Source organism: Akebia trifoliata, chromosome 16, assembly GCF_017979445.1.
Source record: "Akebia trifoliata isolate Shusen 1 chromosome 16, ASM1797944v1, whole genome shotgun sequence".
NCBI lineage: Eukaryota > Viridiplantae > Streptophyta > Magnoliopsida > Ranunculales > Lardizabalaceae > Akebia > Akebia trifoliata.
In genome coordinates, this window is record NC_141390.1 from 6,602,217 (window position 1) to 6,740,526 (window position 138,310).

The 138,310-nt window shown below is 35.0% G+C and overlaps 5 protein-coding genes and 1 pseudogene across 19 annotated transcripts; 3 read left to right on the forward strand and 3 right to left on the reverse strand.

Annotated features, from left to right (window-relative positions):
* Positions 1 to 13,962: 13,962 nt before the first annotated feature.
* LOC147382448 (disease resistance protein At4g27190-like) lies at positions 13,963 to 24,561 on the reverse strand. 8 transcript variants are annotated; one of them, XR_015173378.1, is made up of 4 exons: positions 24,131 to 24,561; positions 15,637 to 19,133; positions 14,265 to 14,426; positions 13,963 to 14,167 (listed from the first exon to the last, which is right to left on the reverse strand). XR_015173378.1 is itself a non-coding variant. In XM_086427698.1 (4 exons), the coding sequence occupies exon 4, from the start codon at positions 19,126 to 19,128 to the stop codon at positions 15,697 to 15,699; it is 3,432 nt and encodes a 1,143-aa protein (XP_086283824.1). In that variant the 5' UTR covers positions 19,129 to 19,133; positions 20,751 to 20,803; positions 22,245 to 22,563; positions 24,131 to 24,561; the 3' UTR covers positions 15,449 to 15,696. The 8 variants fall into 8 exon arrangements, 6 of the variants coding, with proteins under 6 accessions (XP_086283824.1, XP_086283821.1, XP_086283823.1 ...); XM_086427698.1 differs by lacking the exons at positions 13,963 to 14,167; positions 14,265 to 14,426 and adding exons at positions 20,751 to 20,803; positions 22,245 to 22,563 and having other exon boundaries at positions 15,449 to 19,133; XM_086427695.1 differs by lacking the exons at positions 13,963 to 14,167; positions 14,265 to 14,426 and adding exons at positions 20,751 to 20,803; positions 23,041 to 23,142 and having other exon boundaries at positions 15,449 to 19,133.
* Positions 24,562 to 45,129: 20,568 nt separating this feature from the next.
* Positions 45,130 to 45,759, forward strand: LOC147382449 (uncharacterized). Its single transcript, XM_086427167.1, has one exon. The coding sequence runs from the start codon at positions 45,130 to 45,132 to the stop codon at positions 45,757 to 45,759; it is 630 nt and encodes a 209-aa protein (XP_086283293.1).
* A 4,325-nt stretch (positions 45,760 to 50,084) lies between these two features.
* On the reverse strand, positions 50,085 to 73,143 carry LOC147382450 (uncharacterized). Of its 2 annotated transcripts, none has more exons than XM_086428311.1 (2): positions 51,647 to 73,143; positions 50,085 to 50,670 (listed from the first exon to the last, which is right to left on the reverse strand). In XM_086428311.1, exon 1 carries the CDS (start codon positions 53,727 to 53,729, stop codon positions 51,675 to 51,677), a length of 2,055 nt encoding a protein of 684 aa, XP_086284437.1. In that variant the 5' UTR covers positions 53,730 to 73,143; the 3' UTR covers positions 50,085 to 50,670; positions 51,647 to 51,674. The 2 variants fall into 2 exon arrangements, with proteins under 2 accessions (XP_086284437.1, XP_086284436.1); XM_086428310.1 differs by having other exon boundaries at positions 50,085 to 50,683.
* Positions 73,144 to 82,853: 9,710 nt separating this feature from the next.
* Positions 82,854 to 87,657, reverse strand: LOC147382451 (leucine-rich repeat receptor protein kinase HPCA1-like; the record flags this gene model as incomplete). The annotated part of the gene is made up of 13 exons (XM_086427168.1): positions 82,854 to 84,012; positions 85,240 to 85,374; positions 85,494 to 85,565; positions 85,668 to 85,742; positions 85,881 to 85,949; positions 86,056 to 86,127; positions 86,246 to 86,317; positions 86,390 to 86,464; positions 86,643 to 86,804; positions 86,921 to 86,992; positions 87,112 to 87,186; positions 87,367 to 87,438; positions 87,527 to 87,657. Coding segments are annotated over 13 exons (1,563 nt in total), but the record flags the coding sequence as incomplete, so codon positions are not given.
* A 6,311-nt stretch (positions 87,658 to 93,968) lies between these two features.
* Positions 93,969 to 100,660, forward strand: LOC147382452 (pyrophosphate--fructose 6-phosphate 1-phosphotransferase subunit alpha-like). 7 transcript variants are annotated; one of them, XM_086427923.1, is made up of 10 exons: positions 93,969 to 94,249; positions 97,025 to 97,085; positions 97,285 to 97,398; positions 97,499 to 97,566; positions 97,681 to 97,764; positions 98,672 to 98,710; positions 98,862 to 98,978; positions 99,322 to 99,636; positions 99,713 to 100,025; positions 100,122 to 100,658. In XM_086427923.1, the coding sequence occupies exons 3-8, from the start codon at positions 97,296 to 97,298 to the stop codon at positions 99,427 to 99,429; spliced, it is 519 nt and encodes a 172-aa protein (XP_086284049.1). In that variant the 5' UTR covers positions 93,969 to 94,249; positions 97,025 to 97,085; positions 97,285 to 97,295; the 3' UTR covers positions 99,430 to 99,636; positions 99,713 to 100,025; positions 100,122 to 100,658. The 7 variants fall into 7 exon arrangements, with proteins under 7 accessions (XP_086284049.1, XP_086284043.1, XP_086284044.1 ...); XM_086427917.1 differs by lacking the exon at positions 97,025 to 97,085 and having other exon boundaries at positions 93,969 to 96,652; positions 100,122 to 100,660; XM_086427918.1 differs by lacking the exon at positions 97,025 to 97,085 and having other exon boundaries at positions 93,969 to 96,652; positions 99,325 to 99,636; positions 100,122 to 100,660.
* LOC147382453 (expansin-A8 pseudogene) lies at positions 99,633 to 100,248 on the forward strand (annotated as a pseudogene).
* Positions 100,661 to 138,310: the final 37,650 nt, after the last annotated feature.

The window sequence follows — 138,310 nt, forward strand, 5'->3', positions numbered from 1 at the left end:
CCACTGCTTCCAACCATCGTTTTCTTCGTACACAATATAGTTGTCGCTCTGTTTGGATTTTTCAAGTTGTTGCTACAACCTCGTTATATTATATATTAGAGCGTCTATCTCACTGCCTTCATATTCCTTAGCGGATACTCACAAGCCCTTAGGATCACACTTGAAGGAATCGACCCCTATCATCTTTCTATAGGTAAGTTTACTGTTATTTTATTTCTTTGGTTCTTTTTTTTTTCTTGTTTTCCACAACTCACGTTTTATGTACTGATAGTATTAGAGAAATATTGTTTGTGCGATATTTATTTATTTATTCTTACGTATCGAATAGGATTTAATAGTTTTTTTTTTTATGTATTTTTATATTTTCTTATAGCGGTAGGATTAGAAGGATGTTTTTATTTAATGTAGGTTTTTATGTTTTTTTATGTCGATAAGGTTAGGATAATTTTTTATGTAATATTTTCTACGTTTCATTGGTTTTTTTTATTTTATTACTTTTTGCATATTGATAGTATGAGGAAAATATATACTATTAGTTTTTTTATGTTCTATTCATTTTTGTATATTGATAGGATTAGGGGTTTCTTTACATTTGATTCTGCATATTATTAGGATTAGGAGAATATTTTATTTTTTATTTTTTATTTTTTTATGCATTCTTTTCTATGTTTTATTTATTCTTTATCACATTGATAGGATTAGGGGAATATTGTTATGCCCGTTTTTTTTCTTTTCATTTTTGTTGTTAAAATGCTACGATCATGGTGCCCGAATTTAATTTGTACGACTCATGATGATATGCAAGCTCCTTACAATATTTTAAGATTGTGATGTGTTGAGAACTATTCCATGTGATTAATGCACCCCTTGACTTGACAAATATGCATGTTATCGAATGATAACTATTTGAACAAAATCGAAAATCATGTATGCATGCTTGTTTGGTTAGTTTAAGTATTCAATGAATATGGAATTTTTCTTGTGGATTTTTCCTTCAAATTTGAAAATTTGGTATGTACAGATATTTGTCAATCTCTAATTTGGTAAGTATGATAATCTGGATTCTTTGCTGTTCGGTAAATTTACAATTTGGTGATTCTTGGCAAATCCATAATCTTCTAATTTAGGACTTCATTTTCGTATAATTTTTTTTTTAGGAAATAATTTGCAAATCATTGGAACATTCATATTTGGAAACCTCCTAATATGAGATTGTATGATTTTCTATTTTGGGAGAACATATGTTCATAAATTTCTAATTTAGAGATTTCACATATTAGCAATTTCCCAATTTAGAAGATTTTGAATTTTCGTGTTTAGAAGGTTCATGTTCATAAAATTTTGGGAGTTTCTAATTCAGAAATTTATAATTTTTGAAACTTTCTATTTTGGAAAATGTATCTTTTCAAATTTCTAGTTTGGGAGCTCAGCATATATTTTTCGAATTCTAATTTGGAAACTTCATGAGTTCCAATTTGGCAGTTTCTACTTTGGATAGTTTGAGAAATACTTGCATGTGAAATTTCTTAATTGATATTAGATCATGAAACTAATTAGGGTTTTTTCAAATCCTTCTATTTTTTGCGAAATGTGAGAAATCATGTCATAATGGGAGAATCGTAGCCATAAGATTCGTTTGGCATACCTGATATAAACTAATAATGATGATTGGACAGTAGCCTTAACTGTAGTCTTTGTATGTTAACCAAAGGATTATTTTGAATCGTAGTAGAGATCGATCATTTTGATTGGGCAAGTTCAATGCCTAACACCTTCTGAAACCCGTAACCTGACCCCTTACCTATCTCTCTGATCCGTGGATCAATCCATATTCATTTGGAGTTATTTATGGTTCCTAGACCTAAACTAGGTGGTGACTCCCATTTCTCGAAAATCCCCCTTTTACCAATCGGACCCCTTCGAACTATTTAGTGAAAAAGGTCGAAGCGATTTCATCTTGGTTTATAAAAGAATCAGATTGCTTAGGAAGACTCTTATTATAGCCTGATGGACTATAGATTAAATATTTTCATTCGGCCTATACGTAAAGTTAGGATGTTACCTATTATCTATGTGATACGTTTGGCTAAACAAATTCTGAGTTGGCTTCCTAAAAGTACTATAGCCATAATTACATTGGTTTTTCAATATTGACATATGGCAAGTTGAGACAACACTCGACCAAATAGTCGTTGCCATCACATATGATACATAAATAACTAGGTTTGATAGACACTTGTGAAACTGAACGAGAGTCTAAGTGAGGGTTAGATACTAAGATGGTAAAGGTATATAACTTCTTCGCGAGACTATTCATACCACTCACTAGACTAGTCATGATATTCTTAAGATCAGGGTCTGCCTTCATCTAATACATGCCTAACTTCTTAACTAAATCATTTCTATCAAACTCTCAATTATTAACACTCCAATTTTGAGTACTCTCGACTAACTCAACGAGGAAATCGTATGTTTGGGTGGGAGTTTGGATCATGAACTGACATTTATGCATAAATTCAACTAAGGTTCGTTGATTTATGGTTAATCCTCTATATAAACTTTGCTCTAGTTGTACTTTGTCAATGCCATAGTGTAAGCATTTGACTAACAGATCGTTGAATCTTTTCCAAGGTTGAAAAAATACTTTATCAGGACAGCTTCTAAAATTCCTAATGACGTCCTTTATTCTCTTAGTTTTAACTATAGGGTAAAATTTAACCATGAATTTATTGGATAGAACATCTCACGAGACTATGGAATTGGGTGGTAAGGAGTTCAACCAAGCAGCTACATGATCCTTCAAAGATAATGGAAACAAAATGAGCTTTACACTCTCTTCATCTAGATTTTGATATCTAAAGGTTTGACATATGTTCAATTAAAGTGGGTGTAAAGTTGTTCTAGACCGTGGAACTTAAGGAGTATATTTATGGTGGTTGTCCTAATTTCAAACTAAACAACCTTGTTTAATGGTAACACAATGCAAATAAGTGGGGATGCAGGAGCTGGAGTGAAGATCAAGGAGAGGTGTGGGTATTTCAAAACTACCTCCCATGCTAGACAAGATGAAGATGAGTTGATATGACTTAGACAACCAACTCTATATTTGGTGTGCGAACCTAAGGAGTCGTGACGGTAATGTCTAACTGTCGTCCTTCCTTAATCTATTACAATCTAAGCTTTTTTGGATAATTAATTAATTAAAATTAAAAAAAAAAACATAATACAAGAGTATCTAAAACAAAAAATAATCCTAACTAAAATAAAAGAAAATGAAAGAAAATAATAATAAAAAAATTTCTTTGATTTTGTAGCAAATGGATTGAACTTGAAGTTTTTTCTCCAATAATACTCATACCTATAATAGAAAATAGAACATCAGAAACTGAACTAAACAAAAAACAAAAAAAAAAAAAACAAAAAAGATGAACTACTCCTACTATTTTAATCCAGAAGACAATATAAGACTTCTACAAAAAATACAGGGCTCAACTCCATGGTTCCACCGCGTCGCCCAATGAGATAGTTGTGTCGTGCTAGGATAAGTGGGTTAAGCCTTGAAATTTCTTGACCAGACTTCAATTCACTTACTAATTGTAATGAATTAATTTTCTTTTTTGTTTTTTGAAATTTTTTTAGATCGATAAAAAATAGAAATAGAAAATAAAGAAAAATGACAAAAAAAATTTCAAACTGAAACTTGAAACTACTAAATATTTCCCTCCCAGCGATGCCAAAATTCTAGTGGATTTATCGTTGTCTTTCTTATAAAAGTTAATATAAATATTAATTTCCTTGATTTGTGAGGCAAGTAAGGGGATCAAACCCAAGAGAAAGGGAGTAGAATCAAGTTAAGATTACAAAATTAATCTAAACCAACAAATAAATCTATTTTTGTATTTTCGAAGTAAAAAAAAAAAACTTACTAGAAATTAAACTAATAAAGAATAAAATAATGTTAAAACTGTGAAGGGAAATACCATTGGAAATGGATCTATCTAAAACAACTATTAAATCAAAACATAGCTCCTAACCTATTTATACTCAATCATAAAGGCTTGGTTAACTCCTTAGATCAGAAGATTTAGCAAGATAAAATCAGATTTAAAGAACACTAAAGTAGAATTCCTTCACTTTCTAAGTATGAAGCATTTAGGTTAAACATAAAAGGTACAAGAGTTCATCTCTAACCTTAATCCATAGGAGTGGACAAGCCTTAAAGAGAATTCATGAACATTAAAGGAAATTAAGAGATAAAGAATTAAATATAGCAAAATAATCTTGCTATAGGCTTTTCCATTCTCTAATGGAGAGGAGATTAGCCTAAGGCCATTGCAAGTGATAAAGAAAGATAGATGGAGAAGAACAAGCCTTGTTTCATCGAATAAATATAGTTGCACTCTATTCTTTACTCTTTCACTTAATTGAAAACCTAAGTTAAAAATCGAAAATACAAGAGAAAAGGCCAAGGACCTTAGGTTAAAGGAAGAGGGACCAAAGAAAATGATCATTTCTACATTACAACATGCTCTATTTATAGATATCCTAGGTTCTAGAAGGATCCATTTTTAGTTGCCTTCACTATTGTAAATAAGATTATGTGCAGACCAAGATCCCGAAAAATTAGGATGCGCCAACTGAGGTCCACTGCGCCACCCTAAGGGGCTAACCACACCATGGTCAAGGTGAGACTTTTGGTCTTGAGGCTTGGATGGGGTGTTTGATTAGTCCTCTAAATTATAATGCAAAGTTGATTCTTTGACTTCGAGGTCCATCTACATGATTTGATCTTTGATTTATATGATGAACACACATAATCAGGGTTTTCTGACAAATACAATTATTTATACACAATTAAGCCTAATTAGCATGGAAAAACACGCAACGTGATATTTCAAAGCTTAATATGATTATTTACTTAATATAGAGATATAGGGAAAAAAATCGAGATAAATGTTTGGAAAAGTACAAATAAATCAGTATTTTGAGACACTGATCAATGACTTCCATGATAAATTCATGTTCATTTACTCCTTCTTTGTCATGCATTTCTTTTTCAAAGAATTGATCATCTTCACGATTATACGCTTCATTCTCTGGTGTTATGTAATTCATGTTCTTTCGTAGTGGACATTCATTAGATCTATGTCCGGGTTCTCCACAATGGTAATAATTAAAAGGAACCAATCGAGCATATGGATTGGAATTTTCGGCTTGTCCACTTCGAGCAATAGGCGGAACTACACTGATAGTTCTCCTACCAGTTTCTTTTATGACCATCCTAAGAGGAGTATAGCGATGTGGTGGTTGACCTTAACCAATTGAACGACCTCCTATGATTGATTGTGGAGTATGATTCAAGTATGGTTGATTGTTCCTTCTTTTCAACATATCTTCTACTTGCACGCTAATCGATAGGCATCATGCACTTTTAGAATCCATTGAAGAACAATATTGTCTCGAATAGGTAAACGGAGGCCATTATAGTAATGAGCCATGACATGTTCAACACTTTCTTATAAGTTCTTGTGGGTCTATAAGTGATAAAATTCCTCAATGTATTCCTGCTCAGTGCGATCGGCTTATTGGAGATTTTGGAATTCGTTGAAAAGAGTATGCTCATAATCCATAGGTAGAAACTCTTCACGTAGTCTAGTTTTCATCTTCTCCCAAGATGAAATCCATGTCTTTATTTTCCTGATCTGTGTTGCTTGAACTTGAGCCTACCAAGAAGAAGCAAATCCTTGTAAGTCTATAGAAACTAGTTTCACCTTCTTGTTTTTTTGAAGATCCTTCCAATCAAAGAATTATTTGACTGAACTGACTCAATTTAGGAATGCATCTAGATGAAGATCCCCATGGAATTTAAGGAAATTCAATTTAATACCATAGTCATTCGTTCATTCTTTGGCTTGATTATTCTCTTGACCTTCAAAGTTTTGATAACCTAGCTTGTCATACAAAGCACAGATATGGTTTGGACCTTCTGAAGAAGTTTTTGTATCATCCAAATAATCACCATCATCATGATATGAAAGTCTTCGTCTCTCTAGTAGTCGCGTGAACTTATCAATCTCTTCTTTGAGATCTTTGTTCTAATTTTATAGATCTTGGAAAGCTGCTTGCCACGACGAATTCTTGACTCCCGTTGTGTTGCTCCATCGTCCGGTTGCCATGCTCTGATACCACTCTAATGCAACCCCAAAATTTTCACTCAATAGCAGTTCATAAAAAGTTGTAGAATAAGTAATAATTAAGAGAAGCTAGGAAGAAATTGGTTTCCCGTTTGGAAACCTTGCCCCACCAAGGTGCAAAGGATTAAATCCTTTATAGATAAAGTTGCAGTAATTTTATTGCTTAGAAAATCACCATCTACAAGGACCCATACGACCTCTTTTCATACTGCTAACAATTAGATTCCTAATAAAACAAAAATCCTATCTCTACTTAAACTACACTCCTAGTAAAATAAAAGACTACTAATTAGATAAAATTGAAAGACTCATGAACGGACTTGAAAAGTAAAACAAAATTTCTTCAATTTAAATAAGACTCTCCACTCTAACATGACTCATAAAAAAAATTAAAATACGGTTTCTGTTGGTGACCACATCAATGGATCTAAATTTTTTTTTTTAAAACCTTCACGATGTGTACTTCCAACATGGACATGCCCCCATGTTTTGGTGAATATTAGAAATACCCTAGAATTTTGTAATTGATGATATGCCTCCGTTGACCTTCACCTTCTTAATAGGTAAGTGGAAAATATGACCCAAATGCTCTTGTCTTCAACATCTAAGTAAAAACACTTGATTTTTATTCACAAAACCAGTTGTTGAGTACTTCTTTTTGTATAATTTTAACCCTCATCTTGAACCTTAAGATTCTATCTGCTTCTACCTTCAAATCCTCTAGTCCAGAAAAGATTTTTGTAAAAGTATAAAATGATAGAATTATGGGTAGAAAAATTTAGGATTTGTACAATGGTTAAGGAAAAAAATGATAGATTTTTAAGGTTGAATAGATTGAAATTAATTTACCATAAAATTTGAAGAGGTTGAAGATGAATGATTTTGGGTGGAAAATAATGCAGAATTTTAAGTAGAATAATCTAGGGTTTTGCATAAAAAAATCTAGAGTTTTTTGTATAGGGATTAATGTTAGCTTCAAAAACAAAATTGAAGATAAGATTGTGTAGATTAAAAATTACACAATAGAGATTGAAGAACTTGAAGATGATTGATTTTGAGGAAAAAAAATTAGGGGCTTTGGCTTGAAGTTGAAACAAGGGATTTTAGGTATTTTTTGTTAGTCTATAATGAAGAATGAGGTTAAGGAGGCATGTGCAAAACGAAAGAGACTTTTTCTTTATATAAGAGAAAGTGGAGTAGAAGTGGTTTGAGTCCCTACTTTTAAATTTAAACTTAAGAGTAAGTCTGCTTAAGTAATATTTCAAATCTTACCAAGGGTCGCGAGCTCACATTGTAGCATCTAAAAACATGATCCGATGCCATAGGGATGTATAGTACAAAATTTTAAGAACTTTGAAAGAGAAATTATAAAAAATAAAAAAAGAAGTTATTTTTCATGTTGAATTTTAATTTTAATTTTGTGAGTTCCAGCCATCCATTTTCCATACCTTGGAACTTGGACAAGATCATTTTTTTAGAATATGAGTTTTTTTTTTAATGAAACCTAGAAGTGTGGTGTTGGATTGCCAATGTGATAATCCATGTGGGCCCAACGACAATTAGTAAGATTTGAATCTTACTAAGTTAGTAAGGAAAGTTTTTTTTTTTTAACTTAATATAATGAGGGTCTTTTGTCGAAACCAAGAAAATTGCAACACGTGTTGGTTAATTTTCAAAATTACAAAAAATTCTTTTAATCTTCTTCAAAAATCCTTTATTCAATATTTTAAATTTCAAATAAGCCTTTTATATACATGTGTGTATGCATATCCCACCTTTAGGGCTTAAAACGATTCAGGTTCTAATTGGGTATGAGTATATCCATATCCATATCCAAATTTTTTACCTGGATCCAAATCTGGATCGAATTCTACTAGTTAAAATCATATTCGAACCATTTTGTTTTCACTAAACTCGTATTCGAATCCGACCTGAGCGAATTAATTGATTTGGGTTAGTCAAGTCAAATAATTCTGAACCGTTCAAGTTTGTTTCAAGGAAAATTGTTAAAAGTGGCCATAAGATGACTTAAACTCAATACCTCTTCCTTTTTAGAAGCAAATTTTGGCCACTTTACCCAATACTTGTTGCTTGAAAAAAGATACCATGAAAATCATAAAAGTATAACTTTTTTTTAGCTTGGTGGGGTTGGTGGTTAACACTTAACAGTTATCATATTAGTATAAGAAGGGGTTTGAACCTAAGACCTTGGGAATAATATCAACAAGGTTTTTTCACTTTGTTAATTGATCCTTCTTAAAATATAACTTACAAAGTAATATATCATTTGGACCTAGGCAGATATAAGAATGGATTTGTATCTAACTCGAGTCAAGGGACATAAACCCATATCCGACCCATTTTTTAATTCGGATATACTTGAAGGAACCAAACTTGCTAAATTCAATTTTAGATCACTCGGATTTTGAATAAAATTTAACCCATTTGAAGCCCTACCCACCTTACATATATACTACGAAACTTCAACGAGAACAGAGTTTTTTTTTTTTTGGAAGTTGTAGACACCCCAATTTGCACGAACCCGTTAGAAAAATCCAAATGTTCTCTAATTGATTCCAACTAAGAACTCAAGTTTCTTAACGGGCCCACATTACCACGAAGCATCATGTCATATAGCTTTGCATACTCAACCTTGTCCCTAACCCACTCCAAATTCGTATTCATTCTCCATTAATCAATTCATCACCCATACCCTCACCATAGTCCACTTCCTAACCAAATCTAAGCCCAAGACAAAATCCACATTTTAAACTAAATTCAAACATATTCTCTAATTCCTAAACCCAATGCCATTCTAAACCCATAACCCAAATCCATTTCTTAGCCCAACCTAAGTCCAAGACAAAGTCCATTCTCTAAGTCCTAAATCAAGTCCACTTTAAGCCCATTCTCTCACATTCCCTCAAAAAGTGACACATGTTGATCTCCCATAAGCCATCAATACCCAATGCATTATCTAATTGAAGAGTCAACTCTCCTTTGTCAAAATCCAAGAATGCCTTTCCCAAAAAGGTTGGTTAAACCAAAAAGGATCTTGAGTCTTTGGTAATAATCTATAAAGTTGAGAGAACTTCCAATCATACCCTCAAAATATGAGAATCTTAAAGTACATACATGGAGCTCTCCCATTAGTCAATTTCAAAAAAATACTTCCACCCTTTTTTTTATGAATTATTTACAAATGAACAAAGGTCTACTTTTCACTTACCACTTCACCTTTACACATGTCACTCTCCTATTTACCCCCTAAAAGTATTTTTCATTTTCTCATATTTATTTACCAAAAAATCAAAGATCAAAGAATGTTTTTTTGGATTTCTTCACAAATGTCATCTTTACCCTTATGCAAATGAAAAATCCAAAAAAAATAACCTAAATCTCATGTCCATTATCTTTATTTTTAAGGTTGAACCACTTTATCCCCAAAAGTCTTCCAAAAACTCTATAAATACCTTCATTTTCTATGAATAATTCATACTCTCAAGCCCCCATCTCTCAATCTAAAACTCTACCAAAATCATTACTCATTCTCCCATCTTCTAATTTTAACTCACTCAACCCTCAACCATCTTACTCAACTCTCAAGTCTACGTCTCAAGGTTCAAGTTCTTCAAGGGACAAAGTAGGAATTTAAGATGTAGTCTATTTATTTTAAAGTTTTCATTATCTTCTTCTAACTCTCTCATTTTCTTTTATTTTTAGAAATCCCTAAGATGTAATGCACACCCTCCCCCGTCCTTAGTAGATTGGACTAAGATTCGATCGAAAGAATGGGGGTTGAAGCCATTTTTACCTCAATTTCATGCATCATATTGTACACAATGCACACACTTACATATATATGGCAATGATGAAGAAATGTGTCACCCTCTGAATGGGGTGAAACACTAAGTTTCTAATCATGCATACATGCATCAAGGTTATAGTCTCAAGGGAACTCCATCATGGAGTCTCTAATAACTTAAAACCAACATTCATATCCATAAAAAAAATAATGTGGCTACATAGGTGTAGACACCCCATTTTTGCACTCGCCCGATTAATCAATTCTTCAATCCGATCGCGATGATTCCCAATGATGGATAATTATTCCAATGCTTTATTTGTTACTAGATATGTTTCAAAAATTCAGATGAGGTATATCAAACTAACAAAACTGTAGAAATCATGCTACGATAGAAAAATATAACTTCAAAAACATAGAAATCATCATCTTGTAGACAAAAAGAAGTTTTACGATAAAAATCACTAAAAAATGATCAAATTACCAAAATACCCCTAACATCAAAATATCCCTAGAGCCCATAGTACGCTTAGGAAAATCCTTTCAAATACATAAAACAACAAATTGAAATCAAATAAATTATTTCGCCAATTTTCACCAAATTCAATAAAATTACGAAAATACCCCTCATAAGGGTTGACAATCATTTCATGCCAAAAAAATTTCAGAAGTGACATAAACCAATAATCCCATTGAATTCTGTACGAAAAATCGATTCTAAAACATCTCGAAACATCGAAAACCGACTTGAAACGCAAAAATTCTCTTCGAGGGCAAAACGATAATTTTTCAATTTTTAAAATTTTTAATTTCGAAATTAATAAATAAAATATTAATTAACGTAAAGTAAAACCTTAATAAAATTAATTTAAAAATCTAAATCAAGTCAATCTCATAAGACTTAAGTCAAACTCCTAATTAAAACTCTAATCTAAAGAAACCAAGTCAATCTCATAAGACTAAAGTCAAAATCTTAATTTAAAAAGACGAAGTCAATCTTATAAGACTAAAGTCAAAACCCTAATTAAAACCCTAATCTAAAAAGATCAAGTCAATCTCATAAGATTAAAGTCAAAATCCTAATCTAAAAAGACCAAGTCAATCTTATAAGACTAAAGTCAAAACTCTAATTAAAACCTTAATCTAAAAAGACCAAGTCAATTTCATAAGACTAAAGTCAAAATCATAATTAAAATCCTAAAAGAAACCTATTCAAACACTAACTCTACCCAAAAAACTCTATAAATAGGGAGCCTCTACAACCCAATTTCGTAGGTCAAGGAAAATCCTAGAAAAAATATGTCAAAAAGTCACCCTAGCCTTCCTAAAACCCTGATTTTGAAGTCCTAGCCCCTTACCTATCATCCAAACCCTAACTTTTGTCAAAAACACTCAAAATTCTCCAAAAATTACCTAGAAACCCATTACAAAACTAAGAAAAACTCATATCTAAGAAGGAGATACTTCATTTTGAAGATCTGAAGCAGATCCGGTGATAGAACAAAATGAGGAGAATTTATACGAGAAGCTGTTCTACCATATCTGAGGGAACAAGTCGTTGCGGTCGTCACAAGTATAATTTCTTAGTCTTTTTATTTATTTTAGGTCTTTAGCAATGTAATATTCTTGAAAATTAGCAGAGATTGACGTTTGTCGAGTAGGATTGGTGCCTAAAATTATTTTTGTTTACTAGAAAATAGTCGTAGAAAATCTAGAAAGAGTGATGCGTTGGTATATTTTCTGATGCGATGGGTCAATATAGGATAACACTTGATGTTTTATTTTCTTGGGTAGTATGGGATACCGTAAGGAGTAGTATAACTCATGAGATCTTGAAATTTCTCATCTTCTTTGTTGGAGAACATCTGTGTGTAAAGACGGTCTTTATATAGTATAGAGATAGTCTGAGGTTCACATGTATTGCCTCTTGATAAGTTTAGATGCAGAGAGTTCGTTCTTGAATTAGTTAACGATCACTTTTAATTTTTAGTCGTTAAACGAATGAACAATGTAATTGATTCAAGTATTTGAACATTGGTCAATGACCAATCTGAACCAAATAAATGGTCATTCAAGCGTAATAACAACGATCAACCACAAAATCAGAAGCTAACTATGAGATTCAACATCGAGGAAAGTTTGGAATATTCGATTTACCATGCCGAGACTGTCGTATCGACATATTCCTCAATACTCTTATTGATTACACCGTCGTGTTTGTATTATGTATCTTTTTATGGTATGCTAATAGATAGATGTTTATACTTTGAAAACATGATGAATTGATTACATTTTAAAATGATATGTTTGATAGACTGTTATTTGTTACATTTGTTTCATTTATTTGTTTCAATTAGTATTTATTCAAATGCTATATTATAATCAAAACCTGCATAATTTAAATTTTGAAATGATTATAGGTTGTCAAAACAGTAAACATTGTTGGGTAACTCTCGTTACTCACCTTACCATTCACTTTTTAGATTTTACAGCTATTAATGAGTCATTTATTGAGGTCAATATATGACAAGGCATTTGAGACTAAGTATGCGGATGAGCCACCACTTTTATCAATTTGAGTAGTCTTAAGAGTTTAGTAGTTGATTTTCGTTATGTTTCAGCTTGAAACTCTTATAGTAGGGCACTGTGTGTCTATTTATATTTAGTATTGTAATCTAGTTATGTCTCATTTCAGTTATTAAGACTTTTATTATGAGACTTGAGGATTCTAAGTCATAGTTTGATTGTTATTAACTTCTGCACTCTATCAGTCTATTATTAATATTATTTATATATTTTCGTTGCGTTATAATATTAAATAGGATCTGTCTTTTATTATTATATGTTGTCATGGGATGTGATGATTAATCATTCCTGAGATCTAACAAAGTAATCCTTGGGATTCGTATTGGAGTTTGAGACGTGACAGTGACAAAACTGAAAACCTCGGTTCCGATTTCTTTTTTATTGGAACCAATTAGAATTCGGTCCAAATAGAATCGGACCTGTCATGGCCTGGACCTCCAGATCCACAACCCAAAACCAGGGGTGAGGTGAACCTACACTCCAAAGGATCTCTCACGAGTAGACTCGCACGTCAACTTAGTCAAACCATTCCACGAACTCATTTGCCTAGTTTCAAGGCATTGACAAACTACCTTAGACTACTCAAGATTTTGTACAAAATTCAATTTAAAATATGAAATGGGTTAAAAAAAATGGCGTATAAAAATTAATTTAAACATTTCTTGGGAAATATTTTCAAAGGACTTAATTCCTTGAGAATCCGATGCAAGAATTTTCATTCAAAGGGGAACAACCTAATAAAATAACCAAACAGGGTGGCTGCAATTGATATTACAACAAAAGAAAAATTCTAGAAATCTCAATTAGTAGAATTTTTCAATACGGTCAGAAACCTTGTAAAAAGGACTCGAAGGCTTACCTTTTTCTAGTTTTGACCAGAAATTGATGCCTATCGGTCCAAATGTTAGACTGAACAGAAATTTCTATTTTGACCCTCTGTGTTTGAAATAGCGTAAATAAATAATAGAAAAATCATATTCAAAGGAGACCAATTCGCAGAGGAGTATATTTGGATATAGTTTCAGAGAAAAATACTAAAGGGCCAATGTTGTTTGAAATGTTTAGGTGAAAATGGAGCTTAAATGTGAACTGTACACTATGTAGCAGAACATATATTTGTAAAATAGTCCACTTTAAAATTCTTTTAAAAATACCAAAAGACAATATTTTGACCTAAGGTCTCTCGTTGTATTTCTTGAATAAGTGTAAGATATCCCAGTAAAATATCTATACGAAAAAAGACAAGAAACACCATTTTAACTCCAAAAGATCATATCTCCCCGAAAATTCTAAAATTCACCACTAAAGCAAGAATCAACACTTAGTCCACTATTATGGATACACTTACCCAACCTAATTATATAATTCAATCAACCAAACAAAGAAAAATAAATAAATAAAAATAAGAAGAAATCATCATTCCATATATGTTCAAAATCATATGGCAACATGTCATTTCACGTTTATCCCCAAAGCCCCTTTACACTCTAGCCATTAAAATAGATTAAACTTCAATAAGAAAATGTATTTAATCTTCAAATACGATCCAAACGCCCATGTTATCTCTTCAGCAGATTTGAAACTGTTGACATAAAATGTCAATGAGCGATAAAGCCCAATGGAAAAGGTCGTAATCCAAGCATCATAATCCACTAATCAAACAAAAGCGTTGTAGACACCTCAATTTGTCCAGACTGAGCCTGAAAACTCTTGGAATCCAGCAAAGAGAGGCCTGGTACAGTCGCTGGCTCCGGCACCACTGGTGTTGGCTCCACTGTCGCTGGTGTTGGCGCCACTAGTAATATTGGCAACGCTGGGTACTGTCACTGGCTCCAGCACCACTGGTACAAAATGGTTTTACAATTATTTCAAGAAACTATATTTTTATTGTGTGTGGAACTTATTCCAATTCTGATTTATCTTCTCACGGATGTATGTGGTTATTAAGTGTAGAAAATCGGCACATGATAGCAATCAAAATAAGACACAAATCAAAGATAAACGGAGCATGACACAACATTTACATGGTTCGAAAAGATTACGTGTCCATTGGTGATGATGGGATAATTTCCATATTTCTATCAGAACCAGAGTTACAACCTCTCAATTTCATTTCCTCTCAGTAATGAACATCTCTTACATATTAATCCTAATATAAGCTGGTTACTAATTTATGGTCCGTGCAAAGACGATGTTGCCTCTTAAGAAAATAAATAAATTATGAAATTGAGGAACACATTACCCCAAAATTCACAAGCAAAATACAAGGCACAATTGAGAGCATTAAACTTCTTTACAATAGGTCCTAAATGTTGTCTTCGTTTCTCAAACCAATTCAGCTTTTTCGACGAAATGTATCTTAGCAACTTATCTTTTTCTATTATTTTAAGTAGAAGAAGTTTCTCTTTGGAGGACAAAAAGTATTGTTATCGTAAAAGTCTTTTTTATTTTATTTTATTTTGGGTTGATTTTGTGCTTCTTGAGATAACACATGAATGTGCAAAAGAGACCCTTTTTTCTACTTCAAATGTTTTTTTTTGTTAAATAGAGGAACAAGATTCGTTCATTTGACCCCAAATCTATGGGATAAGCTGTGCCTTTAATGCTTTGATGATGACCTTCATTAAACTACCAACTCATACTGGTTCAAAGAGCAAAAAATTATTTTATCAAATGCTTGTTGGAAGAAAAAAAAAATTACTAAAAATAAGTCATTGATTTGTAAACCTAGGGATCCTAAAGGCAGAGATCAACCTGATTACTGATTGTTTTAAAATACTGGAGTTCGTCAATCAAACAGAGTGTTTGGGTACCCAAACGAGCAGTCATTTCAGAAATAGTCCATACTTTTATAAAAAGGAGAGAACAAAATAAAAAATGCTCTTAATGGACCGAACATTCCTCATTTACACTTCACCAATTGAGACAAACAAATGAAGGTGCTTTTGAATACCTTATTCAAGATTAGAATTGGCACATACATGCGCACCCAAATACCTTCTATGAACAAATATGGTGCAATCCAAACGAATAAAAAGTGCCCATACATACCTAAGGTCTCTAAGAATGAAGCTTTGTTCAATCTACTGACCCGTTGTCACTGCCCATCCTCTAGTCTCTCCTCAACAAATCATCATGGCAAATTGGGATGAAATGCCGTTGGAGTCGTGATTTCAAGGCGGTTTCTTCCCGATCCAATGCATTCCACCAATCCTTCTCTCCTCTTATCTCCTTTATAGTGGTTGCAAACTTACTGTCAGCATAGATATTCTTTAGATTAGGACAGGCATAAATGGTAATCTTCTCTAACGAGTGGCAAATGGAAACCCTTTTCCAAATGCTAACTAATTCAGGTAGGTAGTAAAGCGATATACTCTTCAATCTTGGAAGTACACGGTCAACCTCGACTATCTCATCTTCGATTATTATCTCTTTGATTGATGAACAACCTTCAACAATCAATTCCTCCAAGTTAGAGAGATGTTGGAGAATGCTTTGTGCCAGAATGTACTTCAGCTCAGGACATGAATGCAAGGCCAAAGATTTTAGCCTGACAAGACTTCCTCGTGGCACAGGCCCCTCCCAAATGCTCCTCAAGTTATGCAAATAATGAACACTCAGGTGTTCTAGCATTGGTAAGGCACCTTCTTCTGTCACCTCTGCTCCATCTACAATTGTCTCCATCTCATGGCATTCCCCTATTATACAAAATTCCAACTTGTCCATGTTTCCGACTTCAATATTTGATAGGCTATGGATACTCTGATGGCGATCTAAATAAAAAGCAGTAGAATTCTTGAGTAGCTCCACAATTGCATCGGGAATGACCTCACCATGCACATATCTCAAGCATCGATGTTGTTGTTCATATTCAAGTTCAACAACAAGCGGGACTCGAGATACAAAGCGTTTGACATTATGGCCAACAATAAACCTGAACTTTCTCGACCATTCATCTTTCCATGATGGACTTCTTTGGAGAAAGTTCTCAAGATACTCCACTTTGGGAAAGGAAAAATCAAGAGTAGCCAATTCTTTCAAATTGGCAAGCTCTTCTGCAACTGCTCGGACGCTCTTATTCCATCGCTGATCCTCTGGGTCCACAACGATGCTTAGATCTTTCAATAGAAGGAGCCTTGATATAATCCCAGGTGGAATTAATTCTGGTGGCAGATCAATATCGTCACCGCAATCATGATTTGCATGAAATGACATTTTTAAGTTCTTGAGACACGTCAATTCCCCAATCTCATTAGGCAGATCACTAATCCCAGTACCTTGGAAGTCAAGCAACTCAAGAAGCTTGAGATCTCTTAATTGGGACGGGAGCACAACTAAACATTCACAATCACGTAGAATAAGTGCTCGAAGGCTAACAAGCTTGGAAAGGGATGATGGCAAGGACTTGATTCTGGTTCCAGATAGATCCAGAACTAGGAGACCAAACATGTAATTGAAGAATGAAGCAGGTATTGTTCTCAGCCGAAAATTTCTTTGGAGAAACAACATCAAAAGTCCTTTGCATGTTGGATTCTCAGGTAGGCTAGAAAACTCATTATCCATCAAAAATATCAACTGAGCTTGTTCCCATTCCTCCTTTTTTGGTGGCTGCTTTAGTTTCATACCAGGTTTCGACAAGCACTGGTAACTTAAGAATGGACGTAGAACTCTTTCTGGACTCTCGAGTAGCCTAGATAGTGAACTATCCATCAAGGTCCAGTCTTCGGATGACCGCTGTTCAATTCGCGTTCGGTCTGGCCTACCTATTCCCGCGGGTTCTCCTTTATTATCACGGGACCCACTAGAAGCTGGAATTGTGGGTGGCCCGTCCACACCACCATCTCTGGAGTCCGGTATCGATTCGATCGCCCCTCCACCCGAGGGGGAGAAAGCAGCCGATGCCGCGTGTGCCGTTGATGGGGGAATAGAACCACCGATCCCATCCGGAAGATGAATTATGATGGAAGGATTGCTCCTCTCCTGTCGTACCTTTTCCTTTCGTGGTTCTCTTGATGTCACCTCATCTCTAGCAAAAGTTTGTATAGACGGGGAATCAACATTTTCACCTAACAATTCCCATGATTCTTCCTCAGATTCTTCCTCAGAAACGACCTTCATTTCAATCTGCTGGTTCGTTCCCATGCTGTAACAATCACGCAGTGACTTAGTTGTCAATACTATCTTGCAACCATTTTGTATGTTGGGATTAGGAATTCCCACTTCATCCAAACTGATCTGTTCCTGAACATCATCAAGAAGCAATAAAAATTTCCTGCTGTTCAAAAATTGAAATAATCTTTCTGCAGTTATATTTTCGGAGTCAAAGTGTTCCAGATGAAGTGACAGCTGACGTGCAACTTCATTTCGTAACATTTTTGGACTCCAGTCACTTGAGACAGTTGCACAAATGACAACATCAAATATATATTTTATTTCTGGTCGATGATATAAGGCTTTCAGCACAGTACTCTTCCCAACCTCACCAATTCCATAAATGCCAATTTTTAGGGTCGTCTCATCTCTAATAGCATCCATAACCATATGCAAAGTGCGATCAATTGATCTCTTCCCTTTTATTACCGGTGTGAATACCATATCGGCTTCTCCTTTGGTTTCCGAAGGCAAGGCTTCTGTTCTTTGCAGTGGTATCAGCTCAGGTTCCAACTCATCTTCTGTACCGAGCATATTTATCAAGTCCACTTCAGTATCAATTATTGCCTCAGCTTCTACTTCTAATGCAGGTGCTTTCTTGTGCTCTTTTGTGGGCCAAGACACCATCTTATTTTTCTTTCTACGAGCAGATTTCTCCTCCATTTCAAGAGCTATTATCTCATCTATGCTTTGATCAGGTGACGTCTCAGATTTCTTTTTCAGCATAGCCTTTTTTCTCTCTCGACCTTTTCTCCAAATAGAGTCCATTAACCCTTTTTTTAATTTTCCCCGTTTAGGTGGTTTTGTACCTTGTGAAGATTTTGCCTTAGCTTCTCTACTTGGTGCAAATGTAAAAGGTTCTTTTACAGGCCCAGATACTTGTGAAGATTTTGCCTTAGCTTCTCTACTTGGTGCAAATGTAAAAGCTTCTTTTACAGGCCCAGATATTGTCTCAGCTTCTTCTATTGTTGTCCTAGTTATCATCTCAGTTATGTTTAGTGGTGGTGCATCAATCATAAGTCCTTGCTCGAAGGTAGACTTCTCCAGATGAATGGAAATTTCATCAATCAAATTCGCCACACGCTCACCCAAATTCATATGCAAGGACAGATCAGGACACATACCTCTTAGAAATCTCCTTTTGTGTTTGAATTCTACTTCTATGTCATGTACATGATCTTCAATGTCTTCCAATGCTTCAAACCATGTTCTGCATTCAGCCGTGGGAATCTTCCCCTGCATAAGTCCTCTGTGCATCTCATCCTTCATGGCATCCCTCACACAATATAAACGTTCTTTTTTTATTTTGAGCAGTTCTGAATTCTTTTCAAGATGCCTGACATGTCGAATGCGTTCACAAAGGGGAATCCGCACTGACCCTAATACAGCCATGTCCACTGAAAATAGTGCAAGAAAAAAATGAGCACCTCAAAGCACAAATTGCGTCATTAACTTGTCAACTTATATGTATAAAAGCCAACTTATGTATCTGTATCCCTTTTAGTTAGTAATATATAAAGCAATTCATGATTCACAATAGGAACTGCATTACTCTCAAATAAATGGGGGTAATTGCAGGAAACAATAACGATACCCATGAGTTAATAACGAATGGAAAAGGAAATAAGATGAAATTAATTTATGAAGTTATAACTGTATTCAAAATTTCATTCATAGAAAAATCAGTTCTCACTTTTCCTTCCAGTCATTTCGTAGCACCATCTGATCACTATATCCACATCCTACCCTAACAGTTCACCCATTATATATTTACATTTAAGTTTTCAACTATAGGAGGTGGGGGAAAAGAGCGAGGAAAATGGGGAGAATAGTTAAACAAACATTGCCATAAATTGAAGTATTAATAGTTTCTTCTAGTCTTAAATTTTAGAAGGAATACCATTCCAGAAAGTAGAGAAAACAACTTTAAAGAAATTTGATTTTGTAGTTTCTTTATTTGAAACATGTAATAACCGAACATAAACACTTTCAATGGTTACTTGACTTGTCGATTTCCAAGGTTTGATGTGCCTAATTCCCCGAAAGGTAGAGTCAATTTGAACATTTATACTAGAAAAAATCTTAACTTATAATTTGATCCATAAAGATCTATGGAAAATTAATAAGTGTGTGGTGTGTAGAGCTGGCAATGGATCAGTTCGGTACCGGATCAGTAACAACCCGCTACCGATCCAAAACTTTTGTCATGTGATCCATATCCGATCCGATCAGACAAGGATTAGTGAATTTTTCAACCAAATCCGGTCCGATTAGAAATTCAATCAATTTGAAACTGATCAAATCTGAGCTTACCAACGGAACTATATTTTTCTTCCCAAAATCAAACCCTAAATTTCCCTTCTTCCCCAAAATCAAACCCTAAATTTTTATAGAGAGAGAAAAGGGTTTGGATGAGAGAGATTGGAATTCTTAACAGAAAGAGAGAAAGGGACAACGTAATAGAGAGTGGGAGAGGGGGCTTGAGAAAAAATAAAGGGGAGGGGCTTGCAGAGAGAGTTTGGGGGCTTGGGATGTAGGCATACAAAGAAATAGAGAGGATGTGAGAGGGAGAAAATGGAGGGGAGGTTGGCAAATACGGGTAGAGAGAGAGAAAGAGAAAAGCATACCTGGATCTACAGGTTGATGAGGATGTATTTTCGACTGGAGCCGCGGGAGGCCGGCCATGTGGTGGTTGGACAGTGTTCATAAGGCTTGATGACAGAGAAAGGTCCACTTGGAATCTTAAATAGGCTTCTCTTCTTTTTTTTGTAATTGGGCTGTAGGGATCTTTTGGTCTTTATGCATAAGGTTTTGTTTGGGTCCAGCCTAGGCCATATTTCAAGTAGAAGTGTTTTTTTTTTAAATATTAGAAGTATTTGAAAAAATAAAGGCAAATAGGTAAATTTGTGTCTAGGGCTGGTCATCCAAGAGGGTATTGACATGTATTTACATCATTTGAAAGTTAAAAAGAACATAGCAGAACTTTATCATGTCTAGTAACATACCATACATACCCTGAAACAAGTGAGGGGAATTGTTGCAACTCTAGGCAGCCCCCGAGCTCCAACTGTTAAAAGGTGAGAAGGAATAAAATCAACACTAGAACAAAAGCAAAGCACAACTTTTGTTCAATCCCATGGACGTCAAAGGGAGAAAAATCTGGGAGGATATCAACCCCAGGAGTGGATGCAAACATTAGATCATACATACTCTTCCACACAGAAATATAGGGAAGTAGAAGAAGAGATAAACACACGGGTTTGTGGAAAATCCAGTGACTACATCCTCGGGCTCTGGTCCCTTATTCTAGTCTGCTACCATGGTCCTTAGACCTATTTCCCATCTCTTCTCCCTTAGGAGAAAGGCTGCTTAAAAAGATAAAGGTAATAAATTCCCCCTACCCAAAAAGAAAGTAAAAGCTAATTCCTCCTATTAATGAAGGAATCACAAATTCTCATTAACCAAGGACTAAAATATGGTAAATCCTCCATTAATTATGGGGTCTTCCCGTTTTAGGATTCTCTTTCTAGTTAGATAAGATTTAATATGAAATCTACCTTATTGGTCATGGAAAGTAGTATCATGATAGAATATACATATCTCAATCAGGAGACAAGAGTTGGATTGTCCTAAGATGTGAGCTAAACTAAACTAACCTTGTAATGCAACTTGGACAAGTTACAGGATTCGACCTTGAGATATTCACAACCTACAGGTGATACACGTCCAAACTAGATCAAATGCATTCTTATACCCATACAAACACTATGAGCAAGCTTGGGAATGATAGCAGCGGGTGGGATTCTGTAGTTCCCTCTAGCTCATACATGGTGGGACTATGGAAAAACATCTAAAATACAAAAGAGTTCACTAATGAAATTTTTCATAATGTGGTAAAAGAGAAGGGTTAAGGCTGTGAGAAGATATTTGTCATTGGCAAACTGACTTGCCAACTTCCAATGCTTTGTGAGAAGCTATAGGGGCACTTGTAAAGGACTATTTGGTAGAAAAAAGATATGGATATTCATGCATGTAGGGTAGGAAAAAAATCTAAATAATTGGTAAAAGATATAGGTAGCTGGGTACAATTGAAGTTGGTAAAGTAGGAGGAGGACTAAAGGAAATGGAGATGGAATCTAAGTAGAACCTTCATAGAAAAACATTATCGGCAAAAATAGTTATTTCAAATTACAAACTCTTTCCAACAGCTCTTCTATGGAGATCACTAGTTCCATCCGAGGTGGTGTTTTTCATGTCAACAACATCTCTTAGTAAGATTATCACGACTATCATCTGCTTAGTAGGAAGAAGTCCATCCCTACTATACAAATCAACTATAGAATTAATTGTACGTTGTGCAAACAATGTCAAGAAAAAATGGACACATGGTTGTGCATTGTTCAAGCAAATCTTAGGACTCTTAACTAAAGTAGAAATGTCAAAAAAATGAGCAAGAAGATAAAAATGAGAGCAAGATCATAATAATGTTGAGAAAGATGGGGGCAAACCTTGACTTAATGTTGAAGAGGATATTGGCAACCAAAAGAGAAGATCTAGTTGCTTGGGTAAATGATGAATTTAAGATCAAGATGACTTGAAGATGCCTCAATTCATTCCCAATAAGGTCATATTTGATCAACTATGGAGTGAATTCATACAAATGCTCAACATAAATTTTCTTAGGAAGGCCATGTTTATATGATTGAAGTGTGATCCATGATGGTAGAGAAAATACTTGTTCTTTACAACACATGGAGAAAGACATCACTGTCAATCTTTTGAAGCACTTCATAAGCAATTTGTTGCTTTTGACAAAAAACATCCATCCTAAGAAAGAAGATAAAAATTGACAATTTCAAAATTATATTCAATGACTATGTAGATGAGAGAGATATTACTTTAGCAAAAATAATAAATAAATAATAAGAGAGAGATATTAGAGACATTCTAAGTTTACTAAAGAAAGATAAAACATAGCAGGTTGAAGGAGACAAGTTTTAAAAACCGAAACGAAATGATACCAGAACAATCCCGAAACATTCCCAAAATATTCAAGACATTCGATATATTAAATTAATGTCATCAATAAAATCTTTCAAATAAGACTGTGGTCAAGGGGTATGTCATAAATTTGAAACACAGGGGCATCTCAAGTTTTCATCATAATATGTGGATGCTATCTAAATAACCAAGTCGTCTTATGATTTGATAAAACAAGATGTTTTTAGATAAAAACCCCATTAAACAAAACCAAAATCAGAAGACAATAGACGAAAAAGAAGAAGAAGAGGAGGAGGAAGAAACCTTCGACGTCAACACGCGTCCGACTAGGTACCCTCTCTCCCCTTATTTCTCGGTTTTTTCCCCTAGATTTCTCTGTTTTCCCACTAGATCTCTCTTGTAGATCTGTTGATCAAGATAAATCATAAGAAAACAAACGAAACTTCATTTTTTTCATTTTGGAGGTTGTTTCGTCTCGGTAAACTGAAATTCTGAAATATTTCATACAAAACATTACGAAATGAGACGAAATTTTAAACTATGCCAGGAACAACCCCTTGAACTCATTAAAGAGTTTGCACTAAAAAAATCAAGAAATCTAAGATATTGCCACTTTGGCCTCCCTTTTTCTGTTCTCCTTTTTATGAATAATATTTCTTCTTTATCTATTAAAAAAAAAAACATTGACAATCTCTCTCCAAAAGGGATTAATAACCATAGAATTCTCTCTCTAAGAATAAGTATAAAAGCCAGGATACAACAACTTTGGAATAACTCTTGAGTAGACTTAGGAAAAACCAAATGAGGATTGCATACCAAAAAGTAGTGAAACAAAAGAACAATGAATAAAACGATGCTCCACCGACTTGCCACAAGAACCAAAGATTTGGCATTGGAAACCCCCCTAATCAGGTGATCATCGCTCAAAACTCTGTCTAAAGTAGCCAACCAAACTAGAACTCTCCTTTATTTAGAACAGGAGAAGATTTAGGAGAAGTTAGATCTAAAGACAACAAGGACATGAAATTTTATATTTTATAAATCACGTTCACACAACAATTTTTATTGAGTTATTGCAAATTATCCATTTTTAGGTGTGAAATCTAAACAATAGAAGATTAACTCTATAAACAATTTTACTATGTTTATTGTAAATTTATCAGAAGATTCCTAAAATCCGATGAGTTTTTCTCTGTTTAATATCATCCATGATAAAAACAAGCAAAAAAAAAAAAAAAAAAATCCAAAGAAATTAGATCTATTGAGTTTAGTTTGTGTGGTTAGGATAATCAGATCTGTAATTGAAAGAAGGAAATATAATTCACACCCCATAAAAAATAGTGAAAAATCATATATGTTGAGAAGAAATTCCCAAGTAAAAGAAGGTTCGTACCTGTGGAGTAGAGATGAACCCTAAAATCTGAGATCCCCAAATAAGAGCTTGTTGACCCTTTTGAATAAAAATAAAAACAGCAATACTGAATCGGTGAACCATAAAGGCGTTTGATCTTCTAAAGGTCTCAGTGATCTTTCAACCAAGAAATGATTTTGAATATTTTATGAAGGGACAAACCAGGCCTTCACTCTTCATTCTTCAATTGGGATTTATTTTCTAAACAAGTCATCGTTGATCCCTTTATCCCCAAATAAGAGCTTGTTGACCCTTTTGAATAAAAATAAAAATAGCAATACTGAATCGGTGAACCATAAAGGCGTTTGATCTTCTAAAGGTCTCAGTGATCTTTCAACCAAGAAATGATTTCGAATTTTTGATGAAGGGACAAACCAGGGCTTAACTCTTCAATTGGGATTTTATTTTCTAAACAAGTCATCGTTGATCCCTTTATCCCCTGTTTGTAGTAGATTCACTTTGTTGCACACCATACCCTTTTCACCTTGTTATTTTTTGCGACGTTATTTGTTGCACACCATACCCTTTTCACTTTGTTATTTTCGGCAACGTTATTATATATTTATTATTTATTACTATTAAAAGGTGAATTTGGATTAATTTAGAAATCTGTTATTGGCACCCCAACAGTTACTTATTACGTCTTTATTTCTTAAATTTTTATCTCATTTTAATTAAAGATTAGAACAAACCATTCAAACATTATAAAATCCTAAACAACCTCTATATGCTAATATAAAATCCTAAATCTAACTACTAGAAATTAAATAATAAAAAATAAAAGAGAAAGAGTTTCTATTGGCACTATAATAAGTAAAAGTTGGGGCATCAATAGCAATCTCTTAATTTAAGTGCTATTTAATAAAACTCCTATTAAATTGATGATATTAGGTTTTACTTTGCAAAATGCAATATTGGTTTTACTTTCCTTGATCGAAAGTCGAGGTCATTTTTAGTTGTTAATTTAATGGTGGAGTTTTGAAAATTTTTTTTTTTTATTACATAATTTAAGATTTTGAAGAATATTTAAAAAAAAAAATTTATTAAGCAACATCGATTTTTCATAAGACGGTAAAACTAATTTTACTTTTTTTTAGAATGATAAACCCAATATCACAAATTTAACAAGGGGTTTACCAAACTACAATTAATCTAATATGTATAGTTTAGACAAAGAACTATGGTTTAAGTTTGTGAATGATATTTCTAAAAAAAAAAAAAAAATTAATTTTCAATTGTTAAAATAGAAAGCAACATTGACTCTTGGTGAGAGGTTAAAACTAATCATACATTTTCAAGATAAACACACTATCATCAATTTAATAAGGGGCTTTTACTAAATTACCCTTAATTTAAGAGTCGTGATAATCGGACTCCCACCTCTAACATACTCTCATGATGTAGCATGTACTTAGAATCATAGATTCTCTTTCCTCGGGATACATAATTATATATTTTTATAAATATGGGCTGTTGTGTATCCCGAGAACATAATCTATGATTATAGAGTATGGCGAGTATGTAAAGGGAGTCACAAAAAAAAAACATTATTCTTAATTTAATATATGCATAGTATATAGTGAAAAGTCAATACCAATCTGGTGAAATGCTTTTTTTAAAGCTACACGTGGATGTCGTAGGAGGAGACAGCGTGCAGTGCTTCCAAGTTTCAACAATTCCAATCCTTGTTTTGTCAGAGTTAAGTAACCAAATTACTTACTTCTCTCGGTTGTTGGGCTTTTTATAATGGAAAATCAATTATAATAAAATAATTGGAGGTTGGTATGTGTTAAGCTGTTTGGTCCTCTATCCTCTATTTAGAACTGCGACTTGGGCGGGCCGAACCCCTACCTGATGGGTTGAACCTGACCTTAGGTTATGTCTAAGCATAGTTAGTTTGGATTCGATCTCAGGTTTAGATAATAAAAAAAATGCCCAATTCAAATTTGATTGAGTTTGGACATAGTTATTGGATAATCCGATTAGTCCAAACCCAAAGTTAATATTAGGGGTGACAATCTTAAGACAACTAACAATTACAACTCGAAAATAATACAAAATTAATGGATTTTAATCAAGTCTAATTGGGTTTGGATCGTAATAGTGTTTATAGACACCCAATTTTTGTACTCGCCTGATTAATCAATTCATCAACCCAATTACAACGGTTCATAATGATGGATGTTTATTCCAATACTCTATTTGATTACCAGATATGCTTCAGAGATTCGGATGAGTTATCTCGAACTAACAAAACTGTAAAAATCACACTACGCTAGGAAAATATGATCTAAAAAACATAGAAATCATCATTTTTCAGACAAAAAGAAGTTTTATGATAAAATTCACTAAAAAATGATCAAATTACCAAAATACCCCTAACATCAAAACATCCTTAGAGCCTACAGTACGCTTAGGAAAATTCTTTCAAACAGATAAAACAACAAATTGAAACCAAATAAGTCATTTCGTTAATTTTCATCAAATTTGACAAAATTACGAAAATGCCCCTCATAAAGTTCACGATCATTTCATGCCCAAAAAATTCATAAGTGATACAAACCGATATTCCCATTGAATTCCTTATGAAAAATTGATTCCAAAACATCCTGGAACATCGAAAAACGACTTAAAACTCAAAAATCCTCTTTAGGGCAAAACGATAATTTTTTTATTTTAACAATTTAAAATTCTGAAATTAATAATTAAAACATTAATTAATATAAAGTTAAATCCTAATTAAAATTAAAAAAATTTAAGTCAAGTCAATCAAGTAAGACTTAAGTCAAAACCCTAATTTAAAGAAACCTAATCAATCTAATAAGACCAAAGTCAAACACTAACTCTATCTAAAAGAATTCTAATCTAACACTAAGTCTATCTAAAAGAATTCTAATCTAACACTAACTCTATCTAAAAAGCACCTAAAAAAATCTATAAATAGGGATCTTTACAACCTATTTTCGTAAGTAAAAATAAATCCTAGAAAAAGTAGGTCAAAAAGTCTTCATAGCCTTCCCCAAATCTTAATTTTGAAGCCTAACTCCTTACCTAACACCAAACCCCAACTTTTGCTAAAAAAATACTCAGAAATCCTTCAAAAATACTCAGAAATCCATAAAAAATTAGGAAGTACTTATATCTAAGGAGAAGATACTTCATCTTAGAGATCCGAAACGGATCTAGTAACGAAAATGAAGTAAGGAATCACAAACAAAGAATATTTTCATCAGCTCTAAGGGAACTATCGTTGTGATCATCTAGGTATTTTTCATTCTTATTTTTTTATTTTTTTATTTAGGTTTTTTAGCAATGTAGTTTTATTTGAAAAAAGTAGAGACCGACGTTTGCCGGGCGGGATTGGTGCCTAACACCTTCTAATCCCGTAACGTGATCCCTGGACCCATACTTTCTTTCGTAGATTAGTGTTATTTGCCTTTTAGAGTCAATGTTTGGTTCCTAGACTATAATAACTAAGTGGCGACTCCCAAACCTCAAAAATCAAAAGCGGATCCTTACACCCCGCGGATCGAAGGCGCTTTCAGTGGCAACTCCAGTAGGGATTATTGAGGATCAAACTTGAAAAACCCCAAGTATGGGAACATTGCCAAATCGACCTAGTTATTTATTTATTTATTTATTTAGTTTGGTTTATTTTATTTATTTATTTATTTATTTTTATATTTTATTTTTATTTTTGTGGCTTGATTGTGGATTGTTTATTTGAATTTTCGGTATTGTATTTTTGTTTTTGATCTAATTAAGGGTCACTTTTTGATGACCCTAAATAATGAAAGATTCAAATTGACATATAAATTGAGGATGGAATCATAGTGATTGGGATGAGAGTCATGGATTTTACCTTTTTTTTTTTTTTAATTTTGGATGAAATTTTTTTAACACATTACTATGCATGGGTGGTGAGTTGTGAAAATAAATTATTTGTAAGTAATGCTCTAATATAAAAAAATTATTTTTTTTAATGTTGTTCGTGATGAGGAGAGAATTCCAAGAAAATAAATAAATAAAAAAAATAGCAAAAAAAAAAAAATTATATGCGTTGTGTGCCATTAGTAAAAAACGATTTTTTTTTATTTTCATCTTAAAAGTGCCTTTTTTTAATGTTGTTCATGATGAGGAGAGAATTCCAAGAAAAAAAAATTGTAAAAAAAATATATATTTTTTATGCGTAGTGTGCCATTAGTAGAAAATATTTTTTTTAATGTTGTTCGTGATGAGGAGAGAATTCCAAGAAAATAAATAAATAAATAAAATAGCAAAAAAAAAAAAATTATATGCGTTGTGTGCCATTAGTAAAAAACGATTTTTTTTATTTTCATCTTAAAAGTGCCTTTTTTTAATGTTGTTCATGATGAGGAGAGAATTCCAAGAAAAAAAAATTGTAAAAAAAATATATATTTTTTATGCGTAGTGTGCCATTAGTAGAAAATATTTTTTTTTATTTTCATCTTCTTCTCATATAATTATTTGTGAGTGATGCATTAAGAAAAAAAAAGTACCTTTTTTTAATGTTGTTCGTGATGAGGAGAGAATTCCAAGAAAAAAAAATCAGAAAAAAAATCGCAAAAAATATATATATTTTTTATGCGTGGTGTGCCATTAGCAGAAAACGATTTTTTTTATTTTCACAGTCTTCTCATATAATTATTTGTGAGTGATGCATTAAGAAACAAAAAAAGTACATTTTTTTAATGTTGTTTGTGATGAGGAGAGAATTCTAAAAAAATATTTTTTTTTTTTGCGTGGGGTGCCAATAGTGAAAACGTGTTTTTCCTACTTCTGTCTTCTTCTCCAATGAGAAAGAAGAGGACAAAAAATAACAAAGAAGAAAAAAAAAAAAAAAGCCTTTACCCTCTTCGTCTCTCTCTCTTTATCCTCTCAATCTAAATCGATTAGAAAAGAAAAAAAAAATTGGTTTCTTCCTAAAAATCTGATTTTTATTTTGAAACCCGAAATTTTTGAAGAAAAGCTTAATCCCGATTTCACTTTGCTTAGAGATGGGTCTGAAGCTAAGGATTATGATTTTGATTCTGCTAAAACCGTCCACTAATAGGAAACTTTTGGGGTTCAACATTACAATGTTTCCATCATGACTTTGTAATCGAAAATTAAGAAATTGAAGGGGGAACGCGAACAAAGCTTTAGAGATGATTGAAACAGGGATTTGAATCTAGATTTGGAGAGGAAGAAATCCGACGGTCGATGGAGTGCAATTATGTCTTTCACCTGAAACATTTGGATCGTCGGATAAATCGTGATCAAGACTTGCCCTCTTTGTAAAATTCCCTTGATTCCGATTGGGATTCAAGAAGCGTTCAATGAGAGGATTTGAGTTTCTTGTCAAATTTTTGATCTCTCATTTATGTTGGAAATACTTTTCAGTATCAAGCTTCTCTATAATAAAAAAAATTTGTTTTGACTGCGCCATCGTTAAAGGATTTTTTTTAGCACACCTGTTTTTACATATAACACATCATTATAATGATTTTTCTTTTTTCTTACATGTAAAAATTAGTGTTGCAACATAATTATTGGAATTTTTATTTTTTTTAGGTTTCTCTAATAGTCAGTAGTAATTTTTCTTAAGAAAACAAAAAATCCATTTGTTTAGTAATTTGTGTAGTACTAATTAATAATAGATTTCATTTCCTTTATAAAAAATAAGAATTTTTTTGAAAAAAAAAAAAAACATTACTCTCTATTTCCACAACTATCATTCTATTCTCAATTCAATATTCATTGAAATCCCGAATTGTTTTGGGTCGCTCAAAGCGATCATTGATTAGACCACAAAAAAAGTCTTTTTGTTTTAGTTCATTTAAAAAAAAAAAATTTCTTGTGCATATTTCAATGGTTGTTCAATGATTGATTATTTCGGTGCTATGCTAATTGATTGCATATCTGACATGCCATGATCTTGATTGATATATATTTTTGATGTGCATGTCTTGATCTTAATCTTGATGTTATGAATACTTTTGTGTTTTCAAATCAATATTTATTTGATATTCATACTTGTGTGATCCGATCAAGTCCATAGACTCATTATTTGTAAAAGACCCCGGGCACACCCCACCCTGTTTTGCACACACCACTAGCACGTTTATTTTATTGCATTGCACGTTACATGTCCCTCATAGCCAACATGACACTAGTGCGTGGCCCGATCTCCTCGGAGATGCGACGTCATTCATGAAAATCACAACTCCAGTCACGTACCTTAGGGTATATAAAACTAGGGCATCAATACCGTTTGATCAGGTGACTCTGAAAGATATATCGATGCACCCATGCTGGAGCAACCTGAGCTTTTGTCCTATTGTAAATCGTACAGTCACATGCCCCGATTGCCAACGTAGTACTAGTAGGTGGACAGTCCCCTCGTGGGATGCTAAACCATTTATGAAAGCTACAACCCTAGACTTGTACCTATATGGTATATCAAAGGTAATTTAAGTTCACCAATTGCACTTCTTGGTCAAAATCAGTGCCTAAGCGAGATCCTGCCTTGCTGTACCCTACTGTACGAGGGGGATAAACTACGTCTATTCTAAACGAAATGTATTTAAGAGGGCCTTTGCTCAGCATCGTGCTCCACCTCTCAACTAGGGATTAAACTAGTTATTTTTGACTTCAGAGATGTAGGTTAGAGTCTTAGATTATTACCTATACGGTATATCAAACTAAGTCACCACGTACCATCTGATTAAGCACGCTTGAGAGGTATATAGGTGTACTTGGGTAAGGGTGGCCAGATAAATTGCATTGCACATAGTAAACTTAGAGTCTAGGAGCCTTCATATAGGTCACAACTCGAACTGACTATGGGTGTTCCCGGGTTGTTCTATTTAATCCAACCCAGTAAACTTAATTGAAGAGACATATCAATCAATATCAAATTAAACTAGGTAGCCCAATTAGTAAATGGATCTTATAGATCAACACATGGACCGATTGGATTAATTAGCTTAAAAAAAAATTGATGAAGTGATTCAAGTAGAATATTTAGATCCATTGGGTCAAACCGGCCCAAATTCAAATGAGTACATGGTCCCAATCACCTTGTATCAGTCAATTTAATTCAATGGACTGAATATTTCATATTTAACAATATCAGGATCAGTAAAAAAATCATATTAAAGGATGTACTGATTAGTACGATCTGGATCTTACTTTTAGAAAATCGTACAACCCTTAATCGTGATTCAAAATTTTTTAAGATTCATGATCAATCGGTAAATCATCTTCATGTAATGTTTCGTGATCGGAATATTTCATCGGTTAGAGTTTTTGAATCTAGGGGGTTAACCAATGCTATCAATAGGGACTTCTATTTCTATTTGCTAAAAGCCTACTCCATATTTGATAAGGTTTCAAGATTATCATTACACCTAAGCTCAATCATCCATCGTCTAGTAAGGGTTGTAAGTTCGGTTAATTAGAAAAAACGTTAGTACCAAGTCAACAGTCAAAAATGACCGCAAAATCTCTCAAAATTATACAGTTGTTCCCTTAAGATCACATTGCCTCAATCTTGCTGGTTGTAAGCAATATCTAGAGTCCTCAGCCTATAGTCAAGTCTATTGTGTGTCAGTAATTGTATTTCATGAGTCTTGAATCAAGTTTTTTTCAATTCATCAATATCATGTTTTCTTTAGATCGAGTCTACTATTTTTCTGTTGAGTCGAGTTAGTTTGTCGAGTCATAGAGGTGTTTGTCGCCCCTTTTGAATTTGATTGGATAAAGAAAATTTTTGAATACCTCGAGTGCATTAACAAATTAACTAATAATCTGGCTTCAAGGATATATTTTTCTCCTGAACAAGAAGATAAGGGTCGGGCTTAACAACTTTCAATCAGAAAGCAAAGGTCATTAAACCTTAGAACAAAAAATAATTTCGAAGAAATTCATATAGAAACTATCCTATCCCTAGAGGAACACGATGGGATAATGAATTTACTCAGAAATTTCAAAAGACTTGTTCGTGTAATCATATGAGGGTATATTAGGTACAAGCTTGGGTGTTGTTAAACACGGAATAAATACTCGTCTATATCGATGGAATCAAAGAAGATGTTAGAAAATATATTAGCGCTATCCCCACTACATCTCGAGTTGAAAAGTTCATTTAAGCACATGTTATCAGTCGATATGGGGGTACCTTTTGAGCTGATATCTGATAATGGGTTGTACTTTAAAGCTTAGGTCATTACTCCGTGTTCAAAGTTCAGGATTCGACATCAAAAATCATCTCTCCATGTTCTCAGATTAATGGAAAGGTTGAAACAATCAATAAAAAAAAATTCAAGATAATCATTAGGAAAATATGTCAATCGCACCAGGATCTGTCAGAGAAGTTACCATTCACATTATGGGCATATCAGTCTTCCATTGGAGTTATTCCCTACTCTCTAGTATTTGATATGGAAGCAGACTTAACAATTGAAATGGAAATCCCGTATCTCAAGGTTTTGATAGAAAGTTAATTGTTAGAAATAGACTGGGTTCGTCAGTAGTATAAAGAAGTAAACATGATCAAAGAAAAACAACTTAAAAGTTCTGTATCAAGTGTAAACTTATCAGAGAAGAGCCACTCACACGTTTGATAAGAAAATCAAAGTTCGCCACTTACAAGTCAATGATTCAACCGTCAGACTTCAAGATCATGATAGAATTGAACTACCAGAGTCAACCAACCTTAATCAGATCAAGCGGTACTACATTTAATGAGGGCATCTTTGGCCGAATTAATTTTCCTACTACCTAGTTCATTATCTCATTTCTCAGCCCTTTGCAGCATTTTAAAAAAATATATATATATACATTTTTCTTTCTCAGCCTGATCATCCAATCTAGGGAAGGGAAATTCGAACTATGTCTTGGTCTGATCCCAAAATTCTGGGATACTTAGGCAACCTGAGAAGTTACTTCAGGCCCGACCACATCAAAATAAAAAAATAGATTCCCTGACAAAGAAAAAATCTAAAAAGAAAAAATTCAAAAGAAAAAGAAATATCATCCAAAATAGGGAAGAAAATTCAAGGAAAAAGAAAACAATTTAAAAGGAAATGCCACACAAGGGGCATTTGTGTTTTCGAGCCTCAAAATTCCTTTCTTTTTATGTCCAGTCCTAAGTCTATCCATAAAAGTACTCTAAGTCTATTCATAAAAGTCTTCTTAAGTACTGTGCGAAAAATTCAAGGACGATAGCAAAGTATGATCAGACAGTAACTCCAGAAGTTCAAAATGGAAGAAAAAGAAAAATGAAGCTTACTAGGTTAAAAATCAAAAATAGCAACTTAGGAAAAAATTAGAGCAAGCTCGCAAGGTTGAAAATCTGAAAAGACGACCTTGGCAACAATCAGAGCAAAGAAAAGAGAAAAAATTGTAAGCTCGCTGGATCGAAAATCTAAAAAGGCGATCTAGGCAAAAGCTAAAGCATGTTCGCTAGATTGAAAACCTGAAAAGATAATCTAGGCAAAACTTAGAGCAACCAAAAAATAAAAGAAAATCTTTATTAAACCTTTATTGTGCTTGCGGTAATCAAGGATTTCAAACTTTCATAACAAGGGCATTTCCTTTTTTTAAAGAGCACAGTTTCCCCCCTTACACTAGGGGTATTCGTTTTCAAATTATGTTCAATTATCTCCAGTGCAATGTTCTCTGTCAAACTAGGGGCATTTTGGTTCTGAAGCCTGATCAATTTCAACCCTAAAGGATAAGGTTAACTTTGAATTAAAGGTTACCCTCTTGATAGTAATTTTGAAAACTCCTAAGATTCAAAGAGAGTTAATATGTTTACCGGACCTTCATAAAATCCAATTTTTTATTTTAAAAAAAAATCAAATGCAGTGTAAATCCCCTATTTATTCTCAAAAAATTAGTTCATTACTCTTTCACCCTGGGCGGGTAAAGTAGGACTCCCAAAAAAGCTTAGTTCATATTCTTTCACTCCGAGTAGGTAGAGTAGAACTTCTTTAAAAAAAAATTAGTTCATTACTCTTTCATCCTGGGTAAGTAGAGTAGGACTCCCAAAAAAATTAGTTCATTACTCTTTCACTCCGAGTAGGTAGAGTAGAACTTCCCAAAAAATTAGTTCATTACTCTTTCACTCCGAGTAGGTAGAGTAGAACTTCCCAAAAAATTAGTTCATTACTCTTTCACCCTGGACAGGTAGAGTAGGACTCCCAAAAAACTTAGTTTATTACTTTTTCACTCTTAGTAGGTAGAGTAGAACTTCCCAAAAAAATTAGTTCATTACTCTTTCACCCTGGGCAAGTAGAGTAGGACTCCCCAAAAATTAGTTCATTACTCTTTCACTCCGAGTAGGTAAAGTAGAACTTCCCAGAAAATTAGTTCATTACTCTTTTACCCTAGGCAGGTAGAGTAGGACTCCCAAAAAGCTTAGTTCATTACTCTTTCACTCCGAGTAGGTAGAGTAGAACTTCCAAAAAAATTAGTTCATTACTCTTTCACCCTGGGCAAGTAGAGTCGGACTCTCAAAAAATTAGTTCATTACTCTTTCAATCCGAGTAGGTAGAGTAGAACTTTCCAAAAAAATTAGTTAATTACTCTTTCACCCTAGGCAGGTAGAGTAGGACTCCCAAAAAGCTTAGTTCATTACTCTTTCACTTCAAGTAGGTAAAGTATAACTTCCCAAAAAAAAATTAGTTCATTACTCTTTCACCTCGAGTAGATAGAGTAGAACTTCCAAAAAAAAAATTAGTTAATTACTCTTTCACCCTAGGCAGGTAGAGTAGGACTCCTGAAAAAATTAGTTCATTATTCTTTCACTCCGAGTAGGTAGAGTAGAACTTCCCAAAAAAAATTAGTTCATTACTCTTTCACCCTGGACAAGTAGAGTAGGACTCCTAAAAAATTAGTTCATTACTCTTTCACTCCGAGTAGAACTTCCCAAAAAAATTAGTTCATTACTCTTTTACCATGAGCAGGTAGAGTAGAACTTTCTAAAAAAAATTAGTTCATTACTCTTTCACCCTAGACAGGTAGAATAGGACTACCAAAAAGCTTAGTTCATTACTCTTTCACTCCGAGTAGGTAGAGTAGAACTTCCCAAAAAAATTAGTTCATTACTCTTTCACCCTGGGCAGGTAGAGTAGGACTTCCAAAAAATTAGTTTATTACTCTTTCACTCCGAGTAGGTAGAGTAGAACTTCCCAAAAAAATTAGTTCATTGCTCTTTCACCCTAGACAGGAATAGTAGGACTCCCAAAAAGCTTAGTTCATTACTCTTTCACTCCGAGTAGCTAGAGTAGAACTTTCAAAAAAAAAAAAAATTAGTGCATTACTTTTTTACCCCGAGCAGGTAGAGTAGGACTCCCAAAAAAATTAGTTCATTATTTTTTCACCTCATACAGGTAAAGTAGGACTCTCAGAAAAAGAAGTTCATTACTCTTTCACCCCGAGCAGGTAGAGTAGGACTCCCAGAAAAATAAGTTCATTACTCTTTCACCCAAGGTAGGTAGAGTATAACATTCAACTTATTCTCAACTTTTGCTTAGATTTTTCTCAAACCTCAATTTTTTTTCAAGTTTTGTTTAAAGTCAAATTTTTTCTCAGGTTTTCCTAGATTTTATATTTTGCTTAGATTTTACTCAGTTTTACTCGAATTTTGCTCAGACCTTTTGAGATTTATCCTAGATTTCAAGTGCACACACTTGTACATTTCAGTTAGGAAGAATTTTTTAGAATTCAAGGATCTGAAACCGTCAGTGAGAGCTCTCGGTCGAGGACCTGACAACTTTTTGTTCGGGGAGAGTTTTACCCTCAAGGATCCGAACGCTTCGACGAATTGCTAAATCAGACTGCAAAATGAACTGTCACCAGCTTTGACATTCAGATATCGCAATATCTACCAAAATAGATTTGTTATTTAGTTTGCTTTAACCCTCTGCCAAAGAGGGGCATCTGTAGACATCCCATTTTTGCACTCGTCTAATTAATCAACTCGTCAATCCGATTGCAACGGTTCCAATGATGGATGTTTATTCTAATACTTTATTTGGTTATCAGATGTGTTTCAAAAATTAGGATGAGGTATCTCAAACTAACAAAACTGTAGAAATCACAATACGCCAGGAAAATATGACCCCAAAAACATAGAAATCATCATTTTTCAATCAAAAAGAAGCTTTACGATAAAAATCACTAAAAAATGATAAAATTAACAAAATATCCCTAGCATCAAAACATCCCTAGAGCCTACAATACACTTAGGAAAATCTTTTGAAACACAAAAAACAACAAATTGAAACTAAATAAGCCATTTCGTCAATTTTCACCAAATTTGACAAAATTATGAAAATGCCCCTCATAAAGTTCACGATTATTTCATGCCCAAAAAATTTATAAGTGACACAAATCGATATTTCCATTGAATTCCTTATGAAAAATCGATTTCAAAACATCCTAGAACATCGAAAAACGACTTAAAACTCAAAAGTCCTCTTTAAGGGCAAAACGATAATTTTTCAATTTTAACAATTTAAAATTTTGAAATTAATAATTAAAACATTAATTAATGTAAAGTGAAATCCTAATTAAAATTAAATTTTTTTAAGTCAAGTCAATCAAGTAAGACTTAAGTCAAAATCATAAATCAAGTCAATTAAGTAAGACTTAAGTCAAAACCCTAATTTAAATAAACCTAGTCAATCTAATAAGACTAAAGTCAAACCTTAACTCTAATAGAATTCTAATCAAACAATAACTCTATCTAAAAGAATTTTAATCTAACACTAACTCTATCTAAAAAGCACCTAAAAAAATCTATAAATAGGGACCTCTACAACCTATTTTCGTAGGTAAAAATAAACCCTAGAAAAAGTAGGTCAAAATGTCTCCCTAACCTTCCCCAAACCTTAAATTTGAAGTCCTAACTCCTTCTTTAACACCAAACCTCAATTTTTGCTCAAAAAATACCTAGAAATCCTTCAAAAATACCCAGAAATCCATAAAAAATTAGAAAACACTTAGATCTAAGGAGAATATACTTCATCTTGAAGATCCGAAGTGGATCTAGTAATGGAAACGAAGGAAGAAATCACAAACAAAGAATCTCTCTGTCAGCTCTGAGGAAACTAACGTTGTGATCATCTAGGTATTTTTCATTCTTATTTCTTTTATTATTTATTTAGGTCTTTTAGCAATGTAGTTTTATTTGGGAAAAGTAGAGACCGACGTTTACCGGGCGGGGTTGGTGCCTAACACCTTCCAACCCGTAACGTGATCCCTGGATCCGTATTTTCTTTTGTAGATTAGTGTTATTTGCTTTTTAGAGTTAATGTTTGGTTCCTAGACCGTAATAAGTAGGTGGCGACTCCCAAACCTCAAAAATCAAAAGCAGATCCGCGCATCCCGCGGATCGAGGGTGTTTTCAGTGTCAACCCGTCTTATACTATTATTAAATGGGTTCGGTCCAGGTTAGTGGCATCAACCAGCTTAACTTGTTTTTACACATTTAGTTATTATGAAATAAACTTGTAATTTTAAATATATTTACAATTGTTTACGAATTTTTTAAATTACCTATTTTTTGTGATAAAACTTAGTTTATGTTTTGTGATACTTAATTTATGTTGGTAGATATTGGTTTATGGTTGAGTGACTTTATTTTTAATAATAGTATTTTATTTTTGGTGGTGGAAATAAAACTTATTTTTTTTCAATAAGGAATAGAATTTTATTGAATAGGTTATATATGGGTTGGGTCAAATATGGCTTTAATTTATGGTTTTAACACGATTATTAAATGGGTCAAGTATGGGTTTGGTAAATTTTCATAATACCCTTACCTCAATAAAACCCAACCTGGCCCATTGTCACCCCTACTTAATATGGTTATAATTTAAAATTTTCTTATACATTGATTTCTTTTGCCTTCATTTAGTATGCATATTTTTTTGTTTCTCTATGTATCAAAATTAATGTGTGATTATTTTCATTTAATAAATAATTACTATATTATTAATGATTTTGTTTATGTAATTTTATATTGTCATACAATGTAAATTTTTGTTAGAAATTATGGTTAACAGTAAATAAATTAAGTTGGTTACTTTAGTTAATCATCATTTTCTTCATCTTTTTTAAATTTTCATATAATTTTACATATATAAATTTTAAGTTCTTTTACGTACCACTTATGTTTATATAAACCCTTATCATTACTAAACTATCTAGTATTAATAGGGAATGAATTAACCCGAACACCGGACTTGGCTTGGGTTTGGGTTGAGCATTTCAAGCCCAAGGTCAGGTCAGGTTGGTGCTTATGAAGTTCGTGTTGGGCGTGCGTTGATTTCCAACCTAGTCCAAGTTGCAGACCTATCATCTACCTTCTTAAAAAGCAAAAGCAATTTTTATGTTTTCCCATCAAATAGTTATTTAAAATATATTTTAAAGTTAAAATAATAAATTTTTATTAATTATATCACTTACCCACGTCTCTTGGTAAAAAAGTAAGGCTAACCTTACTAACTCAGTAAAATTTCAAATCTCACTAAGGGCCGTTGCACTCACTTTGTGGCATCCAAAAACATGATCTGATGTCACTGGTATCTAGAGGACAAATAAAAAATTGAGATGTAACAATAGAGTTATGAAGATGCCTATGATACAATGGACTGTGTTTTTATTTGCGAGTTCTACAAAATATGGGTTTGTATCCTCAATTTATCAAGCTTATCTCAAGTCACTTATCTAGTGTACACCTTTTTGTACTGAACAATGGTTTGAAATTTTTAGTGGAGTTTGATCAAATAGAGAGATTTGCAGAGTCCTCAACACTATAACCCATGATATGAACGTCTAAAAGGGGTGCCCAAGGGAAGCCCCAAATAGGTAGTAGGAAGACCACTCACTTGCCAACCCAATGAAGCCACAAGAAGAAGCACACTAGGAGCCCTCCCTACTAGGAGCACTTCGCTCTTTCTCATGTTCACGGGTATGCCAGAGACTGCGTTGAAGCAGCATAGAAAGCCAACCAACTTCGTTGTTTGGTCTAATGAGGCATCAAGGAAGACTAGAGTATCATCTGTAAATTGAAGATAAGAGATTGTAGGTCCTCCCCAACACCCACTGAAAAATCCAGAGAGATCTCCGATCGATTCTCCTCTAGCCAACATTCGCCCTAACTCTTCCATTGCAATAATAAACAGGAAAGGGGAGAGGGGATCCCCCAGTCTAAGACCTCTGTAACTCTTGAAAAAATCATGCGATGACCCATTGACCAACACTAAGAATGAGGAAGAGGACACACAGATCCTAATCCAAGATATTCACCTCCAATCGAATCCCATCCTCCGAAGCATGTACTTCAAAAATTGCCAACTGACATGATCATACACCTTCTCTAGATTTACTTTACACACCACCCCCTATTTTCCATATTTCGACCTAGAATCAATATATTCACCCCATCGAGAATTTAAAACCCTTTAATGAAGGCGCCATGATTTCTGCCAATCAACCCCTGAATAACACCTTTTAACCTGCTAGCAAGTAAATTTGAGATAATCTAGTACGAGGTTTTCATCAAACTAATGGGCCTCAGGTCCTTCATATTTTTTGACCCCAACAACTTCGAGATCAAGGCAATGAACGAGCAATTGGATCCAAGATCCAGCAAAGATTCCCTATGGAACTCCTCCACCACTAACATGAAGTCATCTTTGATGATCTCCCAACAAGCTTTAAAGAACTCAACTGGGAAGCCATCCGACCCGAGAGCTTTATCAATACCCATACTTGCGATGACACTCCAAACCTCGTCCTCTTCAAAGGGTTTTTTTTTCCAACCATGCACATTGATTTTCAGTCTCCTTATTAAACTATAAAAGCTTCGATCTTGGTCTAGTATGATAGTGATTAGAGTACAACGCTGAGTAGAATTCTACAACCCCTTTGGCAACTTCCTCTTCCCCCTCTAACTAGGACCCATTCACCCTTATCCTTGAGATGTGGTTGTTTCTGCTATGAGCATTGGCCATACAATGAAAGAATTTAGTGTTCCCATCCCCTTCGTTAAGCCACCCAATCCTCGATTTCTACTTCCAACTAATCTCCTCCAAGGTAGCCCTACTTTGAAAATTTTCTTTAAGATTCTCTCATGACCCTGTCCTCCACTAAGAGTAGTCGATTCTCCTCTAACTGGTCCAACTCCTTTATTCTAAACAAAACTTCCTTTTTTTTGTATGTCAACTCTCCCAAATGACTTCTTATTCCACCTTTTTAGCTTATCCTTGAGAGCCTTCAACTTCTTTTTGAAAATGAATTATGCATCTCTTACGAATGAGAAGCTCCTCCACCACCCTGTAACCACCTCTAAGAAATTTTGGTGCTTTAGCCAAATGAATTCGAATCTAAACGGAATTGGACCCCTCCTGAAAGATCCTACTTCCAAGAGGATGGGACAATGATTCGATATTGGATTCAGAATTGCCTCTTACGAGAACTGTCCAAACAAACTAGCTCAATCTGTCTAACCTGTTAAGCATCGACACCTCTTCATGATTTGACCAAGTAAAACTTTTACTTTATAAGGGAATATCCACGAGATTATTCCTACTTACAAATTCTCCAAATCTCTTTATCTTGGATGTGATTCTCGATCCCCCTTGCTTTTTACAGGCAAATCTGATGGTATTAAAGTTCCCGCCCAAACACCAAGGGTGGTTCCAATAATTCCCTATGTCGTTTAACTCCTCCCAAAATTGCTTACTTTTCTAAACCTTTGTAGGCCCATAAACCCCCGAAAACATCCATTTTGGCTCTTACCTCAAACATTTGCACAAAATAGACACAGAAAATGCTCCCTATCAAAGAGCCTTCCACGTCAATCATCCTTTTATCCCCCCCCCCCCATTTACCACCAAATACCTCCAGACCTTATTCCTACCACCCCAAATTTCTCTTAATAGAAGATTGTCTTCCCGGTCTAACTTCAATTCTTGCCATGTTACAATGTGAGGCTTGTAAAATTGAATAACTGACTTCACTGAAGCCCTTTTGTTGTTGTCATTTAGATTGTGCACATTCCAAGAGAGTATTAATCGACATCAGAAACATTCCGTTTACTCCTACTTCTCATAACCACCGAAGAATTCTTTTGGTTCATATCTCCCTGATTTGTGCAAGTTCTACACTTCTTTGACTAACTTGACTCTTAACTTTTTCTCCCTATCATCATCTACCACTTCCTGGGGTGCCAATAAACTAGTTTCCTATTATTGTTCGGCTTCTTCCTGACCCACTTCTACCCTCAAAACACTATCTACTTCAGTTCTAATACTAATTTGTTCGTCATCGATCAGGTTTCTTTCCGTAATAACCTTCTCGTAACATTCTGCGATCACTTACTATTTCTTTAGAGCTAGTTCCAATAGAAATCCTGTTTCCTCTGCCTGACCTTCAATATCCAGCCCAATAGACCAACCCAACTCGATCATATTGTCAACTAACTAACCTGCGAGCACCTCAACAACTTGTTGCTTAGACCTCCCACCACACCAAATATTTTCTATTCCACCACTGTCTCGATATCAGGCATGAACGAGACGGACTAAATAGTCCATTTTTCAAACGAGAGTTAATAACCCACGTGCATTTATTTAATTTTTTGGACAAGATATCTCAAATGTATTGAAAAACTCGTCTGAGACGACTTAGTATCTTGCACGAGACCAGACGAGACGTTGAATCATGTTTTAAAACCATGGGTCAAAAGGGTTGACGAACCAGTGTAAATTTTATTGAATGGAAAATTCAATTTCACCCAAAATACATATGCTACATTTAGAAAATGGAGAAATGTAAATGGCAACCAAAACAAATTAAGGTTTAGGTAGATTATTTACTTTTCTTTTTTCATTTTTTTTATTTGTTGTAAGAGGCGCTTTGCATGCCGTGTGGCATACTCTTTGGATTCCAAAACAATTCCAAAATTTAGCTTTGCCTTCTCGTGCGCCTACACACCAAAATTTAGAGAGTGCTATTAGCACCCAACTTTTACTTATTAACCCTAATTTCTTAAATTATTTATCACAACCTAATGAAAGATTAAATTGATCATTCAAACATTACAAAAGTTTGGTTCTAGTTATTTTTTCATCATTAGAAAGTGTAATAACACATTGAACAGCTTCAACAATTACTTACAACTATGATTAGGCCCATTGACTAAGGGAGAGAGTTTCTATAACACATTGAACAACTTCAACAATTAATGAATAGAAATCTAAGGGAGAGAGTTTCTATTATTTTAAGAGAAAATTCTCAAAACATGCGCAACTTTTGTTATAATTCCCATTCCAGTACACTATTCATTTTAATTTGACGATATCATAGATAAAAATTAAAGCATGACTTATTATTTTAAGAGAAAATTCTCAAAACATAACACCCAACTTTTTGTTATTCACAACCATTGACTTATTATTTTAAGAGAAAATTCTCAAAACATGCGCAACTTTTGTTATAATTCTCATTCCAGTACACTATTCATTTTAATTTGACGATATCATAGATAAAAATTAAAGTATGAGATAGCGAGATCACGAGAAATTATTCCAAAAGTGGCACTCTCGTTGATATAAAAGTGGCGATCTCCCTAATACTTACATCGTAAATTTTAAAAGTGGTGATCTCATTGAAATACATTTCCCAAACACACATGGAGTATGGTTTTGGAATTAAAATGCTTAGTGCAATGGAATGGGAATTTCCTCATATTCATCACACGAAATGATAATTTACCCTTTTTTTCATTTTATTTTAATTGGGGTGTAATAAGTAAAATTTACGGTGCCAATATCAGCTCTAAAAATTTATTTGATTGTTGAATTACTTCACTACAAATTTTAAGGTTCTAATGAATTTTTTTTTATAGAATTGGTTAATGAGGCTAAATGATGTTTTCTAACCAATTGGTAGTTGGTACTCCACATTGTGGGACCCATATAGACAAGATTAACTTTAAAGCATGTAAAACCTTATCAAAGTTTTAATTTGATTTTCAACCGAATGTGGTGCGCAGTGGAGTGGCATCTTTGTCCCTAAATGGTGTACCAATTCTTTAGTTCAGTTTCGGTGACCTTATAAAGCAACCTCTATTTTGTTTGTTTCTTAGTCGTGTAATAAATTTGGCAGACTTTATTGGGAACTCAGTCAAGTCAAAATTCGATCAAATCATCCTAGTCAACTCATCAATTTTGTTCGAGGCAGAAAATGACCCAACTTTGGTCAGAAAATTAACCAACTTATTCTGCTATATCCACTATTTTTATTGGTATCAAAAATAAATATTTTTTATTTTAAAATATTTAATTTAATATATTTTTATTTGACTCGTCTCACGATATTTTGACTTGGCTTGACTAGACTGGTTGGCCATGAGAGGGATTTCCATATATTTTTCTCTTTTTAATTTAATATAATATATTTTGGGTCCATTGGTCCCATAACCCGATAAACAGATGAGGAGAGGTTCTTGGTGATCATGGATTTCAAACTCGGTTTCGCATCTCATATCATTCAGGCCCGATACTGAGTCGTCTTGAACGAGTTTTTCGATGCATTTGAGACGTCTTGTGAGATAAATAAAAAAAATGAACATGTATCATAAATCTCGATCAAAAAATGACTTTATGACTTGGTATCGTTCAATTTCTATATCGAATTAACTCGGGCGATACGTCTCGATCTCGGACGAGTTTAAAAACCATGTTGGTGATAGAATTTCTTTCAAATTTCAAAGAAAAATGCTGGACTTCAATTCACACTTTACTGACATGGAGGTGTGTATAAAATCGTGGATATTTGTCATGGAGATGCGAGTGAAGAGCATCTATGATTTTGTGGTCACCTCAACCTTAGCAAAATGTGAATCGAGGTCAATCCAGCATGGTTAAATTTCAAAACAAATGACAAGTAAATAGACATTTAGAATTCAAAAGGACTAAAAACTCAATAAACCTTTTATGTTACCTACCAAAAAAAATAAAATATACTTTTTATGTTTAAAATAAAAAAAATAAATTTAAGGTTTAAATTATTAGAAAAAGACAATTATTTCAAAATTACTGAATCAGCCATGTTTTTTATATTTACCAGAATGGTCATGTACCCAATTTTGTAAATATTTTTTGTACTAAAACAGTTGTTTGCTTTACAGTTTCATTGTACAATTTAATGAAATTACCTTAGCACCCTTGAGTTGAACGTAGGTTTATAAGAAGGGTAAATCGTAAATACATTTAGCAAATATAATCATATAATATTTTAATCATTTTGGTAGAATTAAGTAATTATGAAATGGGAAATGTCCATTTTTAGTAAATATTAAAAAAAACGACTTGTTCAATAATTTTGCAAAATACTTTATTAAAACACCCTTTAGAAAAGGTCATGAAAAACTGTTTTCATAAATATGATCTATCTGTTTAATTTTGATGGCAGGGTATTTGGTTGTAGTGCATATGATTTGGCATGCCAAAACCAAATGTGATCAAGCGAAGCAATGCTTATTTTTTTTTGGCATGACATGAGTTTTGCTATGATATTGCTACAATTATTGAGATGTAAAGTTTTTTCATTTTTCTTTGGAGTGTTATATGGTTCTCAATTTCATTAGATTTGTTCTTGTCAGCCATAGCTGTATTAGAGGTGTAAAATATATTTCCTAACTTCTATTATTGATTCTTAGGGAGTTATTGGTTGGAGAATATTTTTGAGTAAATGTAAATTGATTGTAAGAATATTTAGTTTCCTTTCTTGTAGAAAGAGGTGTATATATATATCTCCTCTGTTATAGAAAAGATATGAAGGAATTTCTTCCAGAAATGCGTAGTGTTAACATGGTATCAGAGCAGATTCGATCCTAGAAAGAAAGGGATTTTTTTTTTCTGCCATACCAAACCAGAAAAACACTCACTTTCACCTTCATGGCTGAACCTCCACAAATTGTTGTTCACCAAGACAACACCGCATTCCCCACTGGAATCACACTAGATGAAACGAATTACTCACTCTGGTCACAGTTGATGGAGATGCGTATTGGTGCTCGGAATAAAGCCGGGTATCTCACCAGAGAAACAAAAAAACCAGCGCCTGGAGATCCCAACCTCGGCACTTGGATTACCGAAAATAATAAAGTCAAGAGTTGGTTTATCGATTCAATGTCCCCTCCTTTGATGCAACGATTTATTCGTCTCTCCACAGCAAACGAAATTTGGGTTGCTCTGTCAAAAACCTTCTATGATGGATCTGATGAGACTTGTCTCTTTGAACTGAACCAAAAATCTTTCTCCATCAAACAAGAAGGTCGGCCTCTATCCACATACTATAATGAACTTTGTGCTGTTTTTCAGGAAATTGACCACAGGTCCATTACACAAGAAGGAACTATTGAAGGAATCATACAACTACATTCTGCAATGGCTAGGCTACGAGTCCACATTTTTCTAAGTGGACTTGACCCTGAATTTGATCAGGTCCGTGGAGAAATCTTGAGGAAAGAGCCAAAACTTGATCTGGAAAGCAGCTATGCATATGTTCGACGAGAGTATCAATAGAAACAAACAATGGGAGGTTCACGTATGATTTCAGAAAATTCTGCTATGGTGACTAATCGGACTCGACCCGGAGCATCACTTGGGTCTTCTAAGACTCGAAACAATCAACTTGGAAGATCTGGTGGTTTGGTGTGCACTCATTGTGGCGAAACAGGCCACTCGAAACAGCAGTGTTATGAAATCATTGGTTATCCAGATTGGTGGGATTTCACGAAAAAACCAAGGAAGCAGATACTCGGGAAGGCCATAGTAGCAAATACAGAAGAAGAAACTCTAATAGCCAAACCTTCAACAAATGTCACTCTTCCAGGTATTATCGGTAAAGCATCTGTTTTGTCAACAAATTCTAAGAATAGTACTTGGATTATTGATACAGGTGCATTTGATCATATGACAAAAGATCTTGGTCAGTTACAATCCATTTTGTCTTCACCTCAAACTGTCATATCCACAGCCAATGGTAGTACCTCACCTGTTATGGGAGAGGGACCTGTTACTCTATCCAAAACAATCACTTTAGACACTGTACATGTTGTTCCTTTATTAGAATATAATCTGTTATCTGTTAGCCAGATTACTTCTAAACTATCATGTACAGTTACTTTTTGGCCATCTTATTGTGTATTTCAGGACATTCGAACTCGGAAGATTCTTAGTTATGGTGTTAAACGGGGCAAACTCTACTATTTGGATCTGACAAAAGATAACAACCCAAAAGCAAATAATACAATAAACTCAGGTGGAGTAGACAAGGCTCGAACAACTATTTGGTTGTGGCATCGAAGATTAGGACATCTTTCTTTTGGTTACCTTAAAAAATTGCAACCACATTTGTTTTCAGATGTAAGTGCTTCAGATTTTAAGTGTGAAGTTTGTGAATTGGCTAAAAGTCATCGTGTGTCTTATTTACCAAGTCTTAATAAGAGTTCAGAACCTTTCATGGTAATTCATTCGGACGTTTGGGGACCTGCACGAATTCCTTCTATTTCAAAAGCTCGTTATTTTGTTACTTTTATTGATGAATGTACTCGTATGACTTGGATTTCTCTTCTTAAAAATAAAAGTGATGTATGTGAAGCATTTCAGGAGTTTCATAGTATGGTTTACACTCAATATCAAAAACAGATTCGAGTTTTTCAAACTGATAATGGTAAGGAATTCGTGGTCATGCCAACCCTTGGAAAATTTTTGAGTAGTCATGGGATTAGACACCAAACTTCTTGTACCTATGCTCCAGAGCAAAATGGTTTAGCAGAAAGGAAGAATCGACAAATTCTGGAAGTTGTTCGTGCCTCACTTTTTGGCATGAATATGCCGCGGTTCTACTGGGGAGAAGCTATGAAATCCGCATGTTATTTAATAAATCGAACACCATCCAGAGTAATTAATTTCCAGACTCCACTACAGAAGATGCAATCATTACTTTCCATTCCTCCATTACCAAATCTAGAACCACGAGTATTTGGTTGTACAACGTATGTTCATGTTCCCAAAGTTCATAGAAGTAAACTTGATCCATGTGCCAAGAAATGCGCTTTCGTGGGCTACTCAGATTTTCAGAAAGGATATCGGTGTTATGATCCTTATACCCAAAAGTTACATGTCACTCTAGATGTTTCCTTTCGTGAAATGGAGCCATATTACTTAGGGGGAGTTTCTCAAACTTCTCTTCAGGGGGAGAGTGGTATTGAAGAGAGTTTTGAAAATATCAAAAAGGGTAACGATGAATTTGTTGAATTAGAAGAAGGAAATGAAGATGATGTCCAAGGCCAGAACTCTAGCACGAACAAAGAAACAATTCCTGACACTCTTGATCAAATAGTAGATATCCCAGATTTGCCTTTGTTAACACCATCATCTGAAGAATCAATCGAGCCCGAGTATGTCATTCCTCAGGTAACCTCACAACCCATACTGAATGAGTTGAATATGATTCCTCCTGTTCCTGCAGAAAACATAGCTCCTAGGTATCCACAAAGAATAAATAAAGGAGTCTCAAAGAAACAGTATGAACCTGATCTCAAGTCTAACACTAAATATCCCATCAGCAACTATGTATTTGACCATAGATTGTCAAAATCATATGCATTTACTGTTAATCAATTATCCTCTGTTTCTATTCCTAGTAGTGTGTAGGATGCTTTGACTGACCCAAAGTGGACAAAAGCAGTAAATGAAGAGATGGAGGCCCTACAAAAAAAATGCTACCTGGGAACTTGTACCTTTGCCTAAAGGAAAAAAGACAGTTGGGTGTAAATGGGTGTTTACAATAAAAATTAAAGAGGATGGCAGCATAGACATATACAAAGCAAGATTAGTTGAAAAAGGATATACGCAGAAATATGGGGTGGACTACCAAGAAACTTTCGCACCAGTAACCAAAATTAACACAATCCGTATTATCTTATCTATAGCAGCTAATCGGGACTGGCCACTACAACAATTTGATGTTAAAAATGCCTTCCTGAATGGAGATTTAGAAGAAGAAGTATACATGGACTTGCCTCCAGGAACAAAACTTTCAAGAAATGGGATGGTTTGCAAGTTGAAAAAGTCATTGTATGGGCTGAAACAATCACCAAGAGCTTGGTTTGGTAGATTCTCAAAAACTATGAAGTTGTTTGGTTATAAGCAGAGTAATTCAGATCATACTCTGTTTATAAAAAACAATGCAGAACAAGTAACAGCTCTAATTGTGTATGTTGATGATATTATTATTACGGGTGATGACTCGTATGAAATGAAGGCATTAGAAGAATATTTGTCCACAAAGTTTGAAATGAAGAATCTTGGTCATTTGAAATATTTCTTAGGAATTGAGGTTGCAAGATCACAACATGGAATTTCTTTATCACAAAGAAAGTATGTGCTTGATCTTCTAGCTGAAACCGGAATGCTTGATTGCAAACCAGCAGAGACACCTATAGATATGAACCATAAACTCGGAGAGCTTGCAGATCAAGTCCCATCAAACAAAGGTCGTTATCAGCGTTTGGTTGGAAGATTAATATACTTGTCACACACCAGACCTGATATAGCTTATGCTGTAAGCATTGTAATTATGCATGCACCAAGTGAAGAACATATGAATGCTGTATATCGAATCCTAAGATATTTGAAGAATTCTCCAGGTAAAGGTTTGTTATTCTCGAATAATGGAAAACTTGATATTGAAGGATACACAGATTCAGATTGGGCAGGAGACCAAACTACTAGACGATCCACCTCTGGGTACTTTACATTTGTAGGGGGAAATCTAGTCACGTGGAGAAGCAAAAAGCAAAGGGTTGTGACAAGATCAAGTGCAGAAGCAGAATTTCGAGGTATGGCTCATGGTGTATGCGAGTTATTGTGGGTAAAAAATGTACTAAAAGATCTAGGGATCAAGCATCTAAAACCAATGAACTTGCATTGTGACAACAAAGCAGCCATTGAAATTGCTCATAACCCTATACAACATGATCGCACCAAGCATGTGGAAGTTGATCGTCACTTCATAAAGGAGAATCTTGATCGAAAAGTGATACATTTTCCATTTGTTCAGTCCGAGAATCAATTGGCAGATGTTTTAACAAAAGCTGTTTCAGGAAAAACGTTTAACACCTCATTGGACAAGTTGAACATGATAGACATCTATGCGTCAACTTGAGGGGGAGTGTCAGCCATAGCTGTATTAGAGGTGTAAAATATATTTCCTAGCTTCTATTACTGATTCTTAGGGATTTATTGGTTGGAGAATATTTTTGAGTAAATGTAAATGGATTGTAAGAATATTTAGTTTCCTTTCTTGTAGAAAGAGGTGTATATATATATCTCCTCTGTTATAGAAAAGATATGAAGGAATTTCTTCCAGAAATGCTTAGTGTTAACAGTTCTATTTTTGTTTCTCGATCATTTTAAAAAAATAAATAAAATAGTACAAAAATTCAAATCGGGGAAGGGAACAATGCCTGTTTGATTAGCGAATTTTATAACTAACAAATATTAGATAGGTCAGGTTCAACACTCAATAAGATAGTCAAAGTGTTTTGTTTTATATGGGCTAGAAGTTTTAGAATGAGTTGATTTTTGTTTTTTTGTTTTTTTTTTTGTTTTGTTGTGAGAATAATCTTTATGGTGAGGAGATTATCTTCACAAAAAATCAGCTTATTCTGCAACTTCAAAGCCCAGTTTACAAGTTAAAGTTGAAGAATCGTGGATCGTCATTTTCTAGCGTTAATTTATAAACCACTTTTGATGGAGTTAGAAGTTTTGAAATGAGCTGATTTCTTATGAGGATGATCCATCACCATGGAGATCATCCTAAAAAAAATCAACCCCATTATGAAACTTTTAGCCACATAGGACAAAAGTTTAGCTCCTTATGGATAGTTGTCGAACACTATCCATATTAGATACCAAAGAAAACTAGAAATAAAGGAAATCATAGAAGATCTGAATATCTGAAAATATTTAAATAAATGTCACCAAATATGTTTATTTATCTTAAGGGGAAGATAACAAGTTGCATTCAACTGAAAAACATACACAAAATCAAATTTAAACTTTGCAATGATCACATTGATGTGCCTTCTCAACGATCGTGCTCTCTCCAAAGAAGTTATGTGGAGTCGATTGGCTAGGCTGCTTCTTCACAGGGGCGGAGCCAGGATTTTGTATTCGTGGGGGCAAATTACAAATAGAAAAATTTTCTGATTTTCTATGGGGGCAAAGTAGTAGAATGTTAAAATTTTGTGGGGGCAAATTACAAATAAAAAAATTTTCAAAACTTTTGTGGGGGCAAAGCAGTAGAATGTTAAAAAAAAATTTAAATTTATTAATACTTCCCTATGGCTTTTAGAAATTCTTGTGGGGGCAATTGCCCCCACTGTAAATCCGCCCCTGCTTCTTCATTCTTCTTGTTCTTTGCTCCTTCATTACATAACTGTAAGGTATATGAAAACAATCACAATCATTAGGGAAAGAAGATTTTTAGAGTTATTCGAACTAAAAGAACCTTATGAAAGCTACCAAACTAAAATAAGTTGAAATAGATATTGATCCAATAAGTAAGAACATATCAAATATACAAATCCAATATTTAGAATCAATGTCACATGCATTTTAGAACCATGTGTAGTGAGTTCCTTTGATCAGTGAATGAACAACATTTTCTAGAACAAATTCTCACGATCTGCGATTTCTGACCATTGGATTCAATAATATTTATTTTCAATCGTAGTCTTGGAAAAAACTCAATTAGGTCCTCTCGTTCAATAAAAAAAATATCCAATGAATAGAAATTACCCTTAAAGTTGTTTTTTCGGTTTGCAGGTCTATAAAATGGTAGGGAAAGCGTTCAAGGTTGGTCTACAAATAGTATGTCAAATGAAAATTTTGAAGACTGATGGATCAACATAATTGCTCCTATAGTGGGACAATATTTTTTTTTAAACATGGATAACAATAATAATAAAATAAAATATATTTAAATAATTAATAAAAATGAGAAAAATAGATTTTTTTGACATATTTTTAATTAGAAAATTAAAAAGAAGTTTTTAAAGTAGTTTCACTATAATTGAGTTGACAATATTATTTTTAACATGGATAACAATATTAATAAAATACCAAAATATATAAATAATAAATAAAAATGAGAAAAATAGATTTTTTTTGCATAAATTTCATTAAAAGTTTTTAAAGTAGTTTGACTATAATTGAAATGACATTGCGATCAACAATTGCTTAAGTTAGTGGCATGAGTATACATCAAGTCAAGTCAAGTCAACTTGATGATAAATTTCCCAAGGAAAAGTAGAATTAAAAAAAAAAAAAAAATGGTCATGAAAACACAAGAACTAATAAAATGCTTAAACTGATACTATGAAATAAAAAAGAGACATACCTTCATTGTTTTTGGAATACCATGAAGCTCAAGCATGCTCTTGAGTTTCACCATCATTAGCTATCTGAAGAGCAATATGTGTAGTCGTATCTCTTTCCAATGGTTCGGTACGAGTGATACCTTGAGGTGTAATCAAGCGAGTGATACCAGTTCCAATAGGAAATGACCAAAGAACTTTGTCCTCCAATGATGCAAGTTTGCAAAGGAATTTCAAGGAAAGCCTTGCTCTTTCTTCGCATTGTTCATTGGGGCTCTCAACAATATGCTTGAATATGTCTTGTGGGAGTTGAGAGAGGAAAATGTGCAACATGTCCACAAATAATTGTTCGATGTGATGGTATAACTGTTTGATTGACGTGCACGGTCGGCAACTGATGATAAATTCGTTGATAGCATGTACATCATCACGTACAACAAACTTTATCTTTTCTTGTGTTAATGGTATTTCTTCAATGATCCCAAGTGCATCATCTAGTGAGTCCAATTGAAATTGAGATTGAAACCCTCCATCCATAGCTCTCATAATAACTTCAGAACAATTTTTCTTTACGAATGGTTTGATGCATTTTTTATGCTTCCAGATATATTTTGCCACCATCCATTTAACTTTATTATGGACGGTTACGACATTCATTTTCTTGTCAATGAAATAAATGATTTCGAAGACTTCATCTAAGGTATGAATCAGAGAAGCACTCATGGTATCCGGTAAAGAAACAATGGCCATTCTTACAAGGATAACCGTCGAAAGACAAGATACTCTATCTTGTGATGAAAATTGAAGTCTGTTAGTTAGTAACTCTTGAGATGGGGCAGTTTTGCAAAAAAATTGGAAGATATGAGTTTGGTAATCGATTTTAAATTTCTCGACCAACCACTTAATATCATCATCAGCTTTCTTCTGTTTCCAGCGTACTAATCCCATATTCCACTTGATATAGAGTTGTTTTTCTCTCACCAAATCTATGGATTCACTGTTTCTTTGTTTCCCAAAGCATTTTTTAATGACTCTCATCACATATGCAGCAAACAAAGTCAAGAATGCAGGGAATAGTGTTACAACGATGATCTCTAATACAAAAACACCAAAGCCAAATTTAAGATTCAGTAAAAGTTTTAGTCTTTTGAAACTTGACGCAACATCGATATACAGTAAATCTGGTGTATCTTGTCCTCCTATGCTATCGCAGATTTCCTTAAAGTCAATGTTGTTCATCACAGTAAACCATCTATAGCCAGTTGCAATACAACATACTACGATGGTAAGAATCTGAGTCACAATCACCATCCAGATTGACCATCTATAATACGAAATCCCACAATGAAATTCCATCTTATTAAGAAGGAGGGATTTAAAGGCAGCATATGATAGAAGCACTGTGCAAAGTGTGGGAATCATGCACAAAGTCATACCAGGTGGGCTATTAATGAGTAACAATTGAGGATTGTTTTCATAACTAGATAAATAAAATGACTTCATTCGATAGATCATACACTCATTCTCGGAACTTTGAGGATTGCCCTTTCCAAGTCTCACCTTAACTTCATCAAGGCAAATATCAGAAGTTACATAAAGTCTAGCAGTAGAATCCCACAATGCAATAAGCAAAAGAACCATACAAGATAAGATTATGACATGTTCTACAATGAACGCCAAGATCACCCTTGTGACCATCTGTATGATAACATTGACAACAACAGTTAATACAAAGATGGTCAGGGAGGCCATGTTGAAAAGACGTTCATGGCAACTCTGAGTTCCAAGAGAAGGTACGAAAAAGCCCATGGACATGCATATCAAAGTGGTGCCACTAAGTTTGGATAATTGATCTTGAGCAGAAGGCATTGAAGTGGTGAGATCTATAGAAAGTTTTGTAGCTATTGCTAGAAGAGTGAGAGTAAGTGAGTTGAGTGAGAATAATTGACAAGGCAACCATGGTTTGCTATGACACAACCATACATCACAAATCATTAATAGAAAACATACCAAAGTGGCTGTCGCTGTATATAAGCCAATCAAAGGAATTGAAGAAGAATACTTGTTGACATCCGAAACTACATTAATACACGAATGGTTCGCCATTTGCTTTTCTTTGGATCTAACTAAGCAAGTCGTGTTCTTCTCCTCCTCCTTACATATAACTGAGACCAATCATTTAGAATCTATTCTTTCCTTTTCCACTCCAGTTTTTTTTCCTTAAATTCTAAGCTAAAGTGCCAAACTACCCAAGTTATCCCTCCCTTGTTTCTGAAGCAATGGTTCAAAAGTGTTTCCCAACTCTCAAGGCAGGGTCGTCCCATCACAAAAAATTTAATGTTATCTATTTTGGAGGAATTTTGGTCTATGTGCATCATTTAATAGAAAAAATCTCTGAAATAATTCCCTTATGCATCCATATAACAAATTGTAATTGGCCAACGAGCCTTGTAACTTTCTTCACTTCACATCTAAACCATCGCATGCTCTTGGTGTGAATCACGAGGCAGTGATCCAACGTTTTGGACTAGATAAATAAGGTTTGGACTCAATTCAGCTACACGTATTAAAGAGAGTCTGGACCGATCCTCATTTGGGAGAATAGTGACAAAATTCTCTTTTTTTTTTTAAACGTCACGATTAATTCAATATTTTTTTCAATGGGATTGTATCCAAACTTATTCACAAAGCTTTGAAAATTACATTTTTATATTATATTTTAGTATGAAATTTTATAATTTTGTTTAACAGTCTGTTGAGTAATGGAATGTTTTTATTTTTCCCTTACTTTTTCAATTTTTGCCAATTCTCTCCAAACTTCTCCGTTGCCCAATTTTCCCTGAATCCCAACATTGTCACTGTTTGGGAGATGTAGCCTGGCATGTTGGCCTAAATGACACCTCAGCCCTCTAAATTTTATGGTCTAGACTAGGTTCAGAAAAATTAAAATACCTTTTCTTTTTTTTTTTCATAACTAAAGACTGTAAATGGACGGTCAGTGAATTCAAAATTTTAAGGGTGATTTAGAAATGCCTCTCTATCTTTTGCTAAATATTAGAGATACCCCTCATGTTTTGAAAATGATAACATGCATCCTTTTACCTTAGTCTTCTACACATACTAAGAGGAAAAAATTTGAACACCCTCATCTTCAACCTCAAGTCAAAAACCCAGATTTTTCTTCTATAAATCAATCATCTTCAACCTTGTTGGATAATTTTTTTAACCCTCATCTATTATATGTCTTAAGATTTTATCTTCTTTAACTCTTCAACCTTTAAATTTCAAGGCAAGATAGAATTTTTAAGGAAGTATGAAGTGATGAATTTGGGTTGAAAAATCTAAGGTATTCTATAAAGAAGGCAAGGTAGAAAATGATGGATTAAAATAAAGTTGTATTGATTAAAGTTACCCTAGAAGTGGAAGATAACTCGTCCAAGGAAGAAAAATTAAATAAGATATTTGGAAAAATTGAAAATGATGGGATTTTGGATAGAAAAATCTAGGATTTAACGTAAAGGGTATCTCTAATATTTAGAAAAATGTAAGGGGGTATTTCTAAATCACCCAAAATTCAAAAGGGTGAACTACCATTTCGTGAGCTAAATTTAAGGAATTTACAATTTTGGCTCACTGTTCATTTTAATTATAAAAAACGTGAACGGTAGTGAATGCGGAGATTTTAAAGTGACTTTTTCATAGGTTTAAAGTGAATTCCGTAGGTTTAACATGACTATTACCAATTAGTCACTTAAAACTTGCTAATTTGTCACTTTAAACTTGCATAATAGTCACTTTAAAACCTTCGAATTTGTTACCGATCACGTTTTGGTAATTAAAATGAATAGTGAGTCAGAATCGTAAATTCGTCAAAAGTTGGTCACTTTTCCGTTAATATCACAATTTAAATATCAAATCCAACACAAAAAGAAACCTTTTAACAAATTTCTCCAAGAAAATCTTCCTGAAGAATTCAACTATTTCTAATGAAAAGAATGGCAAAGGAGATAATGGAATCCCAAAAAACTTTACTAGGGAATTCTACACATAGGTAGATTGTAGAGAAATTTTTCTGTAGTGCCCTCAAATCTTAACACGAATCCCCATGATTCCGTGTTAGAATCCTGATTCCGTGTTAGAATCCCAAGGCAATCAATAACTATTACTATAGATGATAATAATATAAATAGGCAAACAAGTTTAAATGGTGATAAATAACAACGAAAAATAATAGAAACTAATAATAACGTGTGTTTACTATCTAACATAACCACCAGAGTAATAGAGAGTACTCCATGATAAAGACTATAATATTAGTAATAGAAAGGAAATTGTATAAACATCACCAATATATAAAAGTCCTTTCACCTATGACAGAATCCTACTCTCACACTCAAAAGAAGAACAAAAGACTTTAAATTGTAACTGGACTAATTAAAATAGTTTCAATGCTCACCTAAGAGTGGAGTTGGAATTCCTTTAGAAGCTCCTCGAGGTACTCATCGGCTTAGGGTGGATTTGCAATTGAAATGGTAAGGTGAGTAACGAGGGAGTTACTCAGCAAGTAAACAACTATCTTAACTTATAATTTTCTAAATATGAATTTAAAATCCTTCTAAAGTATTTGAAACATATGTAAGTTTTTTTTTTTTCAATTTAAATAAGAGTAAAATTGTACAATTATGTTGGAAATATAAATAGAACATTATTTAAATTATTTGTAAATAATCCAAATGAATTCAATAAAATATATTTAACATATCTAAATACGAGAAGTGGTAGTGTAGTTGAAAAGAGTATTGAGAATCACGATTAGATACCTCCTAGTCAGAATCCGATTGTTCTAGACTTCACCGGTGTAGAACTCCATTGTTAGTTCCTGATTTTATGATCGGCCATTACATTCACCACAATTGGCTAACTATTTATTCAACTCAGGTTGACTGTTGACTGTGATAATAAGGTACATGTATTTTCACAAAGTGTCACTATGTTTGACTACTCTAGACTATTAATGATCATTGACTAGCCATCTTCATTTAAGTCTATCAGACGAACATATGATTTTTGAAAAACATTTATACATCCACAAACTACTTTTACATTGCATAATTCACTGGTAAAGATAGAAAAGAATATCCTGAATCTCAGTTGTAATATTACTCTCCTATGCATCTCTTACTACATAGGAGTTAACCATCCCAACCATACATCCTAAGATAGTATGTAACTTTGGAAATGACATGACAGACTATCTCTTCAGACATTTACAAATCCTTTAACATATCCCAAAATAACTACATATACACTTTTCTTTTTGAAAATAAAATAGAAAAGAATAACATACAAGTATGTGGAATGAATATCTGATGTCCTACCATGTAATCGCCTAACACGACAATCATAAATAACAAACTCATTATCATTGCTTGTATGGAAAGATAAATAAATATGCAACATTGCCTCGCGATAACAAAAAATAAATGTTAACCCCGGATAGTAACTCGCCAACACACGTGTCACACACCCCCAAAGTGAGTCTACACTTTTAATTATAAAATCAAAACATCACAGTTACAATGCGATCCCTCAAATTTTTTTAACATTTAAACCACTTTGTTTCTCAATTTCGATCAAATCTTGTATACTTTTTTGAAAGAGATAAAAGTAATTTTTTCAATAAATTTAAACACCAAAAATCATTTGAAAGAAGATGACCAAAAAAGGTCAAAAAAAGAGTTTTTGTTGATGACAAAAACTTTCTTGTTGGCAGCACTGATGGCCTTGTCGGTGGCAAAAATTTTTATTTTGGTGGCATCGATAGTTATGTTGGTGGCACCGACATAATCCACTTGCAACATGAGCTATTTTTCAAAAAAAAAAAAACACGATTCTTTTGACTTGAAATTGATTTTTCTTCAACCAAACTTAAAAAAATCATTTGTACAACATAAATACATCCCTAAAACATCTAACAACATATTTAAAATATGATCTTTGTAAAAATATCATTTTTTACCTAATTTTTTAACTAGAAAATTGGGTTTCAAAAACTAGGATGCATCGAAATCTACAACTATTAGGATGATCTAAGAGTTCCCTACCTTAGATCACTACAACAAAAAAAACCTTTAATGACGTTCAAAAAATGCTATTTATTACCTTTCATAGAGTTTTTATGAACATAATTGTATTCTATGCTATCCTTCATCGATAGTGTTTTGTTGAGAGCGTCATAAAAGGTTACCCTTCTATAGCATTTATAAACGCCATTGTTTACTTATGATAACATTCTAAAAGTTTCATTGTGTGTTTTATACTAGTCCATTTTTTTATTAGAATGCTATTATTTGCATAGCATTCTCTACGAGAACCTTATAGATTCTCATAGACTTCCATTACGTTTTTAATTGAATGATATAGATTTAATTTTTTTTTTTTTTTGATACCTAAATTTCCATAATCTACATAGGTAACCTAATACCACAGGGTATATGTCAGTCCGATCAATCAATTATCATATTCACAAAACAAAGCTTTAAATTTGATGGCAAATTTTGAAATCCATTACAAATCCACTGATTACTTAGCAAAAAAATATAAAGTCCCACTAAAAAAACTCAAAAGTCTAACAACAACATTGCCACCTTTAGCCTAGAGTCTCTACCATAGCAAGCTCTCTCTTACTAGTTGTGTACACCCCTATCACAAAAAACATAAATAAAAGATAAAAAAAGTGAATACTTGTAAGTCTTCACAAGTGTATAATTCATATTGAGAAAATGAAGAATTCACATGATGTTTCTAATGTTCCAAGTCATTTGATGGCCCTTAACACAAAGTCATCAATTTGCATTTTATGATCTTAGGTCTATAAAAATGCTTATGATAAACAACGTTACACCCTGTTGGTTGGTCTAAAGTTTGTCTTCCTTTAAAAGAAGGTGGACTTGGAGTGAGGAATTTGAGGGATTGGAATGTCATTGGTCTTATGAAACTTTTCTGGAAAATCGTCAATAATGATAATCTCTGGAGTTCTTGGATTAAAGGCAGATATATTAGAAATGGCTATATTTGGAGGTGTCGTCCCTTGCAAGATGTGTCGTGGGCCTGGAAAGGTATTCTTCAAGTTTGAGATCTGGCTAAAGGCATATTAGATTTATTGTGGGCAATGGGTCCTCAATAGCTTTTTGGAGAAGAACCCTTGGTTGGATGGGGGTCCTTTAATAGATCAATTTGGAAGAAGGCCAATGCACCGGATGAATAGCAACATCAATGCCATGATGAGAGATTTTGTGGGGTTGGATGGTTGGAGCGGTCTTATGCGAGATGAACTTCGATTAACTGAAATTGCTGACCAAGTTGAAGCACATCACCTACCTTGACCAAATGAGCAGGATAGGATCATTTGGACTTTAACCATGAGTGGGAAATTTACTAGCAAATAGGCTTGGGATTCAATTAGAAATCTGGGCGATGATGTTCCATGGCCTAAAGTCGTGTGTAATAGATTGAGAGTTCCTTGACATTATCTTATAGCTTGGCTAGCTATGAAAGAGAGCCTTCTCATGGCAGAAAACCTAAGGAAAAGAGGAATTTTTGTAATTTCTTAGTGCATTCTTTGTCGAAAAGATTGTGAGGATAATGAACATGTTCATTATTCTAGTGTTCCCAGAGTGGTGAGGTCTGGAGAAGGATTCTTTCAGTTGTGGGGATTACTAAATCAGAAATACGTTCGATGGGTCCTAAAGTGTCAGATGTGCTTACTCAAGATATCAATTTGACTAATGTGATTAGCCTTGCCTTTTGTATTACGATCTACCATGTATGGCAAGAACGAAATAGGAGAATCTTTGATGGTAATGGTCTTAGCGTTGAAATTTTATGTCGTATAAATGGCATTAGAAGTCGGTTGGAAGGTCTGTCCACAACAAGTCCTATTGAGTTGAATGCTATTCGAAGATGGGGATGTACAACATCCTTGAAAGTTAAATTACAGCCATCAGTTCGATGGATTCATCCTCTTCTAGAGTATGTTAAGCTGAACACAGATGGGTTGTTATTCAAAAATGGGGCTGGATTTGGCTTTTTAACAAGATCAGATAATGGTGAGTTTGTTCTACTAGGTATGGGGAAATAGATAATTATGAGCATGTTATGAGTGGGAGAATATGGGTGTTATGGGACCCATTGAGAGTTAAGGTGCAGAATATCACCCACTATGTGAAAACTGGAAATTTCGATAGAAAAATTGATGGGCCAAGGCCCATGAATTTTAGAAACTGAATTTTGACGGCCTAGGTCCGTCAAAATTCTTGATGTTCTCAGATTTGACGGTTTAGAGCTGTCGAATTTCTCCCATGTATCCTTTATTAATTTAACAGTTTCAGTCCGTTAAAAAAAATATTTGACAATGAAAAATTCGACACCAATTCAACCTCTTGGTCCATTGAATTTATGAAATTTGACGGCCCTAGGTCGTCAAATTTGAGCTTTTTTCACATTGTGACCTCATCAACTCAAACTATTCATCTCATGGAGGAGTATGAGAACTCTAGTCTTTTTATCCTATCTACTATCTATGGTTCGAATGAGATTGCAGAGAAAAAAATGTTGTGGGAGGACCTAGGGTAGTTTCTAATAAGTACTCCTCTATTCCTTAAGTAGCCATGGGAGACTTCAATGTGGTCCTTAGAGCTGACGTGAAAATTGGGGGGAGGGATATCAGTAGAAGAGCTGTAGCTGAAACGAATGAAGGTGTGGAAGAGGTATATAAGGAAATTGTTAACCACTTCAAAAACCTTTTGGGATCATGTCAAGACCAGTACTTGGAGGGCCATTTTCTGAGTGTTGTTCATTTTAAGGAAATCTTGTTGTGTGACCAATCAGACTTCTTGGGGAGAGAAGTTAATGAAGATGAGATCAAGGAAGCTATTTGGACCATGGATGGAGACAAAGCTCCCAGACCTGATGGGTTCACAACACTATTCTTTTAAGATGCTTGGGATGTCGTTGGGAATGACTTTGTGAATACTATAAGAAGTTTCTCCAGAAGTTGGGAAAATCCTCAAAGAGGTTTGTGGGCATCAAAATTTAAATGGGGCCCTACAACCTTCTAAGTTAACAAAAAGCCCACCAAATCAAAATTGGGCCCATAAATCTAAATTGGGGATATGTTAATCGAGACAGGCCTCATATGGTTTGGGTTTGGATTTTTGCAGATAAAACCCATGATTTAGCAAATTCCAGTGATCTACATTAAATATTGGGCCTTGCACCCAAATAAATGAATTTAGCCCAATAATAATCCATAGAATCCTTAAAATTGGATCTGGACAAATTTAGCTTTTAAACAAACTAATTAAATCTCTTTAAGTTGGGGTATAATTGAAAAACTAAATTATCTTTAAGTCTATAAATATAAGACCCTCTCTTATTGAGGGGGGATTTTGATCACTTTCTCTCAGAAGACAGAAGTTCTCCTTCTAGAGAAGAAGAAGCTCTCAAGCCCTTCTCCAGAGACAAAGTAAAAGTTCTTCAGAGATTCGAACTCCTATTAAAGAGAAGATCAAGCTTAAAGCCCTTCTTCAGAAGTCAAGGAAACCTTCTCAGCCGATAAAGCGAGAAGCCCTGAGAGAAGAAAATCTACAGAAGCCTCTACAGAAGATCAAGTACGCAGTAAAGCCATCGCCCAAGCAACTTTCTCAGTCGATAAAACACGAAGCCCGGAGAGAAAAAAAACTACATATATCATCATCATCTTTTTGTATTTGACTATTAATCAGAGGAAACATTTGAGATCTGTATCTCATTTTCATCAAAAATCAATAAAATCATTTGTAATCATATTTCATGAATCTCGAAGTAGATCTGTTGAAATTTATTGTCGACAAATTTCTAGCACGTTCGGTGGGACCATCTCAACCTTTCATCTTTTAGTCAACTACAAAAACATCAACTAAAACATCGATGGCATCTCGCAACGTCAACGCTATCGCATCAGGTACTGTTGAGAAATGTAAGAAAATCAGTTATTCAAACCTTAAATTTGCCTAGGCTATCAGTTGTGATCATCATGTAACTCGAACAATGACGAAAACTGGTGGATCTAAGTTGGTGGAGCCTCTCTAGCATTACTCCAAGAAACGTACCACAAAAATGGTACTCACAACGAAGGCATCGTGGGTGGACGTTGTAGAAGACGATTTTTCAAATTTTAGATCTGATTCGAAGTCAAGCGAGGGATTGTCTAGATCCCTATCGATCACTTCTCCATCACAAACTCACACTTCTATCAAAGCAGTGATGACAGCTGGAACGCTAACAATGGAGAAACAAGTTGCTTAGATGGCAGACACCATCAACAAATTGACAAAAGCAATGGAGGATAAAGACATCCAGATTGCAACCCTTGTTAGTCGTTTGGAGCATAAAAAGAAGGAGAATGAATCAAATGCTAGACTTTCGCATCCTCTACGATTCACTCCTGAAGTGTACACAACTCCGCGTCAAGAAGAGAGAGAAGACTATGCTGGCTCACGTAAAGTTACGCGAGACCCACCACAGGGGTTTATTGTCTCACTTTTCGTTCAACAGCTACAAACAATGATTACTGACAATATTCGTGCTCAGTATGGGGGCATGCCACAGTCCTCATTGATTTACTCCAAACCCTACACTCAACGAATCGAACAAATGCGTCTTTCGACGGGATATCAATCGTTAAAATTCCAATAATTCGAGGAAAAAGACAATCCAAAGCAGCATATTGCCCACTTCATCAAAATTTGCAACAACGCTGGTACATTTGGTGACTTCATGGTGAAAAAATTCGTCTACTCCTTCCGTGGCAATGCGTTCGATTGGTACACCGACTTAGAACCCAACTCAATAGACAGCTGGGATCAACTCGAAAGAGTGTTCCTTGGCCGTTTCTACAGCACCATAAGAAAGGTGAGTATGGTGGAGTTTGTTGCCGTCAAACAAAGGAAAGATGAACCGGTCATCGAATACATTGAATGCTGGAAAAATCTTTCCCTCAACTGCATGGATCGACTCTTTCAATCTTCTGCTATCAAGATGTGTATTCAAGGGATGCACTAACAACTCCTCTACATCTTGAAAAGAATTAAGCCACACACTTTTGAAGAGCTAGCTATTCGAGCCCGCGATATGGAACAGAGTATAGTTGTGCATCAGACTCCAGGACCAAGCGAGTCTCGAAAGAAAAGAAGGATGTTAAGTCTTCAAAACTAAAAAAGTCTTGTTTACTACCACCAGCAAACCTGTTAAGATCATAAGTAAATGAAGAGAAGATCAACCACGAGTTGATTCAACACAAGAAAAAGGAAAAGCTTGGAAAACTCTAAAAATGTTAGAGGTAAAAAAGTACCATTTTTCTGATGCTGACGTCTTGGGCATGTTCGAAGAGCTGTTAAAATTAAAGCTCATTGAACTTCTAGTGCCCAAAATACCCGAGGAAGCAGGTCGTGACAATGATCCAAAGTATTGTCGCTATCATAGGGTGATTAGTTACTTGATTGAAAAATACTCTGTCTTCAAGGAAAAGATTATGGATTTGACACATCAAGGGAAAATTGAACTTGACTGTTTTGAAAATGTTGCTACTTTCAACATGACCTCTGTTACCTTTGGATCTTTTGATCCAATACTCTTGGCAAGTCAGTATGCAACGCAGACTCTATCTCCTCAAATCACCAAAGTTTTACTTAAACCACCACAATTCATGTCCATACATTCGAACCTTGAAAAGGCCCATCCCATGCTGGAGGCAAGGCCAAATCAAAGAAAAATCATCACATTTTCTACTCCACCTCAACAAGGATAACAATCTCATTCGACTTCAAATTCAAAGTTGAATATCTCACAATCTGCTTCAATTGATGAAGAAGGGTGGATAATTGTCACTCGTCGAAAAAGATGCCCTACATATGTGCCAACTCCTTCTATTTCAAAGACAAAGAGAAATAGAAGAAAGACAAAATCAAATACAGGGTCAAAGAAACGAAAGAGAGCAACAAAGAAAGTTTTTCGAGTTCCACCCGCAGACCCCGAAAACGTCCTTCAACAACCTCCCCATATGCCGATTACTCTTCTAAAATTCTTACCCAAGAAGATCTTGAAGGAAGTCTGCACGGTTTCATGTCACCAAGTAGAGGCGGAAGTGCTAGAAGATGATATAGGTGATAGGTCCAAAGAACATCCTACTACTTCTAGTGATGAGATTAGAGATTTGAGAAAAACGATATCACCTTGGAAACAAAAGATTCGCAAGTCAACTTGGATTTCTCCAATGAATTCAAAAAAATTCAGCATGTTTCAACGTGAAGCTCAACTGAATCAAAAAAGGAAGTTCAATCCGACATAGATCCACAATAAAACGGTATGTGCATGGCCATAATCACCTTCACTAATGAGGATTTCCAATTGCGGTCTCGACCTCACAATAGGCCTCTTTACGTCATAGATTATGTGAGGGAGAATAAAGTTCAAAGAATCCTCCTGGATTGTGGTTCTGCGATACCACGAAACAGGTTGGCATCTCACCGGATTAACTTGCTCATAGTAAGTTGATGATTCAGAACTTCAACTTAGGGGGTTAAAGAGCTATCGGCATGATAAGAGTTAAACTCTCTATCGTAGATTTATAGTCAACAACACTTTTTCACGTGATTGATTGTAAAACTTCATATCACTTACTTCTCGGTTGACCATGGTTGCATGAAACTGAAGTAGTACCATTCACGCTACACTAGTGTTTCAAGTATTACCAAAATGGTGTACAAAAATGGGTAGTAGTTGAAGATCAACCATTTGACAAGATAGAAACGTATTTTACCGATGTAAAATTTTATTTTGGAGACGACGTCATTCAAGAAGTACTTCTAGTTTCGGTACCCCTTTATAGTAAGTAGAAAACTGACAAAGGAAAGCATACTATGAATGATGTCGAGAAGATTTCTCCTGGTTCTCAGCTTTAGAAAGAATAAGTAAAGATGCAAGAACCAGAAACTCAATGGATCAATGTGAGTCAATCAATAATAGACGCGTCGTCAGCAGTTGTGTTGCCAACCCCAATGCTTCGTTACGCGCCACAATCGCGACGAAAGCCGGGACAATCACCTTTCGAAGAGATTTTTTCAAAGACCAAGCCTTCTGTCTCTAAAGTTGAATTGGAGATGCTGAAAGAAAAGTTAACCCTGTCAGTTACACCTTTCCAGAAATCTTACGTCTAAAGGATACCCATGAAAAGTGTTATCCTAGCTACATCAATCACAAACATCGCGAAGGTTGAGTCTGAAAGTTGGTTCGATCATAAAATTTCAAAATTATTCAAAATTGTCGGTTAAGGAAAAGGTGAACCCGTACGATTGGGTGAACTACCACCAACTGATCAAATTCATGGCTTAACTGCAAAATAAGTCAAACTTGTTCGAGCTGGAGAAAAAATTTCATTCACACGAGTAGGGCTAGAGTATACGCCAGAAGCGCCAATCAAAATTTCTAAGACGAAGACGACTTCTTCACAACATACTACAATAGAAGTTATCGATGAGTCTATTAAAGACACACCAATTCCACGCATATCAGTTTTTTATCGAATTGGTGGCCATATCTCGACCACATCAGTATTTGACTGATTGGGTGTTTTAGATGATCATCATAATGTACAAGTTCATAAACCTTGTGCATCTGCATTATCTAGACTCGGTTAGAATGTTGGAGTAAAAATATAAAGGGAATCACGACATCGACTTAAGCAAATAAATAAACATGTTGAGCATAAAGATAGGAGTGGCTTGCATAGCATTATTCCGTCTCGCATGAAACGACAAGCATCTTTAAAAATCTCGATATCAGATGCATTAGTTGTGAAGCGACATATTATCGTCCTCACAAATCAAATGGGCTACAGTTAAGTTTCAACTATGGGGATAGACAATTCTGAAGATCTTGTTTATGTAAATCACATTACCATTGAGAAATTCCCTAAAAAAATTCTGTGTCCTCAAATGAAGAACTCAAAAATGCTCTACCGATCTTTGAAGAAGGTGGACAAGCTACTGTCGACGACTTGAAAGAAATAAATCTTGGGACAATTGAAGAGCCGCGACCTACATTCATCAGCACTCTTCTAAACCAGCATGAAGTATCCGAGTACTTCAAGTTGTTACAAGAGTACAAAGATGTCTTTGCTTAGACTTACAAAGAAATACCAGGACTTGACCCGAAGATCGCTGTTTATCAACTCGTAATTAAACACGGAGTTTGTCCAATAAAATAGGCACAACGTTATTTTCGACCAGAGTTGGTATCATAGATTGAGAAACAAGTTGATAGAAGCTAGCTTCATTCAAGAAGTAAAGTCTCCAACCTGGATTTCAACATAGTTCTGGTAAGAAAGAAGAATGGACAGATTCAAGTGTGTGTAGATTTTCGCGACTTGAATAATGCGTGTCAAAAAGATGATTTTCTACTTCCAATCATAGAACTTATGGTTGTTGTAACCACAGGACATGAAGCTTTGTCTTTCATGGATGGATCATTTGGCTATAATCAAATTCGAATGTCGTCAAAAGATGAGGAACTCACGACCTTTCGTACCCCAAAAAGTGTATATTGTTACAAAGTTATGCCTTTTGGACTTCAAAATGCTAGTGCGACTTACCAATGAGCTATGCAAAAGATCTTTGATGACATGCTACATGACAAGATCGAATGTTACGTTGACGACCTAGTAGTAAAGTCCAAGAAAAGAGAAGATCACTTACAACATCTATGTGATACTTTTGACAAATTGCGTTGGTACCAGCTCAAGATGAATCCATTAAAATGTACTTTTGGAGTTACCTTGGGTAAATTTTTGGGATTCGTGGTTCGACATCGTGGTATTGAAATCGATCAAAATAAGATTGAAGCTATCCAAAAGATGCCGACACCAAAGAACATTCATGAATTCAAAAGTTTACAAGGTCGATTTGCTTACATTCGTAGATTTATCTCAAACTTAGTCAGGCGTTGTCATCCCTTCAGTTGATTGGTGAAGAAAGATACATCATTTGAATAGGATGAAGCTTGTGAAAATACTCTAAAAGTATTAAGGAGTATCTTTTCAAGCCTCCTATTCTTTCTGCACTAATTCCCGAGAAGCCACTGATTCTCTATATTAGTGCGCAAGAAATGCCACTAGGAGCATTGCTGGCTCAAGAAAATGACGAAGGAAAAAAATGTGCACTCTACTACTTGAGTCGAACTCTTGTTGGAGTAGAAGTAAATTATTCACCCATCGAGAAGACATGTTTAGCATTCATTTTTGTTACAAAAAAATTGTGGTATTACATGTTATCACACACAATCCGACTCACCGAGCGAGCTGATTCGCTCAAGTACATCATGACAAGACCAGTCTTGTCAAGAAGACTAGCTAAATGGGCCTTATTCTTATTAGAATTCGAGATTATTTACATCCCTTAAAAGACTGTAAAAGGGAAAGCATTAGCCGACTTTCTTGCTGATCATCTTATTCCAGCTGAATGAGAATTGTCTCATGACTTGCCTGATGAAGAAATATTCTCTATAGATGTGCTTCCAGCTTGGAGAATGTTCTTTGATGGCGTAGTTAGAAAAGATGGAGCGGGGGTAGGTGTAATTTTTATCACCCCACAAAATGAGGTATTACTGTTCTCGTTTGCTTTGACAAAATTATGTTTAAACAATATTGCAGAATACCAATCTCTAATCATTGGTTTAGAACTCGGTTTAGAGATGAAGCTACACCAACTCTATGTGTATGGAGACTTGCAACTTGTCAATAACCAACTCTCAATAGAGTATGACATTCAAAAGCATGAGTTAGTGCCTTGTTACCACTATGTTGTATAACTTATAAGTCAATTTGAAGAAGTCATCATCAGGAATATATCAAGAGCTAAAAATAAGCAGACTGACGCTTTAGCTAGTCTTGCTGTAAGTTTGACTATGCCAGAGGGAGAGACAATGAGTATCCTTATCTGCCATAGGTGGCTACTACCTCTTTTGATAAATGAAAATTACGAATCGCATGAAGTAAAAACCGTAGAAATAGCTGAAGTCAAAGATTGAAAACAACCAGTTATTGATTATCTACAACATGGGAAGCTGATAGACGACCTAAAACAAAAAATTGCAATACGTCGTAGGACATCTCGATTTTTATATTTCAACGATAAGTAATATCGTCGCTCTTTCGATGACATCTTAATGAGATGTCTCGAAGATGATGAAATCTGAGATGCTTTAGACGAAGCACACTTTGGAATATGCGGTTCACATCAGTCAGGGCCGAAACTCTATCATAGTCTGAAGAGGATAAGATTCTACTGACCTACTATGGTGAAAGATTATTTAGACCATACAAAAAGGTGTAAGGTTTGCCAATTTCATGGGGATTACATTCGTCAACCACCGGACCCATTACATCTTACAATCGCATCTTGGCCCTTTGATGGGTGGGGACTTGATGTCGTTGGACCACTCCCAAAATCTTCAAGACAACATCTTTATATCCTTGCTGCAATAGATTACTTTTTTAAGTGGGCTAAAGCAATTCCCCTTCGAGAGGTCAAAAAAGAAATGGTGGTTGACTTCATCAAAAATAATATCGGAAAGTCTTTTAGCAATATATTAATGGATCAGTTCTGCATGAAGTTTGACATCAAGTAAAGATGCTCTACAATGTACAACGTTGCAGCAAATGGACTTGTTGAAGCCTACAACAAAACTCTCTACAAGCTTCTTGAGAAGGTTGTCTCAAAATCAAAAAAAGATTGGCATGAACGAATTGGGAAAGCACTATGGGCATATAGAACCTCATACCGTACCCCCACGCAAGCTACATCTTACTCATTAGTTTATGGAGTTAAGTTATCCTCCCTTTGGAATGTCAGATACCTTTATTAAGGATTGCAATCCAAGAAGGTCTAGTTTGCGACGGGAATGCCAAATTACATCTAGCTAAACTTGATGCATTGGACGAAAAGAGATTGGAAGCACAACAACAACTAGAGTGTTACCAAGCCCATCTATCACGTGCATTCAATAAGAAAGTTCGACCACGTTTATTTCAAGTTGGCGATTTAGTTCTCATCGTACAATGACCAATCATTCTCTCACACCATTCTGAAAAGAAATTTGATCCGAAATGGGATGGATCTCACGTAATGAAAGATGTATACACTAATGGTGCATATCTTCTTGTAACACCGGAAGGATTATGTCTTGGTGCAATTAATGGCAAATTCCTCAAATGATACTATGCTTAAAAGAATAATGCTCATCGACATGAGTCTAAACTGTTTGACAATGCTCATTATTGTACGAGCTTAAACTAAATGATACTCCTGACCCGTATGAGTTAAAACTGTGAATGGTCAAAAAAAAAATGAAAGAGCTCGTTAGATTGAAAACTTGAGAGGGCAATCTAGGTAAAACTTAGAGCATTATCCATCTGAAATACGTCATGTTTTGATCCCATTTTGGGTACGTAGGCGGCTTGTAAAGTTACTTCAGGTTCAACCACATAAAAAAAATACTTATATAAGGAAAGAAGGGAATTTTATTAATTTTAAACAAAATAAACAATGTTATAATTTCCTAAGTCCTATACAGTGAAAAAATAAATAAATAAAATAAGCTTAATATAAAGAAGTAAGATTCCAAAACTTCTTCTTCAAAGACTCTCTCTGCTTCGCAAGTAGCTACTTCATCATCATTAATGATTGAAACATTAGATAGGCGAGTGCACTCCGTTTCAACAGTAAGTAGGGCCTCCCCTCTTTTCGAACTTGGGTACTAAGAGACATTTCAGAAGTTTCAACTTGTGGTAGTAGTTCTCTGATTTGAGTCAACTCAGTTTCTAACTCAGCTTCTCGTTTAGTCAGTTCTACTCTTTTCTCCTTAGCTTCAATCAGTTGTGTACGTAAACTATCCACTGATTGACGTTTTAGTTGAGTTTCCTAGTCTAAAATGGATAGCTGAAGATCCCTATCATCTACTGACAAAGATGATAAAGCCCTCTCTCGTCTTAAAAGATACGCCTCCACTCCAACTATAAGCGACTCGAAGAAATTTACAAAAGGTATAGGGTCAATTTTGAAAATATTCTTAAGAGAAGAGACGATGGCAGGCATATGAAGAGATTGCCCTTATCTTAGATTGGAAAAACCAATATTGAGCATCAACTCAATTCTAGATCGAAAGAATTCATCACTAGCTCTATGTAATGCGTGTTGAACGCATAAGTCGATGTCACTATCATGCAAGGAAGCTTGTCGAGTTTGGGTAGAAACAGTAAGCATTCCACGCAGTTTCGGGGCAATCACAGATGAATCAACCAACTTATTAAAAGTAGCTAACGCCAATGCGATAGGATTCATATGTGTAGTTAAAGTTGATGGAGTGCCACAAGAATTTTGATGAGGACATGAAGAAACCTCGTCCCCATCACTCTTTGAAGGGTATTCAATACCAATCAATTTCAAAATCCCCTTACTAAGATGACTGACATTCTAAACATCTCCCATACCTGAGAAGGTAGGAAGGACTATAAAATCCTCTAGGGCAAAAAAATAGGCAATGGAGTGTATATAGGTTGATGATTTTGCAAGAACAATTAAATCACAAAAAATTATGTATATATATACATAAGAAATGTGAAATTTCCAACAAAGAAAAAAGTGTGTAAAATTATCTCTCATAGGAGACACATCATTCTCAGCTTCAGCTTCTTGCCTATCCAGAGTTGCACTCGTATCTTTGAGTTAATTCTGAACAACAGGCTTCAAAGAATCCACGGGATTTGATCTATGAACAACTTGTTCTACATCTACCCCAAGAATGTTGGCTTGTTCCGTTTGAGTAATCGTTGGAGTCGGTAGTATTTTTTTGAAACGCAATTTCAATCTAGGTTCCGTAATGACATTCTGCGTTTCATCAAGTCGCGTGTGTTCTATTCTTCTTCTTCGAGAAGATTTTTGCGTGGCAAACAATGTATGATGCGCCTCATGATCTTTAACTCCTTTCCTTTCATCAAAATTAAAGTTCGGAACGGAGACACTATCTTCAAGAAGACGGAAATCAAGGGCATCCAAGTGAGGTACTACGTCTTGAACCCATCAATCTCTATAACTCATATCAAATTATCGACTCATGTCTTGTACTTTAGGAGGTATAAAAAAGTTGACTCGACTTTTGGTCTGGGTTAAAGATAGTTACAAATTGTGTAACTCTATCATATCTACAGATCTTGTAAAAGGAATTGAAGTTCTAGGGATACGTTGACGAAAGCTTTGTTGACGAGTAAACTTGTAAGGACTATACATTTCCACCTCGCAAATATTACCATATCGAAACACCACAAATCCAGGACGACAACTTATCATGAAGGCTTGAATCTCAGAAGGTTCATCACCATTATCAATCTGTAACCTTTTATGACATTTTGACGGACAAACCTCCTTAGGATGCCATTTAAAATTACTAGAATTCATGTTGATGATTAGATCCCCTTGCATTCTTAGTACTATCTTCCCAACAAAAGTAAGAGTTGGAAACACCAGTTGTGCGAACCAAATACGGAGGTCCAAAGTCAGTATCAAGGTCACCAAATACTTTCCGAGGAAAATGAAGTCCAACCCACCTAAACAAATAACTCTAGTGTGGCGTCCCGCCAAATGCTAACACAAAACCCCATGTCAAATCTCGAGACATTAGGTGGCGTCTCGAAATTTCGACATGGTCTGTTAGCATTCCAAGGTAATCAACCTGCACCTGATAAATAACATACAATCCTGCATACATACATACAAAATATAATACTAGTGGAAGCCTATAGACATCTAATAACGTACAAAAGATCAGAGTGCGGAAGAAGAAATTTATACACATGATTATACAGAAATTCCTCACTCTAACAAAATTCTTAACACTCAATACAAAATCCAAAATACTTCTAGACGAACTGACAGCACTAGGGGAAATAACCCCAGTACTCATTAGGTAACAGACTCTGGTCGTCTATCTGACCCACCAGATAATCTGCACTCGTTGGTTTTACGCCCACCTCACCAATGGTAGGCTCTGAAGCTAAAAAAATAGGAAGGAACGGATGAGTAACAATGGTTACCTAGTAAGGAAACAAACAATTTCTGCTAATAACTTCTTCTAGCATGAACGAATAAGCATACTAAATCATTTTAACATATGCAAAGTTTTATAGGATAAATTATGATTAACTGATACATATAACTAGGGATGAGCAACTAAACATTTTAAAACTGACATTACATCAATCAACAGTACTCACTATAGCATTTTCTTTATATACAAATCTAATTGACCAAATAGAAACATTAAACATGCATTTCATTTTATATATCAAAGTAAGGTAACAGATACATAATACACTATGGTGGAGTACTGAAATTAGAGTGTTGGGATTCACGACTGGATTGCTCCCAGTTGGGACATGATGTTTCAATTCTTCTCTGGCTTTTAGTTCCTGATTTTGTGGCCGGTCGCTGCACTTACCACACTTGGTTGACCATTTATCCGGTTCAGGCTGGCCGTTTGACGTGACCGTAAGCAATGGGTCTCTTTTCGATGTGTCAGAACGTTCGACTACTATAGATTGTTAGTGATCACTGACTAATTATCTTCGTCTATGCCTATCAGGCGTGCATGTGATTCCCAAATATACAAACTATTCGGATATGACCACCTTTACATTACAAGTTCGCTGGTAAAGATAAAGAGGAATAAACCCGGATTCCAGTTGTAACTCCACTCTTATACGCGTCTCATACCATGTATGAGCTTGGTGGTCCCTACCGTACATCCCAGGATAGTACACCACTCCGGATGATATCACGCATTATCCTTTTAGGCATTCACAGACTCTTTAACAGCTCACAAAATAGCTATATATATATATATATATATATATTTGAAAATAAAAGAGAAATTAACAATACAAGATTGAGAATGGATATCTAGTTTCCTACAATGTAAGTGTGGCCACACGGCCTAAAATAAATAACAGAACAAAAAAGTAAACAGCACCTCGCGCTAACAGAAAGTAAATAAACATGCAACCAGTAACATTATCCCTAGATATCCGTTCACCAACCTACACACAACATAACAATGTAAAATGCAGACATCACCCCTCGAGTGTGACTCTAACATTTTACCATTTCATACCCTTTTTCCCTTTTTTTAATATTTATCGTTTTCAATCTTTCAAACAAAATATCTACTTTCTGATATTCATCAACCCAATTTGAGTTCATTGAATATTAAATCATTTTTCCAATTATGAAATTCATTTTCATCAATAATATTGAAAAGGTACAACACTTAGATTAAAATGGGATCCGAACGGTGCATATGACCCAACTGACAAAAATAGCCCGTTGAAATATCCTACCCATGTATAATTTATAAAAAAATACAATTAAAGATATCAAATATGCAAGTTCTGGCATGAATTTGAAATTATCGATTGAATTCTATTTTTTTGAAAATTCACCACAAATTTTTAATAAAATCCTAAAAGTAATTTTCACAATCTACAATTACTAATAGAAATTGAGAGTTCCTTACTATCTCTGTGTGAAATGATCCAAACACGTGCACTGAAATCGAGGCAAATGATACGAAAATCGAGACAGATCAAATTTCAAAGTGGCTGATTTTTGAATCTGACTTGGTGATTTCGATGCCATCGTCTTTTCTCCCTTCTGCGGTAAAGGACGGTTTGACCTCAAAACTGATGAAATCTGAGGTTGAAGTTTCAAAATTCCCGTATATATGTACGGCTGATTTTCGACGATACGGGGTGAAAGAGAAGATGAAATGAAGAGATCTTGGGTGAGTTTTGTAGATGTCGAGCCTGCGGACCTTTGTCTCTTCTGCATCGGTTATCAAAAGCGGGCCGTTCGTAATGAATTTGAGGATGAAAGTCAAAGAAAAAATGAATTTTTTTTTAAAAAGGTTGGCTGATTTTGGGTCGTTTAAAGTGAAGGTGAAAGTGGAAAAAAATAAAAAAAAATTTATTTATATATATCTTGGGACGAAATCAGTATTTTGCCTATTGTTTTGATCGACGATAACTTAACCGTCCGGACTCCAAAAGTAATGAATGAATACTCTATTTCACTTAATTTTTTGTTTCGGATCTAATGATATAGTCAATTTCTACAAATTCTATCTTTAACAAAAGTTTACATTTTTGGTCTGAGGTGACCCCTAAAATTGACGTCATTTTCGTTTTTGATGATAATTCGACTTTTTGTAATCCAAAAATGACAAATAAGTAGTCTATGTTCAATAATTTTTCGTTACAAACCCAATGGTGTAATCGAATCTTAATAATTCTTACTCTAGCAAAAAATTATTATTTTAACCTGGTTTGACTCGGTAATTGAGGATTTTACAACTTTTCTATTCGGACTCGCTTTTGAGCGTACTTACAGGCTAAAGTATTTTTTTTTTATCATTTTAAATCCAATGGTGAGGTCAGATTTCCTTAAAAATGATTAGAAACCTCCTAAAGTTTTACCCCTAAGTCTCACTTTCAAGATTTTATCAAAATTCTACATTTTATTTTTTCTCGAGATACGAATTGAAAACTCGGGGTTTTACATCCAGTCCCAAAAACCATTGAGATATCAAATGTTGCCTCAATGTTCAATATCCGAACCCCATCGAGTGAAGCGTTGCATGATTTTCTACGCCAAAATAGCCTGTGGACAATTACGAGTTTGATCATGATGCGAATGATGACATAAAGATGGTTGGCGTTCTGTATCAATCTCATCTCCAGGGAGTACGTCAGTTATTGAAGGATAGTTACTCAAAGCCGTCATATCAAGTGATGTATCCCTTTCTGTATCCTACGCCTTCAAAGGACCAGTAATCGGTGTATACACGACAAACTTCAACTCCATAGATGAAATGTTTCCTCATCTTGAATGACCAGTTATCATAACATGGGGAAAACAAAGTCATTTTCCCTTTTGAGAAGGATCTGCATGGTCATTTACCCAACCTTCATGCGGTAAGCTCCGCTTGAAATGATTCTTATTCCTTGAACCTTTGGAAAGAGTGTCCCTAGCCATCTCTACGAAATTCCAAAAAAAAAAAGAATAAACATACTTATTCAAAAAATATAACTAAGTACTAGTGTCACATTGACTAAAAGTATATAAGAGTATAGATAAAAATCCATCATACTCAATAATGCTATGGCGTTAGAGATTGGCCAACCAACTGTACAAATAGCTCATTGCATGGTACTTCTGCATGAACAAATCTTGCGTCAAGTGATTCTTCTAGCCAATTGACGTTGTCCACTCCTAAGCACTACTGATGAACAGTTACTTTAGGGATTGGTCAACCGACTATACAAATAGTTCATGGCATGATTCTTCTGTGTGAAAAAATCTTGCGTTAAGTGATTCTTCTAACCAATTGACGTTTGTCAACCAGTTGACGTTGTCCACTCCTAAGCACTACTGATGAACAATTGCTTTAGGGATTGACCAACCGGCTGGACAAATGGCTCGTCACATGGTTATTTTGTGTGAATAAATCTTAAGTCTCATGATTTTGCAAGTCAATTGACGTTTGTCAGTCAGTTAATGTTGTCTATTCCTAAGAATTACTAATGAATAGCTACTTTAGAAATTGGCCAACCGATTGGACAAATGGCTCGTCGTATGGTTATTTTGTGTGAACAAATCTTATATCAAGTGATTCTTCTAGTCAATTGACGTTTGTCAGTCAGTTGATGTTGTCCACTTTTAAGCACTATTGATGAACAACTGCTTTAGAGATTGGCCAACTAGTTGGACAAATAGATCGTCGCATGGTTCTTCTGCGTATACAAATCTTGAGTTTTGTGATTCTGCAAGTCAGTTGACGTTTGTCAGCCAATTGACGTTATCCACTCCTAAGCATCACTGATGAACAGCTGCTTTAGAGATTGGCCAACTAGCTGGACAAATTTCTCATCGCATGGCTCTTTTACAAGTACATCTCTCATCATGCAATTCTTTTGACAAGTCAATAGTGTTCGTTCCAAGCATGATTAACAAATATAGTCATTATAAAATTCAATAGAAAAGAATAGTTCTTAGTTTCTTGATCAGTGCACCTTGTTGTAAATCAGTGTATACAAGAACAAAAGGTACTATATAAAAAAAATTGTGTAAGTTTAGGAGATTACTTTCTTTAAGTTGCCGAGAAACTCTAAGTGGTTGAAAAGCAATAACAAAGACAAAAACTCTTAGTTACCTCCCACGTTCCAAGAATCAAGAGAAAACCTGAATCAAGCAAAAAAAATAAAATAAAATAAAATAAAATAAAATAAAATAAATGAATAAATAAATAATATGGTGAAAGAAAGGGAACAACATCTTCAAGTTTATGATGCCCGATAAATTCTAATCGAAAAAGGACATTTCTTACGAATAGAAAAGTTCAAACTCGAATTGGCAAAGGATTCTGATTCAAGAGTCTTATTTAAATCAATGAAAATCCTAAAGATGTCTTAAGTAAAAAAAAAAATGTGGTTTGTTATAAGTAAAATTTGGTGTGCAAACAAGCCATCTCTTTTAGTTTGTTACAAGTAAAAGTCGGTTTGCAAACAACCACCCCTTTTGATGTATTACAGATAAAGGTTGGTGGGTAAATAGAACTTCTAACGAAAAGAATACCCTCTGTTGAGGGGTTTGCAAAGTTAGCTCCTCGTCTTCTTCAATCAATCGTTTAGATAGAGATGGACGAAAATCTTAAATCATCGTAATCGACATAAGATGATTTATGAACAAATTTATAAGATCGAAGACTGAAAATCAGTATTCAGTATTTATGGTATTCCTTCCAACACCCCAAAATCACTTCCCATCTTCTTCGATTGATCATTTAAAAAAAAAAGAGCTACAAAAAAAAAAAAAACTCACTAATGGATTGAGGATCAGCTGCAAATCTCTTTCGAGAATTGGTGTGCTGCAAACACAGAGATAGTAGAGGAGGAGCCTTCTACAGCAGCCTTGCGTTATATCTATAAGAAAAGAGAGCCTTCCTTGATGAGACGTGGTGTTCAAATTAAATCTGTCGAATTAAACTTGTCGTGGGTGTGCTCTATTAATAAGGAGATTGGAGACCGAAATTCCCTTCAAAACAGAAACAATGTGCTACAATATCTAATCGCAAGCCGATGCTTTATTTATAAAAGAAGTAGTAGAAGGGCCTTGTATACGTTGTTGTAGATTGGATAAAAAAAAAAAACAATCAAATCTGTTTTTCGTATGTGCTGTTGGAGTAAATAGAGAATGAGAGGTGGTGTTGGAAAATGATTGAAGAAGTAGAGTTGAAAAAAGAGGAAGGAGCTACGGAAACAATTTTACGAAAGTTAGAGTTTTAATGAGAAGAAAAGTTTAATCGAAGATTTCGACTCCAAATCGATGAAGGACTTCAAACCCAAGAAGATTTATCTAAATTAAGAATCGATTTTAAAGGTTTCCTAAGGAAATAAATATCCTAATTATGCGAAGTTTAGAAAAAAAAAAGTTTGCGGTCCATTGTGAGTCCGCTCAACTGGACTCAATTAATATTGAGGTGACTCAGTCAAAATTAGATGTTGGAGCTTTTCAAGATCAGCCCAAAATCTGAACCAATAAACTCAAACAAGAATGATCGAAAAAGAAATATATATGTCAAACCTTTCTACAATTCGGGATTTGAACCGAATCAAGAAGAGGAAGAAGAAAAGAAAAAGAAAGCTTGAAGAATAAACGGCCGAGAGTCGCCGAAATCCATGGAGATGACAAGGGAGCTCATAGAAATGCTTCAAGGATTCGTCGAGGGAGAGTAGATCCGTCAGGATTCGAGAAAGCTTAACAAGCTCGGAAGCTAGAAACACCCTCATCCTCAGCCTTGGCGGCAACTCCTACAACTGGTAGGAATGTTGATTGAAGTAGATCGACGAAGATGGAGATCTAAAACTCTAAGATTTCAATTTTACGGCTAACTCCTTAAACAAAACCTCGTTTAGGCACCTTTGATGGGTCCTGATGAAGGGGTTTGAAAAGTGTTTTCTCCGATGAAAATCTTGGTTTTAGTCGAAGACAACAGGGAAAGAGAGATTTGGATTTTAGTTTTTTTATAATTTCTATTGACACTCCAATTTTTAATTGTTAAACCTCAAAGGTTTTGCACAAAGTTGTGAAAAAAAATCGGTAAAAGAAAGATAGTAAACTAAGCCTGCTAACTTAGTAAGATTGGAATCTTACTAAGGGACCTTGGTTCACTTTCAATAAACTTGAGGCCCATTGTAAGTCCTTTCAAAACTGCCCAATCAGATATGGAAGGACTCAGTAAGTGTAGATCGTCTCGATTAGATATTGAAGCAATTTAGTCATAACTCATGGGTAAACATTTTATGAATCAACTCAGATTTTTGAACAATTCAATGAGACATCTTCGCCAAAAAAAAAACAAAAAACAAAAAAAAAAGTTCCATCATCTTCAGTCTCTTGGATGCTTTTCCTCAGAAATTTGTTTAGCTCAAGCAAGAAATTCATAAATGACCAACATGGGTTGAATATGACTGAACAAACCTTTCAGAAAGTTTGGTTTGCTAAAGTTCAGAAGAGGGAGAAGAATGGAGTTTTAATTCCATACATCTTGGGTACACCATACTCCAATAGAACATGAGTTGGATTTAAAAAAATAAAATAAAAAAGACTTGCTGTTAGGAAACTTATGTGCATAGCTAATGATTCAATGGCATGATCCCATGTGTATGAAATGAGCAACACTTGGATGGTAGAGAGAAAATGTCAAGAGAAAATTTTGTAGTGCCACGTGTCTTGTTGGCATCACATCTTGCAGTAGATGTATTGTAACCATCTAAAGTCAATACCAACTCTATGCCACGTAGCAAAAGAAAAATTAGTAATCTTGTGGGCTTCAAACTCTTCGAAGGATTCACTTCAAGACTCAATTTCTATATGCCCGTCACAATCTCCTTTAAATCTTAAAAAGATTTCGAAAAGTGAACTCATTGTTACATGAAGAAAAATGGATTTGATTCCTTCTATTTCACCAACACCTAAGCTTACGCGTTTGGGGACCAATCAAATATTCCGTTTGGGTTCATTTATTCTTAAATCGAATCCAACCATTAATGCATCCTGCACATATTTCTAATGACTCTTATCATAGCTCAAAGCATACCATGTATTGGTTGAGGTGATCAATGATGCACCATCATCAGCTTTGCCTCTGATAATGCATTCTTGAGGAGGCATTTGTAGGCATCAAAATTTAAATGGGCCCTATAGCCTTCTAAGTTAACAAAAAGCCCACCAAATCAAAATTGAGCCCATAAATCTAAATTGGGGGTCTGTTAATCGGGACGGACGGGCCTCATATGATTTGGGTTTGGATTTTCGTAAATAAAGCCCATGATCCAGCAAATTCAAGTGATCCACATTAAATATTGGGCCTTACACCCAAATAAATGAGTTTGACTCAATAATAGTCTAAAGAATCCTTAAAATTGGATTTGGACAAATTTAGCTTTTAAAAAAACCAATTAAATCTATTTAAGTTGAGGTATAATTGGAAAGTAAAATTATCTTTAAATTTATAAATATAAGACCCTCTCTCATTGAGGGGGGATCTGGATCACTTTCTTGTAGAAGGCAGAAGGTCTCTCTCTAGAGAAGAAGAATCTGTCAAGCCTTCCTCTACAGACAAAGTAAAAGTTCTTTAGAGATTCAAACTTCTATTAAAGAGAAGATCAAGCATGAAGCCCTTCTTCAGAAGTCAAGGAAACCTTCTCAACTGATAAAGCGTGAAGCCCAGAAAGAAGAAAATTTACAGAAGCCTCTACAAAGATTAAGTACGTAGCAAAGCCATCACCAAAGCAACTTTCTCAGTCGATAAAATGCGAAGTCCGGAGAAAAAAAAAAGTTACATACATCATCATCATCTTTTTGTACTTGACTATTAATCAGAGGAAACATTTGAGATATGTATCTCATTTTCATAAAAAATCAATAAAATCATTTGCGATCATATTTCACAAATCTCGAGGTAGATCTGTTAAAATTTATTGTCGACAAGGTTAACTTACGATCATTGATCATTATCGTCCCACTTCCTACTGCAATGTAGTTTATAAATGCATTGCCAAATTCCTAGCCAATAAACTAAGATTAGTGGTCTACAAGCTCATCAACCCAAATCATTCGGCATTCATCGAAGGCAGGAAAATCACAGATAATATTCTCTTATCTTAAGAGATTATAAGAGAATTCTAAAGGAATCCAAAATCCTTGAATTATGCTGCTAAAATAAATTTGAAGAAGGCCTATGACAGTGTGAAATGGGAAACTATTATTCTTTGCATCAAAAAGTTCAACTTCTCACAAGTGTTTATGGATTGGGCTTGGGAGTGCATATCCTCAAAAGTTGTTTCTTCCCAAATCATTTTCCATGATAGTCATCAAACAATTAAGACTTATTTTATTATCATCAAACAATATCAACATGATCCTATGGAAAAATCTTCAAAGAAATAAAGAGAGTGCAAATAAACACAACTTTTTCAAGAATGCCAAGATCTCATGGAGAAATCTTCATATAAATGTTTGTTAGTCCATTTTAGTGTCCTTAAGATCAAAGTCTTCTATATTTGGGATAATAATCTCTCAAAGATTTCAAGGGGCTCATTTTCCAAACCCCCAAGGGATTGGCTAAGCAATAAAACTAACAAAAGGGGTTTGGTCCCACTGGTCTTATGGAAGGATCCATATGGCATGCTTTGGGCATTTCGAAGCATGAGTTTAGCGAGTTAAGACTTTGTTCAAGGATGGGACCCAATGCCACCAAGGTTGAGGCTCTTATCTTAAATGGAAGTTGGTGTGTGCCTAGACGTTTGTAGATAATATTCTCCTATCCCACAAGATTATGAAAGAGTTTCGAAGGAATCCAAAATCCTTGAATTGTGTGCAAAATAGATTTGAGGAAGGCCTATGACAGTGTGAAATGGGATGCTATTATTCATTGCCTCAAAAAGTTCAACTTCCCCAAGGTTTATGGATTGTTTAGAATTTGAAAATCGATCCTATTAATTGAAAAAATAGTTTGCACCCCTCTCAAACGAAGGAGGCTTGGGGTTAACAGAGGCGAGCCAATGGAATAAGGCTGCATTATCCAACATGTGTGGGATATTACAGCCAAGGTTGAGAATCTATGGGTGAATTGGATTTATGAATACAGAATCAAAGACAAAAACTTTTGGACAATCCCCCCAATGGCTAACCCATCGTCGGCTTGAAGAAAGATCCTTAAATCTCATAGCGAATTGCATTATGACACAAGACTCCACCTTCGAGCCAAAGTTGTTGTTGTTAGTAATGATGTTAAATGGGAAACCCCCACCATATTTCTGAAAACAAAGATGATAATGAACAAATTTCTTATTCTTAATTATTGACTAATCAAATGCAGTGTATAAATAGGATTAGAATCCCTAATTAGCTCCCTAGAAATATGCCTATACAATTTCTATGATTTGTACACACTTATACAATCTTTTATATAAGGAAATAAAATCAATTGATTATCTTTACCAAATCGTTGACAATCTCAACACTCCCCCTCAAGTTGGTGCATAGACGTCACACATGCCCAACTTATCTAAGAACTTTGAAAGAACCCGATTAGATACCCTTTTGGTAAGGATATCAGCTAACTGGTCTTCTGATCGAATCTTTGGTAGTTCCACAGCTATTTCATCCAGTTTCTCCTTAATGAAGAACATATCTACCACGACATGCTTTGTACGGTCATGCTGAACTGGATTATGGGCTATATCACATGTTGTCACAATATACCTGAATTAGTTGCTTTAGGAAATAGCCTAGGTCCTGTAAGAGAAATTTCAACCACAGTACTTCACAAATTCCTAAGGCCATTCCTCTGTACTCAACTTCTGCACTAGAACTTGCAACAACATTCTATTTCTTGCTCCTCCACGTAACTAAGTTCCCACCTACAAAAGTAAAGTATCCCGAAGTTGACCGCCTATCGTCAACTACTCCAACCCAGTCAGCAGATGTATATACCTTGATATTTTGCTTGTTTGTGTTTTTAGATAATAGAATTTCATTTTTTGGAGTAGATTTTAGATACCTCAAAATTTGTATGACTGCATTCATATGTTGCTCACCGAGATTATGCATGAATTGACTAACGATACTTAGGACATAGGCGAGATCTGGTCTTGTGTAAGCTAAGTACATTAGTCTTCTAACGAGTCTCTGGTATCTTCCCCTGTCCAACGGTACTTGGCTCGTCTCAATACATAACTTCAGACCCTCTTCCATTAAAATTCTGGAAACAATTCAGAAAATTTGACGAAGCCATTACTATCAAGAATCTGGAAGAAGTCAACTGACTAAGACCCAGGTCAATTGGGCCCACATGGACTGCCTTGGTCAACTAGGGTGGCGCAGTCATGTTAGTGAGTTACCCTTCGAGATTTGTGCAGAAGTTTTGTGACTAAAGATTATTCGTATTGAATTAGGTTTTGTAATTTTTGTGTTTACAGAAGAGTCCCGAACCCTAGAAACCTTAATTTGTTCAAAAATGTCATTTGTGTCAAATATACACCGACAAAATCAATGCACCACATTTAAAATTGCACAACATGACTTTTTTCTTTGCCTTTCTCACTCTGGGGCATGAATGACATCAAGCAGATCAATCCTCAAGTTTCTAACGGACATCGCTCTATTCTGATCGTCATTGATTATTTTACAAAATGGGTGGAAACCGCATCCTATGCCAATGTTATGAGTGAAAATGTCTTGAAATTCATGAAAAACAACATTATATGCCGATATCACTTCCTAAGCGGAATGGTAACTGATACTGCAAATAATCATTATTGATGGTCTTTTACTTCTCCACAAGTCTTAGTAATCATGATGATCAAAGGGTAGGATTGTAAAATTCAAATGGCATGTAACTATGGATTGAGATTTTGGACTTTTATGTCATCCCCCCTAATTAGGGTTCAAACAACCTAAGAACATTTGTAAAACGATTAAAAATAATTCCAAGAACAAAAGATGATGGAAATAAATGATAAAAACTCATATCCATCTATCAAAATGCTTAATTATACCAAATAATGGTAAAAATCAGATTTTAGTGAATAATGTCCCCCGTAAATGGATCAAAACGCAAGCTTTTGACAAGTCTTTGAAGCAAAATCGTTTGGTTATGTGGATTCGATTGAACTTTGATAAGGCTTTTCAGTAATATGTTTTGGATCGGTAGGATGGGAAAATTGCGTTTTGTTCGAGAAGTGTTAGGTGGTTGAAGCAGTAAAACATAATAAAATCAAGAAGGATATTTTTAGGTACTTACACATTATTAATATCTAATGTTTATGTGAGTGTGACGAGCAAAAAAGTGGGTGTCAATAGTGTGCCCAAAATTAAAACACACTATTCAAACATCACAAAGATCCGGCATAAGTTATTATTCAAGATTACAAAACATTATAACACTATTCAAACAACTATAAGATTTGGCTCATATAAATCCTAAACCTAAAATAGAAAACTAACAAAAATAAAATAAAATGAGAGAGACACTATCAGCAACCCAACTTTTACTTATTCTCAATCATTCACTTATTTTTTTAAATGAGGTGTAATAAGAAAAAGTTGGGGTGCCAATAGCAACTCTCCAAAAGAATCCAGATGAAAAAAAAAAATAAAATGCTCTCCAATTTATTTTAGAAAATTCTAGTATCCAATATCATTAGATACTTTGGAAAGCATAAGGGGATGCAATGAAATAGTAGGGTCCAAACTCAGGTGGAGGCTTCCAAGTTTGATTACTCAGATCATAACCAATCTCCTGAATTTCAGATCTATTAAAATACTTTCCAGTGGATGGAAAGAGGTCCAACTGAACTTGAAGGTAGTCATCCAAATTGAAGAAAGGATTCTGAATGGAAACCGAACCGGGAGTTAGGTTGAGTTTCACCCATAGACTCATTTCCAATTTCTTGAACACAGTGGCATTGGACAAGTCCCGGAATAGTGGTGCTCTAAAATACAATGTCCCTTCGTACGGATAGGTGCAGTCACAACTCTGTGGATTGAGCTTCTGACCGAGTTGATCACACAATTTTGGGCCACAATGAGCAAGGCTTGTGGAATATGGTTCTTTCTGTTCTTGTTGAGGCTGGCAATAAGTAGCATTTGGAACAGCAGAGCACACAGGGTTTCCAACGAGTCTACAATACATTGATTGATTGATAAAGAAGGGAAAATGATCAGAGTACAATATATGAGAGAAAAACATTATATATAGACAAAAAACTCAGGATCAAATCATGGAGGCAATTAAAATTTGAGAAAAGCACATGATATGAATCCAACCAAAAATATCAAGTTATTAGTGGTGCAGAAAGTTAAGTCCATATCTCTTTCAGGTCGTAACATACCACCACGCTTCACTACCGATGTCCGCAATGGTCCACACTAAGATGGCTTTCACTCTAGTGCCCTTCTTTATAAGCCCCCAAGTAATCTCTTTCCCACATCAGTAGGTTGTATTTGTGGTGGTTTTCACATTAATATCCTGACTAATTGGGTACCAAGGCAGCCCATCACCTAACTCGATCCTACCGAGGTTTGAACTTGAGATGCTGTGCTGGGTTCGATATTAAATAATATGAATCTGACCAATGCAACAAAAACCTAGGTGGTATTGATGCTGTATGTTAAAAGAGTCGTGATAATCTGACGCTCTTTGTATGCTCCCTTCTCAGAACTGTAGATCCTTTTCTTTGATATACACAAAGACAAAGATTTATTGTTTTATGAACTGCCAGGCCCGGGAGTGTACAAAAAAGAGCATCAGTTTATCGCGATTCATGTTAAAACCCCATATCTATTAATGCTGTATACGTGCCGAGTGAGATGGTACGTGGGGCTCGCCAAAGCAAAAAAAAATGTTAAAACCATTTCTCTTCGGTGGCATAACACGTAAAACAAGAAGATTTAATGTGGGTTTATTTACTGCCTTTGAGAGAGAAATCATAGCTCACGATTTCTCCCAATTCCTCTTTCAGGTCTCCAGATCCTGAAACCATAGTTTCCTCATCTGATTTACTCTCCATAACCCTAAAGCAAGAATGTATTACGTCCCTGGTGATTAAGGACCAACTATATTCAAGACACCCATCATCCATGCACTCACACAAACATGCACCATTTTTAGTACTCCTTGAGCTATTCCCTCATTGTTTCACGCATTAAGCTCAAGAATACGTTTGTTTTCTAATATGATGGCTGATCATAGTTCAGTACTTTTAATAATTGGATGGACACGCCACATACCTTCGTTCCGTATCTCAACATGTTGGGCTTGCTGTAGTAATATTTCGTAATGTAATATAAAAATATCTTTATGAAAATCATTGAAGAAAAAAATGCTGGCTATGCTTGCGAAGTCTTACATTAGAGTATTTGTGTATCCAGAGCCCAGTGTCACAGAGGAAATACGATTATTTTCTAAATCAACGAGCTGAAGCTGCTTGCTGACCGCATTGCCCATGTCTAGAGTCCCATTGAATTGATTGTTCCTTAGCTTCCTGTGACAAACAAACAAGAATTTAATCGACGCTTATTAGGCTAATAAGAATTCTTCTCCTCTCTAACTTCAACATAGAGCACTACCAAGGTTTTCTTCATTTTACATCCTAAAGCTTACACTTGTTGTAGCTGTGTAAAGCTGAAGAGCTTTTGTGGCACAACCCCTTGAAGTGATCCATACTCCATCACCCTAATAAACCACCATATGAAGTCTCTTAGTCAGATGGGTCAATAATTCATGAAAATTCTCATAATCTGAAATCTCCACACGAACATTATCAAGAAAACTCACAGAATGGTGAGAGATTGTAAGGTCGACAACCAGTTTGGCGCTACTGATGGGTCGAATGAATTGTTGCTCAAGTCTCTGAGGTATAAACAAATTAACCGTGACGCAAACATCAGTCTTGTAGTGATAAAAGGAGCAATATGATACATTTAAGTTTGAAACATATGGTTCATTCAGCTAATTATGATCATTCTATCACTTTATTTTTTTTCTTACACGTAATTAATGGAATTCATTCCTGTTAGGTCCGGTACTGGACCCATCAACAGATTGTTTGCTAAATGCCTGAGAATGAACAAGGAAGAGTGAGGTAAAGAAACTATTGTTAAGCACACAAACGAAACCCAAATCGAACTACTAGAGATGAAAATCGTTAAAGAGGAATACTTACAGTTCATTGAGGTTGGTGAGATTGTTAAGATTGGAGGGAACTGGTCCTGTTAGAGAGTTCCTATCAAGTCGACTGAAGCAGAACCATATTGGTGCACATCATTCAATCAAACCAACACAAATAGGGAAAGATACAAAACCATTCATACAGAGGAACATAAGAAGCTATGATAGTAGGGAAGGCCACTCACAGAACTTCAAGAGTGCTAACGAGTCCCAGTGTGGATGGGATGGTCCCAGAAAAATTGTTTTCGTCGAAGAGTCTGCAAGCAAAGGTCTGACTCTTAGAAGCAGAAGGGAAATAATAATAATCTGATGAGTGGCTATTATCTTACACATGTATCAACACCATCTCAGAGCTGAAAAGCTTGGGAGGGATAGAACCAGATAGTAAGTTCTTGTTGAAATGACTGCAAGCACATCGAAATCAGATTATTTAATCTATAACAAAACAAAATATCATAAATGGTTTCTTCTATCTTATTTCTCTCCTTAAATGTTTGTGGAGAAATTATATAGCTAAACCCAAATTGGTGGGACAATTAAGCCTTTGTTATTGTTGAAAAATTATGTAACATATATACTTACAAGTGCTTTGCTCTGAGAAGAAGGTCCAAGCCGGGTGTGGTCGCAGTCGAGATAGGGATAGATCCTTCGAGTCGATTGTCTGCCAGATCGAACCAGTAAAGATTGGAAAGTTTACCCAATGATGGAGGTATACTTCCAGTGAAGAAGTTTGAATTCAGAGCCCTGAGGAAAGAAGAGAAAAATTGTTCATTATTTTACTGGTCTTCTATGAATAATAATAGTAAAAGAAAAATATTGTTTTTTTTTTTTTTTAATTTAATTTTTTTTGTAGGTCTTACAAGAAAGTAAGATGCATTAGATTGCCTAGTTCTTCTGGGATGTTACCAGTGAAGCTACAACCAGCTAAGATCCTGAGATATGGCAGAAGAATACAGTCATGAAAAACCAAAAAAAAAAAAAAAAATCTCTTTGAAGCATATAAATGGATGGATCAGCTTATGATGAATATAACTAGATTATCAGATCTTACAGAATGGTCAGATTTTTTAAGTCCCCTATCCGTGAAGAGAGTGTTCCAGTAAGGCCTCGGTTGAATGAAAGATCTCTGCATTCAGACAACATTTGCACACATACGTACCATCCAATAATACAATCAACGATCAATCTTGGGGAGTTGAGTTCAAAATATTGATGTGAAGAGAGAAGGGAAAAAGTGAGAATAACTCCATGATTATTTATATAGTATAGTTGTAGATATGAAGAAGAAGAGAAGAGAAGAACTCACAATGATTTCAATTCAGAGAGAGCACCAATATCATCACCTACTGTACCTATGAGGCCCATGGTTGATAATCCTCTGAAAAAGGAGTAGTAATTAACCATAAAAGTAAAGAGAGAATGAGAGACTAAGAAGACGAATGTGCGAAAGTGTCGAGAATAGTTACAATTGAGTCACCCTGGAATCCGTGCAGGTAACTCCTTCCCACTCTCCACCACAAGGATCATCTGATTTTCCCCAGCTTGGAGGTGTGTTCTGCCATTGAGCCCTTAAGGAGCTAAGTGCACCAGCTGCATGAATGCATCAACATCACCACCATTTTACCAATTCAGTCGTATGGATATCAATGGATATTTGAAAATCCAAATTCAAAAACGTATTCATAATAATCGGATATTAAAAAAAAATTGATATCTGATTCGAATTCAGATGATTTCTGATATTCGAATACTTTTCAGATACGGATTCTAATATATTATTATATATATGTTTTGATAATATTCGAAGGGTTGTGTTCAAGAGAAAAAATGTTTTGTCTTAGTTTCAGAATGGGCTGATTTTTTTTATTTTTTCCTCTTTGACTAAGGATGAACTCTATTATAAGAAGATCATCCTCACAAAAAATCAGTCAATTCTAAAATTTCTAACCCTAATTAACAAGTTGAAGAATCATGAACAGTCAATTTTTACTATGAGTTTGTAACAATTTTTCTTGGGATTAGAAGTTTTGGAATTGACTGATGTTTTGTGAGCATGATCTCTATACAGAAAATCAGCTCACCATAGAAATCATTCTCACAAAAAATCATATCATTCCCAAAAATTTTCGTCATATAAGACAAAACTTTGTTTAGAACGAACACTGTCCATATTTGAATATATTATATAAATATAATAATTATATTATATATAATAAATGCATATATTAAATATATTGTCAATAATTGAAGGTTCAATCAATTAATAGATTGATGGTGCTAAGTTATAACAGGGCATCACTTAAAATCATATATATTTGGATTTCACCCATATTTTTTGAATTGACACTTATAGGATTATTGGATAAATTTTGAATTAAATTTGATTATTTTTTCGGAGTGGGTCTGTATTTGATTGGATTAGCATACATTAACACCCCCAATCTGACCGTTCATTAATGTCGTTCAACTATTTAACTGAAAATTTCTAAATAGCAACACCATTGGATACCAATAGCTGATACGAGCAGATCTGGTGCTTCTATTTTCTAAGGTTTCCAGTATGATGGTACAGGAAATATGCGAGAAACAAATAACAGGAAACTAAAGTACAGCCATAACTTTTTACTTTTAATTTTTTAATTTTTGATTTGGGAAAATTTAAGGGAAATGCTCCAGGATGTACATTTTAGTGTTTTGTAAAATATTATTTTCCGAAAGTTGATGAGGAGTTCAATATGGTATTAATTATTAGCTTGTTTTTAAAAACTTTTAGAGGAAACTCATGAGAAATATTTGATGAAAAAAGAATGGATTTCCTCCAAAAGTTTCAAAAACAAGGCACAAACACTATATTCAACAGGTATTAATTGACCAAAACTTTACCATCTCCAGTGTCCGTGACGACGATAGAGAATACTTTATTTCCCTTGGAAAATAATAGGAGAAAGAGCAGAAACAGCAGCTGATGGATTGCTTCCATTTGGATTTGGTTAATCAGATGGGATCTGATCAAGTCGATACTCTTGTTTGAAGGCAATCCTTCTATCAGATGAGTATCCCTAGCTTAATAGATCTCCCTCTCTTCCCCTTATATTCAAAATTTATTGATTTTGATGTTTCAATGTTTCCTCCGCCCGTTTACAACTAAGTTTCGAAACTCAAGATTGTGTTTGGGACTCAAACACTCAGCAAGTAGAGACAACTCAGAGACAAGCATACAGTCTCTCACAAGTCAAATATATAACTATATATGATTGGAATCCGTGGATTCAAAAAATAATATAAGATCTTGATCATGTAAACACAAAATTTAATGATTAAAAATTATCCTCGAATTAAATATCATGGAGATACTATAAAAAATCTTAATGGTTTGATTTTCTCTTTGCACGGTCAACATTTTGTGTCATATTTCTCAAATCAACGTAGTCTGATCCATATATAAAATAAGTTATAAATGACAAATTGAAAATTGTATTTATTTTTCTATTATTTGTTTTTTTTTTTTTTTTTAAATAATCCCATTGGTTTGACAAGTTGATAATTCAACTCGGCATACTTCCAAGTAACTCGGACAAGTTGACTAAGTGAGTTGCTTAATTAGTTGGAATTTAAATATGTATCTCCATATACTAGAGAAAGACAAGAGAAAAATGGTAATAGGGTGCAACCAAAAGGACGACCTTGAAAGTAACTTGGATTCCATCGTCCAATTTTGAATTAGTAAACAGTGGGAAACATCCACACAATCCATCAATTTTAATAAAGTTCTGCGATTGATACAAGAATCGATCTTTCTTTCCGTTCCTTTTGGACTTTAGGAAACCACTACATTTTAAAAGGAATAAAATTTAATATATATAATAAATAAATAAAAACTAAATCGTAATTGTATGATTGGCGCTTTGCTCTTATAGAAGAGCTATATACTTGTTTTAAAAAAAAGCAGCTGGTTTTGCATGATGTATGTATTCTAATTTAAAATATAGGCAAATTTATCAAAACATGCACCACATTTCGACTATTTATCAAAACGGTAAATTATAGCAATTAATTCCGAAAACGGTAATTTACCATTTTCAGAATTAATATTTTTTTATCAAAACGGTAAAAATAGTAAAATGTAAATTTTTTTTTTATCGAAAATACCTTTTTTAATTTTTTTGACTAAAATTACGAAAAAATCCTCATCTCTTTTATATTTTTATTTGGTAAATTTTTCTAATATATATATATATATATATGGAAATGTTCAGCACCCTAAGTTTTACCACACACTTTAACAAACATTTTTTGTCCTACATGGGTTAGAAGTTTTGGAATTGGCTGATTTTTGGTGAGGATGATCTCTATGATTAGAAGATCATCTTCCCCAAAAATCAGCCCATTCTGAAATGTTTAGCCCCATGTTTACAAGTTGAAAAGTGTGGACCGTCCATTTTTTGTAAACCATTTTTGATGGGGTTAGAAGTTTTGGAATGGGCTGATTTTTGGTGAGGATGATCTCCTCATCATAGAGATCATCCTCACCAAAAATCAGCCCATTCCAAAACTTCTAACCCATGTAGGACAAAAAAACGTTTGTTAAAGTGTGTGGTAAAGCTTAGGGTGCTGAACAAGACCCATATATATATATATATATATATATATATGGGTCTTGTTCAGCACCCTAAGCTTTACCACACACTTTAACAACGTTTTTTGTCCTACATGGGTTAGAAGTTTTGGAATGGGCTGATTTTTGGTGAGGATGATCTTTATGATTAGAAGATCATCATCCCCAAAAATCAGCCCATTCCGAAATGTTTTGCCCCATGTTTACAAGTTGAAAAATCGTGGACCGTCCATTATATATATATATGGGTCCCGTTCAGCACCCTAAGCTTTACCACACACTTTAACAAACGTGTTTTGTCCTACATGGGTTAGAAGTTTTGGAATGGGCTGATTTTTGGTGAGGATGATCTCTATGATGAGGTGATCATCCTCACCAAGAATCAGCTCATTCCAAAACTTCTAATCCCATCAAAAATGGTTTACAAAAAATGGACAGTCCATGATTTTTCAACTTGTAAACATGGGGCTAAAAATTCCGGAATTGGCTGATTTTTGGTGAGGATGATCTTCTAATCATAGAGATCATCCTCACCAAAAATCAGCCAATTCCAAAACTTCTAACCCATGTAAGACAAAACACATTTGTTAAAATGTAGGGTAAAGCTTAGGGTGTTGAACATTTCCCTATATATATATATATATATAGGGTCCCTTTCAGCAACAAACATTTTGACAAACATTTTGGCAAAACATTTTTCAAAACATGGGTTAGAGATTTTGGAATGGGCTGATTTTTGGTGAGGATGATCTCTACGGTGAGGAGATCATCCTCATCAAAAATCAGCCCATTCCAAAACTTCTAGCCCCATGTTTACAGGTTGAAAAATCGTGGACCGTCCATTTTTTGTAAACCATTTTTGGTGGGTTAGAAGTTTTGGAATGGGCTGATTTTTGGTGATGATGATCTATTCCCTGTAGAGATCATCCTCACCAAAAATCAGCCCATTCCAAAACCTGTAACCCATATTTTGAAAAATGTTTTGCCAAAATGTTTGTCAAAATGTTTGTTGCTGAACATTTCCCATATATATATATATATATATATATATATATATATATATATAGGGAAATGTTCAGCAACAAACATTTTGGCAAAACATTTTTCAAAAGTTGGGTTAGAGGTTTTGGAATGGGCTGATTTTTGGTGAGGATGATCTCTACGGTGAGGAGATCATCATCACCAAAAATCAGCCCATTCCAAAACTTCTAACCCCAGAAAAAATGGTTTACAAAAAATGGACGGTCCACGATTTTTCAACTTGTAAACTGGGGTTAGAAGTTTTGGAATGGGCTGATTTTTGGTGAGGATGATCTCCTCACCGTAGAGATCATCCTCATCAAAAATCAGCCCATTCCAAAACCTCTAGCCTATGTTTTGAAAAATGTTTTGCCAAAATGTGTGTTTCTGAACGGGACCCATATATATATATATATATATATATATATATATATATATTATTTTTAAATATTTAATAAGCTTTATTTATATTTATTGGACTTGATTGAACCAACTCCCAAGTCATTGAGTTGACTTGACTTGGTACTGTTGAAATCGTGAAACGATTCTAGTTGAGTAATTATTTTTTTAATATTAAATCTACGAGTAAAGGTATTTACAAAAATCTGGCGTTGCAGTATGATAAAACTTTATTTTTGTATAAAAACAAATAGAGAGTTACTATTGTTACACCAACTCTAACTAACGCCACATCAACTGTGTGCAATTCCTTGGAGATTTACATTGGAATTGGTGTGACATTAGTAAAAGTTGGTGTGATAATAGCAGCTTTCAAAAAGTATTATTGAATATGCCTCATGAAAGTTTCACCAGAATGCACACAATAATTGTCACACCCTCAATCCTGGAAACTCATAACTCCGTCATTAATGTAAGACTTGGCTCGTGATCCAGAATCTTGAGTCGTGAGAACAGAAAATACAAAATAAATAGAAATAAAATCATAAATGAGAACTACTTTGGATAATGAATTTAATCATTCAAAACTAAATATCGACCTATCGTTATAGATTGTTGAATGTCTACCAAGTCCCCATACTCCTTATATTGAATAAGAAAAAAAAAACCTTGAAATAATAAAAGTTTTTCACCTAATATCAAATTCTACTTAAATAAAACATTAAAATTAATACTACTGTTTCTTGAGCCAATGTCTTCAAATCGTGTTTCACAACTACTCCAAGTATGGAAAAAAAAAATGGTAAATAAAGCATGAGCTTCAAAAGCCTATGAGTTCATTCCTACACAATAAACATAATTGTTAATACTTTCGAAATCACAAATTAAACAAAATAGAGTATTTTTCATTAATCTTATATGCATATAAAAATAATTTAAAACTGCAATTAAACCACACCATCATTCATATCATCAAATTCTATTCTTTTCTTTGTTCTCTTACAATGCACACCTCATCGATATAATCGCTCGGTAAGCGTTACTATAGGTTTGAATTCTGCTATTGAGATCAAACAATCCCCGGCATATGCAAACCCTGTCAGATAACACATGATCACGAGTTTCTTGGGTCTTACATTGTCCACACCTCCTTAAACTTGTCACAACTCAATTTTCTCGAACTAGTTCATGTAAGTTATTGGAACCAAGAAACAATTTATTTTTCTATATATACCATCTTTAAAAAATTTCTTACCAAAATGATATTCTCTCTATCAATTTAACGATATGAAAATAAACAACTAATCCAATGTTGACATCCCATGGCATATTTAAAGAAACTTTCATCATTAAATCATAAATTAGTTAAAATACCTATTTAATTCAAAAACATTTACAATATCACCGGTCATAGCATAACTTTAAAACTTATTTTTATTACTAAAACAAACCATGATGGATGTCAAAATTAGCCTTGCAATGAGAGAATAATTTACGTATCGGTAAAAATAAACAACCTGATATTCTTTTAGAAAAAAACTTAATAGAACTTTAAGATAAAATATCTCATAGTAAATGACGTTTTCTGATCTCTATTTCTGCATAAAAATTGTAGATCTCTTCTTTATCTTTCCAACAAATCTGAATTTACTCAAATCCGACATCAGAATTAAAAGTTATGATATTTTTAGCATAGAACCCGATTTCAAACATTACGTCATATTGCGTGTTTTGCGATTGCACGATTGCGCTAAAAACGACTGTTAAAGACTATCGTTAATTGCGACAGTTTATAACAGTCGTTTAACCGTCGTTTCTACTCACATATAAATTATTAGCTATATATCAAGTATACTATATCAAAAATATCTCTCCCTCTCTCTCTCTCTCTCTCACAACTCGATTGGTCTCTGTGTCTCTCGCACTCATCTCTCTCTCTCTCTCTCTTTCTCTCAAATCGCTCGATCATATTCTCTCGCTCTCGCTCTCCCGCACTCATCTCTATCTCTCTCTCTCTCACTCATCTCTGTCTCTCTCGATCACACTCGATCTCTCGCTCTCGCTTTCGATCTCTCACTATCTCGCACTCTCTCGATCTCTGTCTTTGTATTTGTCTCTCGCATGCACTCTCTCTCCGCAGCATCCAAGATCTAGGGTTTGTGAACTCGCTCCCAGATGTATCTCAAATCTACGAATCTTAAGCTGAAATTAGATCTAGGGCTTGCGCACTCGGATTGGTTTTAAGGCCTGATTTGCTTATTTTTCTATTGGTGGAGCTTCATATCTGGTTTGATTGTTTTCAATTTGTGAAAAGAGATAGAATCGTACTTTAGTATTTGGGGCTTTGTTCTGGTTTTCACGTTTTTTTCCTTTCCTTTCTTAGATTGCTGTTTAGATAGTTAAAGTATTGATATAATGACCTGATGCTTGTTGTTCTTTTATTTTTCTTTCTAAATTTATTTTTTCCTTTTTTGTTTATCTATTTTATTCAGAGGTTACATATTTTGTATGGTTCTTTTTGAATTGAGAAACATCTGTAACTTGCATCCATTGCAGAATGGGGGTTTCTCCAATCACCAGAGACTTAGTTTATTACTGTTCAAAATTTAAATATGTTGAGGATGTTTTAATATTTTATATAGAGGTGACATGTGGGTGCACAAACCATATTCTGAGTTGGTTAAAAGGCCACTTTTTTATGAGTATTGTGGGATCAAACCCAGTGCATTATTGTTCATAGTTATGGCCATAAGATAACATCCTTGGTTCTTAGTTTTTTTATTCAAGAGGTTATGTTCTTTCTGTTTCCAGTATAGAAGAAAATTTAGAATAATGCAGGATAATTAATGATTTAAATTGTCCTTTTGAACCCAAAAAAAAGACATGGAGTCCAACATTAGGTATCTGATAAGTGCCTTTGAGAACTCTACAATTCTAACACATCTATGATTCAAATTTATTAAACTATGAAGGTGATTTTCTTTTCCTTTTAATTTTATCAATAATAAAAAGCAATATAAGAAAAGTAAAGTTTGATCGTGATTAACGACATAATAAATTAGCTTATTAATATCGATCAAAAAAATAAATAAATTAGCGTATTAAGGATGTTTTATGCTAATTGTATGTATGAAGGTGATTTCCCCAGAAAAACATCAAAATAAAATGTTGAAACTACCTTTCTGGTTAGGATGTGTTTGTTGTTGATATGTAACCAACAACAAGAATCTTAAAAAGTGCCATTTACTTGTTACGAAGGTTGTGTCTTGTTTCTTGTTTTGGATTTCTCTAGAATGAGCTGCTATGAGTACTTGAGGGTTCATGTGCTCTAGGCAGAAGCCTTAGCACTGCAATGCGCTGCGTAATTATTCAGCTTAAGTTTCTTTCCTATTAGTTTCATTGTGCCTCAGGTTCTCGTCATAATTCATTGACAGGGTTGTTAACATATGTTCTTATTTAGAGGTGATTCCCTCTTTGGTGCTAGTGTTATTGGTTATTTTTTTCCTCTCTTTTTTATTTTATTAGATACTATTTGGTTAGGTAATTTGAAGGTTAATGTAACTGTTACAAGTTTACCCTTGGCTATACTTGTACATTGCCTGGCTATAATTTGATGAAAAGGAAGGCTTTGTGCCATTTGTTTTTTATTTATGATGCATGTTTTCTTCCTTTTTTCATAATGAAGGTGTCCAGGATTCAGGCAGATGTTTTGGAGAATTAAAGAGTACTTTACCAATATAGATATGCCTACTGATATTTTAATATTTAAGCAGAAATAGTGTATTTCAAATTTTATTGTTTCCATCAATAACTCTACACTTATATGAAAACTTAGTTGTAGCAATCCTAACAAAACATTTGGAACATAGAAATACAGCACACATCTAATAAATTAGAAGCAACATGTTTGTACGAAACCATAAATTGAAATGGTAAAAAATGGTTGAGGTGGAAAATTACCAACTTGAACATTTGACACATATTCAGTCCTCTAAATTGGAAAATTCCAATTTTATTATAAAACCTTCTTTACTTCTAGTAGTATTGGTAGTTCAGAGTGAAAATGCTAAGAAAGTGTTAATTGTTGATTGGGTATCACCAATAATTCATCTTAACTATCATTGTTCTGTTCTGCTTTATGTATAATGTACTTGTTGTTTGTCACTAATGTTTATTTACATGTATGATTGAATTAGCTGAAATATGATGGGCAACCCTGTAAGTAATACCGAAAACTAGATATATAGCTTGAGTTGCTTTAGTAATTTCTATTTGGTTTATAGGTAGCATTGAGTGTGGGCACAATGTATTTTCCTCCCTACAGAACAACATAAATTGTTGATTAGGTTTGGATAGATTTAGTTTTTCTCCTTGTTTTCATTTTTCTAGAGGAAATTATATATATTTGTTTAAAAGAACTTCAGATTGTGCACTATTCTCATAGTTCTCCTTGTTTTTGCATTGCCTCCTAGCACATGAAATCTAAATGTTTTTGAATGTCTTATGTCACATCGAAATCTAATGGAGCTGTCCATAACAGGGTACAAGGGAAACAATGGTAATGATTTCCAAACAAGGAATGAGAGATTCTCGTTCGTAAATTCTATGAATTGTAATCTTTGTACAAGTGTAGTGTCTTTAACTTAACTTTTACCATTCTCATGTCAGTTATAATTATTTTCCCCATAGTTCTCTTTCTCAATTCATTTTCATTGAATCTGATTACATTTCTTCTTGTTTTTTAACTAGATTTTCTGCCAAACATATAACCATTATGGTTGAGTCAGAACTACAAGATTAAATTGGGCATCCCTGGATATCTACATCATTTCATAATTTCAGTTTCAGTTTTATTGCTTTTTGAACTACCAAATCTTTCAATTTATACTATAAATAGAGAAATTAAGATTCCTATTATATTTCATTGTAGCACTATGGATCAATTTAGTGGAGAAAGCACACATGTGGTACTTTCTTTGGATGATAATCAGGTCAGTTCTGTCATGAACACCATTACAATCTCATGTTTTTATCCATTCCTCCCGTATTTTGTCATGAACACCAATTATCTTTCCCATGCTTGGCTTAGCCATTTATTTCTTTGAGGATCAAGTTTGTAAGCAACCTTTTGGACTCAAGCTATTCAAGGTATAACTTATTTTGATTACTCTTGTCTTCTTGCTTGTGAAGGTGGTTATGACATGTTGGGTAGAACAAAGGATCACATAAAAACGAGTGAGCAAGTGATAGCTACATTGGATGCATGCCAAGCATTAAATTTAGACGGGCTTGTGATTATAGGAGGTGAATATAATTCAGATTGGATAAATTTTTGACTGACTTTAAATAATTTCCACTTTTGGATTCATGTTTCTCACATTTAATTTTGTTTGATTTTGTGTAGGGGTCACATCTAATACAGATGCAGCTCAGCTTGCCGAGACATTTGCAGATGCAAAATGCAAAACAAAGGTGCTTAATATATTTCAGATTAAGATTTCTCTTCCAACTTCTGTTGGCTTATGGACAATGGAAACCTTGTATTGTATTGATTTGCACAAAATGATGTTCTCATTTGTTACATAGGTGGTTGGTGTTCCTATTACCTTATATGGAGATCTGAAAAACCAGTTTGTTGAAGCTAATGTTGGATTCGATACAATATGCAAGGTATATGATGATTATTGTCACTCACTTTGTAGTTATCTTATTAATTAGACTATATTAGAGATGTTGACTATGGAATGATTTTTGTCTTTCTTTTTAAATTGTAATATAGGTCTAAGAACAATAACAAAAACAAAAGGCTTAACCGAAGATTTGGGGTTGGCTAAACAATCATGTTCCTCCATTCTGTTCTGTCTAAATCCAAGTCTTTTGTTATTGTGAGACATCTGTATATAAATTAATTACTTAAGATAAAATTTTCTGAGGTTCATTGAAAATGTCACCAAAACAGTAGCATTAGGTTGAACATCAGCATCGATTGTCTTCGAGTTTACAATGAATCTCTAGAGGAGTATAACTGTTTAATTAACAAATAATTGACTTGTGATATGATCTCAGAAGAGTAATACCCCTAGGATAAGGATATGTGCAACAAGAATAAGCATCCTTATTGCTAAGCATGGTTTAAAGTTTCGTACCATTTCAAAATGGTTTCTACCAAGGAAGTAATATGGCAGCCACAAATGAAATAGCTTCTGAATATTGTAAAAAGGGTCAGTCATTTTTGGTAGTTGCTTTCTGTATGCAACCAAAACTTAGACAACAAATGAACGGTGTATCTTCTATTAGAAGCTTTGGTTTTAATTCTTGGTACTTGTAATTATATCCTGTTGAGAAACTGGAAATTCTGTTTTTAGCGATTAAATATGAGCAGGTCTCTCTCTCTCTCTCTCACACACACACACACACACGAGAGGCATAAAAAAGAGACAATATCAAGTTTTTAAGACTAGAACCACTGACAATTGTTGGGTTTTCAATTATTTTCAAGTGTGATTTATAAACTATTAATTCCCCATTTACCGTATAGTCATGACTTAACTTTTATGATATTAATGTTCTATCTCAGACCCAAATGATCGTAAAAGAGCCCTTCTCATTGGATGAGGTATAGCTAACTCCATTGATGTTATTGCTATCTTTAATGGCATTATTCGGGTGCTAAGGGAAAATGTTGCATTGACTAGAAATATTCAAATTGTACTATTTGATTGTCTACTTTTTGTATAATTAGATCTGCATCTCTTTTGATTTGGCAGGAAGCCAAGCTAAAAGCATCAATAATGCACATCTATATTGGAAGAGGTTGTCCAAACTATCATACTGGTTTATCTAAAATGCATGCATTGGGAGAGGAACTTGATGTACTCCTTGAGGTATGTTGAATACTTTAGGTTAAGTATTGTTCTGAGTGATGGTTCAGCATTATTTCTACATTAATCTCTGAGGTAGTGTTGAATTGAACTCCATATGCTTATTAGTATCCAGGGAAATCTTTGAACTGATTTTCTTTGAGGTTAATAATCTAGTTAAATATAGATTTTTTGCTTTTACTTTTTTCTTCCAATTTAGGTTCAAATATCTCACTCTTTCTCAACTCTATAGGATCATCAAAGAGTATTTCTTTAGGTGAAATAATGTGAAAAATTAAAAAAATACATATTTTATTTTGCTGGAATTGATTTTCAGTTTGAACTGAATGTGGGTGTTGATTTGAAGCAGGAGTGGGAGATCATCAATGATTTGAGGGCAGACATGGCTAGGCTTCAACAAGGGATGAGCCACATGGAGATGATGTTGGAAGCCTGCATGGTAAAAAATGTATAGGATACCATTGGGGCGTGCATGTGCGAGTAGGCCCAATGCATAGCGGTTGGTATCCAATTTGCAACATATGCATGTGCACTTGACTCATGCAATTACTTCCATTTGTTTTGTGGCGTTGAACACGTCATACGTGAGAACCGCTAACTTCAGTTCCTTTATACAAATTCCATTTGTTTTGTGGTGGTAGTGATGCTTCTAGCACCATGGGTAAGTTTCATCTTTATCGATTACTTAAAATTCAATCTTTAATAACAAATTTTCTAATGAGCTACTGATCTTGCAGGAGGAGCATGTGGGTATGGTAACTTGTATGGCCAGGGGTATGGGACTAACACTTCAGCACTCAGCACTGCCCTATTCAATGATGGATTGAGTTGTGGATCATGTTACGAAATGAGATGCAATGATGACCCCAGATGGTGCCTCCCCGGGACGATCATTGTTACCACAACAAACTTTTGTCCTCCTAATTTTGCTTTGGCTAATGACAATGGTGGCTGGTGCAATCCTCCCCTTCAGCACTTCAATTTCGCAGAACCCGCCTTCTTGCAAATCGCACAATACCGAGCCGGGATTGTTCCAATGTCCTTTAGAAGGTAACAACAACAACAACAAAATGTTACCAAGTGCTTTCCAACCAATTAAACTTATGAGTTCATGTTACTTAGAAAAATTGTTGATGGTGTTGGCAGGGTCCCTTGTGTGAAGAAAATGAGGAATAAGGTTCACCATCAATGGCCACTCTTACTTCAACTTGGTCTTGATCACCAATGTGGGAAATGCAGGCGATGTCGTAAAAGTGTCAATCAAGGGATCTAAAACAGGATGGCAAGCCATGTCAAGGAACTGGGGCTAAAATTGGCAGAGTAACTCATACCTCAATGGGCAAAGTCTCTCCTTCCAAGTCACCACTAGCGATGGCAGGACCGTCACCAGCTACGATGTGGCACCTTCTGGTTGGCAGTTTGGACAGATATTTCAAAGGGGACAATTCTAGAGTTCCAACTACAAGAGATATAGTACTAGGTTGATATGGAAGCTAGTGGCCGTATGCTGTGGTAGCACCCACTAGGACTTTATATACAAAAGGTTGTGGTGGTTAATTGTTTGACAACGTTTAAAAATAGATAATTTACAGTAGGTGGTTCCGAAAATAGTTAGATTTATGAAAGTTGAAGATGAGGGGCATTTGGGTCTTTTCATGTTGTTAGTTGGGGTCTAGGTCATCAATGTCAAAACATATGGGTATATCCAACATTCAGCAACATGTGAGGGGGTCAAGTGTAAAATAATTTTTTTTTTAAACAAAATACCCTATAGCGATAGTGGGCGACCGTCGCTATATCCCTATTTTACCGTCGTTTTTTCCGACTGTCAAAGACAATCGTTTTTTTTCCGATTGTCCAAGATAGTCATTTTTAAAAAATCACTCCTTTTAAAATGACTCTTTTTGCGACTGTAGGGGCAGTCATTTTTTTAAAAAACGACTGTCTTGGACAATCGTTTTTGGCGCATTATGACGTAGTGAAACATGGGAAAAATAGTACTTTTTTTATCTTTGATATTATTATTATAATTTTTTTTTTATCAAAAAAAGAAAAAAAGAACACACCATGCTAAAATCACCATACCACTATAAATCATATATCTAAAAATTAAAAGAATTAAAGCACAAGATTTTTATACAAATTATTTACTTATTTATTATATTGAAGGGTTAGAACCACTCACTTTTTCATGCAATATTTTCCAACCGGTACTGGAGTGATTTGATCTACGAATCTTTTTCTTGCTCCTTTCCCTGTTCTTCTTTTGAAAATTAAATAAAGATTTTTAATTTATTTGTAGAAGGAAGAAGAAAGGATGAAAAACAGAAGCTAGGGCTTTCCTTTATTTATTTATTTATTAGACTTTACAAAAGATTAGGGTTTCTAAGACAACTTTAAAACATATGGATTTTGGGCCTAATGACAGATTTTAGCTCCACAAGAATTTATCAACATTGAGCCCGTAGGCTTCCTTAGGCTCCATCTAAGTTTAGGATATTACAACCTCCCCCCCCCCCCCCCCCCCCTCCCCTCCCCCTAAAAGAATTTCGACCTCAAAACTTAATTATACTTGAATGTTCAAAGAGCGCTAGATGCTTCACTCGAATTTTTGACTTAACTCCCAGTTAGCCTGTTCAACACCATGGTGTTGCCAAAATACCTTTACCACATGAATGGGTTTGGTACATAATACCAGTTCTTTGGTATCTATGATCTCCATAGGTTAATTCACATAAGATGCATCTTTTTCAACACTCAAATCTCGCCAATTCTTGCCAGTCCAGAACATGAGATGGATCTGGCTCATCTCCCCGGAGCATTGAAACATGGAAGACATCATACACATTTGACTAATGTGGAGGTAAAGCCAGAAGATAAACGACTGTGCTCACTCGTTGTAAAATCTCGAATGGTTCAATGAATCTTGGCATCACCTGCAAGAAAACATGATCTCCTTCTTGAAACTCTAATGACCTTAAAAGATTGTCGGTGTAGCTTTTCTAACAAATTTGAGCCACTTGTAATTGATCTTTAATGATGTGAATCTTATATGAAGTTTTTAGAACAATCTCAGGTCCATGTAAAGACCGCTCACCAACCTTGGTCAAACAAATTGAAAATCTGCAAGGCCTCCTATATAAGGCTGCATAAGGAGCCATACGAATGCTAGACTGATAGTTGTTGTTGCAAGCAAACACTACCAGTGTAAAATGTTGTTCCAAACTAGCTTTAAAGTCTTGTATACATGCTAGAACCTATCTTCAAGAATCTGAATTACTCGTTCTGATTATCTGGCACTCTGAGGATGAAATGCGGTGCTAAAATTCAATTGTATCCGTAGAGAATTCTAATGGCTTTTCCAAAATTGGGATGTGAATCGTGGATCTTGATTAAATACAATTGATTGATATTGGAATCCCATCCAATCAAACAATTTCTTGAACATATAATCTACTCAATTCTACCAATGAGCTGAATTGGTTAAACAGTCTACAATTACCAATACCGAATCCTGATTTCTCCTGGACTTTGGAAACCCAAACCAAAAATCCATGGTAATGTGTTCCCATTTCCACTCAGCTACTCGCAATGGCTATAACTGGCTTGCTAGTTGTTCGGTGTAGATTATAAAATAAAAAAAAGAACAAAATTTAAACCTTGGCAAGTAAGGATCAATCCACAGAGATAACGTTGATTCGGCGATTCTTTCAACGCAAACCCAATTGGGATTTACGTAACCGATTTAAAAATAGGTTTAAATAATAAACTATCTAAAAAGATAATAAAATAAAATATTTAAATCACTAAGGAAGAATTTAGATTGATCTGATCCACTCTTGCAGGTTTTGTTAATTATTTTAACTATCCTCTATTTGTCTCGATCCACTAAACAAAACTAATGTTTGGGGATCAAAAAATTAATCAGTTATATTATGAAAGGATTCTAATTTATGTGATCAATTTATTACTCAAAATTATAAGATAAATATTAAATGTTCTTTAAGAAGTATGATTTATTTTGAACTGATCAAAGTATAAACCATCAAAATGGTAGAACAATCATATTCTTTCCGATAATTTTTACTTAAGAAATTTCAAAATAAAACAATAAAGCATTGCTATGGGAATAGCAAAAAAGATATTAATAGAAACTTACTCAGGCTTCCTTGATCGATCTAACAGAGAGTTTAGTTAATAGTCATTACAAGAACAATAAAATAGAAGTAAAAGAAAGAGAGCATGAAGATGAGAGAACATAAAGTCTTCTTTATTGATCTTGATTCTGAAACTAGGAAAGTCTCTTTGATTACAAACTTTTTTACCTTCAAACTAAAAACTAAAAGAATAAAAGAAGAATAGAAAATAAAAATCTAATTCTCTCAGTAATCTGAAGAGATTTCAAGATACCTTAAAGCTTTGTCTGGTTTTTTATTTATAGAGGGACTGGATTAGGGTTTTTAGGGTTCAGGATACTTTTGTAACCACACGACTTCAATATACTAAGTTAATATGACGATTTAGTAGCCGCCAAACTCATGTGCAAATTTCAAGACTTGATCTGTTATCATCATTGTGCCGCGCCAAGATACCACTACATTGCAATAAATGTGGGCCCAATGGGCCTAAATTTTGGTCTTTGGTCTTATTTCAGATCCTGGATCGTAGTAGAATCTTTATATTTTTTTGATTCGTCTTGAAATTTTGTGACTTTTTCCTATTGCACTTAAATAATCGTAAATAGGTCTCAAAATATATTATTTTATTGAAATCAACAGTTGTTATGGACTAACAATGAATTATATCTAATAAGGGGATTTAATATATAGTTTACCTGTAAAGTTTATGTAATTAGGGCTCTATAAATGACTTTTTAGACTTTGATCACACCCCCAAACCTAGATTTTGCTAGTCTTGATCAAAAGTAAAGTAAAAAATTTAAAGTACATACCACTTTCATAGGTTACACAACTGCATTTAACAAATGCAACAAGCCTTTAACCCCTAGGTTACCCATTGTAAACGAGTTTGACTTGAGAGAGTTTGTAGTGAATATACCCACAAAATTCCAACACTTCAGGCAAATATCAAAATCAAAATCAAAGTATGTAAGGTGAATATAACGACATTTTACTGATCAATCAAAGGTTTTTACGTTTGAGTAAAGTTTTAGTTTCCATTCCCCACTTTAAAAAATTTCAAGAATAACTTGAGTGTCTGTGCTATAGATTTTTTTTATTTTAAAAGCAACAACTCTTTTCAAGAACAAGATTTCACCTCCTAACTACTAAGAGTGGTCGATTCGACTTAAGTTCTATTTGAAACTAAGCATCCTGTCTGGGATTGTGAGAGGTGTAGATGTTCACTTTAATACTTCTAAGGGACTTTATCTGTGATATTTCAATTTACTTACATTTTTATCATTGACGACATTCCCACTACTAAAACTATTATATTAGGCCTCATTGGAGTATTTCATTTTTGCACTTTTTTCAATTCTAGCATTTTTTATTATTTTGCTTTGGTCTTTTTCACATTTTTTTATTTTTTATTTTTCAATTTTTTTCACACATCACCATTTTTCTAGTATTCTTTTTCAAAAAACGGGTAATCCTTTTCAAGGTACTCATTCTAATGTTATGGTTGTTGTCCAAGTCATACTAACGTCAATTTTTTTTTCTAACCAGCTAACCAAAGGATAAGGAAGTCATAGTTTACTAAACTCGATTTCCCCTAACACTCTAGACAGAGAAGATAGTCAATTATTGTTCCATAAAATTTTATTTTCCCAGTATTTAATCAGAAGTGTCGTGAAATTTTCAAAGTATTCATTTCATAATTTTCTTAATGAGGAATAAAAAGAATGTATGCTCAAAAATTTTAGGACATGAGCTTGAGATTTGAAATTCATATAATACATACAAAGATTTCGAAGAAAATATTTTAAAAGTGTTAAATATTTTTTTATTTTTCACTTTTTTATTAAAACTTGAAAATAAATTAATAATGCAATTGTGAGCTAACCTAATATTCCCTAACTTAAATGAAATATTATCTTTAATAGGCAAGTAGTAAGGAAAGAGAAAAAAAATGGTTAGATCATACCTGAAATGGATTGGGCATTAATGTGCAACTGCAGACGCCCTCGCTGCTGCTGCAACTCACAACGTATCATCGTTGATTTTCAAACAAGTTTCATATTCGCCTCTAATTGTTAAAAATGCTTATTTTGGTGATAAGCTTGATCTTCCTCATTTTTGCTTTGTAATTCGCTAGGGACCTCTCTATTGTACACTTTTTACAATTTTAATATAATTTTCTTGCTTGGTTAGCAAAAAAAAAATGATAATTTCCAAAAAAAGTTTGCATAAAAAAAATCCTACCTAAGAATTGAAACAAACAACATAACTAAATATTAACATCTTAATCTAAGAAAAAAAAATCCTAATCTGCATTTGAACTCTCAGCCGCCATGTATTTGTACGTGCCTTATTTTCCTCAATATAGGTCAACATTGGTCCCTATTACTCAATCAACAAATGCTAACCAGTTTGTAGTCCTAGTAATGCTGGTTGACTGGTTTGGTTAAGCATTGACTGAGGGAAGAAGAGAATGAGAAAGAGATTAGGGTTTGAGGATTTTTAAGTGGAATTTTTTCAAGAAAACAAATTTTCTCCCTTGAAAAATCCCAAGAAAATAAATTTTTCAAGAAATTTTTTTTAAGACAAATTCTTGAAAATTTCAACCCTTGTACTCCTTTTTGATGAGTTCAAATTGAAAGAAGAGAAACTAAGGTCCTACATGGAAGCCTATAATTACAAGAAAATAAAGAAATTCTAACTACACGACTCAACTTTAAAAAAAAAACTCAAGATTGCCTCCTAGAAGCGTTAAGTTTAATGTCTTTAGCCAAACCTATCAAAAGGTCTGATTTCTAAGCAGTTTCCTAACTTTGACGAACATGAAGATCGACTTCTTATCCCAAATGATAGGTAGACAGATTTGGATCATCGTTAGGACATGAAAATAATTTTTTAAAATGATCAACAACCCCAATTTATCCTCAATTCTTAGTATCATTACCTTTTCAAAATAATTTTTGACCATCGTATTCTCTAAGAGAATTGAAGTTGTAAGACAGGTAGGATCTATACAATCGTGTGAAAGGATGGGTTGGATGGGGTACGAAATTGGATCATAATTGGTATGACTAACAAATTAGAGTTGATCTTTGATTCCTCTTGGAGAACAGTCTCCTATGTGTACAATATGTTAGGTTATTGGGAATTTGAAACATGGGTTGGCTGACTTAGTTGGATTTCCATCATTGTTTCGATTATAGTTATAACCTCATTGATTTGTGTTTGGAATTCAATTGAAAAGGGGTTATTAGTTATCAATAAACAATCATCGAAATCCTCAAAAGAGTGGAACTGATCGCTAAGATTATTTTTAAAGAATGGTAGATTTTCTGGGATTGAGATATCCTCAGTTTTGAATTAATCAATTTTTCCTAGATTGATTAAGGCTTGATTCATGTCGTGTTGTTGTTGTTGTTGATTTGACAACTCAATCATCAAGGACTCTAATAACAAAGTTGGATGAGAAGACAAAAATGAATGATTGAATGTTGACTCTGTCTTTGTAATTTTATATTCGAAGAATTATGGAGAATTATAGGATTGTTGGGGAATTATGGTTGGATTCATCATCAAGGTATTGTGAATATAAAAATCCTCATAGTTACCAAAGTGACTATCCTAAGTGAACTCATTCTAACAAGGTATGGTATTAGAGGGAAACCAATTATCTACATGATATCGTTGGTCGAGCGAACTAGATGTTGGCATCCAATAAAAATTTTAAAAATTACACATATTACCCTGCATAGCACAGACTCGGGATAATGACCATATTGTAGACACCCTATTTTCGCACTCGCGTGATTAATCAACTCGTCAACTCGATTGTGACGGTTCCTAATGAGGGATGAATATTCCAATGCTTTATTTTGTTACTAAATATGTTTCAAAAATTTGGATGAGGTATTTCAAGTAAGCAAAATTTTAGAAATCATGTTACGCTAGGAAAATATATCACGGAAACATAGAAATCATCATTTTACAACAAAAAAATCTTTACGAGAAAAAATTATCAAAATACGCTTGACATCAAAACATCCCTAGAGCCTACATTACGCATAGAAAAATCCTTTCGAATACATAAAACAATAAATTAAAATCAAATAAATTATTTCGCCAATTTTCACTAATTCGGCAAAATTATGAAAATGTCCCTTATAGGGTCCATGACCATTTCACACCAAAAATCCATAAGTGACACAAACTGATACTCCCATTGAATTCCTTACAAAAAAATTATTTTAAAACATCCCGAAACATCGAAAAATGACTTCGAAACGTAAAAATCCTTTTTGAGGGCAAAAAGATAATTTTTCGACTCTAAAAATTTAAAATTTCGAAATTAATAATTAAAATATTAATGAACATAAAGTGAAACCTTAATAAGTTAAAATTAAAATTTTAAACAAATTTAAGCCCATGGGCCAAATTTTAAGTGGTGGCCCACTTATTCAAGTGGGGCCCACTTGATATTTATTAGAAGACTCCTTCATTTGGGGTCCCAAAAAATTAAAAATATAATCAGAGGTTCTCCAAAAAAACTAAAAAAAATTCTTTCATTGTACATAAAAATGGAAACCTTAATTTTAAACCCTAATTCAATCCTAATTAATCTTATCTTAAAGAGACTTAGTCAAACTGAAAGACTTTCAAAAACTCTATAAATAGGAACTTCCACAACCTAATCTCGAAGGTCAAGCAAAACCTTAGGAAAGAGAGGTCAAAAACTTTTCCCAGCCTTCCCAAAACTCTAAATTCGAAGTCCTAAGTCCCTATTTAACATCCAAACCCTAGTTTTTGCTAAAAAACCACCCAGAAATCCTCAAAAAATACACAAAAACCCTCAAAACACCAGAACATCCAACAAATACTCAGATCTAGAAAGAGAATACCTTATCTTGAAGATCGAAAGTTGATCTAGTGACAGAGACAAAAAGTTGGAAGGATCATACGAGGAATGCACTTAGCTAGTACTGAGGGAATTGGCCGTCACAATCACCCTAGGTAAACTTTTATTTATTTATTTATTGTTTATGTCATTTTTTAGCAATGTAATTTTTGGGAAAAGTAGAGACCGGCACTTACCGGGCGGGAATGGTGCCTAACACCTTCCAATCCCGTAACGTGATCCTAGGACCCTTTCTTTTCATAGATTAGTATTTTTGACCGGTTTTGAGTCATGTTTCGGTTCCTAGACCGTAAAACTAGTTGGTGACTCTCAAACACCAAAAAAGCGGATCCGCAACCCGCGGATCGAGAGCCCTTTCATATATTATCACATAAGACGCACAGGATCCATAATTATCTCCTAAACTCAATGAAGATGCAAAATCTGCTTGAGGTTCTGTATATATTTTAACATACTCTATGGACTCGCACAAAAAACATTGAGGAATTCACACAATGCTTTATGGGATCTATAAACTAGACAATCCTTAACTATTTCAAAGAAATAATCTGAGTTTCCAACCTAGTTCTATGAAATTAGAGTTGACCAGTTTAATGTCTAGATGAGAGACGAAACACAATGCAAAGCAAAGGCACACTTAAATCATCTCTTCATTTAAAATAGATGTAGTCTACCCCTCTAGTACAACAAGGTACAATAGGGCAAGATCTCGCTTAAGCACCGACCGTGATCAAAAAGTACAATTGGGGCAACTCAGACTAACTTTGCCTATTGAGCTCGATGGGACTTAGGGTCAAGTCTAACCAGATTTTAATTAATTTTGACTTATTGTTAATTCTTCGGTGATGAAATCTGATTCTTATCTTATAGTACCATCCTTGTAAAGGTGCCCTCTTTAGTTAAGTGTAATCTAATGTGTGCAAATAATCATCCAAAATCAATACAGAAATCCATTGACAAGAGTTATGTGGGGGTTTCAAATCTTACCTCCGATACTAAATAAGGGATGAACAAATTGAGTCGACTCGGGCCATTGCCATCAATTTCGATGTACGAACCCGAGGAGTCAAGACAATTACATCCCATTGTCGTCCTTCCCTAAATCTATTACAATCCAAGCCTTCTCAGATCAAATCAAATCAAATTAAAATTTGTTTACAACCAAATTAAAACCTATTACAAGTTCGATCTAAAATAAAAGAGATGAAAAGAGAAAAAAAAAAGTGGAGATTTGTTGTCTTCTTATTGAAGAATTAAATTCGGATGATTTAATAAAACTTCAACCAAGTTGTTCCTCATCAACTCCTTCACTTGAAAATAGCATAAAAAATCTAGTACAAGTCAGAAGATTGAAAAATAAAATATTCCATTACAATCCCCAGATCCACAGAAATTTGTTACAAAATATTAAATGCGTATCCAGAGGTTTTGTCACTACACGGTAAAATTCAAACAAAAATGGATGAAATTTTAGGGAGTAGTTCTTGATTGATTCTAAAATCAAATGAAATTTTTTGTATGTTCTTATGTGCTTTTTTCGGCCAACTGAATTCGAATCTATGTAATAAATCCTTGTCAAGTTTTTGTTAAAAGAAATTGGATCACATGGTTGTCCTCGATAGTGACGCCAATTTGTTCAGTGTAGATTATCAACAAAATAATGAATAAAATTTAAACCTTGGCAAGGAAGGATCGATCCACAGAGACAACGTTGATCCGAGGATTCTTTGAACTCAACCCCGATTGGGATTTACGTAATCGATTTAAAAATAGTTTTTGAGAAGAAACTATCTATAAAGATAATAAAATAAAATATTTAAATCATTAAGGAACAGTTTAGATCGATCTAATCCACTTTTGTAAGTTTTGTTAATATTTTAACTGTCCTCTATTTATCTCGATCTACTAAACAAAACTAATGTTTGGGGATCGAAAAATTAATCAGTTATATTACGAAGGGATTCCAATTTATGTGATCAATTTATTAAGTTGAAATTATAATATAAATATTAAATGTTTTTTGTGAAGTTTGATTTATCTTGATTTGATCAAAGTATAAACCATCAAAACGGTAGAACAATCAATATTATTTATGATAATTTTTACTTAAAAAGTTTCATAATAGAACTATAAAGCATTGCTATGGGAATAGTAAAAATATATTAATAGAAACTTGCTCAGGTTCCTCAACCGATCTGATGAAGAGTTTAGCCGATAGTTCTCGCAAGAACAATAAAATAGAAGTAAAAGAAAGGGAACATGAAGATGAGAGAACATAAAGTCTTTTTTATTAATCTTGATTCTGAAACTAGCAGAGTCTCCTTGATTACAAAGCTTCTACTTTTAAACCAAAAACTAAAAGAATAAAAGTAGAAAATAAATTAAAAACCTAATTCTCTTAGTAGTCTAGAGAGATTTCTAGATATCCTTAAAACTCTGTCTAGTTTCCCATTTATAGAAAGACCGGATTAGGATTTTTAGTATTCGAGATACTTTCACAACCATATGACTTCAAAACTCTAAGTCAATATGACGATTTAGTAGCCACCAAACTCATGTAAACATCTCAAGAATTGATTCGTCATCATTACCCCGTTGCACCAAGATACCACCACCCTGTGGTAAATGTGGGCCCAATGAGCCTAAATTGTGGTCCTTGGTTTTGTTTCAGATCCTATATCGCAGTAGAATCTTTGAATTTTTTTGATTCATCTTGAAACTTTGTGACTTTTTTCTATTGCACGTAAATAATCGTAATTAGGTCCCAAAATATATCATTTTATTGAAATCAACAATTATTATGCACTAACAATAAATTATATCTAATAAGGGGATTTAGTGTATAGTTTACCTGTAAAGTTTATGGAATTAGGGATCAATAAACCACTTTCTAGATCCTGATCACTAGTCCTTAGTGCTCAACCTTAACTTCTTGAGAAATGCGACATCTTGAGACATATTCTAAAATATTCTTCTTTATATCTTCTCACCAAACTTAGTTTTTGAAATCATGGTACATTTTATTACTACCTGGATGTATTGCAAATCATAATCAATGTGCCTCTACCAGTACTTCTAGCTTATTTTTTTATTATCTAGAAAACACACCCGCCATCAATACCAATCGACCAATCCTCAATGGTTTCTCCATCGACTAGCCTGGTGCGAATAGTTTCTAACTTTTGATCTAGACCTTATGCTTCAATCACTTTTTGAAATATGGTTGACTAGACAATGACATTGCAAAAGATCGCTCGATTCACATGTCTCTTGACCATAAAGTCAAAGTGCTCAGTAATGCTCAATAACTTTTGAGTGAACTTGACATGAGATTTTCTACTCAGGAAATCTTCTACTACATTAGCTTGACCAAGATGGTAAAGTGAAGTCATAATCTTTTAAGAGTTCCATCCATCATCTCTGCTTTAGATTTATGTCCTTCTGAGCTAAGATATACTTGAGACTTTTGTGATCAAAGTATATCTCAAACTTCTCTTCATACAAATTATGTCACCATATCTTCAAAGCAAAAAAATCACAACTACCAACTCTAGGTCATGCATAGAGTAATTTCGTATATGGGTTGTAGATACGTGGTTTCGCGATTATGATGGTCACGTCTACTATGGTTTGGAGCGCCACCATTCATATTGTAAGTGGGTGTGAATGGTCACCCGATGTACATTTTTCGAAAAAAATGACATTTTGGCATTTTAGTGACTCACGTTGGATAAGGTGCCGATCAACCTCGAGATCGGGGTGAGTGGCTCGATTGGAGAAAAAGAAAGGTGTTAGGAACCCTTTTCTCCTCGCCAAGTGGTGGTAACCTCAACACAACTCGATCATTTTGATGAAAAAAAGAAAGAAAACAAAGTGCCACGTGACGTGCATTTGTACCCTAAGTAGGGGTTTGTTTTTGGCTTTATTATAGGATCATCCCTTTGAAGGGGATGATCCTTATAAACCTTTGCCTTGAGGACCATTCATCCTAAGTCCATCAAAAATAAAATAAAGAGAAGAGGGGATAATAGAGGAGGGAGGAGGAGAGGGTAGAGAGAGAGAGGGGTGTTTTGTTGCACCCATCTTGAAGCTTCAATCTTTCTTTTCTTATTCTTCTTCAATGTCTTCTAAGGTCATTAGTAGTTTAGGAAAATATTACTTTTTTGTATAATTGAAGGAGTAGAGAAGAGATGATGAGAGAATTAAGTGGAATGTAATATTTTTTTGTGAGACTTTGGAGGAGAATTGGTAATACTAGGTAAGATTTTTTTTAGTGAGAGTTGGTAATCATTTTTGGGAAGAGAATGAGGTATTTATAGATGTTGAAGGATTATTTTAGGGATATAATGGGGTAAAGTGGGGGAGAGTAGAGAAAGGGATATGTTTTAAAGATGGGGGGTATGAAATTAGGAGTTGAGAGAGGGGTAATTATGTAATGAGGGTAAATGGATTGTGTTTTGATCCAAATGGTTTGGATCTTAACCAAACCATTTGGGTGGAGTATTTGGTGAGGTGAGATGATAGGTGTTTAAGAGAGTGGTTGATTGATTGAGTGGTGCTTGGTTTAAAAGAATGGAGGGTGTAAGAGGGTGGTTGGGAGGGTGAGGGAGATGGTGACATGTGGCCAGATGTGTGGAGGTTAGGGGTTTAGATTTAATTGATAGGAGAGAATGAGTATTTGATTTGATAGGATGGGTGTAGGTTTAGGTTGTAGAGATGGGTTTATAGGAAAATATGATGATAGGTTAGGGGGAGGTGTGAGTTGGAGGTGTTTGATTTGAGAGAATAGGGGTTAGGAAATTATGAGGGTAGGTTAGGGGGAGGTATGGGTTTAAGGTGTTTGATTTAAGATAATGAAAGTTTATAGGGAGTAATGAGGATAGGTTAGGGGAGGGTGTGGGTTGATGTGATTTTTTAGAGAAAATGTGATGTGGGTAGTTAATTTTTTAAAGAAAAGTGATTGGATGGGTGCTTTGATGAGGGAGGTGAAAGGGGGTGATGACATGTGTTACCTTTTGATGATAAAAGAGTGATTGATTGATGTGGGTTGTGGTTTATGGGTTAAGGTTGTGGGTTAGATATGAATTGGATATGGATTTGGGCTTAGGAGCATTGGGCTTGGGTTTTAGGAAAGATTTTGGATTTTAGGAATTGGTTGGGAGTTGCCTTGAAAATGGTTATAAGGGTTTAGGTTGGCTTTTGATTTTAGGTGATGTGGGATCAAGTTTAGGTTAGTGGGGAAGGTGAGAGATTGATTTTGGAAGATTGAGGGTTTATGGGCCTTAGGTGAGCTTAGGATATTTTTGGATTTGGAAGTGGAGCGGTGGAGGGTATAGGAGGTGGTAGGCATCCCAAGTCTCATTTTTTTAATTTTATTCATTTTTTTGAGATTTTTAAAATCATTGGTTTTATCAAAATGTCACGTGTTGGCAAATCGAGTTTTTTAGGCCTATCGGTGAATTTTATTGAAAATCGGGTGTTTTTGGATACAAGAGCAGAGCAATGAAGGTTGGAAAGGTGTAGGGTAGGTTAAATCCCTTTGATAGGCCCACTAAACCATTAGGAGGTCTCAGGGGCCTCGTTTCGATCAAAATGCCATATTTTCATTGATTTGGGCCTGTGAGGCCCGTTGGTAATTTTTTTTGAAAAATCTGTATTTTTGGGTCCTTTCAAGTAGGGGCCCGTTAAAATTGGAGTATTTACAGCTGTCCTTCTTTGCAGGAATTACATGCAAAGAATAGACTAAACCCCTATTTGTACGGATCAGAAAAATTCTGTAAAAACGCGATCTTAAATTACCGATTGTATTGAAGATTTTTGTAGAAGATGGCTACTCAAGTACGGGGTCTGACAGAGTTTTGTCTTATTAATTCCTTGATCTCGATGGCGCGGAGCTCGAGTGAGATCTTGGATTTGATGAAATTTTGATGAGTTTAGAAATTCAGATATTTCTTCAGTCGCGTTTTAACAAATCGAAATTGAGTACAACTCGAAGGGATTTTTGAGATTTTTTGATTTTTTTTTGTATTTTTTGCATTTTCTTGATTTTTGATTTTTTTTGTATTTTCTTGATTCTCGATTTTTGATTTTTGATTTTTGATTTTTGATTTTTTTTGTTTTTTTGTTTTTTGTTTTTTGTTTTTTTTAAATGTAAAGTGCATTCTTGACTTCTTTACTTTCTTTCTTCTACAATCTAAAATCCATTTTTCATTATCTTCTTTTGTTGATCTTACTTTATTTTTACCATAAGTTAATTCTGCCAATTCATGCATTGTCCCTTGTAATGACGCCTTTGATCTTTTCAACAGTACAAGCGATAAGGTTGTTAACAGTTGCCACAGATCCAAGAGGGAGTTTTGTTGTTGAAATCGAATCAACCAAGATCTGAAGGCAGGAGGGCTACACAGTCTGAGTCGCCCCCATTTAGAACCACATTCATATCAACAGAAGCATAAACTACGAAAGAGCCTGTTGTATCAATGATACTCTTTCGCAATATCAACATGTTGTTCTGGTTGGAATTTGGAGTATTTACTCGCAGTAGAGATACGCAGTTACCAGGATCTTGGCTATTGAACAACACCATCATTAGAAAGGATATCCCGCTCATCACGAAAATTCTCATTTCGAAGGAAATTAGAGACTCTCTTTGGTGGAACAGGAAGCTAGAAAGAAATGGCTGCACTTAGCACAATACCAGGAGGTTGGCCTGGGTCGTCTATGCTCTTTCTGGTCATGACCCTCATATCTTCAGCTTCACTTCCTGATAATATGGTCCATGTATGAGCAGTAGAAGCACTCACACCAGAACAAAAACTCATCACCATTCTCTCAGCTAGCTTCAACATACTCTTTCGCTTTTCTTGATTTGTTGTCACACCAATATCTCCAGCCGGCATGTTACTAGCCATAACACTTGCAAGGCGTTCGTACTGTCGATCTAAGGTAGCAACCCATCGCTTTGCTCCAAATCCAATGTCAGAGTTTAACCAGCGATCTATATATAGTGTGAACTACTTCGTCATCCCCTTTGACATGTTCAATCCATACAACCTTGGAGTAACCATCCGGCATTTCTTGGATTACACAGCCAGATGGCCTTCTTCGGCATCTCTATATCGGACTAGGACGTACATGGTCCAAGGACACATCGACAACCACCCAGATTCCCTTGGAGTGTTATTTACAATACTTTTCAAAAAAACTTTCTTGAGTCGGAATAAGAGGTGAAGGGCCTTGGAATACTGCTGTCATCACTTGAAGGGCTCCATTGTAGTTTCCTACTACGCTTAGTGAGTCGTGATGCTTTAGACGCCAATATGGTGATGATAGGGCAAGCTATTCGAATTCATGCTTTGGAAGAGAGACTTGATTCATTTCTCATCGAGACGTGTGATTAGTACCATATATTTTGTATTTTCTTTTTGTTAGCAAAAAATGTTAATGTGAAACTTTTGAAAAGAAAATAGGTTTTTTACTTATCGGGCCTCAGGTGTATCTAATGCTTTGAAAACTTGAAGTTTGAATAAGTCTTAGATTTTTTATCATTAGCCAAAATAGTAGTTTTTTTTTTTGAAATTTTATGAAATGTCTTTATCAAATGAGTATGATAAATTCAGAGTTTGTAAAATCTTTGGTTGTGACAATCTTGGTATTTTTGCCAACCACAGAGGATATAAACGTCAATTGCTCTTTTGGTTATTTTAGAGTCATCCTCACTGCCCTGGTATTGGAAGACTATTTTTTGTTTGGGTCTTGGGGATTTTGGAGGGATTTCGCCGTTTACAGTTTATTTTCTTGCGCGCCAAGAGTTTTTTATTTTTTATTTATTTTTTTTAAATTTTTTTGTTTACCTTTATTGCCCCTAGAGCCAATTACGATTTTCACCAGATCCAATTTCTACTTTTTTGTGCATCGACATCCTTTTTGGGATTTTCATCGTGCCCGTGGCTTTGATCTTGTCATAGTCTGATTCTTTTACTCATAGAGCCCTTTCAGATTTTCACTATGCCCTTTCAGACTATGCTTGTATTTTTTTGGAGTTATACATTACAGTTCTTACTGAGAGTCTCTGTATCTTTGTGGCTTGGTGGCTCAAGTTGAGCTGCGAGATCGGGGACTCTACTCTTGTAGTGGCACTCTTTCTTGAGTAATAGATCTAGATTCCCCTATCGAGTTTGCTGACGACTATTCGTGGTTCGACAACTCAAGTTGAGCAGTGAGATCGACTACTCTACATTTCAAGTACTATTTTTTTTCGAATATCCGACCTAGATTCCCCTCTCGAGTCTTCCAACGACTAACAAGACTTGGAGGTCCGGACCAAGTCGCAAGATCATTGGTGCTGTTATCGTTATAAGGGACCAATCTCTGTTATTGGGTCTTCCATTCTCCAATCGTCTGATAGACTACTAAGCTTGAATCTCTGAAAACATCGATCTCATCTACCTCGAGATCCAGTGTTGCTTTCAACCCTACTATTCATGCTTCGTATTCAGTCTCGTTGTTAGAACATTGAAATTTCAATCTGATTGCAATTGGTACGTGGGATCCATCCGATTTGATTAAGACTGCCCCTATTCCGTTTCCTTTCTGATTTGCTGCTCCATCGAAGTACATTTTCCAACCTGCTTCGTCATTATCGTTCTCAATCTCCGTGAATAGTATGGCTTCATCGGGGAAGTTTGTATTTAATGGCTCGTAATCAGGCAGTGGGTGCTCGGCTAGGTGGTCTGCGATGACTTGCCCTTTGATGGCCTTTTGAGTGACATAAGTGATGTCAAACTCGGATAATAACAGTTGCCATTTCGCTGTGCGGCTTGTTAATGCTAGTTTCTCGAATAGGTATTTCAAGGGGTCCATTCTGGAAATAAGCATAGTTGAGTAACTAAGCAAATAGTAACGTACTCATTGAGATGCCTAGACTAATGCACAGCAAGTCTTCTCAAGTGTCGAATATTTTACCTCATACTCGATAAATTTCTTGCTGAGATAATAGATGGCCTGTTCTTTTCGTCCTGATTCATCGTGTTGTCCTAGCACACACCCCATTGACGTTTCTTACACTGAGATGTACATCAGTAGGGGTCATCCTGGAGTTGGAGGGACTAGGACTGGTAGATTGAGCAAATATTACTTGATTTTATCGAACGCTTCCTAACAGTCCTTGTTCCACTTCTTTGATGTGTCCTTCCTCAGTAGCTTGAAGACTAACTCACAGATAGATGTGAGCTGAGCAATAAATCGACTGATATACTGTATTCTCCCCAAAAATGCCCGAACATCTCTCTCTGAAACGGGTGCCCTCATCTCGATGATGTACTTGGTTTTTGCTGGATCTATCTCGATACCTTTTCTTCTGACGATGAACCCCAATAGCTTGCCCGATATTGCCCCAAATACACACTTTGCTAGGTTGAGCCTTAAGTTGTACTTCCTTAGCCTGTCGAACAGTTTCTTGAGATTTACTAGATGATCTTTTTCTATGCTGGATTTAGCAATCATGTCATCTTCGTAGACCTCCATTTCCTTGTGGATCATATCGTGGAATAATGCAGTCATGGCCCGTTGGTAAGTCGTCCCTACGTTCTTCAGCCCACATGGCATGACTTTGTAGTGGAAAATACCCCATGGTGTGATAAATGCAATCTTTTCTTGGTCTTCTTCTACCATTTTTATCTGGTTATAGCCTGAGAAGTCGTCTATGAACGAGAACATGCCGTGTCCTGCTGTACTATCGACTAGAGTGTCGATGTGTGGGAGTGAAAAATCATCTTTATGACTGGCCTTGTTCAAGTCTCGATAGTCAACACACTTGCGTACCTTTCCATCTTTCTTGGGTACTGAGACGACATTAGCCAACCACTCAAGGTACGTAGATACTGGAAGAAACCCTGCTTCGAACTGCTTCATGACCTCATCTTTGATCTTGAGGGTCCATTCTGGTTTTAGCCTTCTCAATTTATGCTTGATCGATTAGCTTCCGGAGGCAATTGGTAGTTTGTGTACAACAAGATCTGTATCTAACCCTGGCATATCTCTATAAAAGACGTCCTGATACTTTCGTAAAAGTTCGACCATTTTTTCTTTCTACTGTGACGTTAATAAGACTCCAATCTTGACAATTCACGGGTCTTCTTCGGTACTAAGATTGATTGAATCTGTATCCTCGATGTTTGGTTGAACACCTCTCTCGTGACATTCTACCAGGTCTTTGATTTCTTTGGGTGGGTATTCCACTTCGTCCTCAGTTTCTTCTTCGATCCCCATGTAGTCGAAGTCAAGTTCAAGATCGAAATCATACTTGTCCTTTTCAAATTCTATTTTATCTAGATACTCATTTGATTGAGACAGATCCCTTGAAAACTCTTTTTTTGATTTTTGAAAAATATCTATTTTTTGTAGTTTTGAAAGATTTTTGATTTTTTTGCCTTTTGAGAAATTTTTGATTTTTTTACTTTTTGAGAAATATTTACTTTTTTATTATTTTTTAGATACCTGAAATAAGAAGAACAATTATGCAAATTCATTAATAAAGATAGGGAGCCCTCAAAACAGTCTTTACCCGAGGAAGAGGGCTCGTTATGATCCTCAGGCAAACTAGATTCGTTTAACGACATTTTTTTTAGGCCTTTGTAGCCTCAAGGGTTAATGGGAATTCCTCCCAATTGTTTAGAACTTCCCCTTCTCTGAAGGGGCGAATGAGATGAGAAATTGATTTGGTGGGTGGTTTGGTCGGTGGTTCAGAGATGACCATTATCTCTAATTGATCTTTGTTAGAGTCGGGCACAGTTCCTCCCAAACCTGATGGGATGATGACTGATGCCCAGTCGATACCAGTAGGGAAAGGTAATTATTTTGCCTTACTCTCAATTGCTTCCTTTTTTGTGGGCTCTCGAATTTTTTCTGATAGATTTTCGTCGGAATCCCCATTGAATAAAACATCAATACCTTCTATGAAGGATGATTGGGACTCAACGACTGAGTCTTCTTGAGCGTGCATAGGTTTGAAATTTACCGTCTTTGACTTTTTTACTGGTTTTGTTGGCAGTGGTTCTGATAAGCTATCGGGTCTAGTCTGTGATTTTGGAAAGTTGAAATTGATATGCGGAACTCTGCCCAGATTCCAGACATTTGGTTCACGATTTTGCTTTCTCGCTAGTCGAAGCTCCTTTTTCTTGTAGTTCATTTCTGTTACGTCCTTTTTCGTAGGCCTAAATCCCATATCGAAATAAGGAGTGTGCTTTCTTGCTTCGACCAGCGTAACTTTCCCTTCTCTTCTCAGTCCTAACCCTTGTTTAGGTCGACAATCTGCTTTCTTCAGAACTTGCCCAACCATCAGATTTGCCCTTGATAGTTCCGCTTTCACCTTCTCTTTTTCCTTCTCAACGTGATTGACAGTAGCGAATTGATATGAATGGTGGAGTGCTTTATCTTTTGTCATTTCGATATCAATAAACGACACATCCAGAGCTCTCCCAGCCGGAATCAGGTTTTCTGCTAATACTGATATCATCATCTTTCCCATGATAAATTTGATTCTTTGGTGCAAAGAGGAAGGTACTGCCCCGGCAATATGGATCCTCGGCCTGTCTAGTAGTAAGTTAAAGGTCGTCGGTATTTCTATGACTTCAAACGTTACCTCGAACGTACATGAGTCTATTGTGATCAGTAAATCCACTTCTCTCAAAGAGTCCCTTCTTGAACTGTCGAAACCTCGGACAACCTTGTTGTTGGGTTTGACATGCGACCAGTCGGCGTTGAGTTTGTGGAAGGTTTCAAGAGGACAGACGTTAAGAGCTGAGCCATTATCAATTAATACCCTGGCAACTATCATGCCCTTGCATATGACCTTGATATTTAGTAGCTCAATGTGCTTCTGCCCCTTTGGCATGAACTCACTCTCTGTGAAGATAATGGGGTTGGGGGCCATGATCTGACCCACTACTTGTTCCAATTGTGCCGGCGAAGTGGTTGCAAGTACATGCGATTTTCCCAAGACTCTCAATAGTACTTCTTGATGTTCTTCTGATTTCTGTAGAAGACCCAGAATACTGATCTGAGCTGGCTGCTTGTTTAGTTGGTCTACGAAATTATGCTCACTTTTGCGAATGAGCTTAATGAAGTTTGCTGCTTCTTTATATATCACTTTCGCCTTTTCTTTTTCTTCATCGTCTTCATTCATCTTGCCCTTCCCTTTTTCTTTCATTTTCTTTTCATCTTCTTTTCCTTTTGTTGTTTCTTTCGCCTCTTCCCTGATGTTAATCCCTTTTATTGGTATTTTCTGACATCTTCCTACTTTTGTCATGTGACCAATGTCGGCCACCATTGCCCTCTTCATTGTCTCGACCCCTGCTGACGTGGTGATGGTTGTCTCGTAGCTCCAGGGGACGGCTTGGTTAGAGCTATATGGGAATGGTTTTGGTGAACGTACGGTCATTAAAGGTGGATCAGGTTTTACACTAAGAATGAGGGGTGGTGGTGATAGGATGAGCTACTTGAGGAGTTAGTGGATTGTATGGAATGACAAGTGGTGGACGTGAGGATGGGGTGTATGGTATATGAAAGGGGGGTCGAGTTGTCTTTTGGTGACTTGGCGATGTATAGGGTATGATGAGAGGTGGTCGGATAGTAGTATCGGGACTTTGAGGAGTGGGATGGATGGTGAGGTTAGCCAATCTGAGTGGCGGTCGTGTATTTCGATGTGGAGTTGTCGTGTAATGGTTGACTGTGCTGACTGTTGGTGCTTCTGATCCCTGAGTTAAATGAATTCTAACCTTCAACCAGACCGACGCTATCAACATTAACGGGTTGAAATCAAGTTCTCTGAGAATAACATTTACTCTATGCCCGCTTCCCCTCCATTGTGAGTAGGTAAGGGGTTTTGGTTGATGTTTTGATGTTGGTTGGGATTTGCTGGTCCATCTAGTATGAGTGCCTTCTTGTCTATCAGATTCTGCACCTGGTACTTGAGCTGCCAGCACTGATTTGTAGAGTGTCCCGGAGCACCCATGTGAAATTCACAAAATAAGCTCGGATTGTACCCTGGTCTTTTTTCGACTTCTGGGTTTGGTGGTCGTTTCGTGAGGTACTCTCCCTTGAGCAAGATCAGGAGTAATTCTGATAGCGCCATTGGCAACCGAGTAAACATTCTGTTAACTATGTTAGGCCGCGCTTGTTGACTTTGCCCATACTGTGGTGCCACTGGTGGAGGATTTGCCCTGAACTAGTTCTGAGGTACGGGATTCCAGACTGGTGGAGCCATTGAGGTCCATGAAGTTGACGGAGCTTGTGCTTTCAGTACTGGTACCGGTATAAAGAGTGGTCGGCTTGGTTGTACATTGTTAACCTGTGTCTCTTCTCTTTTCTTTGCTACTAGTATTGGTTTTCTCTGAGAGGGGATCCCTACTGCTGCCCTTAAGCTTGTAAAATCGAATATCAGACCAGTTCGGATCCCGTCCTCGACCCGGTCAGCTACTTGTACTAGATTTGAGAATGTGCCTGTAGTGTGCCCTACCAGGTGAGTATAGAAGGCGTGCCCTAGTGTCGAGATAAACGTGGTGTTCATCTCCTGTTCGGTCATTGTGGGCCTTACTTGTGAGGCAGACTCTCGCCACCTCTGTGCATACTCTTTCACCATTTCTCTTTATTTCCTTGTCATCTTCGCCATGTCATTCCGATCTAGACCAACATCCATATTGAATCGGTAATTGTGCCAGAACATTTCTGTCAGGTCTTGCCAACTCTTAATGAGTGTGTGGTCTAATCCGGAGAACCATTGGAGTGTCGGTCCTGTCAAACTCCTCTGAAAAATTTGTACCAACAGTCTGTCATCCTCGCCATATTGGCACATGGATCCACAGTATAATTTCAAATATAACAGTGGGCACCCCACTCCATTATATTTTTCGAATTCCGAACACTTGAACTTGGCCGGTAATTGAGCATTGAGGTAGAAACAGAGGTCTTTGAACCGAGTTCCACTCATAGTATTTAGGCCTTTCATTCTTCTCATCTCTTCCTACAGAGACTCGATTTGTTGAGTTAATTTTCATCAGTGGCACTTTTGGCCTTTGTGGCCCTATATTCGCATTCGTCATCAGGAATGACCACAGGGGGTGGTCGATTTTGTGAAATATAGAGTAGGGGCCCTTGGTATTCTAGCACTACGGGAGGCATGGTGGTCTATGGTCCATGCGGAGGTTGCTCGGGTAGATCCTGATTTGACCCTAATGCAGGGTGTTGCATTGTCTAGGCTTGTATGATGCTGGCATTGGCTAACACGACACTCAGTATCTTTTTCTTGCCTCTCAATCATTTTCAATAATGTTGCTATTCTGGGATCAACATCTGACATTTCAGCCACTGTAGGTAGGGGAGCTTCAGAAGTCTTATGATGATGGTGGAAGATTTGAGAAAATACGGAGGTACCTCTGGCTGCTTATATTTCTTTCGTTTGGTCATCTGTGGGTACAGAAGACCAAGCGTTATTATTTTGTTTACTAAAATAAAGATGCATGATGTTTTTATTAGGTCAAGTCAAGTTATTTATTATAAGGTAAACGAGTTTTAAAATAAATGGTTTCTTGGCGCGGAGCCGGCATCAACACAGAGTTGGCATCAGCGCGGAGCTGGATTACGTATTTTTGAAAATAATTACATCAGCACAAAACTGGCATCAACACGAAGTTGGCATCAGCAAGGAGTTGGCATCGACACAGAGTCGGAAACATTTTGAAAAAGGGAATTTCATCAACATGGAGCTGGTATCGACACGAAGTCGAAAAAATATTTTTTTGAAAAAAAGAATTATCTTAGCCCGAAGTTGGCATCGACACGGAGTTGGCATCAGCACGGAGTTGGCATCAGCATGAAGTTGGCATCAGCACGGAGCTCGCATCAGCACGGAGCTCGCATCGACACGAAGTCGATAAAATATTTTGAAAAAAAGAATCAGTGCGAAGCTGGCATCGACACAGAGTCAATAAAATATATATATATATATATATATATATATATATATATATTATATATATATATATATATATATTATATATATTTGAAAAAAAGAATTATCTCAGCACAGAGCTAGTATCGACACGGAGTTGGCATCAACATAGAGTTGGCATCAACGCGGAATTGGCATCAGCACGGAGCTGGCATCGACACGGAGTCAGTAAAATATTTTTTTGAAAAAAAAATTATCTCAGCACGGAGTCAGCATCAACACGGAGCTGGCATCGACATAGAGTCGGCATCAACACGGAGTTGGCATCAGCACAGAGTTGGCAATGACACGGAGTCGGTATAACATTGAAAAAAAGAATTACATTAGCACGGGGCTGGCATCGACACGGAGTCGGTATAACATTTTGGAAAAGTGGATTGCTGCAAACAAGTCGAGTTGAAAAGACATTTTTTTTATTAGTCCTCAACCCAATTCTATGAAATCAAGTCAGATCTCCAAGGAAGAGGTGGCGCACAATGACATTTTTAAATCACCTCATTTCCTTGAATAGACGTAGTCTATCCCCCTCGTATCAATAGGGCAAGGTTTTTTTAGGCACCGACTTTGATCAAGAACTGCAATTGGCACTTTTAAATCTTTATTTTTTATTATTTTTTTTTTGTTTTAAAATGATTGAATTAATTTGAGTTGATTGATCAGTCGTCAGCCTTGTTAGATCATATATGGATCATGGACTTGGTTCGATATGGGTCGTGGACTCGATTTGTAATGGATCTGGGTTGTGAACCCAGCTGAAATGGATCTGGGTCGTGGATCCAGTTGTAGTGGATCTGGGTCGAGGACCCAATTGAAATGGATATGGGTCATGGACCCATTTGAAAGTGGATCTGGGTCGTGGACCTAGTTGTAGTGATATGGGTCGTGAACCCAGTTGAAATGAATCTGGGTCATGAACCCAGTTGTAGTGGATCTGGGTCGTGGACCCAGTTGAAATGGATCTGGATCATGAACCCAGTTGGAGTAGATATGGGTCGTGAACCCCGTTGAAATGGATCTGGGTCGTGGACCCAATTGAAATGGATCTGGGTTGTAAATCCAATTGTAGCGGATCTAGGTCGTGGACCCAGTTGAAATGGATATGGGTCATGGACCCATTTGGAATTGGATATGGGTCACAGACCCAATTAGAAGTGGGTATGGGTCATGGACCCATTTAAACGGATATGGGTGGTTGACCCATTTGATGGATATGGGTCGTGGACCAATTTTTGATGCTTGGTGATGGACGGTAATGGATTTGATTGTAGGCGAGGTTGATAGTGTACCATGTTAGGTGGGGTCAACTTTGATCGATAGAATGCATGCGAGTTCTGCTTTGATCAAACAAAGAAAGGCGGTGAGGAGTAGGCCCTAAGTTTAATATATAAAAAATGATCCATTTAAGCATTTTTAAGTCTTAAACGTTAAAAGAAAAATAAATCCGAGAGTAAAAATTGTTAAGACAGATGTCGGAAACAAAATGAGCAAAAATTTTTTTTTTTTTTTTTTTTACATCCGTATTTCAAGTACGGATGAGTGTATTTCATGCCCATCCATGCCTAAAATACGGACCAGTACGAATTTTGGTTAGAAATATATATATATTTTTTAAAGTTTGTTAGCCCAAAATAAGGCACATTGCCTCTGGTTTTTTGCTTAGGCCAATTAAAAAAAAAACATTTTTCATTTTTTCTTTTTTTTTTTTGTTGTTTTCTTTTGTTTTTTTGATGATATGCATGATAAAAAAAAATTGGTTTTTTCCCTCTTACCAAGGGAATAAACAAAGAAAAGACATACCCCTAAGCCTATACAACTTGCCACTGTGGGCTTACAACTTGGGCTTCGAGGCCTGAATACACTAAACATTTACAATGTTGCTTCGAGGGTCGATATAAAATTGAAAACTTGTGTCCTAGCATTGTCTAATTGGGCACGTGCATGCGGCTAGTAGGTGGTTTCACGGCTACCCGATCTTCAAACCTCGATGCATACAGAAGTACACACGTCGTTGGTTGGTGATCGGATTTGATGTGTTTATCCCTTACACTTGAAATAACAATCTCAAGTTGTAGAACTACTAGGCCTCGGGGCTAAATATATTGAGGGTGGGGTGGTCGTGCAATGAGGCTATGCTCCCAAGTGCACGTGCAAATTTTTTTTCATCGACCCCCTTACAAGTGAGTAGTAAAAAAAAGCAAGTAAATAAATATTACAACATGAGCATGTAATAAAATAAAACACAAACAACAAACAACATACAATGTTAGTTTGCAAATAACATTTTGTATATTTTTTTTTTCAAAATGGCCGAGTTGACACGAGGGCTGAGCCTAGGTCCCCAATGGAGTCGCCAACTGTAGATACGTGGTTTCGTGATTACGATCTCCACGTCTACTATGGTTTGGAGTCACCACCATTCATATTGTAAGTGAGTGTGAATGGTCACCCGATGTACATTTTTCGAAAAAAATGACATTTTGGTATTTTAGTGACTCACGTTGGATAAGGTACCAATCAACCTCGAGATCGGGTTAAGTGGCTCGATTGGAGAAAAGGAAAGGTGTTAGGCACCCTTTTCTCCCTGTCAAGTGGCGGTAACCTCGATCATTTTGATGAAAAAAAAAAAGAAAACAAAGTGCCATGTGTCGTGCATTTGTACCCTAAGTAGGGGTTTGTTTTTGGCTTTATTATAGGATCATCCTATTGAAGGGGATAATCCTTATAAACATTTGCCTTGAGGACCATTCATCCTAAGTCCATCTAAAATAAAATAAAGAGATGAGGGGATAATAGAAGAGGGAGGAGGAGAAGGTAGAGAGAGAGATAGAGAGAGAGAGAGGGGGGTGTTTTGTTACACCCACCTTGAAGCTTTAATCTTTCTTTTCTTTTTTCTTCTTTAATGTCTTCTAAGGTCGTTAGTAGTTTAGGAAAATGTTACTTTTTTGTATAATTGAAGGAGTAGAGAAGAGATGATTAGAGAATTATGTGGAATGTAATATTTTTTTGTGAGACTTGGGAAGAGAATTGGTAAGATTTTCTTTTAGTGAGAGTTGGTAACCATTTTTGGGAAGAGAAATGGGGTATTTAAAGATGTTGAGGGATTATTTTAGGGATATAATAGGGTAAAGTGGGGGAGAGTAGAGAATGGCATATGTTTTAAAGGTTGGGGGTATGAAATTAGGAATTGGTAGAGGGCTAATTATGTAATGAGGATAAATGGGTTGTGTTTTGATCCAAATGATTTGGATCTTACCCAAACCATTTGGGTAGAGTGTTTGGTGAGGTGAAATGATAGGTGAGGGTGATTGATTGATTGAGTGGTATTTGATTTAAGAGAATGGACGGTGTAAAAGGGTGATTGGGAGGGTGAGGGAGATGGTGACATGTGGCCAGATGTGTGGAGGTTAGGGGTTTAGATTTAATTGATGGGAGAGAATGAGTATTTGATTTGAGAGGATGTGTGTAGGTTTAGGTTGTAGAGATGGGTTTATAGGAAATGATGATGGTAAAATAGGGGGAAGTATGATGATGATAGGTTAGGGGGAGGTGTGGGTTGGAGGTGTTTGATTTGAGAGAATAGGGGTTAGGAAATTATGAGGGTAGGTTAGGGGGAGGTTTGGGTTGGAGGTGTTTGATTTTAGAGAATGGAGGTTTAGAGAGAGTAATGAGATAAGTTAGGGGAGGGTGTGGGTTGATATGATTTTTTAGAGAAAATGTGATGTGGGTAGTTAATTTTTTAAAGAAAAGTGATGGGATGGGTGCTTTGATGAGAGAGGTGAGAGGGGGTGATGACATGTGTCACCTTTTGATGATAAAAGAATGATTGGTTGATGTGGGTTGTGATTTATGGGTTAAGGTTGTGGGTTAGATATGAATTGGATATGGGTTTGGGCTTAGGGGCATTGGGCTTGGGTTTTTGGAAAGATTTTGGGTTTTAGGAATTGGTTGGGAGTTGCCTTGGAAATGGTTATGAGGGTTTAGGTTGATTTTAGATTTTAGGTGATGTGGGATCAAGTTTAGGTTAGGGGGGAAGGTGAGAGATTGATTTTTGAGGATTGAGGGTTTATGGGCCTTAGGTGAGCTTAGGGTATTTTCGGATTTGGAAGTGGAGCGGTAGAGGGTATAGGAGGAGGTAGGCATCTCAAGCCTCATTTTTTTAATTTTATTCATTATTTTGAGGTTTTTAAAATCATTGGTTAGATCAAAATGTCAAGTGTTGGCAAATCGGGCTTTTTAGGTCCGTTGAAGAATTTTATTGAAAATCGGGTGTTTCTTGATACAAGAGCTGAGCGATGAAGGTTGGGAAGGTGTAGGGTAGGTTAAATCCCTTTGATAGGCCCACTAAATCATTATGAGGTCTCAAGGGCCTTGATTCGATCAAAATACCATATTTCGATGGATTGGGGCCTTTGAGGCCCGTTGATAATTTTTATTGAAAAATTTGTATTTTTAGGCCCTTTCGAGAAAGGACCCGTTCAAATTAGGGTGTTGAAAGCGCCATCGATCCGCGGGGTGTGCGGATCCGTTTTTGATTTTTGAGGTTTGGGAGTCGCCACCTAGTATTATGGTTTAGGAACCGAACATTGACTCTAAAAGACAAATAACACTAATCTACAAAAAATAAGAAATTAAGTCCAGGGATCACGTTACGTGGTTGGAAGGTGTTAGGCCCCAACCCCGTCCGGCAAATGCCGGTCTCTAGTTTTCCCAAATAAAACTACATTGCTAAAAAGTCCTAAATAATAAAAAAAATAAATAAAAATATTTACCTTTACGAATGCAACGGTTTTGGTTCCCTCAAATCTGGCTGAGAGATTCCTTGCTTTATTTTGTCACCGGATTCTCTTTAGATCTCCAAGATGAGGTATTTTCTTCTTAGATAGGAATTTTCTGACTTTTTTATAGATTTCTAGGTGTTGTTGAAGAGTTTCTAGGTGTTTTTTGAGCTAAAGTTGGGGTATGGATGTTAAGTAAGGAGTTAGGGCTTCAAAATTAGGGTTTATGGAAGACTAAGGAAGCTTTTTGACCTACTTTTTCTATGATTTATTTTTTCATACGAAAATAAGTTGTAGAGACCCCTATTTATAGATTTTTTTAAGTGCTTTTTAGATAGAGTTAGTGTTTAATTAGAATTGTTTTAAATAGAGTTATTATTTAATTAGAATTATTTTAAATAGAGTTATAGTTTAATTAGAATTATTTTAAATAGAGTTATTGTTTAATTAAAATTATTTTAAATAGAGTTATAGTTTAATTAGAATTACTTTAGGATTTTGAATAGTTTAGAGTTTAATTAGACATCTATTAGGGTTAGGGTTTCACTTTGGTCTTATTAGATTGATTAGGATTTTGACTTAAGTCTCACTTGATTGACTTTAATTGAGGACTTTGACTTAAGTCTTACTTGATTGACTTTAATTGTAGAATTTTGACTTGAGTCTTACTTGATTGACTTTAATTTTAATTTTAATTTTACTTTACATTAATTAATATTTTAATTATTAATTTCAGAATTTTTAATTATTCAAATTATAAAATTTTCGTTTTGCCCTCGGAGAGGACTTTTTGCATTTTAAGTAGTTTTTCAATGTACCAGGATGTTTTGGAATCGATATTTCGTAAGAAATTCAATAGGAATATTGGTTGGTGTCATTTATAAAAAATTTTGTACGAAATGGTCGTAAACTTTATGAGGGGTATTTTCGTAATTTTGTCAAATTTGGTGAAAATTGGCGAAATGATTTATTTGGTTTCGATTTGTTATTTTATGTGATTGAAAGGGTTTTTCTAAGCGTAATGTAGGCTCTAGGGTTGTTTCGATGTTAGGGTTATTTTGGTAATTTGATCATTTTTTAGTGATTTTTATCGTAAAGTTTCTTTTTGTCTGTAAGATGATGATTTTTAGGCTTTTGGGGTTATATTTTCCTAGTGTAATGCAGTTTATACAATTTTGTTAGTTCGAGATACCTCATCCGAATTTCTGAAACACATATGGTAACCAAATAGAGCATTAGAATAAACATCCATCATTGAGAACCGTTGGAATCGAGTTGACGAGTTCATTAATCAGGCGAGTGCAAAAATGGGGTGTCTACAGATGCCCCTTTTGGCAGAGGGTTGAAGCAAACTAGATAGCAAATCTATTTTGGTAGATAGTGCGATATCTGAATGCCAAAGCTAGTGACAGTTCATTTTGCACCCTGATTTAGCAATTCGTCTGGACGTTCGAATCCTTAAGCGTATAACTCTCCTCGAACTGAAAGGTTGTCAGGTTCTCTAGCACGAGCTCTCACTGACGGCGTCAGAGCCTTGAATTCTAAAAAATTCTCCTTGACTAATGGAAGAAATGTGCACGTGTGTATTTGAGATAAATCTCATGTGGTCTGAGTAAAATCTGAGCATAAACTGAGTATAATCTGAGCATAAACTGAGCATAACTGAGCAAAATATGAGCATAAACTGAGCATAATATGAGAAAAAGTTGAATGTATTACTCTACATACCCTGAGTGAAAGAGTATTATTTTTTTCGGGAGTCCTACTCTACCTACTCGGGGTGAAAGAGTAATGAACTATTTTTTTTGAAGTCCTACTCTACATACTCAGGGTGAAAAAGTAATGAACTAATTTTCTGGGAGTCCTACTTTACCTACTCGGGTTAAAGAGTAATGAATTAATTTTCTAGGAGTCCTACTCTACCTACTCAGGGTGAAAAAGTAATGACCTAATTTTCTGGGAGTCTTACTCTACCTACTCAGGGTGAAAGAGTAATGAACTACTTTTCTAAGAGTTCTACTCTACCTACTCGGGGTGAAAGAGTAATGACTATTTGAGTCCTACTCTACCTACTCAAGGTAAAAAAAAGTAATGAACTAATTTTCTAGGAGTCCTACTCTACCTACTCGGGGTGAAAGAGTAATGAACTAACAAAATCCGAGAAAACCCTCGGCGGTAACTGGCTGAGCGTAATTCGGGAAAGCCCTCGATCGCATCTAAGAAAAACTGAGCAAAATCTGAGAAATCCTCGGCGGTATCTGAGCAAAATCCGAGATTGCCCTTGACGACATCTGAGTAGAACTGAGCAAAATCTGAGATAACCCTTGACGGCATCTGAGCAAAATCCAAGATAACCCTTGGCGGCAACTGAGCAAAATCCAAGATAACCCTTAGCGGCAACTAAGCAATATCCAAGATAACCCCTGGCGGTAACTGAGCAATATCCAAGTTAACCATTGGCGGCAACTGAGCAAAATCCGAGATTACCCTCGGTAGCATTTGAGCAAATTTTAAGAAAACCCTTGGTGGCAACTGAGCAATATCCAAGATAACCCTTGACGGCAACTGAGTAATATACAAGTTAACCCTTGGTAGCAATTGAGCAAAATCCGAGATAACCTTCGACGGCATCTGAGCAAAATCCGAGATAACCTTCGGCGGCAATTGAGCAAAATCCAAGAAAACCCTTGGCGGCAACTGAACAAAATCCAAGTTAACCCTTGGCGGCAACTAAGCAAAATCCGAGATAACCTTCAGCGGCAACTGAGCAAAATCCGAGATAACCCTCGTTGACATCTAAGCAAAATACAAGAAAACCCTTGGCGGCAACTGAGCAAAATTCGAGATAACTCTCGGCGGCTTCTGACTGAGTAAAACTGGCTGAGGAATGAATGAATCTCGGGAATGAATGAATCTGGAGAAGAATGATTAAAATGAATCTGGATGAGATTGAAAATGAATCTGGAGAATAACGATTGAATCGGGGAACGAATGATTAAAAATGAATTTGGAAGATAATAAATCTGGAAGAAAATGATCGAATCTAGGAATGAATGGAGCTGGGAATGAAATAATGTCTTATCTTCTGCTCTAAGTAAATGAGTAATTCTCTTGGAAAAAATCAAAATATGAGATCAGGAATGCTTTTGTTTGAATTTCAAGGTTTTTTTTAAAAGTTTCATGAATTTAAAATCTGAGTTTTTATTTCTCTTGAACCTCAAGGGTTTTCGAAAAATTATTATCAAGAGGGTAACCTTAAGTTTGGGATTCCTTTTATCTTTTAGGATTAACATTGCTCAACCTTAAAAATAAAATGCCCTTATTTTGGAGATAATTGAACACATCATTAAAAAAAATGCCCCTAGTATAAGGAGGGAAAGCTACATCTCAGAGAAGAAAGAAAATGTCCATTGTATGAATGTTTGAAATATTTGATTATCACAAGCGCAATAAAGATTCAACTTTTAATTTCGACATTTTATATTGAAGATTTTGAGTCAGGCTCAAGGGAACAAGATATTTCCTTTAGAGACTCATCATGAAATTCACACTTCTCTCCCTTTGATTTACTTAGGGAAGCAAAAATTCTCAGATTAGTCGTAGACAACATATTTGTGATTTATGAGTCTCTGCCTCGTTTAAGCTAAGTGTTGAACTTGATTATTCGGACTTCAAATGTCTCGGCTCGAACCTCTTGAGATTTTCTTTGTTGCTCTAACTTTTGCCTAGATCGTCTTTTTAGATTTTTGATCTAGCGAGCTTTTTTCTTTTTTCTTTGCTCTAATTGTTGTCAAAGTCGTCCTTTCAGATTTTCAACCTTGCGAGTCTACCTTAATTTTTGCCTAAGTCGACATTTTCGGGTTTTTAACTTAGCAGGCTTCATCATTTTTTTTTCTTTTTCTTTCATTCTGAACTTCTAGAGTTATTGTCTGATCATGCTTTACTGCCTTCCTTGACTTTTTCACAAAGTACTTAGGAGGACTTTCATAGGTAGGCTTAGGACTAGGCATAAAAAGAAAGGAATTTTGAGGCTTAAAAACCCGAATGCCCCTTGTGTGGCATTTTTTTTTTCTTTTTTCTTTGAACTTTCTTCCCAATTTGACAAATTTTATATATATATATATATATATATATATATATATATATATATATTTAGGGAAATACATATTTTTTTCACTTTGATTTGGTCGGGCTTGAAGTAACTTCTCAGGTTGCCTACGTACCCCAGACTTTTGGGATCAGACCAAAAACGTAGTTCGAATTCTTCCTTCCCCTAGGTTAGGTGATCGGGCTGAGAAAGAAAAGGGCATCATTTTTTTTTGAAAAGACTGCAAAGGGCTAAGAAAAGAGATATTGAACTGGGTAGCAGGAAAATTGATTTGGCTAAAGATGGCATCCTTAAATGTAGTACCGCTTGATCTGGTCAAGGTTGGTTGACTTTGGTAGTTCAATTCTATCATGATTTTGAAATCTAACGGTTTTTTTAAGGCAATATTTGGTTGGTTCTGGTAATTCGATTCCATCATGATCTTGATGTCTGACAGTTTTTCCTGGTAATACTTCTTTGATGATGAACGGACTTCCCCAATTTGGCTTGAACTTCCCTCTAGGGTCAAAAATAGGTGCCCGATTCTCTTTGAGTACCAAATCCCTGACTTGTAAGTGACGGGTCTTGATATTTTTGTCGAACGCACGGGCGACTCTTCTTTGATAAGCTTGCACATAGTACAAAACTCTTAGTCGTTTTTCTTCGATCATATTTAATTATTCATACCATTGATGAACCCAATCTACTTTTAACAACTAACTTTCCAACAAGACCCTGAGAGACAGGATTTCCATTTTAACTGGCAAGACTATTTCATATCATATATTAGAGAGTAGGGAATAGCTTCAGTGGAAGACTGCATTGAAGTATGATGTGCCCCTAGTGTGAATGGTAACTTCTCTAACTAATCCAGGTGTGATTGACACATTTTCTTGATGATTGTTTGAGATATTTTATTACTTGCTTCTACCTTTCCATTAATCTGAGGACGGTAGAGAGATGATGTCGGATCTTAAACTTTGAACATAGAGTAATAATCTCAACTTTGAAGTATGAACTGTTATCAGATATCAATTCCAAAGATACCCTGTATTGACTTATGATAAATGCAGTGAGGACAACATTAAAACGTTTTATAACATATTCTTTGATCTTGTTGGTGTTTTCATTTCATCGAGTTAGTATCTATTCCATGTCTTTTAAAATTTCTGAGTAAATTCATTGTCCCTTCATGTTCCTCAAGAGATAAGATGGTTTCTATTTGAATCTCTTTAGGAACTATTTTCTGTTCTGAGGTCAATAACCTTTGCTTTCTCGATTAAAAGTTGAGCCCAACCCTTATCTCTTGTTCAAGAGAGAAATCTATCCTTGAAGTTAATCCGTTAATGCGCTCGAAATATTCAAAAATTTCATTTACCCAATCAAATTTAGATGGGGCGACAAACACCTCTATGGAGTCGACAAACTAACTCGACTTAGCAGGAAAAGAGTAAACTCGATGACATTGATGGATCGATAAAAAAAAAATTAGGCTCAGGCTAACCCACATGACTCATGGAAGCTTAAGACAAGAACCAACAACGGGCTTGATTAGGACTGAGGACTGGAGATATTGCTTACAACCGACAGGACTGAGGCACTGTGATCTTCAGGAAACAACTATATAATTTTGAGAGATTCTGCGGCCATTTCTAACTGTTGACTTGGTACTGACATTTGTTTAACTGACCGGACTTACAACCCTAGCTAGACGATGGACGATTGAGCTTAGGTACAATGATAACCCTTAAACCTCAGTGAAGGTAAATTTAACTAGTTTCAGTGTCACTCCCTTGATAACATTTTAAATGAACCTTGAGATTTTATTGAATTCTGTGCACCAATCCATTAAACAATTCATTAATGTAATGATTATTCAGAAGGAAAATAATTTTATTGCACTCTTGAAAAATATTGACAAATAATGTTTTCATTGAATAACAACTTCAATAGACATATTTCAATAATTTTTCATGCAAAAATAGATCTTTTGTAAATCATTTTTTTCTGAAAAATATTTTTCTTCCTTTTATTTTTGGAAAACATTTTCTTTTAGAAAACTTTTTTGGGAAAGCATTTCCTTTTGGAAAATCTTATTCTTCTAGAAAATATTTTACTTCTGAAAAATATTTTTCTTCTTTTAAAATGGGTTAAAAAATCCAAATTAGAAAAAAGTTTGAATTTCATTTTGATTCAAATGGCTCGGGCCATAATGATCGTTGGATCAAGATTGACTAGGTCAATGTGAATCATTGCCAAGTTTAAAATGGATTCTTTATTGGGTCGGTGCACCCAGTGATATGGTAGCTTCGAATTAGGTTAAAAAAATGATCCTTGAGGACAAAATCGTATTTCTTGATCTCAACAATTGATAAAGTCCATTTTCAAAAAGCAAACAACCCGGGAACACCCACGATAAGTTCGAGTCGTGACCTATAGGGAGGTTTCTAGATTCTAAGCTTACTATGTGCAATGCATTTTTATCTATCCACCATTGCCCAAGTACACCTATATACCTCTCGAGCGTAATCAATCAGATAGTATGTGGTGACTTGGTTTGATATACTGTATAGGTGATAATCCAAAACTTCAACCCACTTCTCTGAAGCCAAAAGCAGTCAGTTTAATCCCTAGATCAGAGGTGGCGCGCAATGTTTGAATAAAAGCACTCTTAAATCACCTCTTTTCTAGAATAGACGTAGTCTATCCTCCTAGTACCGTAGTACATCGGAGCAGGATCTCGCTTAGGCATTGGTTTTGACCAAGAAGTGCGATTGATGTACTTGAATCATCTTTGATATACCTATGGGTACGAGTCAAGAGTTGTAGCTTTCATAAATGGTTTGGCATCCCACAAGGGTATCGACCACGTAATATTACTACGTTGGCAAACGATACATGTGACTGTGCAGCTTGCACTAGGTCAAAGGCTCAGGTCACTCCAGCCTGGGTGCATCAATATAACTTTCAGAATCACCTGATCAAACAGTACTGATGTCCCAGTTTAATATACCCTAAGGTACATGACTGGAGTTGTGGTTTTCATGAATGACGTCGCATCTCCGAAGAGACCAAGCCACGCACTAGTGCCACGTTGGCTGTATTGGGACATGCAAGCATGCAAAACAGTAAACGTGCAAGTGGTGTGTGCAAAACAGGGTGGGGTATGCCCGGGGCCTTTTTCGAATCAATGGGCCCATGGGCCTGATCATTCCATTACAACATGGGTATGAATATTAATCAAGACAAATACCAATCCAATCATATTCACATTTGGATAAAAAATAATCAATCACACATATCTCCATCACGGTAATGGAACATTGGATAAGCAATCAACATAAAGTCTAATAATTAGGTCTAATCATTGAAACATGCAATCTTTAGTTCACACCAAAGAGATTTTTTTTTATGTGGTCCAATCGTGAATTATTTTGGGTGGCCCTAGACAAATTGGGATTTCAAAGCATATTAGATTAAGGATGGAAAGATAATGGTTGGACCAAGATGTGATTTTTATTTTTTTTATTTTTTTATTTAAAAATAAAAAATAAATTGATTTTATTGAAAATCATATTTTTTTTATATACCAATTTATTTGTGATCTAACAAGCATCAAAATATAGTGATTTAAATTAGAGTATAGTGATATGGATACTTGGTGTGAAAATAAGGAACCTAGAAAAAAATAATAATAATAAAAAAAATATATATATAAGATCGACTTTTGCATGGAACCCTTTCAATCAAAATCAAGAGATTAGGTCGGAGATTCCATTCTCCAATTAGACTTCGGTTGCAAAAATCCCTTTTTTTTTTTTACGTTTTGATTTTTGGTTGAACATGTATTCAGCACCAAAGATGGAACAGAAATTTCACACCTTCAAAGAAACTCAGAGTCTGTGCATCAAGAACCTAATGAAATATGTTCTTGATAACCTTATCGGACTCAATCTTGAGGAAACAGAAATCACCATTACTGGGAGACTATAGCAGCGTCCCCAAAATTTAGATTCTGTCTTTTAAGATTACATCTCGATCGGACAATTCGAGTTTCGCAATAGCATCTCTGAAATTCAAAACCGATGAGATCTAAATCCTAAAACCCCAAAAGCGTCAACGATCTCTCCAAAACTTAGAAGAAATTCCAACGAGTTTCGTTCAATCTTTCAATACCCTTTCCTTTCCAACTCCCAAACACAGCAATCAACAATTTTTTTTTTTTTATAATTTGAATGAAAAAAAACTGAAACTTCCGTCAAAAATTCGTTTAGAAAAGAAAATCAATCAAGATCAAATTCACTTTGAAAAATACATAATGGCTCATGTCTTGGAATCACGAGATCTGATCTATCTTTTTGAATTAATGTCTAAACAGTAGAAACAATTCAGATTTTCAAAAGAAAAAAAAAACATCATGGACTGCATCAAGGTTCTACTATTTCGCTTCGAACCAACGATTTCCTATCGATCTGAACTATCAAAATTCTACGATTATTCAACGGAAGCAAGAAAGACCAACTCTCTTTTGGTGACATTATGTGTGTGTGTGTGTGTGTGTGTGAGGGACAGCATTTTTTTTATTTGCTGTTTTTCATTTTTTTTCTATTGGAGAAGGAAATAAAAAATAGCATAAACGGATTTCTGCTAATGGCACACCACGTGTAAAAAACAATTTTGTGATTTTTTTTCTTGGAATTCTCTCCTCATCACGAGCAACATTAAAAAAAGGTATTTTTTTTTGTTTCTTAGCGCATTACTCACAAATATTTTATTTTCACAACTCGTCGCATATGCCTAGTAACGCACTAAAATATTCATCCAAGATTTAAATAAAAAAAAAAAAAAAAAAAACCATAACTCTTATCCCAACCACCATCATTCCGTCCTCAATTTATGTTAATTTGAATATTTCATTATTTAGGGTCATCCCAAAATGATCCTAGATTGAATCATAAAAAGTGATATTCCAAAATGACATACCCAAAATCAATCCAAATAATGTCAAAAAAAGATAATACAACCCAAAAATATAAAATAAACCAAATAATGAAAATGGTTCAACAACCATTTTTTTTACAATATTATCCTCTTGACATCCTGCATTATTTAGGGTCAATCCAGATGATCCTAGATTGAACCATAAAAATGTGCCAAAGTATTCGGAATCCAAACAAATGATCAATAATTAAGTAAAAAAGAATGATAAAAAAAAAAAATAAACTGATAAACAAATAAGTAAAAATAGATTAAAATAAAAGGTCATACTGGCAATACTTCCCATACTTGGGACTTTTCAAGTTTGATCCTCAATGGTCCCCAGTGGAGTCGCCACTGAAAGCGCCCTCGATCCGCGGGGTACGCGGATCCGCTTTTGATTTTTGAGATTTTGGAGTCGTCACCTAGTTATTACGGTCTAGGAACCGAACATTGACTCTAAAAGATAAATAACACTAATCTATGAAAAATAAGAAACTAAGTCCAAGGATCACGTTACGGGGTTGGAAGGTGTTAGGCACCAACCCCGCTCGGCAAACGTCGATCTCTACTTTTTCCAAATAAAACTACATTGCTAAAAAGACCTAAATAATAAAAAAAATTAAAAATATTTACCTTTACGAACACAACGGTTTTGGTTCCCTTAGATCTGACGGAGAGATTTCTTGATTAATATTCCTTGCTTTATTCTGTCACCGGATTTGCTTCAGATCTCCAAGACGAGGTACTTTCTTCTTAGATATGAATTTTTTGACTTTTTTTTAAAATAGATTTCTAGGTGTTTTTAAAGAGTTTCTAGGTATTTTTTGAGCTAAAATTGAGGTATGGATGTTAGGTAAGGAGTTAGGACTTCAAAATTAGGGTTTATGTGAGGGTAGGGAAGCTTTTTGACATACTTTTTCTAGGATTTATTTTTTCATACGAAAATAGGTTATAGAGACCCATATTTATAGATTTTTTTAAATGCTTTTTAGATAGAGTTATTGTTTAATTAGAATTATTTTAAATAGAGTTATAGTTTAATTAGAATTATTTTAAATAAAGTTATTGTTTAATTAGAATTGTTTTAAATAGAGTTAGTGTTTAATTAGAATTGTTTTAAATATAGTTATAGTTTAATTAGAATTACTTTAGGGTTTTGAATAGTTTTAGAGTTTAATTAGAATTCTATTAGAGTTAGGGTTTGACTTTGGTCTTATTAGATTGATTAGGGTTTTGACTTAAGTCTCACTTGATTGACTTTAGTTGAGGACTTTGACTTAAGTCTTACTTGATTGACTTTAATTGTAGAATTTTGACTTGAGTCTTACTTGATTGACTTTAATTTTAATTTGGATTTCACTTTAAATTAATTAATGTTTTTATTATTAGTTTCAGAAGTTTTAATTATTAAAATTGTAAAATTACCGTTTTGCCC

Coding starts and splice junctions, on each gene's coding strand:
- LOC147382450 (XM_086428311.1), bottom strand. CDS start 53,729: ATGGCGAACCATTCGTGTATTAATGTAGTTTCGGATGTCAACAAGTAT.
- LOC147382448 (XM_086427693.1), bottom strand. CDS start 19,128: ATGGCTGTATTAGGGTCAGTGCGGATTCCCCTTTGTGAACGCATTCGA.
- LOC147382452 (XM_086427917.1), top strand. CDS start 96,598: ATGTCACATCGAAATCTAATGGAGCTGTCCATAACAGGGTACAAGGGA. Junction 97,399..97,498: donor CGGGCTTGTGATTATAGGAG/GTGAATATAATT, acceptor GATTTTGTGTAG/GGGTCACATCTAATACAGAT. Junction 98,711..98,861: donor AGCCCTTCTCATTGGATGAG/GTATAGCTAACT, acceptor TTGATTTGGCAG/GAAGCCAAGCTAAAAGCATC.
- LOC147382449 (XM_086427167.1), top strand. CDS start 45,130: ATGGCTGAACCTCCACAAATTGTTGTTCACCAAGACAACACCGCATTC.